Genomic DNA, 139,436 nt, shown 5'->3' with positions numbered 1-139,436 from the left:
TTTAGAGGTCTTAGAGTAGCCAAAAATAAGAAAGTGGGAGGTTTGGAGCTCAATACGGCCTCCTTGGAGTTCAGTACGGCCGTACTGCACATTTTGTACTACAATACGGCCGTACTGAAACCAATACGGCCGTATTGAAGTTTCTGTATTTCAATACGGCCGTACTGAATTCAATACGGCCGTATTGAAGTACAAAAACTCAATACGGGCCGTATTGAACCCAGGGGCCGTACTGCGCCTCATCCCTATAAATAGGACGTCATTTGGACGTCATTCCACACTTTTCCACACAGTTTTGACTCCCTCCTTGAGTATTCTGGGGTTTTTGAGCAGTGTTCTGCGCTAGAAATCTCTCTGGGAGTCGATCCGACGAAGTTCTGGAATTCCGAGCATTTAGCTTGGAGATTCGAACTTAGTCGAAGGGAAATCTTTTGGATTTCCATAGTCAAAAATTATTTTTAGGAAGGAGCGAGCGAGCTTGTAGAGGGAGGGAGTGCCAAAAAGCCTCCTAGACTTCATTGATATATAAAAAGCACGCTTCAAGAGGTTTCTTTTCTAAAAATCCCTTCTTTTACCGCTTTCTGATTGTTGCATATTTAAATTTATCATCATGTAGGTATTTAATTTACAATCGCTTATAATAAATAGGGGTAATTTAGTAATTTTGCGCTATTATTTAATAAATAATCCGTCATAGGGAACCCTAATGGGGCGCTGTGGGGGTGCTAACACCTTCCCCACACGTAACCGACTCCCTTACCCAACTCTGGTTGTAATGGCCAAAGTTGATTTATAAAATCAATTGCCTTAAATCTTTTTCCAATGTTTTGAGTAAAATATTGGTGGCGACTCCAAGAACCCTAATTTTTGCGAAAACCACTAATCCATAGAGGGTCCCGCTTGGGATTAATATGGATTGGTGAATCATTTAATAAAATTGGTAGCTCGACAAGGTCTCAGTTTGAGAATAAGTCGTTCTATCAATCCACCACTTTTCAAAACTTTAAAAAGAGTCCAACCATCGTCGCGATTGCCAAGGTCCGTTTCGGCGGGTGGCGACAATCACAACAACGCAATATGCATAATTCATCTCCCTAAGTGCCCATTCATGGCACTAGACTTATCCATCTCATCTCGTCATGGGGCATGTTGATGTAGATTATGCAAGAAATGCGGATATTATAAAATCTTTATTTGGGTATGCATTCACTTTGTTTGGAATTACTATTAGTTGGAAAGAAAATTAACAACCTATGTTAACTTTGTCTACAACACAAGCAAAATACATTGCTCTTGCTCAAGGAGTGAAGGAAGCTTTATGGTTAAAAGGGATGATTGGTGAATTTGGTATATTACAAAATTATGTGACAATTCACTATGATAGCCAAAGTGTTATACACCTTGCAAATCATCAAATTTATCATGAGAGGACAAAGCACATTGATATAAGGCTTCACTTCATCATATATGTGGTTGAATTTAGAGAAGTTCATATTGAAAAGATTGCATCTGAAGATAATTTTGCTGATGTGTTTACAAAGTCTCTTACGACATCCATGTTCAAGCATTGCTTGAACTTGATCAACTTCGTCTAATGTTCATTTTTAAAGTGGGAGAGCAATACTATTGTGAAAGGGTTCTTTTCTATAAATTTAGAGTCAAGGTGGAGAATTGTTGATTGTGACTCAAAATCTTTTGTATCATCTATATGCTTTGTTAAGTCTTTTGTCTGTATAGTCTTATAGGTTCAGTTTGACTCCATTCATCTGATTGGTTCTATACATACAGTCTAACTCCTTTTGTTTGTTGGATTTAGACTATACATATAATCTATTTATTTTGGTCTGATGGGTTTAGTTTGTCCTATTTTATAAGATTTAGTCTTAGTGTCTTGGATTCCTATATGTGTGTATGTGTTTTGGGAATCGTTAAGTATAGAGCACAACACAGAAAGAGAAAGTGTGAATAGCAAAGTGTTAAGTATGAGTATAGAGAGTTGGAAAGAAGATACATAGAGAGGAACACATAATCGGTTGGAGAGATCAAGGAGTTTCTCAGAAGGGCAAGGGTTGTTTTGTTGTAAACACTTAATATTATTTTCAGATAGTGATATCAGTTCTCTTCTTTTGATGTAGGTCAAATTGGTTAAATAATCACATAAATTTGTTGTGTTCCCTTCTCTCAATTTTTTTATTCACATTTTACGTTCTTATTAAATTTTCTTGTTTTTATGTTTTTTTCCTTGTTCGTACATAATATTTATTCTGTTTGTTTTTCTTTCTTGTTTCAGAACCAACATAACTATTTTTTAGTTGCTAAAACCACAATTCTTGTAAAAATACAAGAGTAGTTACAAATACTAATTATCCAAATTAAATTCAAAGATCCTATTCAAACGATTTTTTGTTCGTACTAATGAACAACATGCACTGCGTTGTATGAACTAACAACACAAACTATTACAATAAATAAATTAGTCGTGCTTAGATTCATTAATTTTGAAATCAAAGAAACAAATCTTGGAAAGGAATTGAAACTAATTATCTAATGTAATTGTTTCATCACCAGAGTCCATCTTTGACCACTTTTTAATACGATTTTGAGCTATAGTAACCTGCGCAGTGAAATAATAACTCAAGCATTTATATATAAATAATTATAATTTTTTTGGTGAGGCTGGGGCAATACATAAAGATAGGAAGCAATAAGAGGTATAATCAAATACCTGCTTGTCCCAATTAGTTTTGTACGTGATTATACTTAGCACTATTGTTTGAATAAATGTTCCAAACAACATTCCGATCCAAATACCCTACAAAAGAAAAAAAAAATTGTCAAATAATACACGAAACACACTAGTCGAATGTAACTTGAGAATGAGAAGAATACCAACCTTGACTTGCCAATGCAAAACATAACCAAGCACAACCCCTATTGGAACACCTATGATGTAATAACACCCTATGTTCACATAGGCTGCAATGCTTTGCCACCCTGCTCCAATAGCAACTCCTGTTGAAATCATAAAATCTTCATATTTATGTGCATTATTTTGTATTTTTTGTATTTTTTTTTCATATTCAATATTCAAATTTTGATTTTGTCATGCAAAAACTATTCGAACTCTAGTCTTAAACAAACTTGTTTAACCAACTTAACTGAGAGGCAAATGTTTAAAAATACCTGAAAGTACAGGTTGGACACTGTTTAGTAGAAGAGAGATTGTCAACATAGGCGACATGTCCCCAATAACATTGGCCACGTCCTTATTTGAGGTAAATATGGAAGAAAGTTTTTCCCTAAAAAATAAAAAGAATAAAAATAGAATAAATCCAATGGCGAAGGAGGTAAGCACCGTCACAATTGTAGAGAACTTTGCAGCTTTGGAGTTTCCTCTTCCAAGCTCGTTTGCCACTCGAACACTGTTAATAAAGAAAGATAAAGTTAATATTCCATAGTAAACAAACACCAAATGAAAGAGAAGAATTCCATTACCTTGCAGCAGACAAGAAACCAAGTGATATCATTATTGCCCATCCAACGATGTTAAGGCTGTTAAAAACATGAAATTTGATCTTAAGCAACCTAAGAAAAATTCACTATACCGAAGTTGGAGATAAACATAAACTATCATGAATAATATTAACACTATTTATTATTGACTCTAAAGTTTATAAAACTCATGAAATGATGTAAATTATTTTCCATATTTAATAAGTATTACCCATCATTTCATGAAGAATAAATTTAACCCTATAATGTTTGACAAAAAAATGTGTTCTTAATTAGTATTTTTTTCAAATTCTAATAAATAAAATGTGAGACAATACATAAGCATAATACCATATTGATAGAGCATCAATTTCGACCTCGGCATTTTTCATGTTGCCCGTCAAAAGAACTAATATCGTGTTGTACCAGAGTTCAAGACTGTAAAATATACAATAGCTTGAAGTTAGGAAAACATATATATATATATATATATATATATATATATATATATATATATATGTATGTATATATGATTCATTATCCTTGGGAACATTTTCATAATTGAAATCTGGATAATCAAAAATTTATATTCTATATTGATAAAATCCAAATTTATTTGGCAATCATTGCATTTCTAAAAAGCTTTATCCATTACTTGGTAGAGAAGAAAACTCACCATAACATGACACCAGATGAGAGGGAAAGTTTAGCAACAGACCAAAGATCTTTGAATGCTAAAATTGAGAAACCATGCCATGTTTTTGGGCACCAACCACATGTAATAAATATTATTTGGCCAATATTGGGAATCCAGTATGCCAAAATTGATGAAGTCATTACACCAGGAATCCCAAGCTTAAGTTTCATTGTCAATAGCCAAGAAAGGAATACATGAAAAATCATTGAGAAAGATGCCAAGAATGAAATAATGACATTCCTACTTTGAGATTGCAAGAAAGTTTGGCATGTGAATGAGATGAAAAAAGAGAACAAGACAGGAATTAACCAAAGAGAAAAGGTTCCAGCCATTTGTGCTATGCTATCTTCTTGGCCTAGGATCTTCAAAATTGGGCTTGTGAAGATGAACACAGGAACAAAACAGAGTGTAGTTAAGAATAAAACTACCCATGATCTTTGAAGATACACTCCCATCATGCCATATTCTTTTGCACCGTATGCTTGTCCACAAAGTGTTGACAACGCACTGCTCATTCCTAACTACAATTTTCATTTAATAGACAAATAATTTGTGTTATTCTCTTGTAGTTGCAATTCCTTGAAGATCTTATAACATGAGGATATTTATAAGGAAAAAATGGCATGATATATGAGAATGATTGCATAGCTAGAGCATGTGCTACTTTCTGATTATTAAGTCGTCACAATACAAATACATTAAATAAAAAAATCATTAAAAAAATTAACATGATTATTTACCCTTAGTTATTTTCATATAAGAAAATTAAAAAGAAAAAAAAAGTTGATGGATTGATTTGCATTGACCAACCGTCAACTTATTTTCTAGTAGGTCAAAGTAGAATGGATTAAAGAAAATTAGTGGATTGAAAATCTAACTTTTCCTATTAAAAAAGTGTTAAAATAGATTGGTCCAATGGATACAATCCGTTTTTTCATCCTAACTTTTTATCACAGTGATAAGATTGTTTTTATCCATATTTTTTTATTCTTCTTGTTTATTGGATATTTTAATTATTAATAAGATAATTATAAATTGGGTTAACTCCACTAATCTAATCGGTGTATATAAGCTAAAATACTAGGTTAAATTTGTTTAATGAATTGGATCGATTTGATAATAGATAAAATCAAAGTAATCAAATTGAGTATTCATAATTTTAAATTTTTTACACTCGGCTATATTACAATATAAAATACATAATATTTAACTATTTTAATCTTTATTTGTATTTATTTTTTCTTTTCCCTAATTTTTCATTTTCTCCATTTTTATTTTATATTTAAAAAGAGGCAAAAAAAATCTTAGTAACCTTATTCGAACGATCAATCTAACTTACACACAACCATTTTTATTTTATTAGATTCAATTTTTTTTATAAAAAAAAACTCAATCTAACTCGTAACAACTTCTCACTCTCAATTAATTTCTCCTTTTATTTTTTTTCTAATTCTCAAATTTTTAGAAGAATTTTGTTTCTATTTATTTTTCTTTTTCCAAATTTAATATAATATTAATTTCTTCTTTTATCAATTATATATATAATTTCTATCTAACTTTTAATGAATTACATATTTATAACTACTGTGGATTTATTGTGAAGTAAAAATTAAAAAAAAAAATAGTGAAATAAGAAACTTCAATGCTATTTTATTGAAAATTAAAAAAATATATTACATTTTTTTATTTGCATATAAAACCTCAAATAACACTTAAAAAAATTAGAAATACTAGTATAAAAGATTCTAATTAACTTTTTAATCCTCCACTATGTACAAGGTGTCTATCTTCCGAGTAAAATCACCACTCTAGAGGTGTTTGTATTCATGTTTCGGGTAAAATCACCATTATCTAAAGGTACGGTTGTGTTCATGTTTACTTGCACTGAACAAGAATGCTTTGTGAGAGTGGATTTTTGTTGAACGTACCTTGGAAAGAGCAAATCCATAAACTAAATACACACTAACTTTTCTTACTTTCCCTCACCAATTTACTCCTCGTTGACGACAAGCATTGGGTGTAAATTTGCAAGTATATCCATTAACGTGATTCCCAAGGAATAAGATCACTAAATAAAAGTCAAGATTTGTTCTGAAATATGTAAGTTTCAAATTCTACGTCAAAAAATATGAAGAAACTGATACATTAATTTTTTAACCATATTAATTGTGTATAAGTCATCACTTTTGATGCCTAAAGACTGCTATAAAGTATGAACAATATTTGAAATTCTTAACAATAGAAAAGCTTTAATTAAAAAGATACCCTAAAATAATTCGAGGGTGTGACGCAGGGAAATTAAAATTTGTAACAAATACATACCAGAATACCAAGGGCAAAGCGTAAAAGGACAGTGACTACAAGAGCAAAACCAGCAAGTTCCACTGAGCCAATGTGACCAACAAAGGCTTGGCTTATAACACTGATACCAAAGGTGGAGAACCTAGTGAATGTGGCTGGGACTGCCACTGTCCACACCATCTTGCTCTCTTTCCACACCCTCTTCACCAATGATAATTCATTTTCTTCTTCTTCTTCTTCTGATATTTTCTCTTTGCTAAGCAATTTCTGCTTTAGAACTCCCTCCATTTGAAGCTTCTTAAGATCAAAGAAGATACTAAGGGATCGATATTGAGTGCAATGTAGTAAAAGTCTTGGTGGATATATATTGAAGCAAGAGAAGTGGTGATCTTTTAGGTTAAGGTAGTTAGATGGTCTTGTGGGACACTGAAACTGTCTTGTAGGGGTTGGTAGATGTGTGTGGGATGATGTTTTCTTGTGATCTTTTAGCTTTTCTTGGTCAGTGGTATGTGATATTGTCTATTAATGGAAGAAGGAAGAACTAGAATGATATAAGGTTACCTCATGTGTTAAAATTAACTTATATTAAAATCACTTTTTAAATAAGTAAAATAGAATAGCTTTTATAAATTAACTGTATTTTATATTTTAGTCTTATAGCTGGTTATTGAGAATGTTGTTGGATGAAGTCAAACCATAAGTCATAGGAGAATGATCTGATGTTAGACTGAACAGGAGTTTTTGGTCGTTGTGGGCTTCTTAAGCAGATGAGGGAGTTTAGGCCCAATTTTTTATAAAGAAAAAGAAAAGTAAGTGTTAAGTGTTGTTTAGGTCACAGTGATTTTATCATCAAGCACTCAAAAATTGTTTTGCTCTATATATCACCAACTATTAATAATGAATTCACGACCTGTTCCTGCTGCCACTTCCAGAGCTACGTGCTGACCAAGAAAATCTTTAACAAAACTTTATCACACACATCTACCAAGCCTACTAGACAGTCTCACTATGACAAACCTTGAACACTACCCAACTACCTAAAACACAATATAACAAAATTATCATAAGAATATAGGAATATATATTTTATAATGATATAATATATGTTATTAAAAATTATTTTCATCTACATACACTATAAAAATGTTTTATTTTAGAGTCGGCTAAAAGTCTATAAATAATAAAAACCGATATAATATTATATAATTTTTTTCTATTTTAATTTTTTATTATCCATTAAGACGACATTACGTCGACACGAAATTTATTTTATGTTTTTCTTCATCTTTTTTTTTCCAGCTTATCATTTATTCGTTTGTATTTTTAGCATTGTCGACTCAATTCTGGAACCTTGACATGTTAAGTGAACTTAATAATCAACTGTACCATGACACAATATGCATATATAAGATTGAAAAAATTATCTTTATCTCTCTTAAAGAACGTATAATGTCAAAAAAAACCAACATTATTCTTAAGATGTAGCGTCGACTTTTTCGACACTAAATTTAAATTTAGTTTAGTGTCGAAAAATCGATGTTATTCTTTAAATATAGCGTCAGCTTTTCTGTCACTAATTTAATTTAAATTAGCGTCGGAAAAGCTGACACGTACTATATCTAAAGAAATAGCTTCGGCTTTTTTGACACTAAACTTAATTCAAATTTAGTGTCGAAAAAGCCGACGTTACATCTTAAAATAGCGTCGATTTTTCTGATAGTATTTGTGTCGGCTATTAGTCGACGGTTATTTTTCGCAGCTATTTCAATGTTTTCTTGTAGTGATAATAAATATAAATTATATTGATATATTATTAAAAAGTGTAAATATAGATTATGATAACACATAAAATATATTATTAAATCTCATTTAAAATCAACACTAAAATTATGTGTAACTATATATTAAATAATATATATATATATATATATATATATATGAGGAAGGTTATAATAACACCGGTATAACTTTTACTAAGTATTATACTGTTTAATAACTTTATATGTTTAATAACTTTATATTAATTGTGAATTTTATAAATCCAACCGTTAGATTGAAAGTTCATATCACTTTATATGTGTATATCAAATTTTGTTAAAATTGAACAACAACTTGAAGGTAATCAAAGTGTTCATATTTTAGTATATTTTAAAATGAATATATTACGTCAATTTTGTTTTATAAGAATGAAGTATCAAATCATCTTAGATTAATATAAAATTTTGTATATATGATCTAAGAGATATGAACTTTCAATTTAACGATTGGATTTTCAAAATTCACATTATATATATATATATAGGAGAGTTATAATAACACCGGTGTAACTTTTATATTAAGTATTACACCGCTCAATAACTTTCTATTTAATGTGAATTTTAAAAATCCAACTGTTAAATTGAAAGTTCATATCTCTTAGATCATATATACAAAAAAAATTATTAATCCAAGGTGATTTGATACTTAATTTTTATAAAAAAAAATTGAGTAATATATTCATTTCAAAATACACTAAAATATGAAAACTTTGATTACCTTCAAGTTGTTGTTCAATTTTAACAAAATTTGATATACATGTATAAAATGTTATGAACTTTCAATATAACTGTTGAATTTACAAAATTCACAATTGTCGCAACCCAAAAATTTTCGATTTCGCGACTTATGGTTTAGACATCCTTTTAAAGATCTAATCAATTAAGGAATGCTCGGACGCCAGACTAATCCTTAATTAATAGTTTTTTTGAAAATAGGTTCATGAAGTTACCACCAATGTTTTACTCAAAACATTGGAAAAAGAAAAAGTTTTTAAAAGTCCAATAATGGCCTTGATAACCAGAATTGGGTTCGGGGTCGGTTACGTGTAGGGAAGGTATTAAGCACCCCTACAACGCCCTAAATCGGTACCCTATGATGAAGATAACGTAATAAGAATTAATAGTTTAAATATTTAATCCCCTTTATTAATGATTATTTACATGAAAATTAAATTACACGGTGAACCCTAAGATATCTACATAATTGTGTGTATTATAGCAATATATGGAATAAAAGAAGAGAAAGATAGAACAAGAGATTGATGAGTAATACCTCGTAGCAAGCTTTATTAGATCTTCACCTATAGAGATTTTAGGTGCTTTGCGGCAACCTTTCACACTATAATATGCCTCACAAAACTCAAGAAATACAATAGGAGAGAGAGAGAGAGAGAAATTTCGAGCTCTAAGGAGTCTTGGATGAAATTTTTGAGGTCCTGAGAACTATGTCCGAGCTGTCTATTTATAGACATCAAAAAGTTTCCAGAACGGCCCGTTCCAAAATCAGAACAGGCTATTCTGGATCCGACCGTTCTGTGTTAATTTTGTAACTGGAACGACCCGTTTTGAAACTGGAACGGCCCGTTCCAGAGATAACATTAACACATAATTGGGTAGACTGGAACGACCATTCCAAACAAGGATTTTTAGGCCTTTTTAATAACTTGGAACGGCCCTCTCCCGTTTAAGAACGACCCGTTCCAGTGTAGGTTTTAACCCTTTTTTAGGAGTTTGGAACGGCGCGTTCCAATCTTGGAACGACTCGTTCCAAACTAGGGTTTTAGGCCCTTTTAAGAACTTGGAACGGCCCGTTCCGATTTTGCAACAGCCTGTTACAGGCTTCTAAAACCAGCTTGTTTGGGCTTTTAGGCTTCCTGATGTCTTGTCCTGTTATTTCCATGCTTTGGAAGCTCCTTTCATTGATAATAGATGTCTATTTCATTGCTTTTGTTGGTCTGGACGAAATTGGGTGTCTACAACAATTAATATAAAGTTATTGAGTGGTGTAATATTTAGTAAAAGTTATACACACACACACACACACACATATATATATATATATATATATATATATATATATATATATATATATATATATATATACGTATATTATATCTATAGTAATATTTTTATGTGTCACTATATGTAAGATTTCTTGTAATGACATTAACACTTCTCACTTTTACAGCTTTGAATGTAACATAACTACATAAAAAAGGGAAGAGAATGAAATAAATACACAATAATAAAATAAATAAATAAGTCTTATTTGATAGAAAAATATTAATTGAATGACGTGACTTGTTCAAATATTCTTTCTTTTCATTTTAGAGGGAAAGATGTAACAGCCCAATTTTCACTGGGCCAAGAGCCCAATTAAGGTGGTTTAGTAGCTCGGAACGGGCCGTTCCAAAATTAGAACGGGTCGTTCCAAACTATTAAATTTGCCTACGATTTTTAGTTGGGAACGGGTCGTTCCGATTTTCAGAAATGACCTTTTCACCTAATTGAGAATGGGCCGTTCAAAAATATGACCGTTGTGAGTATTAAATGCACCCTAGAACGGGCCGTTCTGGTTTGAGAACGGGTCATTCTGGATGTGATTTTTAGTCGTGATTTAAGGGTCCAGAACGGGTCGTTCCGGATTTGGAACGAGCCGTTTCGGCGAAGCCTGATACCTATAAATTGAGCTCTCTACCACTCCCAAAAGGCACACCTCTCATTTTCTAATTTCTTTTTTTTTGCTCTCTCTTCTTTCCCTCTACTTTCTATTTCAGACCGAGGGGAACCCTGCAAGGGAGACCAACCAGATCTTGTGTAGGTTCAGCTTCTACATATCAAGGTACGGGGAAAAGGGGATTATTTATATGTAGAGTTACATGAGGGAATTGGGTAGAGGAAGAGTCCCTTAAGATTATGAGTAATTTTATAATTATTTCTATTTGAGGAATTGTTGATCCTATTAGATTTTACATGTATTGAGGATTAGAAGTATATATTTAATTTGTAAGAATGATGACTTGGAAGAAAGAACGAAATTATAGAAAAGTTCCTGTAAGCTAGGTTTTGGAAAAATTGGATTATTTCTGTTTGAGGAATTAATGATCCCATTAGATTCTGTATGTGTTGAGGATTAGAAATATATATTTAATTTGTAAGAATGATGATCTGGGAGAGAGAACGAAATTGTAAAAAAGTGCCTGTGAGTTAGGTTTTGGAACAATTGGGAGTTTTACTATTTATGTTAAGATTATATTAAATGTGTAATTCCATTGATTATTATATTAATTCATGAATGTTATTGTTATATTACTTGATAAGAATTGATGATCTAGATGTGAATTGCTTGAAGAGTGTGTAAACCCTTATTTTGTTGGACTTATCCGTTGTGTATGTGATATGTTATTGAGCTATAAGATGAGATGTTGTATGGATGTGATTATGATTGTGATTGTGGTTCCTCACATTAATGACCAGGGACGGCACGGCCCCTGGATAAGTAATGCTACAGGGAGGGCGTGACCCTGACATGGTGTGGGATGAGTGAGACAATTAACAAGTATCACTTATGTCAAATATGACAGCCCTAGCATAGGGTTAATTGCAACATTTGTGTGGATTGTGTTGTGATTGTGGTTCCTCACATCAATGACCAGGGATGGCACGACCCCTAGGTAAGTGATGCTACAGGGAGGGCGTGACCCTGACATGGTGTGGGATGAATGAGGCAATTAACCTATATCACTTATGTCAGTTGTGGCGTGACCTTGACATAATGTTAATTGTAAACTTTGTGTGTATTATGAATGTGAAAATGATAATGTTAATTGCAAGATTTGTGATGAATTGGTTGTGAGTTATGACGTGAAGATGATGCATGATTGATAAATTATGATATATATAAATGCTTGTGAATATTTCATTAAGTAATGAGTAAAGATGGGATTATGTTGTGTTTTTCTTATGTGCTTTACATATAGATGTTTTCTTTTCTCACTGTATAATTTGTGGATGTTTTAGGTGAGGAAGATCTAGCTATGAGTGGCATCTAGAATGCCAACAGTTGAATTATGGGTATACTCTGATATTGTGACATCGGGACAGAGGATTTTCTAGGACATGGGTTTTTTTATATAAATTTGGAGTTGTATCTATTGTTTTGAAAATAATTTGTAAACTCTTAAGTTTTACTTTCCAAGTTTTATTTTCAATCATTTTGGATATTGAAGAACATTTGTGAAAGTTTTTATGTGAACCCTTTTACCGACAATTGAAAATTTATTTGTTAGTTTTATTATTATCAATATATGTGTTGGGGTAGTAAGGGTGTCACAAAAGATACCAAGACAACTTCAATAGGTAAAAAGCAAAAATATCATTACTTATTATACATCTTTTTCAATTGAGATAATTGTGTTATTCTACATACATATTTTTTTTAACCACTAAAATTGTCCTAATAATATTGAAATAATATCCACAATCATTAATTCATCATTGTAATTTCTAATAATGGATAAAATATTTCTTTCACCTTCTACACAACTTAAAACATCATCTCAGTTTCTACTATTTTTAATTTTTTTTCTTTTATCTTTCTTTTCTTTCACTTTTTTCCAATGAGCCTATCAGCAAATACAACAATTATTGAAGACAACAAAAAAAACTAAAATAAAGGAGGCCCACTAAATATAATATCCATCATCCAAGCTGGGTAGTGCGTGTTTGGTTTTCATTTTTAAACGTAATTTTTTCTTCTCTCTTCACGTCCACATGTAAATTTACGTGGAAGTTCCTATTCATTGTGTGGAAGAACATACGTACAAGATTTTGATGATGCCAAAGAAATTGTAGAAAATGAAAGGTCAAGATTAAGCAAGTTGATCAAGGAGCAAAATTTCAAGTAATATCTAGATAAGTCTTGACTACTTAGCTTAATATGTAAAAAGAACTTTTAAAAGTATTGCAAATTTTACTTGGCCATTAAAATTAGAATCTCAAGAAAACCTAAACTTAATCTTTTTGAATTTAAGAATAAGTTGTTTGAAAAGAAAGCAAAAAGAGTGTTCAAAAATATTTTTCAAAAATGTTTTTGACTGAAAATTAGAAATTTCCTATAATCAAAAGTTTGTGTAACAAATATAAGAATATTTGTCTAGTTGTGACACCCTCTACCCCACATACCATAACACAAATAACAAAAATTGAATAACATAATTTTTTTATAATTAAAATACCAAACATGTTTAAATAGAGGGTACCACATCCATAACTTAAACAATAGCTTAATTAGCAGAAATTACAAAGAAATAATATAAGGTCTTACTAAATAATTTAATAAAAATATCTTAATCTAATCCTATCTACGCCCCAATGTCACATGTCCTATCAGAGCAAATTCCAACACGAGAAAAGGGAGTGAGAAATATCTCACTCTAGCTCACAGTGTAAGAATATACACTAGATAGCCAAACACAAATAAAACATATATAACATAGATAAATTAATAATAATATCACATTTCAATCATCCAAGACATATCAATTTTTCATATAACATTAAAATGCACATGTATGGACACGGACTACATTTTACCATGCATGTGGCGCCAGTAACATGTCACATGGCGCATTGCCGCTAGCAATAGACGAAGAGTAGTCTAGGAGTACATGTTGGGTCACACCCTCTGCGCACTCTCACTAAAAGGACATACTACCAGAGTCTCGTCAGGATAATTAAGCCGCGCAAGATATACATCCCATGCACACAATGGACGAGACTGGGACTTACAAATCGAGCTATCCCAAGGACTAATCCCCAAAGCTTTTACACTAGGGGGTCTTCTCTAGCAGTGTATTTCATATCGTACCCTTAAAAACATTTATGCATATGATGCATGTCAATCAAGACTCTATGTTTTTCTTATATCACATTTTCATGTTTCATTCCCATATCACATTATCATGTCTCATTATCATCATGCCATCAACACATCACATCTCATCATCATATTTCATCATCATGTTCTCATCATCATATTCACATCATCCCATTCACATTATCACACTATCACATCATATTCACTATTTTCACAGAGCACTTTAATTCATATTAAAACTCATCTATTTGCGAAATTAAATACATATTCATACATCTCATACAACAAGGAATACAACAGAACAATCAGAAGGTAAAACAGAAAATATTAAAAATATGTCTGTTTCTCATAGGTTTCCCACAGGAACCCATAGAACACTCTAATTTATATCAAAACTTGTTTATTTTTAAAATTAGACACATATTTACACTTAGCAAACATCAAGGAACACAACAGAAAAATCAGAAGGTAAAACAGAAAACATTTAAAATTTGTCTCTTATAATTACCAATGCATTCCCTTAGGGTTTCCCACGGGAACTCATAGAGATCTCAAATTACACATTTATATTTACATATAAACAGAGCAAATAGAAGAAACATATATAATTGGGAAAAACCCCTCATAAATAAGCATATAACAAACATAGGATTGGGGTCAATCCAACTACCCAACATACATTCCCACACCCAAAGCGAGATTTCTCACTCCCCCTTACCTTGATAAGAAGGAGCTGAAACCAAAACAAGACCTTGCTAATTTCCTCCTCTGAGTTCCCTTGGTCTTCAGAGAGTATAGAAGAAAAAAGGTTAAAAGTGAAAAAAATGCATTTTTGGAGTGCTAGAACGTTCTATTTATAGGCATCAGGTGTGGCCAGAACGGCCCGTTTCGAATCTGGAATGGCTCGTTCTGGAATCATTTATCATGCGTAAATTTCATATCCAGAATGACCTGTTTCAAAACTAGAACGACTTGTTCTGAATTTACATTTTACCCACAATGGCCATGATTGGAACGGCATGTTCCCAAATCGAAACGGCCCGTTCTGGATTTGAGTTTTACTCATAAAATTTTGTGTTGGAATGGCCCGTTCCAACATAGTCTTTATAGGCCATTTTCGTAGTCTGGAACGGTCCGTTCCAGTTGAGAATGGCCCGTTCTGGGCTACTAAAAATCAAAATATTACAAAAATAATTTTCATAAATATTCATTATCAAAATACTAATAATTATTAAAAACCTTTAAAACATTCTATAAAACCCATTAAAATAACTATAAGAATATAATCTCCACAAATATAAAATAAATAATAATTAACTATTTACCAATAGAAAATTCGGGATGTTACAATTCTTCCCTCCTTTTTAAAATTTCGTCCCCAAAATAATAAGTAACTATTTACCGTTGTAATTGATTACCAAGTCTTGTAATCGATTACCAGAGAATCTTTTCTGAAAAATTATAGAGAGTTACAACTCTTCATGAAAAGACATAACCTAAGAAACAATTGTCTATAAATTCCTATAATTTTTCAGAGAAAAGTTACGAACTCTATTGTGAAAAAGTCATTTACAAAAACTTCTTGGCCAATTTCATTTGCATTATTCTAAGAGTTCATTAAGATCTTTAAAGGTGTAATATCTACTCTTAAAAGAAGAGTTCTTCTGTAATTCCAAATTGATCATTAGATCTGTGAAGGAGAAAGGGTTGTTCTCCTTGTTGTTTTTGAATCTCAACACTAGGAAAGGGTATTCCAAGATGTTGGAGGATTCAAGTCTCGTAAGTAATACAAGAATAATGAAAATCTCAAGTTGGAGACTTGAGGACTGGATGTAGGCAAGTTTGGCCGAACCAGTATAAAATCAAGTTTGCAATTCTTCTTCCCTACACTTTTACTTACTTATTATTTAATTGTAGTTGAGTAATTTTTATATCATTACATACATTTTGCTTAAATAAATAAATTTTTAGAAGGTATCTTTAAAAATTGAAAAAGAAAAGAAAAATTAAGATAACTTAATTCACCCTCCTCTTAAGTTATACGAAGCTTATTGACTAACACATTGCTTCCAGTTAAACGTGATTTTTCACATCTCAACTCTAATGCAAACACACGCATAACTGATGTTGCGTTTGGGCATTAGTGTGGAGAGTGGCCTGCTGGACCAGTATCAAATAATGTTCATATTTATGTTTAGGCAGAAAATTAAGGAGAATTAATATTAATACAGATAAGTCTATAATTTTTAAAAAAAAATTAAAGATATAAATTAACATATAAAATACTCTTATAATTATTTATCAATTTAAATTAAAAAAAAATTAAATAATTTCTAATTTTTAAAAAAATTTATTGATCTAACATATATATATATATATAAGAATTTTTAATTTAATGGTTGGATTATTAAAATTTGATGTAAAACATGAATAACTGAATAAAGTAAATTTAGATGGTGTGCGATATTTCTAAATTTTTTTATAAATTCCTAAAATAAATATTATTTATTTATCTAAGATTCATCATTAAAGATAAAAAAATAACGATTTTAGATTTTAAAGGAATCAAAATCAAAGACAAATATTTTACAAGAACTAAAATTAAAATTTATTTATTTTACACAAATAAAAAATAATAATTATAAATTTTTAAAAAATAAAAATAAGAAGACATACATAAAAATTAAAATTAAAATCCATTCATCTTAGATGAACTTAAAAAAAATTAAAGACCGAAAAATTATATAGCTTTCCTCTTAGCTATGAATCCAAAAATTGTAAGATATCACTTTATTGAATAATTTAAGTTGAACAATCAGCTGCTGCATTCATGGGAATGATTGAGGCGGATATTTTCGGTCCCTATATTGACATGACCAAGACTTACCAACAGGCATGGCAGCGGGGTGGGGTTTTTGCTCCTGATATTTGTGGGAATAAAATCTGGGTCCTCATTTTTGCTCCTGGTGAGGTTTGGGTTTTTCCGCCCCGCCCCCGCCCCCATTCTCGCCCCGCTCCTATTTTTTTTTCTTCTTTTTTTTCTTTTAAATAAATATGAACAATTTTAAAAAAAATAAAAAAAAAAGTAAAATATTATAAATTTTTATATATAAATTTATAATTTTGGTTTATATATATAAAAAAAATAATTTTTGAATTATATTATTAAGCGAGGCGGGGGTGGGGGCGGGTATGGGAGCGGGGCGCGGGGTGGGTATTAACATTCCCGGCCCCGGCCCCGCCTCCGATTTTATCAATTGGGGAAAACCCAAACCCGAACCCGAACCCGATAAACACGGATTTTCCCCATCCAAATCAAGGCGGGTTCGGGTGGGTACCCACGAGGGCGGGTTAGATTTCCATGCCTACTTACCAATATTTTTGGATAACATTAAATGACTTATTCTCGTAATATATTGACTTTAGTATTTATATATAATTATACATTATATTTATCTATGTTTAAAAAATATTTTTTAATAATATATACTTTTTAATTGTCAGTTGTATTAATGATATTTTTCTAAAACATTTTTATTTAATAAATAATTTTTTAGATAAAAAATAATAAAATTTCGAAACTAATTAGACAAAAAATTCTATCTCTTATTAGAATTGTAGAAGATAAAAGATGCATATATATTTTTTTCCAAACATATATATATAATTAAAGTATATTTTATAAAATATCTAAAAGAAAAAATATTAAAATAAATATTGCATTAGTCAAAATAATTATTATATTAATTAAAAAATTATTATTATTACATAATTATTTTCAAAATATACTTTAAAAAAATATAATAATAATTTAAGTCGAAACGATCCAAAATATAATTCTGACCCGTTCTCATAATAGATTAAAATCATTTTTAAATACATAGCATGGAGATTTTCGCTACAACGTCAGTCAATCTGAGTTGGTGAACTACTAAGTTGACAGGATTATAGTAGTTGGAATAGTATAAAAATATATATTTACAAAAATATGTTTAATTTTAATTTTAAAAAAAAATAATTTTTTTTTCTACAAAATGAATTTTATAAAATTTTATTAAAAATAGAAAAATCAAACATTTTTTTTCTGAATTTTAAATTAAAAAATAAAAATTATTTTCAGAAAATAAAAAAAAAATTCTTAAACGAACCCTAAGTTTGGTAAGACCTTATAGGTAACAAGAACCACGTGATGCACGTTTGGGACCACAATTAAAATCCATCAACAAAAAATATCAACTGCAAAATATATAAAAACCTACAAATATTTTTTGTTAAATTACATTTTCATCATTCTATTTTTTGCCCATCAAGAATTTTCATCTTTCTATTTTAAAATATCAATATTTATTGTTTTTATTTTTAAAAATATAATATTTTAATTTTATGATTAATTTAATGTTTGTTAATTATTAAACTTTGATAATATATAATACAATAAAGAGACCAAATTGTGGATTGATAAAAAATTAAAATTAAAATACAATTTAACCAATATTTTTATAGACCTTCTTATGGTTTTATATAAAAATATTAAGGATTAAATATTTTAAATATATCTATTTAATATTTAGTGTAGGAAAAAGTAAAAGAATTTGTGAAAAAAATATTGTAAAAGATTTAAATCATTGAAAAAGAGAATAGAAAGATAAAAGGAGAGGAAAAAAAGTAGATGATATAAAAAAGTGATACGGTGAATAAGAGGGAAAAAAATATAGAAGCAAAGAAAATGTTAGTAATGCTTCACTTGAATGTCCTACATTTTTATTTAAATTTATTAAAAAGTTATAAAATTATGTGACTTTCACTTTTTATTTTGTAAGTTATACTCATGGTTCATTTCGATGATTTAAATATATTTTTAGTTTTTATAAAATGAGTATATTTTGATTTTATTTTGATTATTTTTTTATTTTTTATTTTTTTAAAATTTGAAATTATTGTTTAAGTTTTTACTATTATGTAATCCCTTTTTAATAATTTATGTGTTCGTTAGAAAGTTATATAGTTATTATATGTGATACTTACAATTATATGTTATATTTCTATTTTTTTTAATAAACTTTTAAATTAAGTATTATATATATATATATATATATATATATATATCTTAAAATAATTATTAGTGACTAAAAGTAAAAACTTTAAATTTTAAAAAGATGAAATTAATTTAAAGAAAAATATTTTACAATCATCAAAATCAAAATTCACTCATTTTACATAGATAAAAAGTATTTAAATCATATGTATAAATATTAAATTATATAAAATATTTATTATTGTATATTTCAAAATGTTATATATAATAATGATTTATCAGATTAATAAAAAAAAGTGCTTATAAAAAAGACAAACCAAATATCTTTGTTTTGAATACATAATATTAAAAATGTTAATTATTAGTTGCATATGTCAAATAAATTTTATGAATTTATAATAAATATTAATTGATATATACATTAATAATATATTTTTGAAAAAAAATATCCTAATTATATCCTTAAAATTTCATAAATCAAAATAAATCGTGTTACTCACAAGATACATTTTACAACACTAGTAGCATAATTTGTTTAACAAGATAAAATAATTAATATAATTATCTTCTAATAAACACATAAGTAGTTAAAAAGAGTCACATATAGTAATAAAGACTAAAACACTATTTTTAAATTTTAAAGAAATAAAAAAAAACAAATAAAAATTTTATAAGAATCAAAAGACTAAAACATATTTAAGTGTAAAAATATTATATTATATATATTCAACTTAATAATAATAATAATAATAATAATAATAATATAATAGTACGTAGGACCCTAGTGAGGTCTGTCCCTGCCTACGTAACTAGAAAGAGATAATTATTTTATTAAAAGAACAATTAATTAAAAACTAACACTACTCTCTCTATATATATATATATAATAACCAATAAAATAAGTGTGTTGAAAGTTTGTCTAAATGGCTGGATCTACTGTGGCTGGTATTGATCGATGTAATAGCTAGAACTTTTGACCTAAGAAAAAACCAAATAATTGTTTGAGTTTAGTCTGTGTGCATGATCGGTCTGTATCTGGCACTGGGAGTACGTGCATGAGCAAAAGGTTGAGGAGACTAAATGGAAGGGAATCCAAAGCAGAAGTTGCTTCTTGGAAGAGAGAAAGCATCAGAAGAAGAGGAAGAATCTTTGGCTAAGAGGGTATGGAAAGAGAGCAAGGTTATGTGGATAGTGGCAGCACCAGGCATATTCACAAGGTTCACCACCTTTGGTATCAGTGTCATAAGCCAAGCATTTGTTGGCCATATTGGCTCAACGCAACTCGCTGCTTTTGCTCTTGTATTCACTGTCCTCATACGCTTTGCCAATGGTATTCTGGTATGTTCTTACACTCACAAAATATATAAATTACAAGTTATTTTTGAATAATTAACTTTCATCCATATCTACTTTTTAATATACTCTAGTATTAGTACGATCATAAATTTCGTGCAACAAGTCCAATGAATTAGTAAAAACTGTTATTTTATTGAAATTGAACATGCTTAATCTCGTAAAATTAACTTCTGAACTGAAGTGGCGTTTGTTCAAATTTTATACGTATTATTAATCACTTATGAAGTAAAATTAACCACGTTTACACACATAATTAATCATTCATCTAGGTGGACAATGGGTAGATAAAACCAAGCGAAACATTTACCTTTTTCCAACCGAGAACCACTACGATTGATGATCCTCAAGGGACTAGAAATAATTAGAATGTGTCATATGTATACAAACTCTCTTATTTCATACCATACTTCACAAGCCCTCAACTAATATTCTAATAAAACCCTCAAAGAAGATGATGATATATACATGTACAATAATCGAAACACTATAAATAGTTCTATATTGGCAACATAGAAGGAACGATACCATTAATAACAAAAGAAATCAATTAATTAGGGAACGAGACCACGAGAAACAACCTAGAATGGAAACCTTAGCAAGTACAATAGGATTCGAATCAGAACCGTAATATACATACTTGCACACATAAATATATACATAACATAACAACAACAAAGACTTGCAGTTGCAGATAATGGTAAGCTTCCATCAAAAGATTCTAACAACCCTTTTAGATTTTAAGCAATATCTTGTATACATCAACTCAAAGAAATAATGATCTCTTCTTTCTGTCACGAAAAAATAAATTACATTTCTTGACTTTTGTTTTTGGTTGGTTTAATCTATTGGAGTTATATAAAGTAGCAAATAGTGATTTTAGTCAATAGTGAATCTCAGGTAATAAGAAAACAAATACAGCAAAGATTGATGGGACAAAACTAAATTAAAAAGTTGAGGCTTGTGAACATCATCTATCACGATATTCAAAATTATGTAAATTTGTTGATGAGTGAGCTTTCAACATAATATGTGTTTGTGTTTATACTTCACCTACATATGGTTATTGCATTCTTTTATTAATATTTGTGTAACTGACAATTGTAGTTAGGAATGGCAAGTGCATTGACAACACTTTGTGGACAAGCATACGGTGCAAAAGAATATGACATGATGGGAGTGTATCTTCAAAGATCATGGATAGTTTTATTCTTAACTGCACTATGTCTTCTCCCCTTGTTGATCTTTACAACCCCAATCATGGTAATCTTAGGCCAAGAAAAAAGTATAGCAGAAGCGGCAGGAACAATTTCCCTTTGGTCAATCCCAATCTTATTTGCTTACATTGTCTCATTCAATTGTCAGACATTCTTGCAATCTCAAAACAAGAATGTTATTATTTCATTCTTGGCAGCTTTCTCAATAATTATTCATTTATTCCTCTCTTGGCTATTGACAATAAAATTCAAGCTTGGGATTCCTGGGGCAATGACTTCAACAATTTTAGCATACTGGATTCCCAACATTGGTCAACTAATATTTATTACATGTGGTTGGTGCCCAAAAACATGGCATGGCTTCTCATTTTTAGCATTCAAGGATCTTTGGCCTTTGGTGAAGCTTTCCCTTTCATCTGGTGTCATGTTATGGTGAGTTTTCTTCACTATCAACTTAGAAATGTCATGGTTACTGAATAAATTTGGATTTCCTTTACGATATGGAATTATGAATAGATTAACATCTAAGCTTACTAACTTCATATTGTTGTATATTTTACAGTCTTGAGCTTTGGTACAACACGATATTAGTTCTTTTGACTGGCAACATGAAAAATGCAGAGGTTGAAATTGATGCTCTATCTATATGGTAATCCTTTACATTGTAACATATTTGTGTTGAAAAATTATTTTATGTTGTTGGTTGTGTGAGTATTGGCTAGACCATATAGTAGACTCTTATTTCTTGGCTTGCTTAAGATAAAATTTAATTATTTACAGTCTTAACATCAACGGATGGGAAATGATGATATCATTTGGTTTTATGGCCGCATCTAGGTAATGACATCCTTTCCTTTTATAATGTTTTTAGTCATTGTTTGTAGAGGAGGGATTCACTTATTCTAAAAATAAGTATACTTAGACTTACTTTCCTCGATAATTTATATTTTATAACTAAAAATCCTTAACGCATAAATTAAGTTTACGAATTTTTAAAAAGATTGAAAATTAATATATAAAATATTTTAATGATTAATTATCTGTTAATTTGAATCAAAAGAATGAAGTCTCAAATAGTTTTCAAAAAATTTTAAAATTTATAGATTTGATTTATATAATAAGAACTTTTAATTTAACATTAGATCGTTAAAATTTGATGTAGAATATGAGTTATTAAGTAAAGTAAATCTAAGTAGACTTATTTTTGAAGTAAGTGAATCACTTCTCTTGTTTGTATCATTATCTACAACATAATGAAATATTGTTTCCTTAGCATGGAATATAAACTTTTTCTTTCTTAATTTACAGTGTTCGAGTGGCAAATGAACTTGGAAGAGGAAGCTCAAAAGCCGCAAAGTTCTCTATAGTTGTGACAGTAGTTACATCCTTTACAATTGGATTCGTCTTATTTCTATTTTTCTTATTTTTTAGAGAAAGAGTTGCCTATGTGTTTACTTCAAATGAAGACGTGGTCATTGCTGTTGGGGATTTGTCACCTTTATTAGCAATTTCTTTGTTATTAAATAGTGTTCAACCTGTACTCTCAGGTATGTTTTGCAACTTTTGGTTTCTTGGTTTAAAGAATTTGTTTAAGATTTTGAATCCTATTGTTTTACATGATAAAACCAAATTAATTTGTTATTTGGCCGGTTTGTGTTTTCTCAAAGAATTTGAAAGCCACGAAATTATATGATTTGAACAGGGGTTGCTGTTGGAGCAGGGTGGCAAAGCATTGTAGCATATGTGAATATAGGGTGTTATTACATCATAGGTATTCCAATTGGAATGGTACTTGGTAACATTTTTAACTGGAAAGTCAAGGTAGGATTTTGTAGTATTCTTCCCTCCTTTCCAAGTTGCACTTATTTCGTATTTCATGATCATTGGACACTTCTTCTTTTGTAGGGTATTTGGATTGGAATGTTGCTTGGGACACTAATTCAGACGATAATCCTCATTATAATAACCTGCAAAACTAATTGGGATGAGCAGGTATTTGATTCATTTTCCTCTCGTTGCTTCTTATTTACTAGATTCCCTTTGAAGCAAATCACAATGAGATATAAAAACTAATGAAATCATTATATTACTGCAGGTAATTATAGCTCGTAATCGTATTAATAAGTGGTCCAAGGTGGATCTTGATCATGAAACAATTACATCAAATAATTAGTTTCAGACTCCTATCTATATCTTGTCATTATTTGTATTCCGCCACAAGAGATTGCTTGATAGTTATTTTATGGTCATTTATTTGTTAATCTTTATTGGAGAACATATTTTTACCGTTTTATTTTATTTTCCCCACCAAAAATACAAGTTTGTTTATTTGGTTTATACCCAAGGACAAGAAACTAAAATGCTTGGTTCACTACAATAATGTATAGAATGGGCCACTAGGCACAAAGTAAGAGTTGTTCTTTTGAATAATTTGGCTTGGCTTCATTTAAAGTTTTTTCAATCAGGGACATTATCATAATTTTATATTAAATAAATTATGACATAAAATGACAATGTCTTGTTAATGATTTAGTCTATTGGATTTAATAAACAAAATTTATGACATTTCCCCATTAATTGACCATTTCCTTGCACCATCCCTAAGTGGAAAAGTAAGATTTGAGGATAGGGATGACGAGAAAGCAAGTTACGAACAAATTTGGCTCTCCCTACTCGTGTCCCTAAGTTTAGGATCAAATTTAAAATTTTAAACCCAACTCTATCGGGTTTTATCATGTGATTATTATGTATGTGTGCGATTATCATCTTCGATTCTCAAATATAGACTCACTACTCACAAATTATCATACTTGCTTTATAAGACTTCAATTATAGACTATGGCTTCTACACCAGCATATTATACTTCAGTAAAATTCATAAAAGTTTATAAATTATTACAAACAGAAATTTTATGAATTTCCAAAATGCGAAAACACATGCTTAAATGAAAGGGTGTTGGAAATCAACAAAAAGATTGAAATGATATTTGCAAACCCACTATCAATTGATTTTTCACATTTCTATATAGAAATTAAGTGTCAGATGATTTAGATACATTTCATGTAAGGAGGGATAACAAAAGAGAGAAACGTTGAATTAAATGGCAATCCTCAATCATCTCAACATGTTGTAAGCAGGTAAATCTCTCACGCTAGAGATGTCTTCAAGCGCAAGCTCACGCTCTAACTGTGTTCTTGTGGACTTCAAAACATCCTAATGAAAACAAATCATAAATGTATCAAGAAAACTATCACAGAAAAATAAAAATAATTGAGCAATGAACAAATACAATTTAATGATATGTTACATTAAATTCCATATATGTTGCACGCTTTGCTAGCCATTGAGCATCCATCATTTGAAAGGCAACACAAAAAAGGATATCGAATGCCATTTCATCCTCCTCAAGCAACTTAAGAAAACAAACACCTGACGTAGAAGATGGAAGCCCTACAAGGAAAATAGTTGCTTCAGACGAGTAAACAAATATGATGTATATGTGAGCAATAAACAAACAACCCTGAGAACAAATAAGGAAACCCCACAAAATAAATACTAATCTGTGAAGGTGGCAAGGTGAAACAACCCTGAGAACAAATAAGGAAACCCCACAAAATTAATACTAATTTGTGAAGGTGGCAAGGTGAAACGATATTCTATAATAAATTTAACTACTTAGAGCATAAAATAAGCATCATTACAACTACTGAATTTCTTCTTAAGAGAATATGTTACCTGCTTGAAGATCCAGCATTTGTGCCAACATGAAAGAAATATTGATTCCAGCTACTGCAAATGGATATTCCCAATCAGCTCTGGTTCCATCTTGTTTATGCAATAATCGTTGGAATGAATCCTATAAAAGTGACAAGTAGAAATGTGCATGACTAAACAAAATCTTGCTACTTAATAAAGTATGTAACACAATGTGTAAACTTGCTGTTTTTACACAAGTGTTTAATGCAGATAGTTTGCAAATGCGTAAAATATAATAGCTTAATATCTTAAATCACAATGGAATATTATATTGCGATCTGGTAATTTCTAAGTCGAAGTGAATCATGTGACAATTTCAAACATGCACAAGTAGGTAGAAGTGTACAACAAAGGTTATAAAGTTAAAAACACTATTTTTTAACAAGAATGAGGTTAGAATTTGATCTTGAGAGATAAATGCGTGAGCAAATTACAACTTTATATATAATGAAAAGAATAATTAATATAATATATTAACAAGAAATATTAAATCTATTCATTAAGCAAGGGCAATGTGTGCTTAAATGCAAATACAATGGAAGAAACTTACCGGATACTTCATCGCAAAGAAGATGAGATTCTCTAATGATATAAATCCTCCACCCCTGCAGACCATGGTTAGAATGAGATTCTCTAATGACACAAATCTAGAAGTAAAACCTACAAGGATGGTGTTAGTCCATGATTATTACGGTAATCAACAAGAGGGTCAGGATGTTCTCATTCATTTCCTATTATTAGTAAACCCATGAAGCCTTAATGGTATCAAATAATGTTTTCATTCTTTGGCCTGATGCTAAATAAAACTCTATCCATACTCAAGCTCTCACCCTCTCTCCTTAAAGTACAATGCAATTTTTTATTACAAACCTAAAATCAGTTGAAGGATCTGATCCTTGCCATCCCATTTCCTTCCAAAGATCTGATTTAAGAGAAGGAAGCTCCCTGTCAGGATAGGCCAATTTCCACAACTGTTTAAGTGCATCCTGCAGCCAAACAAATTAAAAAATGTCATCCTACTATCAATAGAAAAAAATTTCTATTACATATTCTATTGACTATTTATATATAGATATTCATAAACATCCAATGGGCAGATTAGATACATATGCTATACCAAATGCAACAAATAGTCATTTGTGCTTGTTCACCTCTCAATCCATCTATGGAAGGCAATTTAATTTTAAAAAAATTGTCTATCCTCGTATGTAAGCATTTGCAAGTCAAGTAGTTTACCATGCTGACATTCCAGTTCAAACACATTAAGATTGTATATCAAGCATGTATGTAGGTTGCAGAACAAAATATAAAATCAGCTTAATGATACCAAAAGGTACACATGATGATAGCAGTAGGATCAAACTAGGTGAAAAATAAATCAGATTGAATGCAGGATATAGAGGCAAATGTCAGTAAAGTGAGATTGAAAACAAAAAATGTATTAATTACATACTTGGTGCTCTGCTTTAGAACCATCAAAGGGTACTTCAAGCCTTTGTCGTAGGCTTCTTAGTCTTTCTTCCTAAAAAAGAAATGCATGTGAAATACATCTACTAATAGCTATAAACAAGAAAAACAGGCAGTTAAAAGCTATAAAAAATAAGCGGCAATATAATAATAATATTCTTAATAACAACAACAAACATACAAACCCCACAACAATCAAAACAGTCAAAAAAACTACAGAAAACAAAAGAACCAAAAATCTCAACAAATCAAATGTTTGAGTAAACATATTTATAAAAGGAGGAAAATAGGTCTCTGAAATCTCAAAATTTTCCCTTTCCATTTATAATTCAACCAAATACAAATCAAATTTCAAAGAAATATTGACTGCTTAACTACGCCTTACTGCAAACATTCAAGACACTGCAGCAATATTAAACTAAACCCAGTGATAATATCCTATCACAGACTTGATTTTATTATCAGAATTTCCTTGGCACCATTTCATTCTCAAAAGAAGGGTGGTGAAGTTAGGGGCTTTGATGGAGATTGATCTAAATTCATAATTTAGATCAACTGTATTTTAGATAAGGTTTGTAAATTTATGGCATTTATATTATAGAAAATACAAAATATAAAATTTAAAATCATATGAATTAATTTTCCAAAGGATTAAAGTAGAATTTGGTTACATACTAGCATGAGTTTGACTAAAACAAGCACATCAGAATTCCAAATAAGATTTCACTAGATATACCTGTAGAGGGCTTAGAGATGGAGGAAGGATCTTATTGTTTTGCATATTTAAAGCAGAAGAAGGAAATGATAAAAGTCGCCCAATAAGAGATCCAGATCCAAGTACAACATTTGCTGCAAAAACAATATAAAATAAGGTTAAAGGTCATAAAATCACCATTAAAATCATGACATGCTGCATGTTTGTCTCCTGAATTGTATGTACACCAGTCAACAATGAGGAAAAGATATGTAGCAAACATACATAAAACCAATAATATTAAGTTATTAACTACTTATAGTATAGGTTCATACTTTTTTCCAAGTATCATAAAACAAGGCTCTTGGAAATGAATAATGTAAACAATCCCTCTGATAGTAAGTTCATGTATTTTCAAAAACTACATATTTCGAGACAATGCTACCCTTCTATTTCTATGCTTTAGATTTCAAACCTCATAGGTCATAACCATGTGAATGTGCTCCAAAACTCAATTACTAGCTTGTTATCAATAATCGTCCTTCATCAGTTCAGTCAACTAATACTTACAAGTTACATCAGAAATGCTCAATTATGCAATGTTCACAGCCCAAAGGCTGATCATATTAGTTGCCACTCTAAATGTAAGACCACAAGTAAAAGAGATATCATTAATTTTCTTTCGATTTCAAACCTCATAAGTCATTTGTACAACACCAATCACCATGTGAATGTGCCCCCAAACTCAAAAACTAGTCTGTCATCAATCATCGTCCTTTGTCAGTTCATTTGACTAATACTTACAAGTTACATCTAAAATGCTCAACTATGCAATGTTCACAGCTGAAAGACTGGTTGTTTTAGTTACCACTCTAAATGTAAGATCGCAAAGGAAAGAAAGACTTTTATTATGTGAAGAGTGCCAAGAGCATTGGATTTTATCCGCCCCATAACTACCACTAATGAAAAAAATGTCCACAAACGCTTGAGCAGAGAATGTGTGAATGGTAACTATTATGTTTAATAGTAAATGTGTCAAGTCAGCATATGCCAGAGATAGGACAACTTTCTAATAGGAGAAAATAAATAAAACATCATTAGCTTAGTTATAGTTAATGAAAACACTCATGACGAAAAAACAAAAGTGAAACAACCTACTATGCAATTGCCATACTATCAAGTTTCATTATATTTGTAGCTGAGAGGCAAGCCAAAACAGTCATCCACATACCTAACCACTGTGCCCATTGCACAATGAGGTTTGAGAATATGAATGTCCAATGAAATTGTGCCTTCTTCCTCTCATCGTCCCATGGATCTTCAAGTGTACATATCTGTATGACATAGAAAGTTAGAAATATAAATCACAACATAAAAGCACAACTAAAAAATGAATTCAGTTTGCCCCCATCCCCATTTAAAATAAACAGTTTCTCACCTTCTTATTCTCAACATAATCATCATCTGCCAGCAATGGCTCACTCAAAGAATCTAATCCCGAAGTCTCGAAATGCTCCTGCCTTTTTCCATCAACATCCCCATGATGGAGTCTTCTCCTCAACGTTCTTGAAGACATTAATATGATTTTTACTATAGGTTGGCCTACAAGTCAATAAAGCACCATTTCTAAGAGCACAGAATCATAAAGTTCAAGAACATCATCATCATCAATGTTCTTTATCAAAAATACATTAATTCCAATTTCTATGCATCACACCAACTAGGACTACATAATTTTTCAACAACCCACATACAAACATCATTTGAATTTGTTTCAGAAGTCAATAAACACCAAAGCATGGGCTAAAATCCCCTAAATCCCCAAACCCTAGATACAAGAGGCATTAGATTACTCAAATAAAACAACATACGAACCAATAGAACTGAATTTCAATAATGGAAAACGCATATAAATCAATTAACAATAGAAATTGCATAAACCCTAAAACCGACCAGTTTACCAATAAAAAATCATTAAAAAAGGCACTTCTTTTCTTCTTAATTGATACCAAGCTGAATAATTTGAAATGCAAATCAACGAGATAGGGGTGTTCTTAAAAACCCTGAATTTCTAGGAGGTAAAGGAATATGTGTTGTAAATAGGAGTATCTTAGGAGATTTGATATTATTTTATAATCTTTCCTTATTTCCTTTATTTTTGTTTATTTTCATAGTTATCTGTTTTAGGGAAAAATGTATCTCTATAATAGGGTAAGAGAAGAATGTAATTAGTGAGAAACAAATTAATAGAATCCTCACTTTCAACTTGGTAGCAGAGATCCTATCAGAAAAATCAGAGTTGTTGTCACCCTCTCCACCGCTAGCACGGCCACTATTGGAGTTAGCAATGAGCCAAAAAGGAACGTCTACATCCTTCTTGTTTAACACAGATTTGAGTTCTTTGACTCTCTCCTATTTATTTTTGAGTTCATCCATGGGCGATGCAAATTCCCCTCCCTTTCAACTGGAACGAGATATTACAGCATGTAAGTAGAGATTGATCATCTAAGAATGATGATTGAATCTGAGTAAACCCTCTAACTCATGTACACTGTCCATGAAGGGTAAGAGTACTTTCAATACTTCATGCTTCATTTCTCAAAGAGTTTGGATTCTTGATTCTAGAGCAACAAATCACAAGATCCCCTTCCCTTCACTTACTGCATCATATTCCAAAAACAAATGTCAAACAATTCATTACAATTGCTAATGGAGATAGCGTGTCCATTATTGGCTCTGGAAGCATTCAACTTGAGCCCTTTATTTTCTTACATAATGTCTTACATGTCCCGAAATTGACTAACAGTCTTATCTCTATACAAAAGCTCACAAAAAACTTGAATTGTTGAGTAACTTTTTTTCATTCTCATTGTTCCTTTCAGGACCTGGCCATGAGGAAGACAATTTTAATTGATAAAGAGTAGGGTGAGTTATACTTCCTAAAGCAGAAAAGGAATGGTGACAAGAACATGGAGTCAACCTCAAGCCACCATGCGAAGATTGATACTTGGGCCACCTCTCAAATATGGCTTCAATATAAGAGACTTGGACATCCTCCTTTTAGTCTTATTAATTCTTTGTTACGGCATTTGTTTACAAAAGTTTTTGTTGATTCATTTAATTGTGATGTTTGTCAGTTTTTAAACACCCTCTTTTCCAATTAGTGGTAATAAGAGTTCTTTCCCTTTTGACTTAATACACTCTGATGTGTGGGGACCCGTTGTGAAATTTATCTCTAGTGCTAAATGGTTTGTGACGTTTATTGATGACAATACATAGACATATTTTATGAAAAATAAATATGATACCCAAGCTGAGAACAAGAGGAGCAATCGATGATGAGACATAATTAATAGAAACAATACTATCTATTCCGTACCAAATTGAGAACAAGATGAGCAAAGAGACATAATTTAAGATGATAGCCCAAGTTGCATGTATAAGGGTACCTGGTAGATACCCATTAGATAGTTAGTTAGTTAGTAATAGAGTAAAGTGTTAGTATGTAATAACTGTATATCAATAGGGAAATTGATGTAACAATAAGCCATCTTAGAAGTAACTAACTTTAGTTAGTTACAACTGTTCTAACAATTCTATTAACATATGATAGGCCGATAGGGGCTTAAGGGTGGCAAAACAATTCATTTATTCATCATCCATCCCATTCATCCATTACACAAATATAATAATGATAAATTGGATCTAATCCATCCATTTAATTTTATGGATGGATCGTGATCCATCCGCTATTTATTCAAAATTCATTGGATTACAATAAGGGGAGCGTATTTTAAAAGATTACATAAAATTAATGACTTATAAGATAATTTTTAAAGACTTTTATAATTTAAATTTAGAAATTTAGATTTGAATTTATTATAAAAATTTATTAGATTTGAAAAGACTATGGATTTATAAGATTTGTAAGGACTCCATAGATTTTTAGCAAACATTCAACATTACTATTGAAAGAAAAAGATTACAAAAAAAAAATGATAAGGTTTGGATTTTGTTAAAGAAAATAAAACTAATACAATTTTTTATTGCCAGATGAATATGAAATCTCACTTTCATTGGAGGATAAACAACCACCACAGATGGAGCATGTTAAATTTGCAATAGACATAAGTTTTGTAGGTAATATAATGACAAAAAAATTATTAAATTTAAGACATTAATTGTGTGAATAGCCAAAAATAGAGACAAGAGAGTGCGAGAACAAATAGAGAGAAGATAAAGAAAGAGAATATTTCAAAAATAAAAATTATTTAACTTTTAAAACATTTTCATGGATGGGTCGGATATTCATCCATAAGAAATTTGTTAATGGATGGATTAGGCATTTTTTTCCTTCCTTAAATGCATCGGATGGATTAGATCTTTAAATAATTTTTTAATGAATCCAAATGGATTAATGGATTGTTTTAATCCGGTCCATTATAATCCAACGAAAAAATTATTTGATTCATCCATTTGCCACCTCTATAGGAGCCTAATGGAACCATAAATAGCTAACCCTTCATCATTGAAAGACTTAACTTTCATTTTTTCAGACTTGACTTGACCCCCCAGGTTGCCTCACCAGAAGTTACAGAACCTCTCTTCCTTGACAGAGGTTGCAGAACACCTCTGCCTCACCAAATACTAAAGAAATTTGAAGGCTCCTAGGAAAATCAAGCACTACGCTCACTATTGGTCATGAAAATGGCATCAAAACGTGCCGCAACGGCTCTCTAAGGAGCAGCAAGATGCCACTCCGCTCCTCTATCCCACAATTGTGATGCTATCACCCATGATTGACAAGCATGCTTCAACTACAACAACAATTATGTCTTTTCCTACTGGGTGAAATTGGCTACAGAAACCAAATAACACCATAATGTTATATAATCTATAGTCAATCATGTCTATAGACAAACCATTTAGCTCTAAAATTTGCTCCTAATCTCCTATAGCCTCTAAGCAACCTCGACAAGGATGTGCAAAAGATTTCCATAACAAAGAAATCCTGGACAAGCACACTTCACCAAGATCACTACATCAACCTACTGAGAAAAAAAAATAATTAAATAAAAGAACAATTCAAATTACCCGTGCTTGAAAATCATTTGTTGTTTGGAGTTTGGACCACAGGATCATGGCATTTTACAGTTAACACGGGGCTCAAGGCCAAGGATTACCAGTTACCACCAGGAACTCCAAAATACATAAGAGGCCATAATCATTACAAAATCTGGCACACACCTAAAGACGTGAAACTAATGAACAAGGGAAATGATATTCACAAATTTAGTATAACACTGTTGACTCTTCCAGAAATAACATTTTGTCACCAACACACTGCAAAAGTAAAATGCCACAACCTCCCCCAATCTCACTCCCACGCCCCTAGTAAAGCCCAATCAACTACAAACCATCCAACTAAGCACATCCACAAGTAAAGGAGAAAGAGTCAATAAATTGTCACAATTTCAAAATTTAATAAAGCAACTGAGACTCGTAAAAGATAGAAACACCGGTTCTTTTTCTTATTGCACTTGGAATCAAAAGACAACGCAAAAAAAAAATTGATTCGGAATCAAAAGATAACGTAATATTGACCAAACAGAAGCCCATATTTTCCCAAAGCAATTACACTCGTTTGGGTCTGAACTTTGTGATAATGTCAATATCCAAAGGGAAAGAGAACAGTTTAATCAAAATCAAAATTTGCGAGCTCGTAACCTAATAGGAAATAAATAAAGCGGAACGACGCACGATGAAGAGTGAAAAGGGGAGTTTCTCGATGCGTCGGTAGATCCGATAGACTTACTAGATTAGAGGAATGTACAAGGTGACGCCGCCTCCACCGCCGCCGCCGCCGGGAGAGAAGAGCTGTTGCAGTGTTTGATAGTCCAATGCCAGCAAATTGGATGGATATGTGTAGTAAAACATTTGGTAAAATATCAACTTTATCTATCACTCTACATATTTATTTTTAGAAAATTATAATAAAAGTTATTAAAACAGATAATGATGGTTTTATTTAGTGAATCAAGACACGTATCTAACTGTGGTTGTTACTTAAAAAAAATGCTAAGTTACTACAAAAATGTCTATGGTTTAAATGATAAATTAGGATAAAAATAAAATATTTTAAATAAATATAGATAAGTTAGTTAAAGAATAAATGAATTTTAAAAAAATAAAAAATAAAAATGATATTTTTTTTATTTATTATTGATGAGGTTAAAATATTTCGTACATTTATATTTTATTTAAAAGTAAAATTAAAATAAAAATTGAGGTTAAATAATAAAGATAATTAAATAATAAAAATAGTAGAGTAAATAATTACTAAAAAAGAATAATAATTACTAAAAAAATTATTAATTTTAATTTTTTAATAATAAAAAATATAATGATATATTATGTAAAAATTACTAAAAAAATATTTTCTTTATATATTAGTATAGATTATAATATATTATATATTATACTAATGGTAATGGTAAAGGCACTTTGTGCTTTCCTTTGAATACATATTTATTGACCGAGATAGTAGATAGTTATCAAGGAATTTAAATAAAAATATATGTGTTAAAAGACCTTTTTTTGCTTTTGCTAATTATTATTATGTTGTTTTTTTGGAAGGATTAAATTTGACAAAAATAATGTATACACAGAAGGAAGAAATTGCCTTTATATACAAATATAGATTTGATTTGGAACATTTAGTATGCAAAAATATTTTTTACATTGGAAATCTTAAATATGAATCTTAGTTTCATACATTTGGTAGTTATTTTTAAAAAAAAAATTCAAAAATATGATTTTTCCAAAATCATTTTTATCTCACTTTTTCACAAAAACATTCTCATATTAATAATTACAATTATTTGTTGTTTAAAAATTATACTTATACATAGGAATGACAAATATACCCGTACCCGCGGATAATACCCGAACTCGTCCCGACTTTGACGGGGAATACCCGGTTTGACCGGGTACGAGTACAGGTACGGGTAAAACCCGATATATTAAATCGGGTACGGGTACGGGTATGTACTTACCCGCCCCGTACCCGTACCCGTTTCCATTTTTAATTTAATACTCACTTTTAATTTAATTATATTAAAAAAATTAATATTTTTTATGTGTGATTATTTATTATAATATGAGATAGAAAAATAACTTAATTATAATTATAATATAATAAAAAAAATAATTTAAAAAAATAATTTTTTACAAAAAATAAAAAATAAAAAAATTGACGGTACGGGTACGGGTATACCCGATACCCGACGGGGACGGGGATGGGGATGAAAACCACATACCCGACGGGTATGAGGACGGGGACAGGGATGGATTTGACTCGCGGGGACGGGGACGGGTATCATAAAACCCGTACCCGCTCCGCCCCATTGCCATCCCTACTTATACATATTTAAACATTTTCCATCATTATTCACCTAAGATTTTGAATTTAAAGATTTGATAAATAATGAAACATTATTCACTTCAATTAGGAAATTCCTAGCGACTCTTTAGATAGGCAAATTACTCAAAATTCATTAATAGGTAAAATTAATCACATTTAATTATTTTTTTAAAAAAATTGTTATATTTAAAATTAATGTTTTACTTTTTTTTTATTCGTTCCTGGAGTATCCATCGCCGACAGCAGTGACTAATCTCCTCGCTAGGTTGGAGGCACCTCAAAGGGTGGAATAACTGGCTCCAAGATTTAACGCGGCTGCATACACAAGACAAATTAATGTTTTATTTGTTACAACTAATGTATTATATATATATATATATATATATATATATATATATTCCTATAATTTTGACTTATATTTTCATATAATATGTAATATAATTAACATTTTTAAATGAATAAAGGTTTTGAGACATATAATTAAAAATAAAAGTCATTTTTTTTACATTGAAAACAAGTATATTACAAAATATATTATTATGATGTTATATTTTGATATATAAAAAAGGTTTTGAAGGAGTTTTAGAGAGAAGATGGTTAGAATTTTTGGTAGAAAAAAAATTGTTGCAGAACTTCTCCCCTTTATATTATTAATAGATAATTTACTTTAAAAATATTAAAATTTAATTTATAAATAATTATGATAAATAAAATCTAAATTATAATAATAATTAAAAGAATTCATATAAAAAAATTGTCAAAGAAAAACTCCCTAAAAAAAATGCTCTCGTGCATGAAAAATGTTTGTGTTTAATATAAGAAGGATTGCATTTTGAGTCCTATTTTTGTGAACTATAAATTTAATCAATTATTTTAATATGTACTTTTAATCTCTAATTTTTAAAAAGGTTAAATTGTACTTTTATCCTCATGTCATTTTTAATTTGTAATTTTGGCTTTCTTTTTAATTATACAATTTTGATTTTTTAATTTTTAAAATTAGGCAATTTTAGTTCCTTCTCGACTATTAGTAATTGTCATTACATGACATTATTACTAACATAAACTTATGATGTATAGCTTTGGTGATGGTGTGATGGCTCACATACATCCATGAGATGACACTTTAATGATGATGTTAAAGAGTAACACGGTATTAACAAAACAAAGAAATAAAATTTGATTAAAAAAAAATGACTTTAAGAAGACTAAAGTTAAAGGTGACAAAGTGGGAATTTTTTACATAAATAAATTTTTTTTAAAAAAAAATTACAAAAGTAACATCTGTGCAACTTTATTTACTCAATTAGAACCAATCACTGTTCATGCTCAGAATTCGGTTCCCCGGAAACCGAATTCTGAGCTTCAAAATTTTCTTTTTTTTTTTGGTGCTCAGAATTCGGTTCCCGGGAAACCGAATTCTGTGTTGTTTTTAATTTTTTTTTCGTTTGTGGCACAGTGTAGGCGAATCTGGGAAGCGGAACGGGTCGTTCCGGAAGCAGAACGGCCCGTTCCGCTTAAACAAATAGAGTGTTATTTTTGAAATTGGAACGGCCCGTTCTGAGCCCGTTCCAATTTCAAAAATAAAACTCTATGTGTTTAAGCAGAACGGGTCGTTCTGCTTCCGGAACGGCCCGTGCCGCTTCCCAGAAACGCAAAAAAAAATTTAAACCAACTCAGAATTCGGTTCCCGTGAAACCGAATTCTGAGCACAAAAAAAAAAAATTTTGAAGCTCAGAATTCGGTTCCCTGGGAACCGAACTCTGAGCTTGAACAGTAATTAGTTCTAGTTGAGTAAATAAAGTTGCACAGGTGTTATATTTGTAATTTAAAAAAAAAGTATTATTTATGTAAAAAATTCGACAAAGTGGGTCGCGGCCAATAAACTAACCTACTAGCTTGCCAAAAATTGGTGAGATAGGATAGACAATCCAATCTATCTATCACATCTTGCTAAGCATGTTAGCCCAACAAGATAAGATGGATTGACTTGTCAGCCCATTTTATTATTAAATGTATTTTAATTTATTTTGTAACTTATAGTAATTTTTTTAAAAATGCATTTAATATTCTTGAAATGGAATATGATGATTAATAGTGTGACAGAGGATCAATCCACTTAAAACATAACAAGACAAGTTGACCCATCAAAGAATCGAGATAAGACAAATTGACCACTAAAGAAAACGAATTGAAAAATGTAACTTATTTCACTTACTGGTGGGTTGGTGGATTAGCTCACATTAGTGAGTTGGTATGTTAAAAATGATTGGTTGGCAAGTTATCTCACCTTCAACTATCCAAATTAAAAAAAAATCTCAATTAAAATATTTTAATATATATTATCACTTTAACTAATAATTTTATTATTATTTGTAAAATTTATTAGAGGGATCATATTTTTCATGTAAAGGGTCAAGGAATGTATACATGAAAATATACTACTAAAATGGAATTTGGATCCTCTCTTGCAATTTTCTCTCTCCAGCCTCTCTCCTGCAATATTAATAGCCATGAGATATATCTAATGGCTCAAATTTAATCTTATAATTAATGTAACTTCTTAAATGATTAAATTTGAGTCATTAGATATATCTCATGGCTATTAATATTGCAGGAGAGAGGCTGAAGAGAGAAAATTGCAAGAGATAATCCAAATTCAATAAAATACATATGACTAAAACAATATATTTTTATTTTATATAAAATGAGAATAATTATCTAAAAAAAAGAAGCTAGCTTATAAAATTAAAACATTCATCTAACATAAATTTATTCCAAATTTATCTTTTAAAAGCATGAAAAAAAATATTAAAAGAAAGTTGAACTAATAGGTTGACCCATGAAGTTGACAACTTGAGTTGAGTAAATTGGTGAATTTATTTATCTAATCCAACTTATAAAAAATAAATAAGTTGACGAATTGATTCATCGGGTTCAACTCACATCATCCATACAAATTGATTTATACTTTTATTATATTATATGACATTTTAGTTTTGTTTATATTTATTTCTAAGGGCTCTATAAATTATAATTTTAAAATATAGTTATTTTTTCTAAATAATGAGATAAGAAAAAGAAAAAAAAAAGGTTAAGTGTAATATATTATTAATATCCTTTTAATCCTTTATTAATTTTCTAAATATTGATTCACATGCTTTAAATAAAAGGATGATGGAAATCAACAAATTGATATGATATTTGTGAACCCACTATCCCTTGATTTTTCACATTTCTATATGGAAATAAAGTGACAAATTATTTAGATACATTTCATGTAACATTCTCTATCAAAATAGAGGAAGGGGGGAAAAATGAGAGAAATGTTGAATTAAATGACAATCGTCCATCATCTCAAGATGTTGTAAGTTGGTAAATCTCTCACGCTAGAGATATCGTCAAGCGCAAGCTCATTCTCTAACTGCGCTCTTGTGGACTTCAAAACATCCTAATGAAAAAATCATAGATCTGTCAAGAAAAAATCACAAATAATAAAAATAATTAAGCAATGAACAAATACAATTTAATGATATATGTTACATTGAATTCCATATATGTTGCACGCTTTGATAGCCATTGAGCATCCATCATTTGAAAGGCAATACAAAAAAGGATATCAAATGCCATTTCATCCTCCTCAAGCAACTTAAGAAAACAAACTCCTGACGAAGAAGATGGAAGCCCTATAAGGAAAATAGTTGCTTCAGATGAGTATACAAATATGATGTATATGTGAGTAATAAACAAACATCAACACAGAACAAATAAGGAAACCCTGCAAGATAAATACTTATTAGTGAAGGTGGCAAGGTGAAACGAGATTCTATAATAAATTTAACTACTTAGAGCAGAGAATAACCATCATTACAACCACTGAATTTCTTTTTAAGAGAATATATGTTACCTGTTTGTAGATCCAACATTTGTGCCAACATAAAAGAAATATTGATTCCGGCTACAGCAAATGGATATTCCCACTCAGCTCTAGTTCCATCTTGTTTATGTAATAATCTTTGGAATGAATCCTATAAAAATGACAAGTAGAAATGTGCATGACTTAAAAAATCATGCTACTTGATAAAGTATTTAACACATTGTATGAACTTGTTGCTTTCACACGTGTGTAGTGCAGATAGTTTGTCGATACATATAATATAATAGCTTATTTTCTTAAATCACAATGAAAAATTATATTGTAATCTCATAATTTCTGAATCAAATTAAATCAATTATGTGTCAATGTCAATAATGCACAAGTAGATAGAAGTGTACCCAGCACAAAGGTTATAAAATTAAAAGCGCTGTTTTTTTTTACAAGAATGAGGGTAGAATTTGACCTCGAGAGATAATTTAGTGAGCAAATTACAAGTTTAAATATAATGAAAAGAATAATTTATATAATGTATTAATAAAAAATATTAAATATACTCACTAAGCAAGGGCAATGTGTGCATGAATGCAAATGCAATGAAAGAAACTTACTGGATACTTCCCCGCAAAGAAAATTAGATTCTCTAATGAAACAAATCCTCCACCCCTGCAAACCATGTTTAGAAGTTCATATAAACTAATTCAGAATTTCCCAAACAATCAAAGAATGTATTACTGACTATGTAAAGTCTAAAGGTTAGAGAGTTATTGGAAACTTTTCTTTGAAGATCAAGAGTATGATAGAATAATATATAGATAAAAATAGACTATTTCTGGAGATAATTTCTAAATTAAATATTTTCATTTATAATGATTGATTTGTATACACTATTCCATGATTTTATTCTATAAGAACATGCCAAAACAAAACTCATTATTCCAAAAATATACAAAGAACTACATTCAAAATCCAAAATCATACTATCAAAACATCTACGAGTAAAACATACAAGGATGGGGTCTTAGTCCACGATTATTACGGTAATCAAATTTGCATAAGAGGGTCAAAATGTTCTCATTCATTTTATATTATTAGTAAACCAATGAAGCCTTAATGGTATTAGATAATATATTGAGTCATTGACTTGTTGCAGAATAAAACCATATCCATACTCAAGCTCTGACCCTTTCTCCTTAAAAGTATAATGCTTTTTTTTATTACACACCTAAAATCAGTCGAAGGGTCTGATCCTTGCCATCCCATTTCCTTCCAAAGATCTGATTTAAGAGAAGGAAGCTCCCTGTCAGGGTAAGCCAATTTCCACAATTGTTTAAGTGCATCCTGCAACCAAACAAATTTAAAAATGTCATCCTACTGGAAAAAGTAAAAAATGTCTATCACATCTTCTATTGGCTATTTATATTATAGATTTTTAGAAACATCCAATGGGCAGATTAGATGCATAGGTTATATGACATGCAACAAATCGTCATTGTACTTGGTCACAATGGAAGGCAATTTAATTTAAAAAGAATTGCCGATCCTCATATGTAAGCACTTGCATGTCAAGCAGTTACCATGCTGACATTCAAGTTTAAGCACATTAAGATTGTATATTAAGCATATTTGCAGATTGCAGATCAAAATCAAAAACCAGCTTAATGAAACTGAAAGGGACACACGAAGATAGTTATAGGATCAAAACAAGTAAAAAATAAATAAGATAAAATGCAGGATACAAAGTTAAATGTTAGTAAAGTGATACGAAAATTTAAACCCAAATGCATTAATTACATACTTGGTGCTCTACTTTAGAACCATCAAAGGGTACTTCAATCCGTCGCCGAAGGCTTCTTAGCCTTTCTTCCTAAAAAAGAAATACATGTGAAACAAGTACAAATAGCTATAAATAAGAAAAGCACATAATAACAAGCTATAAAAATATGCGACAGTATAGTTATAAAATTCTTAATCTCAACAACAAAACAAACACACAAACACCACATCCACAACAATCAAAACAAATAAAAAGATTACAAAAAATAAAAGAACCAAAATCTCAGCAAATCAAATGTTTGAGTAAACATGTTTACATAAAGAGAATAGGCATCTCAAATATTCCTCTTTCCATGCAAAATTTATAACGACCATATACATATCATCAAAAATTTCAAACAAATATTGATTGCCCACCTATGCCTTAGTGCAAATATTCAAGACACTATGACACTATCAAACTAACTCAATTGATAATATCTTATCATAGACTTGATTTTATTAATAAAAAAAAAATTCTTGCCACCATTTCATTCTCAAAAGAAGGGTGGTGAAGTTAGACGCTTTGGTGGATATTGATCCAAAATCAAAATTTATTTTAGATAAGGTTCATAATTTATGGCTTTTATATTGTAGAAAATATAAATTTTAAAATCATATGAGCTCATTTGCTAACAGATTAAAGCAGATTTTGGTTACTGACTAACATGAATTTGGAAAGAAAAAAAAAAGCTCATTAGAATTCCAAATAAGATTTCACTACATACCTGCAGAGGGCTTAGAGGTGAAGGAAGGATCCTGTTGTTTTGCATATTCAGAGCAACAGAAGGAAAAGATAAAAGACGTCCAAGAAGAGATCCAGATCCAAGTACAATAGTTGCTGCATAAACAATAAAAATAAGGCTAAAGGTCACAAAATCACCATTAAAATCATAACATGCTTGATGCTTGTCTCCTGATTTATACACCAATTCAGCAATGACAAAAAAAATATATGGAAAACTTACACAAAACCTATAATATTTACTACTTATAATATAGGTTCATGCCTTTTTCAAATTATCGTAAAACAAAGCTCTTAGAAATGAATAATATAAACAACCCCTCTGATAGTAAGTTCATGTATTTTCAAAAACTACAAATTTTGAGCAATGCTTCCCTTCTAATTCTATGCTTTAGATTTCAAACCTTATAAGTCATAACCTTGTGAATATGCCCCAAAACTCAATTACTAGCTTATTATCATTCATCATCTTCCAGCAGTTCAATCAACTAAAAATTACAAGTTACATGATAATTGTTCAATTATGCAATGTTCACAACCCAAAGACTGATTGTTTTAGTTGCCACTCGAAATGTATGATAGCAAGGAAAAGAAATATCATTGATTTTCTTTATATTTGTAAGTCATATATATTGCACCAATCACCATGTGAATGTACCCCAAAATTCAATTATTAGCCTATTATTAATCATCATTCACCATCAGTTCATTCAATTAATACTTACAACTTACATAAAAAGAATTATCAATTATGCAATGTTCATTGTCGAAAGACTGGTTGTTTTAGATACGACTCAAAATGCGAGACAACAAGGGAAGAGAAAATCACTTGACTTTCTTTGCATAAAGAGTGCCAAGAGCATTGGATTGTATTCACCCTTTAACTACCACTGATAAAAAAAATGTCCACAAAAACTTGAGCAAAGAATGTGTGAACTGTGAACTAATATCACAAGAATCATGTTTAATAGTAAATGCAGGGCTTCTTATGAGAAAGTTATGAAAAAAAATGTGTCAAGTCAGCATTTGTTAAAGATTAGACAGCTTTCTAATAGGAAAAATAAATAAAACATCATTAGTTAAGTTGTAGTTAATGAGAACACATGAAGAAAATATAGTTAGGAGTTGTTGTATGCTAACAAAAGTGAACAACCTACTACTCAATTACTCATACTATCAAGCTTCATTGTATTTGTATCTGTGAGGCAAGCCAAAACAATCATCTGCATACCTAACCATTGTGCCCATTGCGCTATGAGGCTTGAGAATATGAATGTCCAATGAAATTGCGCCTTTTTCCTCTCATCATCCCATAGATCTTCAAGCGTGCATATCTGTATAACGTAGAAAGTTAGAAATATAACATCACATATGTAAAAACATATTTAAAAAATGAATTCATCATGCTCACATCCCCTATTTAAAATAAACAATTTCTCACCTTTTTGTTCTCAACATAATCATCATCTGTCAACAAAGGCTCGTTCAGTGAATCTAATCCCGAAGTCTCGAAATGCTCTTGCCTTTTGCCATCAACATCCCCATGATGGAGTCTTCTCCTCAACGTTCTTGAAGACATTAATAAGATTCTTTACTACAGGTCAGCCTACAAGTCATTAAAGGACCATTTCTAAGAGCACAATACCGTCAAGTTAAAAAAACATCATCATCAATGTTCTCTATCAAAAATCCATTAATTCCAATTTCCATGCATCACACTAGCTAGGACTCCATAATTTTTCCAAAACAATCCACGTACAAGCATCATTCTCATCCGCTTTAGATGTTGATAAACATCGTAACATGGACTAATTTCCCAAACTCTAGATACAAGAGGCATCAGATTACTCAAATGCAACAATAAATGAATTAAAAAAACTGAATTTCAATAATGGAGAACACACATAAATCAATTACCATCAGAAAAAAAAAATGCACCTTTTTTTCTTCAAGATTGACAGCGAGCAGAATAGTTAGAAATGCAAATCAATAGGATTGGTGTGTTGTTAAAAAAAATGAAATTGAAGGAAAGAAAAATGCAAATAAGTAAAAATTAGGAAATGGGGTTATTAAAAATATATGAATAGAAAGATTGGATGTGTTGTGGTGTGTTAGCATACCAAACCAACAGTAGCGAGGCAAAGTGAAGCACGCTCTGGTTTGAGATGTGTTAACTCTTGACTGGTGATCGATTCGATTAAAAGAAAGGCCTTTTGGGGGAGAAAAAATGAATGAATCTCCCAATTCTTGCTTTCCTTGAAATCAATATATAGTTGTGCCAAATTGGGCATTCTACACTATTTTTGTGGCTCATTTATTTATTATGTGTCACTTCCTGAAAAAAACACACTATTTACCAACTGTTATTCATTATTAATTATTAATTATTAATAATAAAAAGTATTACCTTCCAACTTTAATTTATTTATCTAAATCTCTTCCACCTTCAATTTTTTTTCATAATTATATATATATATATATTTTAAATTATCCTTAATATAATTGAAATTAATCATTTCAGTTTTTCTGCTTATTAATCAATGTGTGATGGTCATAATTTTTTAACCTCGCCAAAGAAAAAAAAGATAATGAACTTACCTTGCCAATTTATAGTATTTATTATTTATTTACTAAAAATTTATAAAATGATTAAGATATTTTAGTCAAAAATGAATTTGTCTTATTAACTTATAGCATTTATTTTTTAGGTCCAAATACGATTTTAGTCTTCAAAGATTTTTTATATAATTTTAGTCTCCAAAATTTAATTGGGTGAACTAGGTTATTAAATATCGTAATTATATTATTTTAATTTATTTATTATTTTTTTTTTAAATTAATGAATTTTTTTGACATTACATTTATGAATGACATGATATATGAAGTCAAATCGATAAATAATATTACCATGATAAAATGATAAATGATACAAATATAAGATGCAATAATAATTGATGTAGTAATGTAGCATGTGGAAAATAAGAGAAAAAATTGATGAAATTTGAACATCTTATCCTTAACTCCAAAAACAACATTTTATTGTCAAATTATTCAATTTATTTGATACACAAATGATAATACACACATTCACCTTAAATACCAATAAGATCTAACATATTTGATATACATTTAGGCTCTTTAAGCATGTTTATAAATATATAATTATTTGGTTTTGTTTATGGAGAAAAATTTATTAAAAAAAACTCATTTCAGCGCAAACCTCTATATATATATATATATATATATATATATATATATATATATATATATATATATATATATATATATATATATATATATATATATTATTAGTAGTAGTATAAATTATAAATATATTACTAATTGAACCAATATTTTCAATCTAATAGTGAAATATTATAATATGCACATCGTCTTATATTTATATTTTGGTCTCGTTATTATAAATCTCACAATTAAAAAATATATATTTCTAGTTAAACTAATAATTATATAAATATAAATTATTATATATGAATATACTTTTACATAAATATAAAATATTATATATATATATATAAGAAGAAGGTTAAATAATAATATAAACATAAAATTTTGGTTTCTAAAAATTTTGTATTGCAATTTGGTCTTTCTAGTTTTTAAATTTAACTAATGTTAATCCATTGTTAATACATTATTCAAAGTTTAATGACTAAAAATGTATTTAATATATATAATTTTTTATATTTTAATGTTTTCAAACACATTAAATAGTTTGAGTTTATTTTATTGATGAACATGATTTTACTAATTGTACATGATAGGACGCACACACCCACACAAGGACCAATTATCTTACAATTACAAGGTACTTCCATGAAGTAAACTTGTAGATTGTACTTGAACACTCGATTAATATATTCAAAAGGTTCATTTTCACAATTATTCGACAAAAATAAATGTGTAACTGCTGTCGTTGCTCATCATTGTCATTAAAAGACAATAAAACAACACCATTAACACATTAATTAATGAATGTAGCATGATTTTTGATTTTTTTTTATTTATAAAAATTATAATGACGACCCTGTGCACATATTCTGATTTTTTTTTAAACGGCCAAATAAAATTATATTGTGGTACTAGGGGTGCCATAATCTCATATTTACAAAGTATTGGTTAGGGGTAATTTAGATTAACTATCCAAATTACGAATTAACCAAACAAAATTTTAGTATCCCACCTAAAAATAATTTGACCCAACATTGCAAAGCAAAACAGTGAATCCCGAATTCGCCCTTAAGATAAGAGTAGTTGAAATTCACTTTCATTTGTTTTCTACCAATCATTTAATGCCCTGTATAGAATCCTTTTTTTCCACTCAACCACTCAGATTATTATTACCTCTTGTGTCATCCCTGGTGTCCCCTTGTAAGTCTTCCTATCTTTATCCTTCATCTTCTGTAATGCATACCCCTGGTACTGACTCCCACTACACATAGTTGAATGGAAAATCCTTATCCATTTTCAACCATGACCAAGTTGTAAATCTGATTTTCTGCTCCAATTGTTGTGTATCAACTCCCTGCCCTCTGAAGATATTATTGTTTCTTGTCATCCAAATATTGTAAACAGCTGTCGCCCACATTATTTTCCATCTTGATGCTTGCTTGTTTTTGTAGCTGTGTCCCGGAAGTTGTTGGAAGTGTTGAATTGCATTTGCTGGTAAAACTGTATTAAAATTGGCCCACTTGTAACATAATTTCCAAACTTGATCAACCTTACTACAGTGAAAAAATAAGTGTGTTGTTGTTTCTGTTTCCTCAAGACAGAACTTGCATCTTTCCTCATTCTGAGCTATCTGTATGTTTCTCTTTTTCAAGTTATCTATAGTTGGTAGGCCCTCAAAGTACATTCTCCATGTTAGTATTTTTGCCTTAGGGGGGATTTTAAGTGACCACAACTCTTTTAGGAAAGGTACCTCTTCTGACCCAACTTTCCAAGATAGTAATTCACCATAGGTGGACTTCACTGTATATGCTTGAGTATTCCCCGGCAACCATTTCCAGTAGTCCTTTTTATGACTGTCAAATTGTAACCCTTGTAGTCTCCTTTGTAGATCCTCCCACTGCTCAGAGTCCCTCCCTAACCAGTTTCTTCTCCACCCGAAATCCCAGTTCCACTCCCCTTCATTCCATTGTCCCATTGAATGTATTCTGGTTTGTTTTTTAGTAGAATTCAAATAGATTCTAGGATAGATTGCTGCTAGTGGTTCCTGAACCAACCATGGGTCTTCCCAAAATAGAGTCTTTTGACCATCCATAACATTCCATTAGTATAGTCTTTCAAACCATTGTTCCTCATCCTTATTTCTACACATTTTTCTTAAGTCCTTCCGCCAGTATGATTGGAAGTTATTATCCTCTCCACTCGTTAGATCCCTCCACCCTCCGTATTTAGATTCTAGTATGTCTCCCTATAAGGTTTTTTCGTTGTGGAACATACTCCAACGCCATTTCCCCAATAGTAGCTTGTTGAACAAATTGATATCCTTTTCTGATTATATATTAGATCTATGCATAATCATTAAATACTTTTACTATATTGATTATTTATCTACTTGATAATCCGAATACCTTTAAGTGTAAAAGAGTATCATTGCAAATATCATCAAGAACTTATTGGACTGTGAAAAAGCAAAAGGAGTTCTATTTAATTTGAAGGACTACATCAGTGCTTAATTCCAACATGTACACCCATGATACAAGATCACATATCTATCATAAGAAATAATTCTATTTAAGCCATATAACATTGTTAAAGTGCGTTTGGTTAGGTTGAAAATAAACAAAATCGATTACTAACAAACTATAATTGATTATTATGATCGCTTTTTTAAAATATAGAAAATGCTTTTGCAATTAATCAATAATCTTGGCAAATTTATTATTCTTGAACTATCATATATTTTAAATTAATCTTTTTTCTAATATATTTATATTTGTATTTATATTCAATGTATTTATATTTATTAAATTATTAATTTATCTATTAATATACAAATAACATTAATAATATTATTAATTTATCAATGATATAATTAGTCTAATAATATATAATTTAGACATATATAATATACATAATATGTATATACATATATATATATATATATATATATAATTTACTACTATTAAATAAACAAATGTATGTATTATATTAATGTTATTAGTATTAATTTATATAAATATTGGCTTATCTATAAATAAATTATATTTATATATTAATTATATATATATATACGCATTAATTGTAAATTATTTTTCCTTTCCACAGGAATTAAGTGATTGGACCTATCTATAAATGTACTTATTAATGACAATTTATCAAAAATATCATTAATACTAATAATATATAATATAATATAATACATACAATTTTTTATTTAATAGTAGTAAATATTTATACAATATTAGTTTCCAATTAACGCGTATATATATATATATATATATATATATATATATATATATATAATCACTTTGATTTACTTATTAAAGAAATTTAGTGATTTAATGGTTAAACATTGTTTTTAAAGTTAAAGGGAAGTGTTTCGAATACCACAACACCTTGTCATTTTTTCTGCTATTAAAATATCATGTTACATCATTGAGTATCAACATCTATATCTGTCATGTCAATGTCATTTGTTAGTATAACATTATATTTTAGAATATTACTATACATTCTGAAATCATCCTCCAAAAAAATTTCTGCATACTTAAAACACATATTGTTCAACTTACATATTTGACATTTTAAAAAACTTAACATTTGGAGGAGTTTCGGAATTTGAATTTGAAGAATTTAGCATTTTTGTATATTTTATGTCTTTCGTTACCATGACATCAAGACAATTTCTTAAATTTGTAAGAAAATAAAAAAATACTAAAATTGTACTATTACAATATTTAAAGAGTTAAAAATATATAATTTTAGTAAAAATATATAATAATAATAATAATTACCATTATTATTGCAAAAGACAATTTAAAAAGAGTCTTTTAAAAAGACAAAAAAATAATAATCTTAGCACATAAGTAATAATATTTTAAAGAGTTAATCACTTATACGCTGTCAGTGTAAAGTTTTTTTATATTGACAACCAATCATATCTTTTAATAGTGTCATGTCAGTTGCTCATTTAATGAAATAAAAATAAAATAAAATAATTTAAAAGATATGATTGGTTGCAAATATAAAAAATTTTACACTTGCAGTGTATGGATGATTAACTCTATTTTAAATACTATCTACTCTTACATTATATATCAAAATTGAATTGTTTGAAAAGTGAGAATTTTTTCTTCTTACAGTTATTTGAAAGTTCTCAAAATATCCTCTCCCCACTTCTACAACTTGGCAAAAAGTTTTCTATCAACCATAGGAGTTTATATACTGAACTATGGTGAGTCGGATCAGTTTAGATTTACAGTGAAACAACTAATTAAGTGAATCAATTTAATTTGTTTTATTTGGATATTCACAAGTTTACCGTAATCTTACCATCAAACTTAACATGCACTCTGTCCCTAATTTTTCTCTCAAACCAAAGCATCTCCACTTGATGCATGATTTTAGTCCTCAATCGTATTTTTTGTCCACTATAATCCAATTCAAACATGCATATATAGTTTACTATTTTATTTGTTCAACTTTAATCTTCATCCGAACTTTCATGTGACATTTCAAGCTAGAGATGATTGGTATAATAATACTTTGTAAATCTCTCGGTCAACAATCACTTCACGGCAACTCGTTTCCAGATTCAAATGCATAATTTTATCAATATTTCAGGCGAGTTCATGATCCTAACCATTATCGCATTTTAAAAATAACTAGAAAATGTTGTTAGAGGCAAACTGGTAAGGTCTTTGTTAATTCAAAGAAAAGCTCAAGGACCTCTAAAAGCCTTGAAATAAAAGAGTGCTGTCAACATACTAAATATCAATTTTTTTAAATATATTTTCTTCTATTATTTAAAATTCACGTAAATCTCACCGGTTTGGGAATGAGATCCACCAAATGGGAAATAAGACCCACATATTGAGTGAAACCCACGGAAATTTCACCTAAAAGGACAGTGTCTGAAAGATAATATTAGTGTGCATTACCAGCATTTTCCTTGCAAAAACAAAGATCCTATAGCACATACCAAAATATCAGCATCCTGTCAATTGGTATTAATCTACATTAACATTCAACCTCCCAGGATAGCATACTATGAGGAAGATGAAGCTCTGAAAATTCATCTAGAGGTGAATAACACCATCTGTTAATGTTTATCCCCATTATAGGCAGTTTCATAATAGAAACAAGATGTCCACGTGCACCATGACAAGGGCTCCGTGATGTTTCAAAATAGTTAGTTAAGGCCCCACGAGGTGCTTTCTAACAGTAGTAGACACTAGTGAAGATCTCAAGTATCGCGCTATGATGTCAAAGCCTACCACTCAGACTTAAGGCAGTAGGCAAAATTAAAAAAGGCAGAGGGGTGTATAAGGCTACAGATGAATTCTGGCCACATCTAATTCTCTAATAATTTACACTAAAATACACAGCCTGTAAGAAAATTCTCTGCATACACAGCAACTTCCTAGAGGAACTTGTTACAAGGTTTTGCAACAAAGTTGGCCGATGATCTTCAAATAATGCTCACTGCCTAGGTACTGGCGGTGGTGTTGATGGATTGCTTTGCCCATAAAACCCTATGCCAGGTGGCCTGTAAAATCCTCCTGGTGATGACTGCTGTTGCTGCTGAGCTGGTTGAGTGCCGGGTATTGATAACCCCATTGCCACATGTGGAGGCAATGGAGGTGGTGGTGGAGGTGGCAGATTACTTGACCCATATCCATAAGGAATTCCCCCAGCCATCAAACCAGTTGATTGGAATTGGACATATTGGTTTGGTGGTTGATTTGCTGGAGAATGAGGTGGTGGAGTGGGTGCAGAAGCAAATGCTGCTTGTAGTTGATTGGCTTGTGACACAGTTTGCATGCCAACTGACGGTGCAAGTGGTACATTTGCTAATGATGGCTGCTGTTGTATAGTTGCATAAAAAGAAGAATTTGCCATATCGGGACTGTTAACATCTACGACAGGTGTTGGTTTTTCAAGCTTGGGTCTTTTCTCTGGGTTGAAAATAGGCAATCCTGATGAGAATGCTGTAGATTTCAAGTTACCATTCAAGGAGGCAGCTTCTTCAGCCACAAGAGAAGAAAGAACAGATGTAAGCATCTGGGCAGAGGATGCAGAGGCAGCAAGCTTAGCGGCAACGGCAGCCGCTGCTGCCTTCTTGTTATCATCGTCAGTGGTCTGGAAAGGAGAAAATGATATAGAAGATTGAACAAATGTAGGCTGAGATGGATCTGTGGTTTCTGCTACTTGGTTAAGTCGCTTCCTGAGACCAACTGCTTTCTCAATCTGGCCTCGGGCAACCTTCACAACATTAAAACCATAAATTTATATAAAATAAAACAAACATGCAATCAGTTGATACAGATGCAAAAGTTTACACTTTTAACCATCCAATATATGCAGGATCTAACCTTAAAGAATAGCATGTCATGTTAACTTATTTTAAATTTTAGATACAAATTCTTATGAATTATTTATACATATCTTTTTTATAATTTTAAACATTTTTCTCTTTTAATATATTCTATTTAGATTACTTGAATATGAATAATTTCTTATTATTGAATCTGAATAGGTACAATAAAATAAATAGGCAGAAAACATAATCAATCCCTAAAGTTTAGGGATTTAGATAAAACTAACTAAAGAGAAGATAAACTAGTATATCTAAACTATATCTTATAGAATTATCTTAACACTCCCCCTCAAGCTGGAGCATATATATCATATGCATCTAGCTTGTTACATATATATGTTATCCTAGGACCACGTAAAGATTTAGTAAAGATATCTGCAAGTTGATCCTTGGAGCAAACTGAGGAGGTCTTGATGATACCGGAGAGGATCTTTTCTCTGATGAAATGGCAGTCAACCTCTATATGCTTTGTTCTCTCATGAAAAACTGGATTAGAGGAGAGGTATAAAGCTGACTGGTTATCACAAACTAGTTCCATATGACCAACCTTGCAAAACTGCAACTCTTGAATTAAGAATTTTAGCCACAAGAGCTCACATGTGGTGTGAGCCATAGCACGATATTCTGCTTCTGTACTTGATCGTGCAACAACACTTTGCTTTTTACTCTTCCATGAGACAAGATTACCACCCATGAAGACACAATAGCCTGATGTTGACCGCCTATCACTTGCATCACCTGCCCAATCTGCATCTGAATATCCAACAATGTTTGTATGTCCTGTATCATTGTAAACAAGTCCTTTTCCTGGTGATCTTTTGATGTATCTAAGGATTCGAACAACTGCAAGCCAATGACTCTCACAGGGAGAGTTAAGAAACTGACTTACAACGCTGACAGGAAAGGATATATCAGGTCTGGTCATGGTGAGATAATTCAATTTGCCCACTAATCTCCGATATCTCCCTGGGTCAGGATAAGGCTCCCCCTGATTAGGCATAAGCTTCACATTAGGATCCATGGGAGTGTCAACTGGCTTACAATCTGTAAGTCCGGTCTCTTCTAGAATATCAAGGGCATATTTTCTCTGAGAAATAGCAATACCGGACTTTGACTGAGCGACCTCAATCCCGAGGAAATAACGCAGGGGACCTAAATCCTTAGTTTGAAAGTGTTTAAATAAGTGTTGCTTCAGTGCCTTGATGCCCTCCTGATCATCACCTGTAATCACAATATCATCTACATAAACAACAAGATAGATAAATCTATGTGTCGATGAGCGTCTAAAGAAAACAGAGTGGTCTGTCTCGCAGCGGATCATTCCAAATTCCTGTATAACTTTGCTAAACCGACCAAACCAAGCACGAGGTGATTGTTTGAGGCCATACAAGGACTTTTGTAATTTACATACAAGACCAGACCCCCCTTGAGCAACAAACCCAGGAGGTTGATCCATATAAATCTCCTCCTCCAAATCACCATGTAAGAAGGCATTTTTGATGTCTAATTGAAACAAAGGCCAATGCCTCATAGCAGCCATAACTAAGAAGAGACGAACTGAGGCCATCTTCGCAACTGGAGAGAAGGTGTCGCTGTAATCCAAACCATATACTTGCGTGTATCCCTTAGCCACAAGACGAGCTTTCAATCTATCCACCTGTCCATCAGGGCCCACTTTAACATTAAATACCCACCGACAACCAACAACAGATTTTCCAGGCGGAGGTGGGACAAGTACCCAAGTGTGATTGGAGTCTAAAGCTGTCATCTCATCAATCATTGCTTGACGCCATCCTGGATGGGTTAAGGCCTCCTGTACAGTCTTGGGAATGGTAATAGATGAAATAGCAGAGACAAAAGCATAATAGGTAGGAGACAAACGATGATATGAAAAAAAGTTATAAATAGGATGAGGATTACAAGTAGAACGACTACCTTTACGAAGAGCAATGGGCAAGTCAACTGAGGTAGGTGGGGCCGGAGTAGGTGAGGAGACTGAAGCAGGAGTAGAATCACATGGCTCAATTGAAGAATCATTGGGAGGAACAACAGTATGTGATCGACGCTCATAAGTTATCCCAAATCGGTGTAGAGGATGGTCAGACCTTGGTAGTGCGGGAGGATCTGGTGCCTCTAAAGTAGCAGGTGTGGTAAGAGGCACACTATGATCAAAATGAGGAATAGGCAATACCTGAGAGAGGAGATCTGAGTCAACCGGAGAAACATCTGTGGCAATAAAATATGGTGTATCTTCAAAGAAAGTGACATCTGCACTGGTGTAAAATCGATGCGTAGCAGGAGAGTAACAACGATACCCCTTTTGAACACGGGAGTATCCTAAGAAAACACATTTGATGGCCCGAGCAGACAACTTAGCACGTCCTGAGAAAAGATCATGGACAAAACAGGTACAACCAAAGACACGAGGATGAACAGAATAAAAGGGATCCAATGGGTATAATAGGGAATGAGGTACTTGATCATTCAAGACAGACGATGGCATTCGATTTATTAAATACCCTGCAGTGAGGACTGCATCGGCCCACAACTTTGGGGGTGCATTGGCATTCAATAAAAGAGTACGAGCAGTGTCCACAATATGTCTATGTTTTCGCTCAGCTACACCATTTTGTTGAGGTGTATGAGGGCAACTAGATTGATGTAGAATGCCATGGGAAGCCATAAATGATTTGAAGCAATCTGAAAAATATTCTTTAGCATTATCACTTCGTAAAATCCGAATTACTTTGCCAAATTGAGTTTTGATCTCCGAATAGAAACTTAGGAAAATATTGAATAACTCAGAACGATTTTTCATTAAAAATATCCAAGTACATCTAGAAAAATCATCAATAAAGATGACGTAATACCTATGTCCTAAAAGAGAAGGAACACGACTAGGACCCCAAACATCAGAATGAATAACATCAAAAGGAGACATAGCTCGACTATTAATACTATTAGGAAAAGAAGCTCTAACATGCTTCCCTAATTGACACGACTCACACTCTAAGGACTCCAACCGTGAGAGATGAGGTACCATTTTCTTTAATTTATTCAAGCTTGGATGACCCAGGCGACGATGAATTAAACCAAGAGACTCAATAGATGCACATATGGTAGAGGTAGAAGGCTGAAGGTAGTAGAGACCATGTGATTCAGATCCGGCTCCAATCGTCTGTCCCGTACTCCGGTCCTGTATCAAGAAAGAATCAGAAGTGAAGGTTATGACACAGTTTAGTGACCGAGTCAACTTACTTATAGAAATCAAATTAAAGGGACATCCAGGAACTAGTAAAACAGATTTTAATGGTAGTGATGGGAGAGGTGATATTTGACCAATACCAGTGGCTTGGACTTTTGACCCATCTGCAAGAGTGATATGGTGTGGAGTTCTAGGTGATGATAGGTTAGGGAAAAGGGAGACATTACCAGTTAGGTGATCAGAAGCACCGGAGTCCAAAACCCAAGGTCCAATAGACGTAGAATGAGAGAGACAGACTGTAGAATTACCAGTATGAGCAACAATGATGGAAGAAGAGGCCTGTTTAGTTGCCTTGAATTGAAGATACTCTTGGTAATCATCGGTAGATAATGTGATTGGATGATTGCCCTCCGGTTCAATCTTGAGCTCTGGAGCTGAAGTTGGAGATTGAGCCACATTAGCTGTCTTGCTTGGAAAGCCATGCAAGGAATAACACCTATCTCGTGTATGTCCATCTCTCTGACAGTAGGTACAATGGAGGTTTCCTCTACCCCCTTTACCGCGACCACGACCTCGACCACGCCCTCGACTTCCACGGTCAGCTGTGCTAGAGATAAAAGCAGAGGACTCAGATTCTGTGTGAGGATCTGCCTCTGGTGAAGGGACCCGAATCAATCGATCTATGAGTTCTTCTACTGTAGGAATGACAGGATTTGTCAAGATTTGATCTCGAACAGATCCATAATCTTTGTGGAGTCCTTGAAGGATAAACACCATGAACATATTATCAAGTTTGTTTATTATTTGTTGAGGATCATCACTAACCAACATTAGCTTAAGCTCATCAATAGTGGATTGAGCACGATTCAAATACGTTGGCAAATCATTATCAACCATACGAAGAGTTGCCAGACCATGAACAGACTCGTATATTCTTTGGATATCATTGGCATAGACATTTCGAGCCTTCTTCCAAATATCATAGCATGTCTTGTACGGACAAAAATGCACCATTAATTTAGGCTCAATGGACTGCCACAATAGAGATACAAGTTGATAATCTGTCCGTTGCCATTCATCTCTCACCTCTTTATCAACTTCAGACGCCCTTTTAGTAAGATGATCATAAAGACCCTGACCTAAAAACCACATTTCAACCGCAGTGGACCAATCCAAATAATTTTTACCATTAAGCTTTTCAGATGTAATAGTAGGTGATCCAGAAAAGGCAAAGGAGACCAGGCCCCTTTTGGAAGATTCAATTTTTGGGTTCTCCTTGGGAATCTCTGCCATGAGGAGAAAAAGAAGAAAAACACCAAACAATCAACCACGAACAGAAACCAAACAGCCACAGAACTTCAAGACAGCAACCAAACAACACCAAACGACCACGAAACTCCGAGGCCGCAACCAAACGACCTCCAACAGACCACCTAGAGTGTGACCCACTACCTGAAAAGGGTCAAAACGAGAAGAGGGAGGGCCGACGAGTCCAACGAAGGAAACCGCGTCGCAAACGGAGGCTGGTAGGGCGGCGCGTGAAGCCCACGCGCCGGCGAGCTTCCTCAACGAGAACCGCGCGTGGGAGCGCGTGAGGCGGCGGATGACGGTGGATCGCGATGGAGAGGCCGATCGGCGACCTCTGAGTGTGCAGGCGGTGTCAACTCTGGCAGCCGCAGACAAAATTTGAAAACCCTAGAAACCCTAAATGTTGGCGACTGGATTAGGGTTCCTGGACCAGAGTGCTCTGGTACCAACTTGAATATGAATAATTTCTTATTATTGAATCTGAATAGGTACAATAAAATAAATAGGCAGAAAACATAATCAATCCCTAAAGTTTAGGGATTTAGATAAAACTAACTAAAGAGAAGATAAACTAGTATATCTAAACTATATCTTATAGAATTATCTTAACACTCCCCCTCAAGCTGGAGCATATATATCATATGCATCTAGCTTGTTACATATATATGTTATCCTAGGACCACGTAAAGATTTAGTAAAGATATCTGCAAGTTGATCCTTGGAGCAAACTGAGGAGGTCTTGATGATACCGGAGAGGATCTTTTCTCTGATGAAATGGCAGTCAACCTCTATATGCTTTGTTCTCTCATGAAAAACTGGATTAGAGGAGAGGTATAAAGCTGACTGGTTATCACAAACTAGTTCCATATGACCAACCTTGCAAAACTGCAACTCTTGAATTAAGAATTTTAGCCACAAGAGCTCACATGTGGTGTGAGCCATAGCACGATATTCTGCTTCTGTACTTGATCGTGCAACAACACTTTGCTTTTTACTCTTCCATGAGACAAGATTACCACCCATGAAGACACAATAGCCTGATGTTGACCGCCTATCACTTGCATCACCTGCCCAATCTGCATCTGAATATCCAACAATGTTTGTATGTCCTGTATCATTGTAAACAAGTCCTTTTCCTGGTGATCTTTTGATGTATCTAAGGATTCGAACAACTGCAAGCCAATGACTCTCACAGGGAGAGTTAAGAAACTGACTTACAACGCTGACAGGAAAGGATATATCAGGTCTGGTCATGGTGAGATAATTCAATTTGCCCACTAATCTCCGATATCTCCCTGGGTCAGGATAAGGCTCCCCCTGATTAGGCATAAGCTTCACATTAGGATCCATGGGAGTGTCAACTGGCTTACAATCTGTAAGTCCGGTCTCTTCTAGAATATCAAGGGCATATTTTCTCTGAGAAATAGCAATACCGGACTTTGACTGAGCGACCTCAATCCCGAGGAAATAACGCAGGGGACCTAAATCCTTAGTTTGAAAGTGTTTAAATAAGTGTTGCTTCAGTGCCTTGATGCCCTCCTGATCATCACCTGTAATCACAATATCATCTACATAAACAACAAGATAGATAAATCTATGTGTCGATGAGCGTCTAAAGAAAACAGAGTGGTCTGTCTCGCAGCGGATCATTCCAAATTCCTGTATAACTTTGCTAAACCGACCAAACCAAGCACGAGGTGATTGTTTGAGGCCATACAAGGACTTTTGTAATTTACATACAAGACCAGACCCCCCTTGAGCAACAAACCCAGGAGGTTGATCCATATAAATCTCCTCCTCCAAATCACCATGTAAGAAGGCATTTTTGATGTCTAATTGAAACAAAGGCCAATGCCTCATAGCAGCCATAACTAAGAAGAGACGAACTGAGGCCATCTTCGCAACTGGAGAGAAGGTGTCGCTGTAATCCAAACCATATACTTGCGTGTATCCCTTAGCCACAAGACGAGCTTTCAATCTATCCACCTGTCCATCAGGGCCCACTTTAACATTAAATACCCACCGACAACCAACAACAGATTTTCCAGGCGGAGGTGGGACAAGTACCCAAGTGTGATTGGAGTCTAAAGCTGTCATCTCATCAATCATTGCTTGACGCCATCCTGGATGGGTTAAGGCCTCCTGTACAGTCTTGGGAATGGTAATAGATGAAATAGCAGAGACAAAAGCATAATAGGTAGGAGACAAACGATGATATGAAAAAAAGTTATAAATAGGATGAGGATTACAAGTAGAACGACTACCTTTACGAAGAGCAATGGGCAAGTCAACTGAGGTAGGTGGGGCCGGAGTAGGTGAGGAGACTGAAGCAGGAGTAGAATCACATGGCTCAATTGAAGAATCATTGGGAGGAACAACAGTATGTGATCGACGCTCATAAGTTATCCCAAATCGGTGTAGAGGATGGTCAGACCTTGGTAGTGCGGGAGGATCTGGTGCCTCTAAAGTAGCAGGTGTGGTAAGAGGCACACTATGATCAAAATGAGGAATAGGCAATACCTGAGAGAGGAGATCTGAGTCAACCGGAGAAACATCTGTGGCAATAAAATATGGTGTATCTTCAAAGAAAGTGACATCTGCACTGGTGTAAAATCGATGCGTAGCAGGAGAGTAACAACGATACCCCTTTTGAACACGGGAGTATCCTAAGAAAACACATTTGATGGCCCGAGCAGACAACTTAGCACGTCCTGAGAAAAGATCATGGACAAAACAGGTACAACCAAAGACACGAGGATGAACAGAATAAAAGGGATCCAATGGGTATAATAGGGAATGAGGTACTTGATCATTCAAGACAGACGATGGCATTCGATTTATTAAATACCCTGCAGTGAGGACTGCATCGGCCCACAACTTTGGGGGTGCATTGGCATTCAATAAAAGAGTACGAGCAGTGTCCACAATATGTCTATGTTTTCGCTCAGCTACACCATTTTGTTGAGGTGTATGAGGGCAACTAGATTGATGTAGAATGCCATGGGAAGCCATAAATGATTTGAAGCAATCTGAAAAATATTCTTTAGCATTATCACTTCGTAAAATCCGAATTACTTTGCCAAATTGAGTTTTGATCTCCGAATAGAAACTTAGGAAAATATTGAATAACTCAGAACGATTTTTCATTAAAAATATCCAAGTACATCTAGAAAAATCATCAATAAAGATGACGTAATACCTATGTCCTAAAAGAGAAGGAACACGACTAGGACCCCAAACATCAGAATGAATAACATCAAAAGGAGACATAGCTCGACTATTAATACTATTAGGAAAAGAAGCTCTAACATGCTTCCCTAATTGACACGACTCACACTCTAAGGACTCCAACCGTGAGAGATGAGGTACCATTTTCTTTAATTTATTCAAGCTTGGATGACCCAGGCGACGATGAATTAAACCAAGAGACTCAATAGATGCACATATGGTAGAGGTAGAAGGCTGAAGGTAGTAGAGACCATGTGATTCAGATCCGGCTCCAATCGTCTGTCCCGTACTCCGGTCCTGTATCAAGAAAGAATCAGAAGTGAAGGTTATGACACAGTTTAGTGACCGAGTCAACTTACTTATAGAAATCAAATTAAAGGGACATCCAGGAACTAGTAAAACAGATTTTAATGGTAGTGATGGGAGAGGTGATATTTGACCAATACCAGTGGCTTGGACTTTTGACCCATCTGCAAGAGTGATATGGTGTGGAGTTCTAGGTGATGATAGGTTAGGGAAAAGGGAGACATTACCAGTTAGGTGATCAGAAGCACCGGAGTCCAAAACCCAAGGTCCAATAGACGTAGAATGAGAGAGACAGACTGTAGAATTACCAGTATGAGCAACAATGATGGAAGAAGAGGCCTGTTTAGTTGCCTTGAATTGAAGATACTCTTGGTAATCATCGGTAGATAATGTGATTGGATGATTGCCCTCCGGTTCAATCTTGAGCTCTGGAGCTGAAGTTGGAGATTGAGCCACATTAGCTGTCTTGCTTGGAAAGCCATGCAAGGAATAACACCTATCTCGTGTATGTCCATCTCTCTGACAGTAGGTACAATGGAGGTTTCCTCTACCCCCTTTACCGCGACCACGACCTCGACCACGCCCTCGACTTCCACGGTCAGCTGTGCTAGAGATAAAAGCAGAGGACTCAGATTCTGTGTGAGGATCTGCCTCTGGTGAAGGGACCCGAATCAATCGATCTATGAGTTCTTCTACTGTAGGAATGACAGGATTTGTCAAGATTTGATCTCGAACAGATCCATAATCTTTGTGGAGTCCTTGAAGGATAAACACCATGAACATATTATCAAGTTTGTTTATTATTTGTTGAGGATCATCACTAACCAACATTAGCTTAAGCTCATCAATAGTGGATTGAGCACGATTCAAATACGTTGGCAAATCATTATCAACCATACGAAGAGTTGCCAGACCATGAACAGACTCGTATATTCTTTGGATATCATTGGCATAGACATTTCGAGCCTTCTTCCAAATATCATAGCATGTCTTGTACGGACAAAAATGCACCATTAATTTAGGCTCAATGGACTGCCACAATAGAGATACAAGTTGATAATCTGTCCGTTGCCATTCATCTCTCACCTCTTTATCAACTTCAGACGCCCTTTTAGTAAGATGATCATAAAGACCCTGACCTAAAAACCACATTTCAACCGCAGTGGACCAATCCAAATAATTTTTACCATTAAGCTTTTCAGATGTAATAGTAGGTGATCCAGAAAAGGCAAAGGAGACCAGGCCCCTTTTGGAAGATTCAATTTTTGGGTTCTCCTTGGGAATCTCTGCCATGAGGAGAAAAAGAAGAAAAACACCAAACAATCAACCACGAACAGAAACCAAACAGCCACAGAACTTCAAGACAGCAACCAAACAACACCAAACGACCACGAAACTCCGAGGCCGCAACCAAACGACCTCCAACAGACCACCTAGAGTGTGACCCACTACCTGAAAAGGGTCAAAACGAGAAGAGGGAGGGCCGACGAGTCCAACGAAGGAAACCGCGTCGCAAACGGAGGCTGGTAGGGCGGCGCGTGAAGCCCACGCGCCGGCGAGCTTCCTCAACGAGAACCGCGCGTGGGAGCGCGTGAGGCGGCGGATGACGGTGGATCGCGATGGAGAGGCCGATCGGCGACCTCTGAGTGTGCAGGCGGTGTCAACTCTGGCAGCCGCAGACAAAATTTGAAAACCCTAGAAACCCTAAATGTTGGCGACTGGATTAGGGTTCCTGGACCAGAGTGCTCTGGTACCAACTTGAATATGAATAATTTCTTATTATTGAATCTGAATAGGTACAATAAAATAAATAGGCAGAAAACATAATCAATCCCTAAAGTTTAGGGATTTAGATAAAACTAACTAAAGAGAAGATAAACTAGTATATCTAAACTATATCTTATAGAATTATCTTAACAAGATTCTAGTAGAATTAATTATGCATATCTCTAATATTATACGCAGGATCTGGGGAGATCCCCATCAATGAACAATAAATTAAAATACACTCTTTTGTGTACTCTATGTTAGAGAATGACTTAACTTTATAAACTTCTTTTAAATTTCAGATACAAATTCTTATGAATTAATTACACATATCTTTTCCTATAATTTTAACCAATTTTCTACTTGAATTAATTGTGCATACCTACAAATTGTGGAAAAAAAAAAGGTTAATAAACAATTGTTTCAAACTAAAATTGCTTTCTTGGAAAGAAGTAAATATGTCGAATGACATTTTGGGTGTATGTTGCTTCTTTACCTAAAAACACATTAATGGAAAAACATACTTTTTTTAATCCAACATGCCAGACACATATTGACCATTCATTAAATGGCCATCTCAATGAATGTAGGCAATATAATTATAAATCTCATAAATAAAGAGTAAACAATAATTGAACAGGAAAATTTTCGAAACTAGCATAGCATAGACCTCAAACAATTGCGGAAGGTATAATATAGAGTCAAGATATAACTTCGTCCCTGAAAGTGACAACTTGTTTATCTTTAGTCCTTGAAAGTGTTGGTATACACAATTTGATCCCCGAATGTGCTAACTTGATCACATTTTAGTCTTTTTGGAGACTAGTTAGTCCTTAAAAAGTGTAAATATGTACAATTCAAACCCCAAATGCATTAATTTTGTTCACATGTTGATTATATACATGTAAGGACTAAATTAAACACAGCAACACTTTAGAGAACAAAAATTAAATAGGAATTACTTTCAGAGATCAAGCTGTATATTAACTGTTACCGAAATTGTTTGCCTGGAGCAATCTTGAATATTTTCAAGTGAGCTTCTTATTATTTGCGTAAGTGGCTCTGAAATTAGTTTTGGCTGCCTAGTTCCTATGTAAAGAATAAATAAAAATCACCAAGGACCACATGTGGTTAGGCTGTAAGCTTTTGTTTTGAACCTTTGACCAATCAATCTTCCTTTTTTGCATAAATTTGTAACCGAAAATGTTTCTTTGAAGCAATCTTGAATATTTTCCTGTGACATTATTATTTAAGTGGCTCATGAAATGAGTTTTGGCTTCTTGGTTATTATTATGTAAACAATAATTAAAATCACTAGGGTCCACGTGTTTGATTTATAAACTTTTGTTTTTGAACCTTTGATCAATTAATCTTCCATTTAGCATATATTTTAGAGTTCTCAAAGAAAAATATTCATGAGCCACTTACTCAGATAATAATAAGCTCACAGGAAAATATTCAAGATTGCTTCAGACAAATATTTTCTGTTATAGTTAATATACAATTTGGTCTCTGAAAGTCGCAACTTGTGTTGCTTTACTTCATACCTTACAGATTGGACATAAAAAGTGTCAAGTTGATAATAAGTTTGTAAACGTATTTATATTGTAGAATTTAGATAGATTGACTTAACAGGCCCACATAAGTATATATATTTTTCACCATCTCTTGATCTCGGGAATAAGACAAAAATACACTTTTTCAAGATATCTCTCTCTCTTAACGAAGTTTACCCTACCAAGTTGTCAAGGTTGTATATCAAAGATGAAAACTTTCAAGTGCCAAATCAGCACAAGTTTCCACTTCTACAGATACAATTATATATTAATTCTTTCATGTCATTTTAGTGAAAAACTGACCATATTCACGAAATCTACATCATTGACAAGATACCTTCTGTTGAAAATTAAACAAAAGTTCACCTGTTTCTTAATCAATGTAATATAGTAGTCAAGCAAGATGGAAATCTTAAGAATACTCAAAGTGAACGTTAAGAAGCAACAAACACTTAAAATAATATTATAATTAGGAAAAAAGCAAGGGTTACAGACACGGAAAAGGGAGATAGACACAGAGTAAAGAAAGGTTAGTCTTACTAGCAACTGGGCGCAAACAAGCTCTTGCCTTGACTCCTGAAAAAGATTTAGAGTTAAGATTAGTAAGCAGCCATTAATTTCAGTTCTTTTTAATATAAGCATACTTGTAGAAACAACTGTACTTGTTCCTGAAGTGCATGTTTAAGCTGGGAAAGCAGTGAAGCCCTTGCAGCCTCAGCATTTTCAAGTTGTTCCATATATTGTTTAAGCTTCTTTTCCATCTCATGCAAGTCATTCACCAAAGTGGATCCCAACTGATTTCCTGATGTGATATCCAACCAATGTCAGCATAACCAAATTTAATGAAATATCACTTCACAACTGCAATAGAAATATGTAAAAGCTATAGAGAGTCAGCAAGTAGAATTGGCCATGCAAGTCTTCAAATGCCCTAAAAAACCAAGTAAGTGCAATATACCAACACAAATTGTATCTTGTGTATGGCAATAATGACAATACACTCATGTGCAAATCCATATTCGTAATCCAAGACTTGCAAGTTATCCATAATTGTAATCCTTCATAACTCTTGGGCATCACTAATGGATATCCAAAAGGCCAGGCTATGGGAGGGAGACTGTGATGAGAACTATAGGATTACAGGAATTTGTGTGTCTGTATCACACTGATTTTATTTATATTCATAAGAAGAGATAGTTAAGGATACAATGATAGAAATCCCTAAACTCTAGCTATATAGTATTTTCCAAGTTTACCTATTCACATCAAGGTTATCAATAAGGTTATACGGTGGATGGCGGCAAGGATCTTTAAGTGCCATACTGCCATGGCGGTCTCTGGCGGACATCATGGCAGACAAAAAAAAAAAAATATATATATATATATATATATATATATAATATGATGTAAAAACAGAAAAATAACAAACACATACATTAAAACAACAATATAACAATCTAAAATTCATGGCATTCATAATCTAGTGATAGTCATCATAAAAAAAACATAAATTCCTAACCAACAAAAGGATTAAATAGCCATCAAAACAAAGATACAATGTTAAAAAATAGCAAAACACAATGACAATTCCTAAAACTATTTTGGAGGAGGAAAAGGAGTGGTCGTGTGCAGAGGAGAGCAGCAATCACGCATGGAGGAGCAGCAGCTGTCACGCGCAAAGGAGCAACGGTCGTGCACGGAGGAAGAAGACGGAGGGAAAAAGTAAGAATCGCGCGTGCAAGGGAGAACCAGAGAAGAAAATCGAGTCAGACACGACGATGGCAGCCACGTCGAAGGCGACGGTGGTGGCCGTGTCAGAGGTGAAGTTGGCGGCCGCATTGGAGGCGACAGTGGCGGAGGGTCTCGTCGGACTCATTGGAGCAGGTGTGTGTACAAAGGGGAGGGCTACACGAATTAGGGTTTCTACAGCAACCCTATTTTGCACAATTAAGCTAATGGGTCGCCCAACCTGATAAAGAAACCCAGGCCCAAACTTGAAAAAAAATAAAATAAAATAAAATAAAGGGCCCATAACGGTGCCATGACCGCCTTGCCGTTACTAGCGTAACGGCCACCATTTGCAAAATGGCGGATCCCCACCATACACAGGCCAAACGGCCATAACGGATCGCAGCAATGGCTACCATATCGTTATGGCACCACCATAACGGCCATTTGAAAACACTGATTTACATAGAATAAAAATGAATCTTTCATACTCCCCCTCAAGCTGGAGCATATGTCACTGGGTGACTGGAGCTTTGAGAGATTTAAAGAATATATTTGCTAGTTGGTGACTTGGGCTGACAAAGGCAGTGGTGATTTCACCCAAGAGCACTTTCTCCCTCACAAAATGAAGATCCATATCTCTATGTTAGGTCTATTCATGGAAGACCAGAATAGATGCAAAGTGAAGAGCAGCTTGGTTGTTGTAAATAAGCTTAGTATCCAAGTGTCTCCAAAATGTAAACATAGGAAAAGTTACCTAAGCAATATAATTTCGCATGCAGCTGCTGCCATGGCATAGTAAACTTTGGCAACTATATTTTTGTTTTTGTTTCTTGCTTCTCCATGAGATCAAATTCCCTCAAATAATTACACAATAGCTAGAGGTGAACCTCCTATATCTAATGGTGATCTTGCCCAATAAACATTTGAGTAAAAGAAAATTTTAGCATTGTATTTGTCTCTATTTGAGACTCCGCAACATGATGCTTTCTTGATATATCTAAGGATGCACATGACAACATCCCAATGGCTATCGCAAGGAGCAATTAGGAATTTAGTAACCACACTTACTACAAACGTGATATTGAGAAAAATAGCTACAACAAAGGCAGATTGAGCAACCTCAATGCCTAAAAAATATTTGAGCGGCCCCCAAGACTTTTGTCTAAAATTAAGGTGAGATTTGAGCTAGCAAATGCCATTAAAATCACTACTAGTGATGATAATGTCAATATGTCAGTGAAGAGAATATTAGAGAATAGAATAATAAACACCTTTATTAAGTGTATTGAAGTTAGTTAACTATCATAGTTAGTTAGAAGTTGGTTATGACTATATATACGCTTGTTGTAATCCTTGTACATATCTTTTTCATTCATCAATAATACAATTTACTGAATTCTCAAAATCTCTCTCTCATATCTCTCTCTTATATGGTATCATCGTGAGCTAGGGTTCGGGAATTGTTTTCTCTCCATTTCTTCGTCTTCGAATTCTCTGTTAGCGCACGACGATTTGTTGTTCTTCGTGCTTGTTTCTATATTGCGCTACGACTGCGATTGCGCTACGACTGCGATTGCTTGCATCGCGTTTGTTCATTGCTTCCGATCGCAAACCTTGGGTGTTTGCATTATTTCCTCTTTTGTGTTTGAAATCGCTTCTCTGACGCTCGTCCGTCGCGTTTGGCTGCTCCACTGTCACTGATTGCGCCATTCTTGTTTGGTCGTGTTGCGCTTGGCTGGTTTTGTTGTTCGCTGTTTTGTTACGATTCGCAAATCTCTGTTGCGATATTTTCTGGTTCGAGGCATCTCTTCTGCATTCTTCGTTGTCTCTGTTCTTTGTTCTTGAAGATTCTTGCGCGTTTGTCTCTGTTTTCTGTTTCGTCTGCTCAATGGCTTCTGCTTCTACTTCGGCTTCGTCAACTGTCTCCCACACTTTTTCTCAAAGTGTAACCTGTAAACTTGATGAGAAAAACTTCATGACCTGGCAGCAACAGGTCACAGCTGTAATTCGTGCTCATGACCTTGAGAGGTTTGTTGTTAATCCGAAAAATCCGATGAAATTCATCACCAGTGAAGATCGTGATGCAAATAATGTCAACCCTGAATACACCACGTGGGATCGCAAGGACTCTCTTTTGTTCTCTTGGCTCTTAACTACACTGTTTGACTCCATTCAAGCACGAGTGGTTTCCTGTCGTCATTTATATCAAGTCTAGGATATGGTGTTTCAGCATTTTCACTCTCTCACCAAAATCAAAGCCACACAGCTCTGACTTGAACTTCGCACCATCAAGAAAGGTACCAGAACTTGTTCTGAGTATCTTCTTCGAATTAGCACTATAGTTGAAATTCTTGCTTCAATTGGAAGCCCTGTCTCCCCCAGAGAGCATGCTGAATGCATTCTTGGAGGTCTTCCAAATGACTATGATTCGTTAATCTCCACGATCACAGCGTTTGTCAGTCGTGATGATGCCCTCTCCCCTGGTGAAATTGAAACTATGATTCTTGCTCAAGAAGCGCGGTTGGAACAAGCCAAAGCATCTGTCATTCAAGAACCTTTGACTATAAATCTGGCTCTGATACCATATAAGAGAGAGAGATATGAGAGAGAGATTTTGAGAATTCAGTAAATTGTATTATTGATGAATGAAAAAGATATGTACAAGGATTTCAACAAGCGTATATATAGTCATAACCAACTTCTAACTAACTATGACAGCTAACTAACTTCAATACACTTAATAAAGGTGTTTATTATTCTATTCTCTAATAGAGAAAAGGTAAAGTGGTCAATCTTGCAACAAGTTATACCAAACTAAAGTAGATGAGGCTAAAACAGCCAAGCCAAGCCTGGGGAGATTGCTTCAAGCCATATAGAGAATAACAAAGGTGACAAACAAGTTGAGAGTCACCTAAAACAGTAAAATTAGGGAGTTGGTCCATGTAAACCTCTTCCTGCAACTCACCATGCATTAACACATTTTTAATATTCAGTCGGTGAAGCCACCAATGGTGAATGGTAGTCATAGCAAGAAACATACGAACGGATGACATCTTGGTCACAAGGGAAAAGGCGGTCCCTATAATTGAGGCCAAAAAGCTAAGTATAGCCCTTAGTCACCAAGCAAGCTTTGAACCTATCAATATTGTCATTCGGTCTAATCTTCATCGTATAAACTCAACAACAATAGTCTTGTCAACAGGCAAGGGAACTAGCTCCCAAGTACTTGCCTATAAAGTAGCCATTTCACCCAACATCACTTGTTGCCATCAGGGATCAACCATGGCTTCACCTATAGACTTAGGAAAAGATAGAGAATTCAAATAGGAGATAAAATGGAAATATGAAGGCGATAATCGGTCACAATGAAGAGTACAAGTATATTAAGGGTTTGATTGTGAGTTGATTGAATACCTTTGTGTAGGGAAATAGGAAGCTCAAGTGCAAGAGTGGTTGGTGGAGGGGCATTTGAATTAGGAGATGATGTTGAGGGACCAATGGGTGGAACCCTTGAGGAGGATGGGATCATCATTAATAACATCCAAATCAGCGTTGTCAATAATGGACATAAAGAAGAAAAGAGTTGACTCAAAGAAAGTGACATCAACATAGACAAGATATTGTTGTAGTTAAGGGCAAAAACAACGATATACTTTTTGGAGGTGGGTGTAACCTAGAAAAACACATTTAAGAGACTTGCCAAAGTCTATCTTTAGCTGGAGTAAAATCATGGACTAAATAGGTGCAACCAAAGGCACCAAGTGGAACAATGTATAGGTCCTATTGAGGGTACAAAATGGTGTACGAAACTTGATTGTGGAGGATAGACAAGGGCATGAGGTTGATCAAATAACATGTGAAAAGTGCATCACCCCAGAAGTGAAGAGGAACATTATAATGAAGGAGAAGGGTACAAGTTGTTCCAACTATGTGATTGTTTTTCCATTTAGCAACACATTATCAATTCATAAAATCTTGATAAAAGTCCCAACGTAGTTGAATTTTTATGTGAGAAACTGTGAAAAATGGAGAAAACATTAGAATGATTTTTCATTAAGAAAACCCAAGTACATCAGGAAAAATTATCAATAAATGTGACAAAATAGTGATATATGCTAAAGTTGAATAGACTCGTCTAAGACCTCAAATATCAGAGTATACTAAGTTAAATGGTGATAGAACACTTGTATTAACGTAAAACTATAAGCATGACAAACATGTTTTCCTAATTGACATGACTCACACTATAAGGACTTAAGTGTAGAGAGACTAAGAATCAAAGATGCAATTTTTCCAAACTAGGATGATTGGGGCATTGATGGGCAATACATGAGGAGGCAATGAAGACACAAGCAACCAACAATGACAATTGATTCAATCTCCCATATTCATATCTTGTTTCAATTGGCCGTCCCATACGTCGATCCTGAACAAGAACAAAATGATTAAATAATAAGATAGCAAAGTTAAGTGAGCGAGTGATCTTGCTAATGGAAATTAAATTGAAAGGGCAACCAAAAAAAATTAAAACAATTTATAGGAAGGTTAAGAAGTAGGTAGGTTTGGCCAATGCTACAAACTTTAATCTGAGAGTCATTTGCAAGAGTAGGTAACAAACGTCAATGAGTCTAAAGAGACAACTAAGAGAAAAGATATTGGTTACAAGCCATGTGATCAGAGGCACCAGAGTCAAGTATCCGAGGTCTAAGAGAAGGACTAAGAGACAGGCTACAAAACTACCAAACTGAGTCATGCCAATAATAGGCAAGGCAAGTTGTTAGGCTACTCAAAATTGTAGGAAATCATAATACTAAGTGATAGAAATAGTAAATTTGCAGGTGGGGAAGGTGTGGTGAATTGGGTCAAATTAACCAACTTCAATTGTTCCTTGTCTTTGGTGTGACATTCCGCTTCAACGTGGCTATAGCAATTATAATAATTGCAACAAGAATGACCTTTGCTGCCACAACCCCCACCGCATCCACTACAATGAGAAGAGTCTAAGACAAGGGTAAAGGAATCAATAGAAGAATTGGAGGGATTCCCAAAAGCATGTATAGCGGAGAGACAAAATAGTTGTTCATTTATCATGTCAAACATAGCAACAGTAGGGCTTCATAGTATGCAATAACGTACCAAGTCAAGGTCAAGTGGGAGACTAGCAAGAGCAAAAACCATGAAGAATTGGCTACGTAGCTAGTAAAAAATCTAACTTCGTAGAAAAGCCAAGGTCGAAAGAAGATCTAGTGGAGGCCATGGAAAAAGAGCCAAACGGGGCCCATTAGTGGTCCCTGGAGGTAGAGGAGTGTCAAGGAAGGGTGGGCAAGTGAGTGGGGCCAAAAAAGGCTCACACTATTTTGGCGCACACACATATGATTGACATGCCAAAAAAAGGTGGCACTAGTCAGCAACAGGTCAGACAGCATGGTGGTCACCAAAGGAAGGTGCTCCTAATCACATGGTCGTGTTAGAGAAAGATGGCTCGACAACAACCAAAGGAGATTTGTAGTGCACGAATACTGTTCACCCTTGAGAAATCACGCACCCTAAGGCAAAAAAAGAATAAGCATAGTAACCCAAATCATTGACACCCAATAGGACTATAGGAATTCTATCATGCACTAATTTTATTTTTATTCATTCATAGGAAGAGATAATTAAGGATACAATGATAGAAACCCCTAAACTTTAGCTATACAATATTTTCCAAGTTACCCTATTTACATAAAATCAAAACAAATCTTTCATGATAACTATAGGCTAAAATATAAAGGATTTAAGGTCAATATTTGGTCTTTAGAAACTATTTACATTAAAACACTTATCCATGTTATTGAATGCACAACAACCCCTCCATTTTTACAGCTCTCTTCAATCAATGTCCATGGATTATATCACTTTATTCATACTAAGCATGCCTCGAGGCTGAATTTGGTCCCCTAAAGGTTTGTTTGAGAATTAGATTTTGGAGAAGAAACAGGAAGGTAAATTTTTTACATTTAATAAATATAACTAAATAGTATTTTAGCATGTACAATTTACAAGATATATATTCATTTTATATTATATATTATATATAAAAATAAATATTATATTTAATAATATAAGTTATATTATATTTAAAATTTATACAAATAAATATTTTTTGAATATATAAATTATATTTTAGATTTATGAAAAATAATTTATATTATGATACAAGAATAACTTTAATTTTAATTATTGATAATTTAATTTAAAAAAAATATCGAAGTTTAATTTTGAAAAATATGAAAAATTCGTATGGAAATAGATAAGACATTAAAATCCCTAAAAAACCTATCATTGAATAAAAGTCCCTAAATGCACTCTCGTCTCGTGTCATTTATATATATAGTATTTTTTTAAAAAATATTGAAATTCAATTTAAATCTAGAAATAAAAATATAAATTTTTTGGAAGAGATGAATGGTTGAGAAAAACCCATAAAAATACCCTCGTTGAATAAAATTAGTTAAAAAAGCTCTAATTGAAGAATAGTCCCTTCAAGCACTCTCGTTCAAGATAACTATTCTAATTTATATAAAAAGAGATTTAATATTTTTTTTTAAATGAAAATAAGAATGATTGATAAGCTTAAACTTAATGTTTTGATCTTTCTTTATTTTTATAAACATTATATAACTCCTCTAATTTTATAAAAAAAATAAAAAGAAATCATCTCCCTTTCCCTCCAAAACCCAACTAACATACATATCCCAAGTATTGCTGGAATATAAAAAGAAAACAAGTTAAAAGTAATTTGTTAACTACTATAGAATGGGAATGGTAAACTCCATTGACTATGGCTATTCCATCAAGGATTGTTTCAGTTGCCAATATACCTCACCCTCAAAGGTAACCTATACGACCTACTATTCCTTATTTTGTTCCATTCAATGTTAATCCCACTTCTCTCGGTCACAACCAGGTATGACTTAAGAATTCAAATTTTCTCACCATTACATGTGTGTTTGGATAAAAGTTGAGTTCAACTCAACCCACTTTTATTTCAAAGCAATAGCCTTATTGCTTTTGGATTTCATGCATTGGAAAGTGAAAACACACATTCCCATGCTTTCAAACGGTAATCCAAACACACCCTACATAATATTTTTATATAGTAAAATTTGGTTTTTCTTTATGATAACTATCCCTTGAAAATCATCTACAATTAATCCTGCAGAAGTTAAACCTAGAAAAGGAAAAAAAGAAAAGAAAAAAAAATCATCATCATATAATCGATGCTAACTAATTTAAATAGTTTCCATACATGAAACAAAATGTTTGCTTCAGTCAAGCGATTGTAACAGGCAAAAAAGATTGAGTCCCTCTAGCAATCCTCTTACCTTGAGCCAATGTATTTTCAACATCTTCCACAACTTTAACCACATCACGCAAAGCAGCATTGCAATTGTTTAAGGCAACTTCCTCATTAAGATGGTCATCAAGAACAGGCTGAAATGCTGTTAGTATTTTCTCTGGCAAACACCCAACTGCCAGTTTCTGCAATGGAGATGACCAAGAAATAGACAACCTTAAAATCTCTATACATATATATATATATAAACATCTAATAGGCAACAGATCAAACTTCAGACAGTGTTACTGCAACTTGCTTACTATTCTCACTGAGTGGGCATCCCTTTTCACTATCTTGATAGAATTCAAACTCTTTCCATTGCTTGCAGATGGAAGGGGATTCTTGCCCATTATTTCATCCTTAAGACCCTGACCTCGTGAACCAAAAACCTTCCTATCCTCCCATATTTCAACCTATTAACAATCCATCCCAACACACCAACCCCAAAATAGATTCCACCCAGAAGGAAAGAAAAAGAATGAAAGGTCAGGTTAGAAAAATACTAATTGATAAGACAACTGCCAAGATAAAAAAGCTCAGAATAAAGTATAGTAACTTATGGTTGCAAAAATGGACCTCTCCAAAAACAACCAAGCAATCAACCCTTATCCCACTAACCAGGGTTCACTACAAATTACATAAGTGGATTCTCTAATACATCATTTTTCTCTGGAGTAGAATATAAAGATGGCATTTTTCTCTGCAGTCAAATTGTTTCTAAGTAAGATTAAGAATATACACACACAAGACTAGACCCCTGACATGACTGAACAAGACACTTCTTTTGCTAGTATTGAACTCTGGGTTACTATGTATTAAAACCTAGGAAGAACAGATCCAATATGCAATATAGATACAATATGGCAGGACACAGACTCGGTAATACAGAAAATTTTAAACATGGCTATAATATATCATATAATTTTAAATGACAAAAGAATTCATGTTTTAGAAATGAAAATAATCCATTATAAATATAATAAAAAACAAAAATGAGTCTAATTATTGTGGTATAATTATTGTGGTATTCTAATCAGTGTTGGCATGAAAGTTTAAAAAAAATAAAAGTATAAAATTAGAAAAATGCAATCAAAAGTATTTGAAATGTACATGGATTCATGTCTGACATGGTTACAACACGATACAGCCACCATCTAGAAGTGTCTAAGCTTCTTACAAGGCAAAAATGTGGTATTTTTCAAATTTGTTAGAGGATTTCTTCTGCAATCTGCATTAATTGAGATAAATGGTTTATGTCATAAAGTGTTAAGTATAGTCATAATCTGATTGGTTAGTGTTGAAATTTCTTAGATATTTGCTATGTTTTATCTTTCATTTATTTCCCTTGTTATTTGATTTGATTATCTGTGTATATTTAGATTAGGAAACCTTGCTGGAATTTTGTAATCCTGTCAAAAAATCATGGGGATTCAGTTGTAAAGATTTGTATTACAAATCAAGGAGCTGAGAGACACTCTCACAAGCTGCTTTTTCACCATATTCTCATCCTGAAGAGTTGGGATGCCAACATAGCAAAGAATGTCACTCATGCCAGTCCTACGAAATTTAACAAGGATATTCTTCTTTCATGCCATTGTTTCTTTGAAACTAAATGATAACTCAAAAATTAGATTTTAGGAAGACACTAAGGTGGGAAATGTTCCTTTCTCTTAAGCCTTTCTCCACCTATTCCAGCTTTCTACTGTGCATAATTCTCTCATCCAAAATTTCTTCGTAGTTTCACAATTCTAGATGTTCTTGGATTTTCCATTTTTTTTTCAAAAATTTTAACCAAAGAAAGAAACTAGTGAACTTCTACCCCTCTTGGATCTATTTGATAGTGCTCTCTTTTCTCCTAATGATGACACAAGAATCTGGAGCCCAGACTATTCTGATATTTTTTCATGCAAATCTTATTTTTAATTCCTCACTCATTGTCCTACAGGGAAATGTTTTCTATTTAAGGGCCAGTTTGGAAATCAAAACTGCTCCTAAGGTCAGTCAAGTCAGTCAATTCTGTTGTTTGGACAGTTGTACCAAATAGGATTAACACTTATGACATGTTGCAAATCCAATGGCCCCATACAGCTCTCTCTCCTGACGTGCAAGTTATGTGCAATTTTGAGTTACAATTTGCCTCATTATTTCTCCATTGTTAAGCAGTGACCTAGCTTAGTAAAAAGCTTTTTGGTATTTTTGGTGGTGAGAATTACGTTTGTCCTAGTTCATTGGATCAATTTCTTCATTTACACTAAGGGTTTGGTAATAATAAGGAAAAAAAAATAGACCTTGTGACAATGCATGGCATACAGGACTTGGGGTTTGTGTTGTTTAAAGTTTGGGATATATTTACTTGGTTTATTGTTTGGCAATAAGAAGGTAAACAAAACCTTGTGGCAGTGTGTAGTTTATGGGATTTTGTAGTTTATGTTTATGTTTGAAAAGGAATGCTCGCATCTTCCATGGCTTCTCTCTCTGTCTTTAAATTTGAATAGATTTGTTTACTATATGGCTTCATTTTGGTGTTAAGCACATGATTTATTCAGGAGATCAGTATTCCAAATATTCAGAGACTGAACAACTCTTTCACACAGATTTAAGATCTTTGTTTCTGCATATTAGTTTTGACTTTCTTTTTCTGGTTTGAGGATGCTTTTTCCTCCATCTTTTCTACTATTTTTTTCTAAAACAACAATTGAACTCTTTCTCACTAGGTAGCTACAAGGGTCAAGTGATGTCAAAATGTTCTGATGAATATTGTCTATAGAGAAACCATACTTCTAAATCATGTCTATTTTTAAAACACATCTAACTCAATCTGAAAAACTAGCTCATGGAGTAAGGTTGCCCCCTACTTATATACATTACTTTGCTTATATCACTAGTAAATGTGAGATCTCCAACACACCTTCTCACAACAAGACTAGACATCTCAAGCTTGAAGTTTGTAGGACTTGGCAATTGTAGATGATCTGATAACGGATGACCCAATAAGCCCAAGAACAACTACTATGGTAGGTTCTGATACCATCCAAGAATTTTTGGATTTAGGTCCAAGTGTCTAACTCAATCCCAAAAGCTAACTCATAGGGTGGAGGTTGTTATCCCCTACTTATATACATTATTTTGGCCACTACATTAGTTAATATGGGATCTCCAACACTTTCTTAATTGTTTTGCTTACAGTTTTTCTTGGTCTGCCTATATCCTAGCTATTAAGCTACCCTCTATATGATCTATTTTCCTTATTGGGTATATCTTCAGGTCTTCTCTACATATACCAAAACCACCCAAGGCAAGATTCTACCATCTTTTCTATAACTACCATAACTTTTGTCTAATTTATTCATTCTTAATTCTATCTTGTCTAATATGTCTACACATCCAACACAATAACCTTATATCTGCTGCATCAATTCATTCTCCTGTTAGTTTTTACTGCCCATCATTCAATTCCTTACAATATTGCAGATCCTGAAACTTTGTAATATAGTTTTCCTTTAAATTTGAGCGGTAACTTTTAATCACAAAGATTGCCTAATGCATGCTTTTGGCAGCCAATATAGTTCTAGTTAGAAACAACACAGGAAATAAATAGGAAGTTAGAGATATGGACATGATCTTTAGAAGATCATGGCTTTTGCTTAAGTACAAGTAGGATGGAACATACGGAATGTTAGTTTAGCAATAGGCAACCCTAGCGATAAAACAAGGAGAAGAAAATTTTAAATTAAAAAAAAATACTCTACTATTCTAATTACATGTTTAGGATAAATATGAATAATAAAACATAACCAGTCAATAGGGACATTGAAATATGAGGATAATGAAAAGCTATAGGGATCAAAGGGGCTACTTCAACAAGATAGTCATAGGGATTATAAGGATCCAGTGCTTAGGTCTTGAGAGTTGAGAGTACCAAGACAGAATTAGCAATATGTAAGTTATACTTTTAAATTACACCGACATTTATTTACAAAATAAACATGTAAAATAGTTTGACCCCAGTTGTAATCAAAACCTTGAACCATAACCTTTCCAGATAAAGGACTGGTCTGGTTTTCAAAACATCCAATGGAATACATGTTCCAAAATTACATAGAATAAGATAGTGGACATGCCAACCTACACATAAATCAAGGGGTAACTCACGAGTCACGACACATTCACAGTTCATACCAGTGGTGTTCGATAACATTGATAACATCAACAACAATAACAGATAATTTCCAACATAAATGAAATTCTAGGAAAAGATTTCCACACCTAGAAGAATAAGACTGCTGCTTGACATATGATGCAGGAGAAATCTACACCAATAACAACATTGCATAAAAAAACTACCGCACAATATAAAGAAGTAGATACTTTAACCTGGAAATGTTTAACTTTCTGAGCCATATCCATTCAGTTCTGTGTACTCATTCTAATAAAGGGGAAATGTCCAGAAAAAGAGAAAGGGACAAGAAAGATATGACCCAAGCCACGCACCCACAACTCTGTGCTATTACAATATAAGCATAGTATGAAGATTGAAGACAACAATTATACACTGATTGCAATACAATTAATTCACAGAATTTGTAAACAATGAAAATGAAACTTACTAGTCTGTTCACTACTTTCCTTCCATGTTCATCACCACTTTCATAAACATGCCTGAGAGCAACTGGAAGAACTTTCCAGAATTCATTGACAAACTCACTACCCTTTCGCCTACTATTTTGCAAGATGTCATTAGCCAAGTATAGAAAAGAGATACCCTGCTCTTTCTGGGAAGCATTGAACAATTTATCCCAAGTTTCAACTATTTCTTTTGCTCTCTTCCGGTGAGAAATACACCAATGGGACAGTGCTGAATGATTGTTTAAGAAATACATATAGCAACACCAATCTCACTAATAGAAAAACAAAAGGAAGAAGGGGGAATAATGTGAAGGAAATAAGATTGAAATCACAATCAAATCTAACCAACTGAATTTATTATATACTTTAAATCCAAAATCAGTATTTAAACAATATTACCTTTATAAAATTATTTAGCAAATGAAGAAAATTGAGCAAAATGCTATTAATATTTGCCAACAGTATAAAATACAGCTAGCTTATTGATAATTCTGGTACAGACAAGTAGCAACATACATCTAAAACAATTCTTAAACAAGTTGTGTTGCTAATCATTCTCTATATGTTCACTGTCTCTAAAGGTGGGGGTTCTCTTAGGGATTTGCAAAGGAACAAGACAGATCATTTTTTACAAATGATCTTCTGTTAGTTTCCTTTGTTTTATTGCTTTAGTTGGTTTATGGCATTCACTGTCCTGCTTCATACTCCTCTTCCTCTGAATAAAAACTTTTCATAACCATCAAGAACATATTGAAACTTGAATTTTATTGTTATTGAAAATTAGAAAGATTGAGTGATAAAAATGAAGTAGTGAGCCAACAGGTCAAAAGTCCCCCACCCCCAAAAAAAAGAAGAAAAAAAAAAAGAGAACTTTTGAATTTCTTTGCATAACAGTGTTAGCAAGTCCCTCAAAACACCCACAAGCAAAGCTTGTGTCTTGAGTAATAAATAGAAGCCAAAAAGATATTTATATACCACATTAATGAATAAAAAGGAATGGCAAAGACACTTCTTCAAAAATAATTTACTCCCAGCCAAATTCACCATATAACTGCATAAACAGCAAACTACTATAAAATTTTCATAAACATGATACCAGGAATAATTCCAATGCAAAAAGGACACACCGCATTTTCACCCCCTAACAGTTTATTCCATAAGAATTTAATGAAAGATAAGTGTCTTATAGTGTTATGAAGAACATCCTTTACATGTTTAGCCTGAGGACGATTTCAGCAACCTGAAAAAGTATGAATATAACCTTGAGAATTTTTTCATCCAGTCTCCCCCTACCCTTTACTTCAGGTTCAGTTGACAAATACTGCCATTGTCTCTAGTGGCTAATTTTTTTCTTCATTACATTGCTTCTTTAGTCTTTACTTCTTTGCTTCTTGTTATTTCAGTATAGATTTTCCTGCTTCATACTTAATAAGGGTTAAATATGTCAGAGGTGCAAAAGACTAATATTCACCTGTTTTATTTCAAGTGAAATGAACAGTACCATCATATATAGAAAATCTTCACCAAAAATTATCACAGAAAGGCTTCTTGTCAAAAGCCTTAATAAAGAAATTTCAATAGCTGCTACAATGTTCCTTCACCTATGAACACAGGCAGGGATGCTTAAACAACTGAATAATATAAGATGTTACAGTCCCTCCTATGATCTGATCAGAGTCAGAGAGAGTAAAGACCCACAACAACAGCTTCCCAACAATAAATTCAAAATCAATCATTTAGGTAATATTTCTCATGTTACTTCTGTAAACAAGTAAAGACAAGGGTAATTGGGCATTTTTTACATAATAAATTCATGACATAGTAAGAGCTAAAAATATATTAGGTACTGCAAGTCAAAACTGTAGCATAGTAACATCACATCCATGGTCTGCCAAAAACTTCAACATATGTTATTCATTGAAATGAAATGTTAACTCTACAAAGGCAACAATTCAACTCAAGCAGTAAATCAAGAAAACTGATATTACATCGACATGATATAAGTCCCATTTCTTTACATCTATTTTTCTAAATCCATAGAAGCCACAGTGCAGTGCCGTTTTAATTGAATATCATAAAATGAAAATATCATGCCACAGATTTTTTTTTTACATAAATGGTCTATTGGTACTATTCGCAACCCGACAGTGCAGAAAAACAAAAGAGGGATTAGTGATGGATACATTCAATGCTTTGTTGTGAATTGTTGAGTTTCAACAACTTCTCTGCTAATATTTGTCCATCAAATATGTTGTTGCTCATACTGCCTTTTGACAAGTTTCACATATCCTAGAGATTTTCCTACAATTTACATGAAGGGATATCAATTAAAGATGGGACTTGATGTATAGATTGAAACAAAAATGCATAATCAAAATCATATAAATCAATCATGAAGGAAAGCCAATCATCTTCATACATTTATCCATCCATTTCATAGGGGTTTTCATTCATTTTAAAATAAATATAAATATAAATATTACACAAAAAGGAGAGAAAGTAGAGCTACTAGAGGATGGGATATTTTGGACAGAAATAATAATATGAAGAAGAAGAAGAAGAAGAAATACAACAAAGTTTCTCAATCCAATGTATAAATTAAATGGCAACTCCCTTGAAACTCTCATTAGCATAGTACACCAAAGAATGACAATTAAAACAATACTACCCTGTACAAATTGAGAACAAGATGGGAAAAGAGACACAATTTAAGATGCTAACCCAAGTTGCATGTATACGGGTACCTGATAGATACCCATTAGATATTTAGTTAGTAAGAGAGTAATGTGTCAGTGTGTAATAACTGTATATCAAAAGGACAACTGCTGTAACAATAAGCCAGCTTAATGGAACTATAAATACAACTGTTCTGATTGCTCTGTTAACTGTTGATAGGGACTAGGGCCTAATGGAACTATAAATACTAGCCCTTCATCATTGTAAGACTTGACTTTCATTTTTTCAGACTTGAATTGACCCCCCAGGCTGCCTCACAGGAAGTTGCAGAACATCTCTTCCTTGTCAAAAGATGCAGAACACCTCTGCCTCGCCAAATACTAAAGAAATTTGACACATCCAAGGAAAAGCGAGCATTAAACTCGCTATTTTACATGAAAATGGCAGCACAACAGCCAGGTGCACCACAACGGTTCTCTAAGGAGCGGCAAGATACCACTCCACTACCCCCACAATTGTGGTCCTATCACCCACGATTGGTAACTATGCTTCATGGCCTTTAACAGTTAACACAGGATCATGGCATTTAACAGTTAACACAGCTCAAAGCCAAGGATTAGCAGTTACCACCAGGAACTCTAAAATACATAAGAGGGTGAGGCCATTACAAAATCTGGCACAGAGCTAAAGATGTGAACTAATGAACAAGGGAAAGGATATTCACAAATTTAGTACAAAATTGTTGACTCTTCCAGAAATAACATTTTGTCACCAACATACTGCAAAAGTAAAATGCGGCAACCTCCTCGAATCTCACTCTCACGCCCCTAGTAAAGCCCAATCAACTACAAACCATCCAACTAAGCACATCCACAACTAAAGGGGAAAGAAGCAATAAATTATCACCATTTCTAAATTTAATAAAGCAACTGAGACTCGCAAATGATAGAAACACCAGTTCTTTACTTATAGCGCTTGGAATCAAAAGACAATGCAAAAACTTGATTTGGCATGCGAATACATCACATACAACATAATATTGACCAAATAGAAACCCACATTTTCCCAAAGCGGAGGCAATAACACTCGTTTGGGTCTGAACCTTATTATAGTGTCAATATCCGAATTTCGGAGTTAAAAACAAAGGGAAAGTTTGGCCAAAATCAAAAAACGTGAAACTTAATGGAAGAAAAACGCAAATACGCAGGAAATTTGGTTTGCGAACTCGTAACCTAATAGGCAATAAATAATAAATAAATAAAGCGGAGCGAAGCACGATGAAGAGTGAAAAGGGAAGTTTCTCGATGCATCGATAGATCTAAAAGACTTACGAGATGAGGGGAAGGCAGAAGGTGAAGCACCGCCGTTCACGGCCGCCGCCGCCGCCGATAGAGGAGCGTCGGTCTGACGTTGGGATTTTATTTATCTTTTGGATTTTTATTTTATCCCGAGTTTATTGCTGTTGCAGTGTTTGACAGTAGCATTTACCAATGACAGCAAATTGGATATCAGGTTTTGGTTTCACGTGTTTTTTTCTCGATCTTATCATTATTTTTTCTTATCAACGACTTTTTTTTTTGTTTGTTTAAATGATTTTTAAATATGAATGAAAAGAAAAATAAAATACAAGTATAAAATATTGAATTAATCACGTATACAATATCAATATAAAAAATTTTACATTAATAATCAATCATATTTTTTAGTAGTGTCATGTCATTTGTTTATTTAATTAAATAAAAATAAAATAATAGTGTGTTTGCATTCGCGTTGTCACGTAAATTTTCACGTTTACCTTGAAACAAAAAATATTAACTTGCACGTAAAATTCACATTTGACGTGGAGAGAGAATATAGGATCCACGTTTTTAAATCTAATCCAAACATGCACTAAAATAATTTAAAAGATATGATTGGTTGTTAGTGTAAAAAAACTTTACACTGACAATATATAAGTGATTAACACTAAAATGTTATACATAGCAAGTGCAAAAGATTGTAGATTTAGTTGTATTTTAGCATAAGCAGGTTTGGTTAAGTTAAATAAATATCTAATTCTATCAAAATATAATGGAATAGGTTTGATTTAAATTTTATATATTTTTAACTTAATTTAATCTGATTTCAAATAGATTAGATTTATTAAATTAATTGTATTAACATAATTAAATTTATTTTTTTTATAATAATTTAAATATTTTATAATAAATATAAATCATTTGATACTTGTTATAAATATAATATTATCAACTTATAAAGCAAACAATAATATAAATTAAATTTTAAAATAAATTTGTTGATTTGTTATATTATTATCGATTTAAACAATCAACGTTACTACAAAATAAAATTTAAAAATAAATGTGTTTTCTTACAATGTTATTGAAAAAAATATATATAATTTGTTATTAAATAAGAGTAACAATGAATATTATCCTAAATAAGTAAGTTTTTAAACATTAACTTATTATTATTATGACTGAATTAAATCATGATCAAAAATACAAAAATCATTACCTAACCGGTACAATACTAAGTTTTGGTTGGATTTTATTTGAACACTAAAAAAACTTGATTCAAACTTACATTGAAAACATTTACATAAGTAAAAAATGTTACATGTATTTCTTTTTTTATTGTTCAGACCATTTACATTGAAAGAGATACATGGATTATAACATGTCAAACTCTAAAAAGAAAGAAAAACAAATGTTACATGAACACATTGGTTTAGGTGAATCTTGTGCTCCCTTAGTAAATCAAAGATGATTATTAGTATCTCTTTGTAATTTACATAAGTTTGTCCGATAACTATTTGAATAGATGGTTTTCTTTTTCAAGCAATGTTTATAGTGTCACCCTTTCTACCCCACTATGTAAAACAACATTGAAGAGTGAATGGGAGCCAATGAATGAATGAGACAATTTTTTTTTCTCTTTTACAAGACATAATACATTGTTATTGCTTAAACTATCTTGACCATTTTTATTTTATTTTTAAAATAGTGTCACATCACTTTCTTAAAAATTATTGTAAAAAGTCATGTAATTAAATTTATCCATGTTAGATAAGCCACAACAACAATCCATGAGTAATTTGACAAATAACTAATTAAAGGTCACAAATCTCAAAATTTGGGAGTTTAATTCGCAGGAAAAATTATTTGGAGAGGAAATTTGCAATAAAGGAAAAATTTGGAGACACAAAAGACAAGTAAGCCTATATTATTTTTTTAATGTTAAAATATACATTTGATCTTTATATGAGCAATTTCAATGTCATGTATCATGAAATTTCAATTTGATTCTTAAATTATAAATTAAATTATATAGGAGTAAATGTTTTCTAAATACTCTTTCAAACAAATAATATACAACATGTATGTTTATAACACAAAATAATAACATGGGGTACAAAATGTGTGTATTTGAAGAAAAAACTTTCTGAGTTATATTCTTTTATCTTGATTAAATTTGCAAAAAATAAATCACATACGACTCTTTTGTATTTATTTGTTAGGTTTTTATAATGTTATGTTGACAAATTTTTTAATAAAGTTGTGTGGATCTAAAATGTTCATAGATTAATTTGAGCATACTCCAAATATAACTTTAATTAGGTTGTACTAACAATAGTTATTCCTCTTGCATTATTGAGCTATAATGAAAATGCGTTTAGCATTTATAGAGATATTTGAATGCTCAAGTCATTAAAGTGATGCCACCTAAAAATTGCATTTTTTTTACAAAGATAATAATAAAAATTAAATCTAAGTCTTCATATATTTATCCTACTCTTTCACCATTTGATCAACATTAATGAAACACATTTAATGATTGTATACCTAATATTGTTGATGTTATTTATATTTTGGATGAACATATATTTTCATATATGCATCATAAATTCTCAAATATTATTATTCTCATTGATATTATTATTTTTGTTGGTTTCTCACTTGAATATTGAAGTTTCTCTTATTGATAAATGATACTTATTATTGCACACTATTGTAAAAGTTTACATAATTGGTATTCACAGTACCATTTACTTACTTTAGAGACCTCTCACTTTATTTAATTTAAACTTTTGAAGGAAAAATATAAAAAAGAAATATCAAATAATAGATTAAGTAGGTTTCAAACCTAAAAGTTAGTAAGTCAACTTTGTACAATTGACTTACCAAGTCTGACCAAATTGACAATTTTTTTCAAGTAACTTGATTTTAAAATTGGGGTTGTCAGACTTTCAAACTAACCTATTAAAAAAGACCACTCTTATACCTTTAAATTCTAGTCTTTTATAAAAATAATTCAATTTTCAAATACTTCAATTTAGTTTGGTTAAAAACAATTTGGTTTGATCTTTTTTACAAATAACTAGCTCAATGTTTTTTTTTACAAATAACTAGCTTGATATTAAGAGGATAGTTATTATTTTTAAAAAGTAATTATTATTTTGTATATATATTATTTTCTTATTTTATTAAAGGTAAAAAAATCTAGAATATAAATATAGTAATATAATTGTCTTTGAAAAATAGAACCAAAAAGAGATATTCCCTTTACATATTATTGGCAAGGTCGAGACATGTTATGTCTCTATTTATAATTTATTTAAGTTAAATTGAGAAATAGTTATAATTTTAGTTATAAAAAATATTTTTTTTTAGTTTCATTAAGATAAAAACATATTATCTGTTAGTAAATGAAAGAGTTGTTAAGTAATTTAATATTAATTAGTTATCAAATTAATATAATAAATAAAAAATACTCATTGTACTTTACTAATAAAAAAGAAAATATAAAATAATGTGATAAAAAATATTAAAAGAACATAATAAAATATTTACAATAATTATGATATTAGTTTTTCTAATTGGGACACACTTTAACAATTATTCAAATCTACTATCCAATACATCTTTTAGTATATTTATTATGAGAGAGTACACAATAATAAATAACATTAACTCTTATTTTTAAAATTAATTTGATGTCACTTTTAACCTTATCCTTTCATTTCCTTTTTTACTCCCAATCAAAACAATAATAAAACATATTTAACAAAAAAAACAAAAAAAAAAACCTTCTGATACGTATAGTTTTCGTTAATTTGATAATTTTATATTATTTTTAATATGTATATATCTTAGCCAGAAAAACAACCTTCACATATATAATTTTTGTTAATTTCATATTATTTTTAATACTTATATAGTTCTGTTTTTAATATGCATAAAATTCGAATATAAGAAATGTGGACAAATTTGCATTTTACTAGAATCTGTTGTATAAGTTTTTTTTTTTTTTTGTTGAAACTAAAGAATCATAGACAATTGCAAATTTGTTATTTCAAATTATCTGAAATAGTTTATTACCTTATTTCTATTCTTACTTGTCTTAACATTGTTCATATTGGAAATGAATACTTAGCCAAAAATGCAACCTTCACATATATAGTTTTCGTTATGCCACTAGCAGTTACACAAACATAAACAAAAATTGATGTGTGTGTACAGTGCGATGACTAATATTATGTTTAATTGGCTATTTTTGTATTGAACATCATCAAATAGAAACAAAAATTAAACAATAGTATAATTTGAAACCAATAATAGACACAAGTATAATACTAGAAAATGAAGAACATACCACATTATATTATAACACCAGTATGATTTGAAACATATCTCACAGTGACAGTAACAGAAAAAACCAGCAGCAACAAAAACATAATAGAGTTAAAAAAACATAAAATTATGTTTAATACTTTAAGTGAAATATTGGATTTAATGCTTCATTTCCCGTTCCTCCTTCAAAGTTAGAAACTCCTTCCACATTCTCCTTATCACGACAAGTAGTGAAGTTATAACTAGGTTGTTTGCATGATCAACATTTCTTCACCTATTTGTTGATGCCTATTTCTTTTCCACCCCTTAAATGTTTTTGCTTTGGACACCTTTTAGTCTTTGACTTTGGAGGACATTGTAAAAGATTAATCATGTCTATTTTATTGTTATATTCACCTTATTCCTCATCTATAAGCAATGACCCTTCATCGAGCAACACTTTGCGACACTAACATAATGGGAAATATCTAAGAGAAATTTCAAAGACATGTCCATGGATGAACACACTCAAAATGTGACAACAAAGAATACCTCAAAATTCAAAATGCTTACATGACAACTTGCTACTTGCTTATCCCAATGAACTTTATGCTTTTGAGTCTCACCTTCCTTATAATATTGCACTATAAAATCATTGGTTCCATCAAGAAACAACAAATATTGAGTAGCTCTACTAAATTCTTTTTGAAATTTTTTGAATGCAAAAGGAGTCAACACTATTGAGCTTGATGTTCCAATGGAGATAAAGTTCGCAGTGAAGATCCTCTAAAATTATCCAACATGGTCGCATGAAGTTGCTTATGTTCAATATCTTCAATGGGGAGATCAACTTACATACAACAATATAAAAATAAATAAAGCACCTATAATATAAAAAATTAAAAAATCAACTCAAGTATAAATATAAAAGTAAAGAAATCATATTTACTTGTCTAATAATCAACTCAAGCAAACATGAGAATTTCTAAATTGTTTCACAAAAGTATTGATACTTTCAGATCTCCCTATTGTTGTCATTTCGGCAAAAAAGTAATCATGGAGATACGCGGGAACCCAATAGCGCCTTATTCCATAAAGGCCTAAGACATGTTTATTATTTTGCATGTTAAATTTTTCAATCACTTGAGGCCATTGATTTTCAAACTCTTCTTGAGTGTCAACCTTATATAATTGATAAAAGCTAGCACACAATTGCGAATATTGCTTACAAAGGAGTGCAGTGAACCAACCACTAAATTTGGAGGTGATGTGCCACATACAAAATGCATGCTTAGTCAAAGGCATTTCTTGTGCAATATAGCTCTTGTCATCCATGGATCTTGGTCAGTCAAAATTGTCTTAGGTGATTTCTTCATTCAGGAGACAAAAGTATAGAAAAAGAAAAGAAAATTATGTTTACTAGTACATTAAAATTATAATTATATTTCAGTTGGATAATTAAAAAATAACATACCAAAGGCATGAATACCTTCATTAGCCATGAAAAGGCATTGGTAGTCTCATTACGAAGAAGAGCACATCCAAATAATATAGTCCTTCCTTGATTGTCAATTCCAACAAAATTTCCAAAGGGCTTATCATATGCATTGATCTTGTATGTGGTATCAAAGGCCACATCTCCAAATTTTTGGTACCAATCAAAACAATGAGTTGGTGACCAAAAAATATGCTCTAATTTTCTGTCTCTATCAAATTTATAAGAGTATTGAAAGTTACAATTCTCTTCCTTTTCCACTTGATAATAGTGCAACAAATCATTAGCATCATTCTTTCTTTCAGATGAGATATAAATAAGTCTCACATCAATAAAATAAAACAAGAAATAATAATTTACATAACACAAAACATACTTTAATGATAGGCCTTTTGGGTAATAATCAAAAGCAAAATCGTGAGGGTTTATGCCTAAAGCGGACAATATCTTATCATTGTGGAGTATGTTTGTGTAATAACCTTATAAAATAACGCTCATAAAATATTCTCTCAGACAAATACTATAAAATAACCCCAACAGTGGTACCAGAGCCGCTTGGTTGGATGCAGTAACAACCCTCGTAACCTTTCATAACTCATAACATAAAGACAGATTTCGTTGCATGAAAGGTTAGGTTCCTTGTTTGAGGGGAGGATTCTTGGAATACAAGTAAGTCTCACATCGATAAAATAAGACAAGAAATAATAACTTATATAACACAAAACATACTTCAATGATAGAGAGGTCTTTTAGGTAATGATTAAAAATAAAATCGTGAGGACTTAGGTCTAAAGCGGATAATATCTCATCATTATGGAGTATGTTTGTGTAATAAACTTATAAAAATAATCCTAATAAAATATCTCCTCAGACAAATATCATAAAATAACCTCAACACCTTTAATATTATGGATCTTAGTGAACAAATTATAAACATCCTTTGGGATAAAAGAAAGATATCCATGTTTCACATTTTTTTCCGACTCCATTACACGCATAATTTGTGGCACACGAAGACCTGCATCTTTCAACAAAAGAATACGATTTTCATATTCTTTAGTAATGGTGCAGTGAGATAGTAGAAAGTACGCCTCTTCTTCAGAAAGCAACTCATGATTATGTTCAGCAATAAACTCAACAAGATGCGACTCATTTGGAAATATATCAACATATTTTTTAAGTTTAGTTCGCATGTGAGCCTTGTAGTCACAACGTGCCGATGATTAATGTGGTTGATCCTTTGATGGCTAAACAATTTTGAGTGGTTGCCTTCTTGTGCGATATCAAAAAGAAATCACGCCTTCTAACTTCTCCATCTTTGTTTTTATCAAAGTGAGCCTTTTCGAACTGAAAACCTATGTTGCTTAGTATATCTCTCATAAAATTCCAAAATTATTTCCTCTGTCAGCGAGAGAGGCATGGCTAGTTGGGCAGAGCTTCTGTTCGTTAACAATGGATTCGGATCCTCTAACTTTAAGATATAAAAGTTATGGTAATTTAATACATTTAAATCGTTAGATTATAAAAATAAATTAGATTGTGACACATGTATAATATATATTTTGACTTAAATATACACGTGTCACAATTTAATTTATTATTACAAATTCAACGGTTTAAATGTATTAAATTATCATAACTTTCCTTCTATAAAATTAAGAGATCTATTTCCGTTAACAACGACATCGTGTAGAGGAGAGGGGGAAGAGGTGTGAGAAAGTGGGAGGAGGGTGGTGGAGGAGTCAGAATGTTATTTTATTTTATTTTTTGTTAAAATTTGTTTCAATCGGGAAAAGTAAATAAAAGAATACAATTAAAAGTAACATCAAATTAATTTTAAAAATTAGTTAATGTTATTTATTATTATTTACTCTCTCATATAATAAATATACTAAAGGAAAGATAATAAACTTTAATAATTGTTAAAATATGTTCCAAGACATATATTAAAAAATTGTTATAATATTAATATATAGTATTTATATATAAAAAAAGTAATGAATTTTTTCTTTAAAGATTTTAAGGTCATATAAAGTAATATTCTTCACACAATACAATCTATTATATATCTTAAGTCAAGATTTAAATATTAAACATCTTAAATGATATAAATTACTGAACTAATATTAATTTTTCATTAAAGTATTATATCAACTTCATTTATTATTATTGATTATAAATCATAGATTTTTAGTGTGTTTGGATGGAAAATTTAAATGGAGTAATTCATTTATTTAAAAATTTTCAAATTCTTTGAGGTAAAATACTTTGTTTAGATGGATAATTTATAAAGAATTTGAAATTCAAGTATTTGTGAAATTTTTTGAAATAGTAAAATTTCAAATTCTCCAAAATGAGTAAGAATTTGAAATTCCTCATATTTTTTCTTCTTCTTATTTCACTTATATATTTTATCTTATCTCTTCATATTTTTAATTATTGAATATTCAAAAATATATTTAAAATTATTAAATATTATCTAATATTAATCTTTAGAATTATTAAATATTTAAAAATTAGTTAATATTTATTTTTATAAAATTTAATTTAAAAATCTCAACATATAAATATATTTTTAAAATTAATTTTATCATGATAGAATCAAATTATCATATTTAACCTAACAATTTAAAATTTAAAAAATTTGAATTGACTTATCCAAATAAAATATTTTAAAAATAATAAAAATTAAAATTAAAATAATTGAAATATTAAAAATTTAAAATTTTTTAAATTTGTAAATTTTCTCGTCCACACGCAATTAAGTTTTTTTAATAATATAATTGAGCAACCAATTTTTAATTAGTGTGGCGCAAAGGCGAAAACGGAGAAGAGAGTGGTGCAAGGGAACACTGGAGCTTATGGTGCGGACCCTCTGCTCAATTCCCAATTCCCAATTCTCAGGCGTGCCTACGCTCGCTCCTCAGAAGCTGTGCGCACCACAGCAACCGTGATCGCCGCCACAGCGAACGTTGCTTCTTCGATGCCTTCCCCATCCCAAACACCACCGTCGCCGTCGCTTCCCTGCTTCCACTGTCACGCCCTTCCTCCTTCTCACAATCTCGTATCTACTCCCAAATCCCAATCTCAAATAACACATCTTTCTTTTAATAAGAACAAATTAAATATTTTAATTTATCTGTTTAATCTAATTTTGTTTCATTTTTATTGTAAAATAATACCGTAGGAAGACCTCCCTTGCCTCCAATCAATGACATGGACCATGGAGAATCGTCGCTCATCCCCTGCAGATAAAGTCGCTATAATCACCCTTAAGGTAATCACAAAACTTCAATTATGTATGATTATGATTATGATTATGATTATGATTATGATTATGATTATGATTATGATTATGATTATGATTATGATTATGATTATGATTATGAGGATATTGTGAATCAAAAGCTGCTTTTAGAAGCATTTACAAAATTTTAGGATTTCAATGTGATGTCTATTTTTGACTGTAGCTGCATGATTATAGCAAATCTCCATCAGGTGAAACTGAGGTTAAGTTTCAGCTCACAAGAGACACACTTGAAGCTATGCTGAGATCCATGACATACATCAGGGAACAACTAAATGCTGTAAGAAATTCTTTTATTTTTCTCATGCATGATCACGATGGATGCTGAATTGGAGAATTAACAAACTTCATACTAACACAACTTTGAAAAAGGCAAAGATTTAGGAATGGTTTTTTCCATGCTCATTCTCATTCTCGAATGTGTTTGCAGGTTGGGACTTCTTCCGGGCCCGCAAGCAAGAAACAAAAGCAGTAGCTTGTTTTCCAGTAGCTCCCAAGTCATGATACTTCATATATTAAGATAAATATCTTGTACTTCTAAACAACGATAATAAAAAATAGAGCTAGTAAAAGAAATGATAACTCGGATGTATGTTGTAATGGCATTTGCCTTTTGAATATATATTCGATGTTATAACTGATTTTAGTCCCTATATTTCTTTGATGAATGCCATTAAGTAACCTTCGTTATTATAAACAGTCTCTCACACATAAAGATTTATATGTGCGGGTTTTGCAATGCTTTCTCTTTTAACTTTTTGTTTATTTTGTGACAATGCAATAAATTTTGAAAATGTTTTCATCTTGTCTTATTTTCCCCCCTTTCTACTTATTCTCGCTTTGAACTTGAAGAGTAAAGCGAACTGCAAAGAAATCAAGAGAAGGTATAAGAATTTTCACCTTTGCCAGGTATAGGAATATTTATTAATTTGGGTACCCAAACCATTATCCGCATACCATAAAAAAAGCAACTACAAAATCTGGGCGAAAAAATATTATAAATTTTAGACAACTGCAAGCTGCTCCAAATGATGGAAGGCAATCTGGAGAATTTTGAAATTGAATGAGTTCAATCTCTTAAAAAATGGTTACCCAAGAGTCCTGGCTTCCTTTTGGTAAACCTTTACTCTTATTTAAACGCCATTATGCAGAAAAACTAGGCAAGATTAAGAATATATAATGTCCCAAAAGAACTAGGAAACCAAAGCTTATAAATCTAAACTAGAAATGCCAAAACATCTGGGGTTATATACACTACCTTTTAGAGGCTGATACATTTGGGGTCCAAAATTATGACAACCAAGGCACCGTAAAGATACCTTATAAAGAGGCATCAATCCAACGTGCCAGCTATCCTTTTGAGGCTGACTAATATGATGCAGTGAATATCTGTAAATGAGCCAAATTAAATAGACAAGAGTGTTCTCAGGATTAATTTCCGTTAGTGTTAAAATAATATTTAATTAGTAAAAATTATGTTCTGTAAGTGCAAATTAGCCTTGATTGTCAATTTTAAGATATTACATAAATCATGTTCACAAACCAAAAAAAGGAAAAAGGCAGAATCCTTATCATTCACTAATGAGTTTCCAAATTAAAATGGCTAGAGTCATTGATCTGGTCAGCAGAGGCACAAAGCCAAAAGTGAACACTGTAACATTCCCCGGTGCTCAATGAACAAAAAAGATTATAATTATTGATGTAAAGGCGAAGAAAAAGAAAAGAAAAATAGCACAACTGCTTGCTGTATACGCATAAACAAAGTCCAATCACCATTTCTACAATCAATGTATAATGTACAATAATCCAATTTCTTTTCTTTTTTTTGGACTACACAATGTGCACTTGTTGGAAACAAAACTCTCACTCTATATATGCCAAATAGCTCACACTCGGGTAAAATTGAACAAAAAACTGCACGCTTCAAGAAATAAAACCAAAAACTCATTCTTGAAGAAACCAATCCAGCAAAATTTAAGAAACCTGGCCTGACTACCATTAGCCAAGACATGATTGGTGGCAAGGCTAGATTAGATACCCAAATTCCCATCACTGACGAAAAAAGTAAAAAACATAAATGAGAACCTTACAACTCTTTCTGCTTGCTCAAAGTGTCTCAGCATCAATCAGAATCGCTTGAGCTGGAGCTGGAGCTGGAACTGGAACTAGATTTCCTACTGTGAGATTTGGCCTCATTACTGGAGCCACTTTTGGGTACATTTTCCAATTTATCCACTGGAGTTCTGCTCATTTCCTCAGAACTGGTTGCTACATCAAATGATTCATTCACCTTTGCTGAGCCAACTTCGTTTTCTTCTACTTTGACTGAAGTGTCTTTTAAATCCATAGAATTTGGCAGCTCCCCTCTATTACCTTCAGAGACTTGCTTTAAAGCAATGTTGATATCTTCTAGAGATCTGGCTTCAACAACTTGAAGATCTGATTTAAGTTTCGGATGATCTTTTGATTCTTCACTAACATGCTGATCCTTAATTGTACTTGGAAGGATGACCTCTTTAACATCCACTCCTTCTTGAAGTTGCTTAAAAGCCAAGTCAATATCTTCAAGAGATCTTGCTTCAAGAACTGGAATGTCCTGCTCGACCTCTTCTGTTTTTACATCTTTAGGGAGTGAACTAAGTTGAGCATCTCTAGTTTTCTCGTGTTCATCATCAGTATGAAGTGATACACCAGCATCAATCACACTGAAGTCTCCGACAGTGTCCAATTCGGACAAGAATCCTTCATCAATTTCCTTCATATCATCAAATTCATCAACATTTTCTTCAGTAACCTGAGACATGGAGCCATCTTCTGAAGCAACTGCAGTTTTTAGTACTTCATTTTGGTCTTCGTCTTCAACTTCCCTGTGCCTATTAACTTCCAAATGCACTTCACCAGTGGGTGACCCGAGATCTGGAGACTCATAATTTTCAGAGGTAACAGAAGGAATGCTTGGGGGAACTTTGTCAGCTGCATCATGCAATTCTCCAACTTGATCATTGGAGGTGCCAGATCCATGTGCAGATTCAACCTGGATAGTATTGGAACTCTGCAGAATGTTAAAGAAATTATGATCAGTTTTCTCAGCGAAAGAGTCTTGGATCAATAACCACATATTTTACAAGGCAAAAACAGCAGCAGCAGAGCTGGTATGAGCATTAGATGAAAACAGGTCACAAGGACAGAACATATTATTCATGTATATCAATCATGTGCTTGTAGAAATAGTAAAAGAATAAATAATTCAAGCAATTACTACTAAGAAAGAAAAAGAAAAAAAAAATTCTACCCACTTGTGTAATGAAATTCTTACAAGGCATCCTATGTGTTTTACATCTATTTGCACAAGTAATTGTTCTGGAGATTACCAATAGAAGACCTTTTCTTTTGTTTGATGGAGCAGAGGCTAAAAACTTGTGTGTCATCATTAATAAATTAGGCAAGCACAACCTATCTAATATGTCAACCTATCTGAATTGGAGAAAATTTTCTCAGTTTCAAGGATTAGCAATCTCAGTAGAAGATGGGAATTGAGATTTCCATGATAATATATGAGAAAAAAAAAATCAGGAAAACTGGAAAAGCCACAAGTTAATATGCATTATTTGGTAGTGAAAATCTGAGGCATCCACAGAACTAACAAAATTTAAAGGAGAATATTTTGTTCTCCTTCTGCCTTCAGGGTATCAAAGAAAATGAAAAAATTGAATGGCAACTGCATTTTATATGTTTTCGAACTATTTACTTGTTTCTGAAGGCTATTAATAGTTCATTTTCTAAGTTTCAGCGTAAAAAAAATAATCTAATTCAATATCTTTATGGGGTAAAAAGGAAGGAAAACAAATTAAAAAACAAAAAAATTCTTGGCTTTACCAAGAAAGAATCACAACGAAATGACTTTTGTTTTTTCTGCAGAAGACATCCACATCGAATTAATCGAAATGTCGAAAACATAATGTCTTCTTTTTTTAGTATATTACCCATTTTGGTACTAAAAGAACCGCTTGTTTATATCCTACCATAGTTATGACAGGAAATGCAAAATATAGATTCTGAATATAGGTCAAGTATGTAAGATCTTTTTCTTTCTTCCCTCCTTTAATGGAGAATCTGCCGGGACATGGTCTAGAAAAATGTTTCTTTGGGATGGTACTAAAATGGATAAACTGATATAGAGTAGACCAATATGAATCTGTGCAACTGTTATTGGAAGCGCATCAGATACTGGCAGTGAGACGATCCCACGATTTTAATGGCAAGTACTGATAAATAGCATCCCAGATTCCATATGGATTTACATCAGGAATATTATCAATAGGATGTGTCAAATCAAACAATACCACTATTTCCTTTTAGGACATCATCATGTGATTTTCCCTAATAAACAAATGGACCCTAAAAGCAAAAGAATTTCAACCATAGATTATATAGATAAATGGAGGCATAAATTGTCATGTGACTTACCTGACTTTCATCATGATCACTAGAAGATTGTGCAACCACTGATTTATCGGAGCTTGAAAGATGATTCTCCAAGTTAGAGGGAGACTTCACATCAATTTCATGTTGACTGTCGGAAGTGAAGGCAACTGTATTCTTATCCAAATCTTGGTGGATATCACGTTTACTTTGCTCCACAGAACTTGACAAGACTTCATCCTGTTGAATCTGAAGCATGCCATCGTTATTATCTGATGAAATTTTCTCTATCTGTTCAGTTTCTTCAGAATGCAGATTTGGATGAACCACTGGTGCTTGCCCTGCTGCTAGTGAAAACTGTAAATCCTGTGCTGCAGGCATGGATGAACCATTAGAAGAAATGTGGTGGGCATCAGAAGCCACCGAATCCAGCATTTCAGCTGCATCTTGGACTGATGCAGACAAATTTGCGTTATCAAATCTTGATACTTCATTGCACAGAGCACCTTCCTCCACAGATTCATTGCACAGAGCACCTTCCTCCACAGATTCAGAATCCATTTGATAATTTGAATCTGAAGAATCTACATTTTCTTGATGAAGAATTTCAGAATCAGCACGAATGTTGTTGGCTAGATCCTGTCCATGAACTAAGCCTGAATCAGTCACATCCTTTACTGATCCAATATCTGAAGACAAATTTGATTCCACAGAAACAGGGACAACCTGAGGCTCAGCCATTGTAGATTCATTCTGATCAACAAAATTTGGGGCAACTGCAGATAACACATTTTCAGTAACATAATTTATATCAACAGATTTCTCAGAACTCAATTCATTTTTAGCTTCCACACATAGTTCGGAAGAGTCTGCTTGAGTTTGTTCATGACCAGAAGTATTACCTTCCAGTCTGTGATTAGACTGCTTATCTACAATATTAGTGGTTGTTTCTACCGAAGCAGGAGGCAATGCTCTCTCAGAAAACTCCATAGCAGAATCAAGAGAAGATATTGAAGGATTCGATTGGAGTGTTTCAGAAGCCTGTGGACTAGTATCATAAACAGGTTCTCTGTGGTTATTGTCTTCCACCTCACCACTTAAATGCTGGAAATTTGATTCCTCCACTGAAGCTTGTGTTGAAATTCTAGATTCAGAGTGATGATCATCTCCTTGCTGCAAATTTTCTGTTTTTTCCATTTTCTCATCCGGTATGCCGTCAATTACTTCAGATAGCGAAGAATGGCTTGATCTTCTGCTGCTGCCACTTTCCCCATCACTTGGTTCTCTTCTCAAATGTGTTTCCCCTGCATTAAATTGTCCATGGATTTCAACCTCTCCTGTTTCGGTATAGAATTCCATCTCAGAAGGATCTTCCACCCCACCCAGCACTATTTCAACTTCATCATGACGAACATTGCTCTCCTCAACTTGTATCATCTCCACAGAATCATTTTCTTCAGAGGATTGGCTTCCATGTTCAACAGCAATAGAAGCATGATCAACGTTAGACATTAATTCAGTTTCTTGAGACAAGTCTTGCTCACTGAATTTCCTGTCATCCTGATCAATTGAACTTACAGATTCAGTATCTGGAACAGAACTCAACTTTGAATCACTTGCTTCACTTGATTGCCTCTGGAATGAATAGCTTGTTCCCTCTGAAGCCATCCTTTCAGATATAAAGACAGGTTTCCAATCATACCTTTCTTGCTTGGATAACCCCAACACTGATGGTCCCAAGCTGAAACTTTCGTGCCGCCGAAAGATGGCATCTTTTTGATGAAATCCTGTGAACTCTTGTTGAAAACTGTCCCCCTTAAGATCAGGTTTTTCTTCATTCGAGTCATATGGAATATCAAAAGGGTTTCGTCTAGGCTGTAGAATAGAAGGAGCAGATCCAGGAATGGGTGGTAATCCCATAGCAACATAGGAGTCATCTAGGAAATCAAATGGGTTCCGTCTGGTAGTAGCAATAGGTGCAACATTACAGGGAATATCAGCACAATCTAAGTCTATTAGATTCTTCTCATGCATCAACCTCCTTGCTCTTCTCCTAGCAATAAGATTCTCCAACCGCTTATTCCTTTCCAGCTCTAAATTTCCCAGATCCATGAGATTCTTTTGGTCATCCTCTGTCCACTTAATAGCAGATTTACTTTCATCATCTTTGCCACCTGCCACTTCTTCTTCCTCTTCATCATCATGTTCGTCAATACCATCGTCATCTTCAGCATCACAGTTGTTTTCTGTATCATCGTCTGATTCGACACTGTCATCGTCACTTTTCTGAGACCTCTCAGATGCAGCATCAGAATCATCACGGGACACCTGAGCCGGCTGTGGGGCATCTAGGTCTAGTAGTGGGTGGAGTTCATCAAGCATTGGAATGATGTCAGCCATGGAAGCATCTGGTGAAGAGCTCTCAGCCCCATCAGAACCTGACTCCACTGAATCATCCTCATCATCGTTTTCCACCTGTTTCCAAGATGAGCTGGCAGAAAAGTCTGCATGATCTCCATGAGTTTTCTCATTTTCAATTTCAACAATATCATCTTCCACTTTTTGAACCATGACATATTGTTTCTCAATAGCTTCATCATCACTTGAAACAGCTCCAGACGTCTGGTTCTCCTCATGAACTTCCCTGTTCTTTCCCAACTCAAAACTATGCAATTCCCTTTCCCTTTCCACTTCCCTTATTTCTTGCTTCTCAGGCTGAATATCCGGTGTGTTTTCATCATCCGGAGGCAAGTCACGAAGCAAGCCACGATCATCTTCGGCCTTATTATCCTTCTCACTAGCCAAACTTGCTTCCTCAATGCCCCTCTCTTCTACATCACTCCTATTTTCTGAATAACCCTTCACAAAATAGCTCTCATCTCTGTCAGCAAAAATAGTGTCACCCTCCGAAAACCCGGCTTGGAAGGATGAAATGTCATGAGTAACTTTCTCTTCTCTCTCAACTTCAGGCACATTTGGCTGCCCAAAACTGAGAAGGGTTCCAAGCAGAATAGCAGTGCAGACCAAGACAGGGGAAGCGGAGACCAAAACAGAAAACAGAAAAGGAAACGATCTGTACAACAGAAGCAAGAAACCAAAAAACCCCACAAGGAATGGATGGTTGCAAACTGATCTGTAACCACCTCTAATTGAAATGACAACAACTTTCCTTATTTTGATTCCAATTTCTGATCCCATCTTCCTCTTCCTCTCTCTCTCTCTCTTTCTCTCTCTCTCTCTCCTTGGATAACCCTCCCTCTAATTAAATCCTGGTTTGATTGATCAAGCATAAACAAACAAAAGGGTACCCAAATAAGATCCAATGATCCACCAACACCAGTTCCCACAAAAAGAAGAAGAAAAAAAATTGGAAATTTATCACAATTCCAGCTTAAACGTACCTCAACATGAATCAAAATAAACCCCACAGATCAATCCAGTCCCTGAAAAACCAATAAATTCAGGAGAGAAAAAATGATGGGGTGATCATAGTATAACCAAATAGAGGAAAAAAGGGTATGGAAAAAAAAACATTTTTTTTTGGAGATAATGACTCACCAGATATGATTGTGGAAACAAAAGAAAAAGAAAAACAAAGGGTAATTGGGAATCCTGTGCTTTACAATGTTTCTTCTTTTGTTTACTTTATGGGGCAACACATTGGCAACAGGAGCTACGAGGAGCTAAACGTGTCCGTTATGGTATTGGCTATGTGTATTTGATGGTTTGACAAAGAGAGTGTTGGGCGGCACGAAAAGAAGAGAAAGAGAAAGATTGAAGGAGAAGAAGAAGAAGAGAGAAGAAAAGAAGAAAAAAAAAAGAAAAAAAAAAAGGATAGAAAGCTATCATTACACTATTACAACCATTATAATTTTATTTTTCTTCTTATGTTGCTTTGTGCAAAGAAACCTTTTACTCTGTCATCCTTTCTTGCTATTTGAGATGTGTACAAAAAAATATGTGGGACAGCCCTTGGTAATTTGGGTGTAGGGTAATTTCCTTCCCATATTCGATTTAATGCATGACTAGGATGTTCTTCATCTATGTCTCTATATTCTTTTGAGGTAAGGAGAAATATGGAGTTCACATTTTTTGTTTTACTCATTTGAGAGTGAAAATACAATTTGATGGCTAATAATGCAGGGATATTACAAGAAATCAATAAAAAATAATAATAATAAACTCCAATAATTGATCATAAAATTGCATCTACCAATTTTGTTTACGAATTCTTTTAGAATCACGTAGATGCCATAAATATTACATATATCTTTCTACTTTATGTATACCCTAAAAAATCATGCGAGTGTAATTAGGTACAAATTTTGTTTTACTTTTACATAATTAGATCGCGAAAAAAATATAATATACACATATTAGAAAATAATTTTTTCGCAATTATCTAATCACAAATAACTATTTATGTTAAAATTGTTGACTTTTATAATAATTATTTAAAAAAAATTATACTAATAATAATTTTTAATTTGAAGTAAAACTTTTACATTAAAAGCATATAACCGTTAAACACTAGATTGAGCTATAGTTAAAAACTCAAGTCTAATCTAAATTAAGTTAGTTTTTACTTTTTAGGACCTGGATGTCAAGAGAAGATGAAAATTTTGAACCAAGTAAAAAAAAAAAAACATTGATGGTATATTTAAGTAACATGTTGTATGGTATTTCCCCGACCCATATTTTGTAACACTGACATGCTTAAATACTATAATCACCTTCTCTTTGTGTATTTTACAGATAAAATTATAAAAATATAAAGAATTAAAGATGAATGTTGGTCATGATCATTGCATCCTCGATGATATCAGTTTATTATTGTTTATTCCAGAAAACATGCTATTCTGTCAGTGTGTTGCTTATTCATATCAGTGGTTATTGTCAAACGCACATTTAATAAATCTTTTAAATTCGATTCCTGATTTTGGCCGGCAAGTGAAGTCTTTATGTTAATTTATTGTAGTTTACAAATAAAAATGATGTTGGAAAAAGATTAAGGAGAATGAGAATGATTCAACACAGAAAATATTGGAGTTGCAATCGGATATAAATGTATTGAATTAATGAGTAATTAGGTATTTACTAAGGTTTTTTTTAATATATAGTGATAATATAAATGAAATTCTTGATATTTAAAAACTTTTTCCCTCAAGTTTATTTTTCCACTTTAAGTTTTAAATTAAAGTTAGGGATTTATTCAAATATAAATTTAGAAAAGTTTTTCAAAATTTTTCTATTGAAAAAATTTCTTTAATTAATAAATAAATAAGAACTTAAAAAAAAAAAAAACAAGTGAGAGTTGTTTGTTAATTTTTATTTATTTTTAACTTAAAAAACTCCTTTTAAATTAAAAGTTTTTTTTTGTATTAAATTAAAATTTGTTTGATACAATTTATATATTAAATTTACATCTATAAAAAAAATTGATGATTCATATCACTCCATGCCATTTAAAAAAAATCTCATTTCAACTATTTTCTTTTAAAAATGACCTTCTGATATTTAACTAATACTATTTATTATTCTTTTAATATTTTAATCAGTAAACTTTAGCTCAAAATTTTAATTAATAAAAAGTTACAAGAAGTTACCATCAACTCTTTTGTCTTAATTTCACAAGAAAATAAACTACGCATCGATAATATAAAATAGTTCATTACCTAATCACAAGTAATTAAGTTTTAATTTTATTTACTTATCATCTAAAAGGTACTAAAATAGAAAGTGGTAAATGACAAAACCAGATAGTTATTAAAATGAATCACATTAATAAAATGTTTAGAGTAAATTGCAAGTTTCACATGAAATAGAATTGAGAAAGGCATTTTAGAATTTACCAAAAATAAATAAATAAAATTGATCCACACTCGGTGTATTATATATTAACACGTATTATAGAACATCAATGTCCTTATTTTCTTTAGAGAATATAAGTATAAGATCAAGATGTTACAAAAGCTAACCTACCAGTCTTAATAACACATGACCTTACAGAACTAAAGAAATCACTTTTTGTCTGTAAATTATGCTTAGCCAGTTAGTAAAGGATCAATCGATTAGCAACCTTTTTCCTTTCTTTCTATCTCTAGAAAATTTTTAGGCAATTTGTATTATAATCTCATCGTACTAATTGGTATGATTAATTCTTAAGTTGGATGTTTCCCTGAAAGAATCATGTGCTTTCCTTTCTGTAAAGGCACAACCACTTGCATACTCTAAAATGCTTATTTGATGATGTAATTTCTCCAGCACCTTGACACCTCATCATGACTAACAAATATATCAAAGAGGAAAATGATTTGCATCCACTAATTTTTTATGTTTAAAGGAAGAAAAAAAAAAGGCATTTTTGTGATAGTATTTCAGGCAGTGAATACAGTTAGGACTTAGGTCTTAGGTGGTGTTTCTCATCATAGATTATGACATTGAACAAACTAGTAAGAATCACTCTTTACCACATTCTTTTTAATACATTTTTAGTATTTGTTAATATTTATAGTAAATTATAAAATTATGAATATCGTTAAATAAAAAATGAAACCCATAAAAAGTGTGCTAGATGGTAAATTATTATCTAGTCAAAATCATCAAATGTCCATAATTTTGATCAATTTCTAAATGATACATATTTAAATTCATCGATTTAAAAAAATTAATAACACTTTATTACATGTTATATAAAGTTAATTAAAAATTATGTAGTACAATATCACCTAATAATTTATTGTGTGTCGGTAACTTTTCTCTACAAATAACAACCACAAACATTGAAATACACCCTATTATAACCTCACTCAAGCACAGATAAAGATAGAGGAACTGAGGGAGGGAGGGAAAAAGTAACATGAAAGAAATCTGAACTTTCTATTTCCTGAATGCTGGTTGAAATTCTCAAGCCATATGAGCCAACTCAAAGCCCTCAATTTTCAGTGAAAAGGTGCATGGACCCACGTGTTGATGTCTGCTGCTATGGACAGTGGACCCATATGGTTAATGGTTCAGATGCTACTCTCAAACCATTAGTACATAATACTGGTGTTAAAATTTCAGTGCTTGTGTAAAGTTTGAATGAGTAATATAATTAGAATTTAATAGTGATGCCCTGAGAGTGTAAAATAGTTTTATACTATCAATTAATCAGATATCACCATTAGTATGACTTTTTATTTATTTATTATAAATGTCATCAACTTACTGTAAATGATGATCTGTAATTAGATGGCAGTGTAAAACTCAGTGCATCACCTATTTTCCCGTATAATTAACCCTGCCAGTGCCTAGTTTTCTTGTGATTCACCTCTTCATGTCTTTTTTGGTTCATGAACATGAACCTCATTGGGTTCATATTGAGAACAAGGAATCTTTGGAGAAACTGCTTCATCACTAGATGCTTCATCCTCAGAATCATTGGTTCCTGACAGCACTGATTCATGAATTTCAGAGTTCATAAAACCGGGTGATGAACAACAAGAATCAAAAACATCAGACATGCTTCTGTCATCTGCTTTCATTTTCTGAGCATAAGCTTCATAGTTGAATCCAACCGTGTTTTTCCCACCAAAATAGGTTTCCAGCTTGTCCATGTCAAGGTGTTCTTGAATCACCATGCGGCTTCTTGGGTTGTCAGGGTAAACAAATATCACTTTCCTGTAAGTCTTGGGTTCCAAAAATGGCTTCACCATCTGCTACCATGAAAAGCATGCTTGTAAAACACAAAAAGAAAATACAGCAACACTGATATTAAGAATCTTCATGAACAAATTTCAACAGAAAAGGAGAGGAACAAACAAATTTCTGGCTTGTTTTTCTACTTATAGAGCACAGGACTCATTTGACCTATCACAGCTCACTTGAAACTAGTATTATTACCTCACTCTAGTTGGAGTAACATTCTCTCAGATTTAGAACCTGTTTGAATACAATTTAATAGTAGTTTTGCAAGCTGAAAAAGTTATTTATTATCAGTAGAGAAATTCTAGAAAATTCTTTTTAACTTGTATCCAAATAGACTTATAATGATTCAGCATGGTGAACAAAAAAGTATACCAAAAGTGTATCCAAACTGGGAGGTACATCATATGACTAAGCACTTAGCAGATGTATATGGACATATACAAATTCCCATCAAGTGCACATGTTTGTCTTCTCATCATGAAATAAGTTCATGTACAGCACCAGTCTCAAATATAAACAAAACAAAAAACTAATTCATGCTAATTAAGAAAGTTAATTAATATCATTTAATTTTATTAATCTCATTTAAAAATAAACTTTTTTTTGTTATACTACCTCTTTTGATTTTGATATCAAGAATAAAAAAAAAAGGTATCATTCAAAATACAATCTCAACCCAGGGATACATCAAGATAGTTTCATTAAATTGAGTGGTATTAATTAAGATTTACTTGTGTTTTAGATCACCACAGTGTTTTTTTTTATTTGCTTATATGCGAGACCAGAGTAGAGTTTTTAATTTTCACAGCAGAAACAACAAAAGATTCACAAGTTAGCCACGCAATTGTGACAAAAAAATTCCCTATCCATTTCATAATCAATATCAAACAACATCTAGAAGCAAATATCATAATATATAGAGCCTATGTATTTACAAGCTAGAGGTATTTTTAAAAGCTTTTCTACTAAAAATAAAGAGTATTTTCTAATAAAGAAGCTTTCAAAAACGCTTCTAAGTTTGTATCTAACTAGGCTCTATGTAAGTCTCATCTCACAAAATCCTCCTTCTCAGAAAACAAAAAAAAAAGGAACACAGTGATGAAGACAGGAGATATTATGATGTCTTACCGTCCAAAATGACTCAAACACTTTTGGTGGATTGTAAAAGATTGCAAGGCCCAACCTCTCAGGGTAGTGAGCCTGCAGGACTTGAGCAGCTTCCCGGGTGACCTTTAAAGATAAGCATGATGAACTCCACCCTTGAAAATCAATAAGCCAAACCATCTGTTCTTGATTGGAACTTAGATTCCATATGGCATTCTCCAAACAGTAAATGAGGTACTTGATCTGCATAGCTGATGAGTTTGTGCTCTAAATTGGATAAATTAAGTCTTAGTCAATGCATCGAAACTTTTCAATAATATTAGCAATGGCATCCAAACAACATGAAGGCTCAACTTCTATAGTACAACCATAACATAAATGAGGATTGAATATGTTTTTAGTCATTGAAAGTTTTTTATTTTTTACTTTTAGTCTTTGAACAAATTTGATTTGATTTGATTTTAGTCCTTAAAATTTTTCTCCATGAACAAAAAATGTTAACAAGAAAAAAAGTTCAGAAGTTAAAAGTGAAAAATCTGCAAAAATTCAAGAACCAAAACTAGTAAAATATTTGTTCAAGGACATGAAAATTGACAGAAGTTCATAGACTAAAAACATTTAATCCCAAAAATGAAATTTGTGCTTACTATCATCAATTTATTTAGACTACCTGAATACCAGGTCTAATAACAAAAACAATCCTTCCTTGCTTGTCCAAGTAATCAGCTTTATATAGCCTTCCTTTCACAGCTTCATGAGCTACATCATTCTAATTGCATAAAAAGTAGGGAAAAAAAGACAAATGTCTCAGTTGCACTTATCTATTTAAGAGCATACAACTCATCACTATTTAAAACCTTCCATTCATGCCCTGAAGCTATACAAAATAAAATCTAAGATAGAGAGTTACAGTGATAAAGCCACTGAAATTACTAGTTTGCATTGACAATTAGTACTACAAAATGATAGATATGTAAGTTTAACCAATTTTCATGTTTCATTCTATTCCAAACTGAATTCAATATATTCTATTTTACTTTTTTGAAAGAAAAAAAATTAATCTTGAATATAGTTTTAGTTCATCTAAAATGAACCAATTTTGATTCAAATTCAATCCTTATGAGTTTATTTTTTTCATTCTTCAAAAAAACTGAAATTCTTATTTTTGGTCCCTATTATCATGTGACACTTGTTAACTGATTACATATTTAACAAAAAGTCAAATAATCATCTTAGGTGACCATGTCAACATGCAATTCTGATAATTTTTAAAATAGATGTTATTGAGCTATCTTAAAATGAATGGTAGCAACCAAAAACAATGATTTCATATTTTGATAGGATGAGAATCAAAAAAAAAAATATTATAAGAATCAAACTTAAAACTCACTTATTTTATAAAGAATAAAAATATATTTAACCCTAAAAAAAATAGCATTAGATGCACACCCATTGAATCTTATCAGGCCTGAACTCCAGCCTCCATTTTATGGTGTTTTTCAACATCTTTGCAGCCTTCTTAGTGTTGTAGTTTCTGGCTCTAAGGTATCTTAGAACTGATGCATCCGAACACAAAGCAGAGAACTTGTCAACAATTGGACCAATTATCTTTTTGACTTCTCCAATCTAAGAAAAAGAAAAAAGAAAGAAAATCAAATACTTTTTCATTCAAAATTGACCCATAAAATGACCCTCAAACAATCCCTTAATTGTAGACTAGTTTCCCTGCTCAACCAAATTCAAATAGAAACTAGGAAGAGAATCATTTATCCTTACTTGGCAGTTGGCACCACTGACTTTAGGTAGGTTGTGGATTTTAAGAAAAATTAATTGATTTTCTAACAAATTATATAAATACATGCAAACTTTTGGATGGAAGATAGAATATAATAGAGACTTACTGATGTACAATAAAAATACGCCAAATTTGTCATTACACTTTCATAAACTAGGGCCAGATAGATTAATGTCACGTACCTTAACCTGCTCCTCTTGTGGAGATAAAGTTTTTTCAGCTGCAACTGATTTTGATTTCTTAAACGACATCTTTTTTTCAAATCAAATCAACCTAAAATATCCTGAAATATGGAAAAACCAACATGAATTGAAGTACTTCAACAAAAGTCCCATTGTACTCCAGTTAATTGCAGTTAAATAGACAGCTTCAACTGATGAAAAGGCACATTGGTGCTAAATTTGGAACTGAAAATTCCCAAAATAGCAATATTGCATTTTCATTTGTACATCATCATATTGATTAAGTATTTTAATTCACTTATGTTGATTATGTCCCACTTATTCAATGACTGTCTCCTTATCACTGTGTAGAGAAAAATTGGTAATAATTAATGGTAGCAATAAAGCCCTATAATCCCTCTGCCGCCACACATTTGTAAAAAGAAGGAAAGAATATACAAGAACAACAAATTTAACCTTCTGAACCTAATGATGAAAGAAAAATACCGCTGCTATGATTTTGTTACAACTATCTTTTGGCACAAGAACTCTAAGCTTCCAGGATGTTTTTTTTGTCTTGGGTGATGCCTAAAATTGATCTGAAAAATATTACATAAGGGTCATAACAGAGGACATATGTGATTATAGGATACCAAAATACATGTTTATCATTGATTGGTGATTAATATTGCAATCCAGGGACAATTATAGGTCTAATTTGGATCTTGGATAATGAAAAATAAAGTAAGAATTACAGAAAAGTAGAAAATGTATGCGGTATGCCTATGCATTTAGGCTACAAAGCTTCCTCAACATACAACATATAACCAGGAATAAGTGGTACCATTATTGTTTCAAACACTAGTTCACAATCTAGCGCATCCAATTAACCTTCAAGTCTTGCATGGATGTCATTGCTTATACATTCATATTCACCACAAAGCATCCTTTTCTCTAAAAAGACATAAATCACTTGATCACACATACCCTATCCAGAAAGCATAAACTCAGAAACCCCCCACCCCCGCCAAATCTCCTACCACAACTATCTCATACTCAATGAACTTGGGGAGATCATTTAATAAATACTTAAATATAAATTACTGAGATCTATTTCTGATCATTAAATAACACTAAACAAAATTTAAAGATGGAAGTAAAACTCCATTTCTAATCATTGAATAGCACTAAAAAACATATAAGGAAAAAACTGTAAAATACTTATAGATTCAAGCACACCAACACAAAGGAGAGAATATTATGGCGATAAATTCCTACAAGAATCACAACACAAAGGGACAAAATAAACACAGTTCAATTCCTCTTGTAATAGACCTTGCTTCAAGTGTAGTATGCCTCAGCAGCACTCTAGCGTGATATTGATATTGTTACATTAAAAAACGTAATTCATAAGTATTTTATTGCCTTGGTCGACCATGATTCAGCTCAACAAGTTTCATATCCAACTCACGAAATCATTAAATAAACAAGGATAACTAGTTCAAGTTGTTGTAGACAAATAATGACGTACACATTAATAATGCCCCATAAGAAATGTTACACCAACATGAAAACAATCAAAGCAATGGCATCATATTCATGGGCTCTTCACGTTGCACAATGAACAGTATATGCAATGATGAGTGATGAGGGCAAAAAGGGAGAGACAAATATTTTTTTTAATGAAAAGCAAGCTTCGAGAATATAAGAGAAGAAAGAGGATCATGAAGAAAGAAGAAGAGGATGTGAGGAAGGACACGTGGCGAACACAGAGAAGTGTAAGAACTAAGAACGTAACCAGCGGAAAATAGGTCCTTAAGATGCGGAAAAGACAAGAAATAAGAAAAGCTTACTCGATGTTAGGGAGCAACAACATCGGTGATGGATCAAACAAGATGAAAAGGAATGGAATTTAAGAAATTTGATTAAGGATGTTTGGCAACCAATTCAAACCGTCAGTCAAATTAATTAAAAAAAAATTGATGGAGTATCTCTAATCTCTATTCAATTTAATGAAATTTTATTTGTTTATTGATGAAAAAAATAAAATGATGTCATTTTAAAAATTAAAAACAAGCAAAAACCAAAATAAGCTACTCAAATCAAATGGCATTTTCACCACAAAAAATAAATTCACCAAAAAAATCAAATGGCATGGATAAAATTGGTGCGGTTTAAATTTGATATTATTCTCAAGTTGATTTAAATTGAATTGCACTTTTTTAATAATAAGTGAAATAGTTTTTTTTGGATAATAAATAGAAGTGTGGTGCTCCTGATTTCTTAGTAATAGTAAAGTGTTGTAAGAGTTCAACACACCTCCGAACAAGAATTGAATATCTCAAACATGAAATTTATAAGACTAGACATTTATAGATGATTCGATAATGGATGAGTTGATAAGCTCGATAATACTTGTTAGAATAAACTCTAATATAATCTAATATCATCTTAGGAAGTAGATAAGAGCCTAATTCAACTCTATAAAATCAATTTGTAAAGGTGAGGGTATTACAAATTTATATACTCTTTAATTGTTTTTATTTCTAATTGATGTGAAACTTGAGTTTTTTTTAATATACTTTCGTCAAATATTATTGGGTTTGGTGTGTGAATAAATGGTGGATGACCATTTTTAATGGTCTAGGATAGATGAAAACTAGGCTCTTCCCAATACATCCAACACTATGTACTTGGTGCATGTATTAATGATAGGTGACACTTTTAGAGTGAATTAAGATAACTCTTATATCATCTTAAAATATGAGTTATGGGCTTAATTCAATCTTACAAAATCAACTTATAAAGTTGAAATTATTTCCTACTTATATATACTATTATAATCTTATTCCTAAACAATGTGGGATATCCAACACACCTCCTCATGTCATGCTGAGGATTGAATATCTCAAGTATAAAGTTTGTAGGATTAGACATCAGCAAATGATTCAATAAGGTCTAATAGCAGATGGCTTGATAAACTTACTAACAATCAATAATTGATAAGATATAGGCTCTAATATGTTTTGATACCATCTTAAGAAAGTAAGTTAAAAATCTAATTTAACTTTACAAAATCAACTTGTAAGGTGAAGGACATTTTCTTCTCATAAACACTATTATAATTTTATTTTTAGATGATGTGAGATATCTAATGTAATTTAATTCTTGTTTGTGTTAAAATAATGTTTAGCAAGTAAAAGTCATGCTCCACAAACACAAATTAGTCCTTAATTCTTAACTTTGGGACACTACATATAAAATGAAAGAAAAAAAAAGATTGTGTATAAAATGATACATACCCTAAATAAAGAATGAAACATGGTATTTTGTCTTTTTATAAAATAAAAACCCCTTTCTTTTCATTTGTGTCAAGTTATTCCAAAACATGAAAAAATTGAATACAGTATTTTTTATCTCTAGTTAATTGTTTCTTTCTTTGTTTACAGAATCAAATGAATCCTAAGTATCTATTTGTTTACCGTTTGTTCCTTCTAACTCGAGTTAAGTAGCACGTGCTTCTCAAGATCAGTCCTCGATATTTTCTTTGGATGGCTCCTAGCCAAAAAAGCAAGGAAGATGGTACTCGCACAGAAAAAATGTTTATCCTCCAAGACGAATTTCTCAAGTCCACATTGACATCGCATGATGCACCAATGATTTTTAAATAACATTAGTGATTTTTATTCAAAACCATGCATGTACAATAAAAAATATGGAAAGCAAGTCTTAAAACTAAAAAAGGTTAAACTATTCATTTAATTTTATAGTTGACCTTAATTTTAAGTTATAAATCCCTGTCGAGAAAAAAACGTAAGTTTTAGTTCTTATACATACATTAAAGTTAAGTCTTAGTCCTCACTACTAACACTAGAGAAAACTTTTTGACGGTATAAAACTGCGAAAAAATAACTTTCACTGAGACTTGAGACAACTTTAACTAAAGGAGTTTAACACTAGCACTGAATAAGATGGATGTACAGGCAGCACATCTGCTACAAGTGGGAACTTGGCCATTGACCGACATGGTTGTACGATGATGTTCTCAGTCTATCCCACCACAATTACTCATGAAAAATGGGGATTAAAAAAAAAAAAAAAAGCTTCAAACCCCTCTCTCGCTTGAAGCTCAAGGCTTGAAGCACATATATGGGAAGTGAGACTGAGGCATGTCAGCTTCAAAAGTGAAAAAGAAACTCATTAAACACTAGTAAGATGATACGCCATAACCAAGCAACTGCGCAAACACCATGCATTCTAGAAAGACCTTTTTATCTTTACAACGAATGATGTTATCAATACAGCTTGATTACTTCGACAAGAAACTCATCACAGAAAAAAGAAAAGGAAAGAAAGCTGTTAAAGTCATGTTTTGGCTCCTCAAGGAAGGAATGACTATTCTTCATATACCCAAAGATGCCACCAATCAAGTCTCAATGTTATAGAAGATAGAGCAGTCCAACCTATACCAACAAAAGCAATCATGATATGCTCGTTTCATGAATTCATGGAATGCACTAACCATTCCCCAAACCAATCGTTCAAAGAATACAAATTCATGAGCATCAGAGACTAAACCATTTGACTTCCATGTTTTATTTACCACCCAAAAGTCCAAGCATTGCAATGAGAAACAATGTTAAGATGAAGAGTTTTCATTTCTGAAATTGGAACCAGTTTGAAAGCCTAGCCCGTTGCATCAATTTCCTTTCCATGATCATCTTCATGAATATTTCGCCTCAACCTTCTCAGCCATATGTCATAGTCCAATGGATATGGTGTCCCACAGAGACTATCAACATAATCAGCAAAAGCTTTCAGCACAGTAGAGATATCACCAAGCTTCTGCTGAATTAATCTCCTTGACCAAGATGTCTCTCTCCACTGTAGCGCTCCCTCTACTGAATCTAAATCAGGAAAAACTCCACCACATGAATAATAAAGCATATAAACTAGGCTTTCTGCATCTGAAGCGGAGCATAGCTTTCCTTCCTGAAGTGCATAAGTAGACGAGAAATGAAGATTCATAGCAGGGCGATCCCTATCTTCAAGAATGGCATGGCCCCACCCAATTAGAACAAAATAAGGGTGCGTCGTGCCAGACTTTACACAAATTACATTCTCTGGCCTAATGTCTCCATGCCGAATTCCAGCAGAAGCAACAGTTGAAAGCGCTGATAAGCAATCATGGCAACATCTGATAGCTTCATCTGAACCAAATTGGCCTGTGCGTACCATTTCAGCTACTGTTTCACCAACTGGACTAGTCACAAGGATAGGGGTCCCACACAAAGGGTGGTCACAATTTCCACCTGAGCTCGGCCGGTGACAATGACCAGGGTGTATGATCCTACCAGAGGCACTCAATTGAGGCAGATATTTGCTTGATAGACCTTTCTGCTTCATTATTGTCAATACTTTGGTCTGCCTCTGAACCTGATACCATAAATTCATATCTTCCCATGCTGGTTCCAGCTGGGAGGGATGAGAGCCTACATATAGGAACAGATTTTTTCCTGGGTCTTCAACATTGGATGCAATGTAGTATGTCAATTCACCGGTGTCGATTACCTCTTTTATCTGATAACCCTTTTTCCAATCTGAATCCTCCAGCCATAATATGGTTCCTTCTGATATCATTGACTCTTTGGAATCAACTTTGACAGAATCATCCTGAACTTCAACAATTTCAGGGGAAACACTATGTTGCTGGTATCGAAATAGGCCATTTCCATTTACACCGGTATCTCCTAACTGCCTCTCAACCCTTCTTGTTTGGAGGCGTGAACTATGATCAGCAGCTAAATCCTCAACAGAGTGCTTGGGCATTCCAGCATATTGCATAATACAGTGGAAGGTTGCAAATAGTACCTGTAGAGCACCAATATCTCCCCAGTTTGCATTTCCAAGTTTGTTCCAGATCCTATCAATTGGAGAAACAGAAATTCTAGAATGATTTTTTACCCATTCAGCAGCACATTCATAAACATTATTCACATCAAAATTGAGCTTATTTACATCTCCTTCAACCTTTACAACACCACCATATTGAGAATCAACTAGAAGAACAAACACTGTGCTTGAATCAGGAAAGAAACTCAGTCTACTTAAACTCCTTGCCAATAGCATTCGAAGAGCATAAAATAGAGCTTCTCCTAGAACTGATGGAGAAGGCCGGCGGTCAGTGCCAACAGTATGGCCTCCGATATCAGGCCTTAGAAGTGCCAATTCAAGGACATGATCCCATGTTCCATGAGGATGTCTAGAGTTATTAAGCAATATACCAGTGCCACAAAGCCCTCCAAGCCTTCCATTTGAAATAGCCTTTTCAGCCTGATAAAATTTCAAGTTGGCATTATACAGACAAGCCACAGAAAAAGGCATGGGCTCATCTTGACTCCAAAATGCCTCCCACAGGCCCTTTATACTTGCATGTAGAAAATCTTCAATAGCAAGATAAGCTGTTGCTTCTACAGCATCAGACATAGTCGCATGAACAGCATTAGGCATCCGCGTAAGCTGCTGAAATGAAATCCCTTCCAATGCATAATCGAATTTTTGAAGTTCAATCAACTCAAATGGAACATCAAATGCCTGCTGTTCATGTTTTTCTATTACAGATTCAAACCAGTCTACAAGATTTGCAGCCAATCTATCACTTTCAACAAATTTATAGAAGAACTCCTTCTGATTCCGAGGCCTACTTCCAGATGATACACTGGACCTCTTTGTCCCAGACCCTACTGATTCCTGGTCTGGGGATCTACCTGTAAATAAGTATCCAAGTTCATTAATATTACTATAATTATTGTCCATTTTTATATGAGGATAGCAAAATCAGGCATTCATTAGTTTATGTTGAAAAGATGGCAATAATTCTCACATGATCTGAGTATTCCGAGATAAAAATGTAATGCATAAACCGAAAGTAGATATTCAATATAGAAAAACAAAAAATATGGCGAATTCACTTATAACTAGATGTGGAAGCCCACAGCCACCATATCATTTATTGATGTGAGATCAAAATGATCAAACATAACAGGTCCTTTCTTGAGAGACTCATTCTGGAAGATTACATTTTAAGCTCAACAACCCAATATTTACCTAGCTGAAAACCCCTCTCAAAAGAAAAAAAAAAGTATTTTTTTTTTCTGAGAGGGGTGTGGTTTAAACAACACCACTTCCTTTTTTGACAGGTCAGTTTGACAAATAATACCCCTTTTATGACGTGGTAAGATTTAACTTGTTAGTTTATCTAATGTGAACTTCCTTTAAGTCAGAAGTTTTAACCATGGTGTAGCTCCAGCTGAAATAAAAATTACCTAAATCCCACACTAATAAGGAGTCTAATAGTCTTTATTTTCAGTCAAATTAAAGTTCAAGGTCCTACCTTCACTAATTTAGTTATCTGCAGTTTCTACCTAACCAAAAGTGGATCCCTCCTATTCCTCCGTAGTCTAAGATATACTGCAGTGCTGCACAGCATACACATTAGAGGACCATATTTCTGCTTTCTATATTTTCAAGAGCCCTCACTGCTTCACATGGACTACAAGCACAAGTGCCAGGACATAATAAGGTCAAGCCCAGTCTTGCAAAAAACAGTCTTTTTTCTAGCTTAAAGAAATCACATTTCACAAGTCCATGACAATTACTCTTCTATTTGCCTAATATGAGTACAAACACAAAGTTGAGAATTTCTTGCATAGATCAGACATAAAGCATATCCTTATATGGTGCAATAAAAGCCAGACACCTGTACTCTAGCACACACAAGCAGTGCAAACCAAAGTTATCAAATCTAGATTCAGATTCAAATCATGAATTGCCAAGCTAATTTTTGAATCATGAATCATAAATTGTATTGAAGCATAAGATTCATAGACAATAAAAACATAGTTCAAATAAATCATATAGATGTTATAGAGTGTTCAATGTACTAATTTTAAACTAGAAATAGATAAAAACAACTTAAACATAAGTCATAAAACAAAATTATTGGTTATATCTAAGTTTATAAAACCTTTATTTTAGAAGAACGGAAATGAAACAATGAAATAGCTCAATAGAGTGCATGCATTGAATGAGTGACAAATAAAGAAGTGGAATAATAATCAAATAGGATCAGTTTAGAAGCATTCCTTCAATTCCTTTTCACTTAACAATTTAAGCTCATATGGCTTTATATTATTGTGCCAAAACTCTCAATGACTTGGGTATTGACTGTTTCCTTACAAAAACACCTCCTTCACACACCAGAGAAACCACTGACTCGAGAGAGAACTTCCATCCATCTATTGTTTGTAACTCCTCAAGGATCAACGCACAAATCATCCCCCTTACTAGATCAATACTAACCAAAATCTTAGATACTAGAATACCAAAAGCGATAACGCCACTTACCATGAAAAATCATAATCAAATTTCATTAAACGATGGTATCAATTGATTAAATTAACCCAAAAACTTAAGTCAAGCAAAGAAAAAAACTTCTTTGGCAACTCGCATAATATAACCTAACATAAAAAGTGAAACAAAATTCATAGATAAAATTGGGAAATGATGCTTAATTCTGTCCTGATTCATAACAGTATAACAGAAAAATTCACTGCTTTAACCAGCTTAGTGCCATGTTTACCTAAATCTTCGGTGTCAGGAAAATCAAATTACTCCATTTATCCATGTTTGAAACCCAATACACAGAAAAAGCAAAACTGAAGTTTTATGTTAGACCATCAACGACCGCAGCTTGGACTCTCGCAAAAGCCTAATGCATCAACATAAGCTCGAAGTCCAGAAGGCTTTTTAGACGCAACCATTCATATCACGTTCCTGAAGAACTAATGAACATTATCCGCTAAGTTTAAGACTATGAGAAGAACAACACAGTGTGACTGTGACCAACGCTACAACTTAAGCAAAACAGCAAAAATACCCAAAAGTCCCTTTAAACTAAAAAGCCACACGAACCTTCACCAACAAAAACACCACAGTTTGAAAAACAGAACCACAATTCAAAGTTTTAAAAAAAATCCAAAATTCACAGATAGAAACCCACACGCAACCCACCCCCAAATTCCTAAACTTCCCCTTTGTTCACTTGAATTGCCTCACCAATTTCTCAAAGCAAAAACTCCTCACGCCCACGAAAGCTTCCAATCGAAGAACCAAACTCACAGAATACAACCACAGCCACAATTCAAACAAATCCCCACAAAAAAAAAATCAGAATTATTATTATTTCAAAAAAAAAAAAAAACAAATATAACAGGCAAAAGAAAATAATGCGGAGCGAACGGAGTCAATTTCCGCAAAGAGCAAGTGAATTATAGTCAAAGCAGAGTCAAAGGAGAGAGAATTTAGGGTTCAGAAAAACAAGAAGAAGAAGAATGAAGGGTGTTGATACCTTGCATTTTTCAGTGTGGTAAGTGGCCACAGCAAAAATTTCAGATCTTTTTCCCTCCACAATTTTTTTTTTTTATTTTTTGGGTGGGGTGGAGTTATGAGGTACGTGAATTCGCAGAGAACGACGCAGATCGAACCCTGATCCAGCAGGTTCACTACAACTAGAATTTTAGGAAACAAGGCAAAACCTCAAACGGTGCCTTTGTTTTGTCCATTTTATTATCTGAGCTTTTCACTTTTTGAGTTCATTCATGCGTGTATGTTCCTTTTGTGCTGTGTGAACTGTGAACTGTACACTACAACACGGGCATTAAGCCATTAACCATTGGTGCTTCCTATTTCTTAATTATTATTTATTAAACTATAAATGCGGGTAATAAATAACAATTCTCATTCCTTTTTTTTTATTATTACACAATAGGGTCTCACACTCTCATGGTCGTGACTCATGTTCTTTTTTTTTATGTGGCATATATATTTAATAAAATGAAAATCACGAAGGGATTAGTTTAGTGCAATCTCGAGGAATGAAAGGGACGTTTTGTTCTTTGTAGTGAATTTTTTGGAGTTGGTTTAATATTTTAGGTTCCAAAGGAAGAAAGGGTCAATGACAAGGGTTGCTGTCTTGAGGAAGAATTGGACCCCTGTGGTTAAAAAAAATAAAAAGAGATGGCCGGCCCTCGCCTTGGCAAAGAAACCATAGGATGAGAAACAGCTGTGGATTGTCATTTGCTTGTGTATATGGTGAAGCAAGTTCAGCTTTTGCCTTTTATACAGAAATTTCATTCTATTTTTTTAAAAAAAAATATGGGATGGTGACTTTAACAATAAACGAGTAAAAAGTCATTTCAATGATGATACATGATTTGTGAAAAATAAAAAAGAAAATATTTTACATTGTAAATACTTGATCATTAAGTTTTTTTTATAGAAAAAATAAATGATGCATTGATAATGTAAAATAGTTTTACTTTTATATTGTTATTCAATGATAAATTATTGATAAGTTATTGTCTTTAATAATAATAAATGAGTAAAAGATTGTACTAAGATTAAAATATTATTTTAGTTCTTATAATTTCACTTATTTTATCTTTTATTTTCTATAATTTTAAATAACTTGTTTACCTCCTATACTTACTTTACCTTTCTTTTAAGGGGTGTATTTCTTGTGGTGGGTCAAGGTCTTATGTGTGGAATAGTGTGTTGTTGTATTTTTATGTCGATTTCCTAACACCAGCGAGATACTTCCTCTTTTCGTTGATTTGTCTTAAGATTGAGTAGTTGTGTTGACCTGAACAGAAATACAATGTGTTTGGAAAACATTTTAAACAACAATGACTCACTCTTCTTATATTTATCTTAAAGTTGAGTGTTAGGAATATTAATAAAAAAGAATAAAAGAGAATATTATATCGTGGCATAAACCATTGTCCTGAAAGCAAATTTCTGGTAGATCTCTAGCGTGGCCCAATAATATGTTTGTTTCCCAAGGTTTACACAACGACGTGTTCAAACTTGTGCACTCGAGGTCAAACACGTTGAAGTCTCACAAATAATGCCTAGAACAACATAGATAATGAAGGAAAATTTAGAAAAATAGATAATTATCTCTCTCTTAAGACTAGGGATGGCAAATATACCCGTACTCGCGGGTAATACCCGAACTCGTCCTGACTTTGACGGAGAATACCCGATTTGACCGGGTTCGGGTATGGGTACAGGTAAAACTCGATATATTAAATCAGATACATATACGGGTAAAACCCGATATATTAAATCGGGTATGGGTACGGGTATGTACTTACTCGCCCCGTACCCGTCCCGAAGGGGACGGGGATGAGGATTAAAATCACATACCCGACGGGTACGGCTACAGGGACGGGGATGAGTTTGACTCGCGGGGACGGGGACGGGTATCATGAAACCCATACCTAACCCGCCCCGTTATCATCCCTACTTAAGACTCACTCTCTTTATATAGTATAAAGGGAATCAGTTAGTCAACATATAATAAAAAAAATATTGTTAATACCAATGGTAACAAAAACATTTAATATGTCAATGATAACATTGAAATAATTAGCACTTATATATTATTATTTCTATACCGAGTAGCTGCTATTTTTCAATTTTGGTTATTTTTTTCATTTGGGTTCATAATACAAGATGTTTGGAGTTGTGAGTACTTCCAATGACGGGAATGAGGAGATTTATGAACATGTGGAGCATCGTATTAAAAAACAAAAGAACTTATTTTGGACTTGGAGAAAAGAGTTGGGATTTTGAAGATGTTGCTATGTTGTTCATGGGGTCTTTTTTAGTTTCTAGCATTTGTTATTGTCTCATATATGTAGAACAACCAATTCGTTTGATGTATGAGATTTAATAGTTTATTTTGTAATCAATAAATCCAAGCATTAGAGTCATATGTAAGTTTGATGTATCCATGTAAGCACTAATTTGCAATTAATGTATTTATCTTTAATTTTGTCATGTATTTTTTTATGTTTTGAATATTAAATTGATATAGTGGAATAAATTTAAACATGAATAAACTAATATTATTCATTGGAGATAAATTAAAAGAGCACATAATGCCAAATCCATAAATATCATATGTCAATAACCTATTACAATGCTTCATAAACAGAAAGTTGGCAAATGGGTCAACGAGTCACATAAAGCCAAAAAAAGTTACATTAGCACAAAAAACTCTAGTTTCCTCTCCAAAAAATAGTATAGCCTGGCATCAATCATTTTTCTTCTTAGTTATATTTTTTCGAAGCACTTGTATACAACATCATTCAACTATTGTGGGGTGATAGCTTGCTTTCCTTTCCATTGGAGGTTGAGTCTATTGATATGCAATTTAGGCCTAGAGTTTTGGGCTTGAGATTGTTGTGTGGTATTTGTCTATATTGGGTGAGTGTTTTTTGCAATACTTGGTAACTGTGATGGTTAAGATGCTTGAATGCTTTGTGCAATGATGAATGTTGATGGTTGACCAATAACTATTGTGGTGGATTTGGTGGCTGCATTTTTATTCTTTGATGATTTAGTTGTTGCATTTTTACTCTTTGATGGTGCCTTAGATCTTTTTAGAGAAGGATCTGGTTCAGGCATTGTCATATTTTGACATACCTTTTTGTTATGCCCATGTATCACACATGTGCTACATGTCAAAGAGGTGTTTGTTCTCTTTAATTAGTAAGGCTTCAAGGCTTCATCTTTCTCTCTTGTTCTAACCTTCTTTGTTCTGCCAACAAGGATTCTAACCTGTGGGGGTAATATTGTAGGAAGTCCATTAACTGGTTTCATAGTAGGTGCATAGCATGTTAGATATGTATTTAAATGATAGTCATGAACAAAATTTGAGGGTTGCAATGTGTAGTAAAAAAATTGTTGCCACAACATGTTTGCAAAAATTAACAAAAACTTTTATCAGTAAATCAGGATCAATATGTGAATGTGTGTGCTGGTTTGGTTGGGGTTTTATTTGAAAAAACATTTATTAGTAAATCAAGGTCAACGTGTGCATGTATATGTTGTTTAGGTTGGGGTTTTATGTGCATATGTCTGTGCATGTTTGTCAGCAAAAATTAGCAAAAACTTTTATCAGTAAATTAGGTCAATATATGCATGTGTGTGTTGGTTTGGATTAGGGTTTTATGTGTTCATGCTCGTGTGCCCAACATACATACATACACGCATAAAATTATTGGTTTATGTCAAATTTTTTCCTAATCATTATTCCAAAGTTGAAAAAACTTAAAATAAAAAATCAATTACAATTATAACAATTAACCAACACACACAAAGACAAACTATTAACAAATTGACCTTGTCACTCAAACATAATTAAATTGACCTTGACACGCGCACACAAACTAAACAAGACCAACACACACTGATTAAAATAGAAACACACACCAAACTATAAAAAGTTTAGAACAAAAACACAAAAATATACTTGCAAGGTATACCAATTAGACCCCAAAAGTTACAAGAGCAACTTTTCTCATCTAAATCAACCTTGAAATCAAAATGGTAGTTTTGCACATCAAATTTATTACTTTCACCCCAAATAACAATCCATTTTGTCGACTGAATAACCTCTTCATCTAATCTCTTCATATGCCTAGGACAAACTTTAACCTCTTTTGTCTTCTATTTCTCGACCAATCTTTTATTCTTAGAAAACATGTTCATCAAATAAATTCTTTTCCATTCCATCATAGTTATTATGGGTTGCTCCCGAACTTCTAAAATTATTTCGTTGAATGCCTCAAATACGTTGTTCATAATCATGTCACACCTAGCATACTCTAATACGTGGGCCTTAGATCATAATTTTGGATCCACGTGCATCAACCAATCATGTGCCTCCTTAACACCTTATTCCTATTGCAAATTCAAAGAAAATAACAGGATGAAAAAAATTGGACTAAACCACCTAATTTCACCAATGTACCTTACAATAGCATGCTTCCACAAGATGTCGGCAACGCTTCCACAATACTATGATAACACCACATTATTCCACGTATAAGAACCCCAATCCACCATGTCTCATCACAAGAAAGACGATAGTAAGGTTTTTCTTTGCTTACTTCAAAAACATACCTTTGACAAACTGAGGGAGAGAAGAAACCTTTTTTATAAAAAAAACTCTTCATTTCTTCCATCTTAAACGATTAGTTGACATGTCATCCTCCACAAAATCAAATATATCATTGTTGTATGGATTTAATATGTCCATGTCACTCACACTTAACATTGTTAGAAACAAAATAACGACAAGGACTAAATAGAATTTAAAAATGTAAGCATATGGATTAAAAATACATATTTAAACTATAGGAACTACACGGTAAAATAAGTGAAACTATAGAGACTAAAAAAATATTTTAACTCTATATGAGTTCAATGATCATGTACGAACAATATAAAAAGTTTTACAAAATTAATTAATCAAAAATCACGATTTGTATGACTTTCAAAGTAATTATTTTAAAAGTTAACAAATTTATTATTTATGATAGATTGTGATTATTAGATCATATAATTATGTAAAACTATTTTATATTATTTGAATTAAACTCTAATTATATTATGCTATGTGTATCACCGTTAATTTTTTTTATAATTTAATTTTGATATGTTAGTGTTTCGGTATGCCTAAAAGTCCCACATTGCTTATGAGTCGAGGCTAAAGGTAGTTTATAAACATCCTCACTCCTTAACCCACCAAGACACCTTTTAAAGGACAAAATCGTGATGGCCCAACTAGTGTTAAAGCGGACAATTTGGCACTAGAAGGAGGGCCTAGGCCACTCTTGCCCCTTAGCATCGACTGGATGGCTTCTTTCGGTAATGCCTAAAAGTCCTACATCACTTAGGAGTCGAGACTAAGGATAGTTTATAAACACCCTCCCTCCTTAACCCACCGAGACACCTTTTAAAGGATAAAATTGTGACGGCTCAACGAGTGTCAAAGCGGATAATATCTCGGATGCGGTGACCCTAACGATGACAGCGGACTTATGGTAAAAACATTTAGTTTTCTCTTTCAATAAGCACACACCATATTTGATAAAATTTACGAGGCTAGTTTCATGTGATTTTGATTCTCTAACATATTGTATTGTTGGTGAAAAAAATTCATGTACGTAATTATATTGACTTCAACAAAATTTGTATAAAAGACCCTTTTCCTTTTTAAAATTTTGACAAATTACTGAACAATTCATGTGGGTATTATTTTGTTTTCATTTATTAAGGATATGACCATATAAAATGTTTTATGAGGTAGGGAAAGGAAAAGGACGTCTCTACGTCGTATTGAAGTCATGGTGAAAATAAATTAAAATAATAGAGAATTACCAAAAATATTTTATTTAAAGAGAAACATCGATTATTTTTAAAAAATAACATGATCTACAAAAATAAATTCGGAGTAAATTACGCATAAAAAAAATATTAAAACCTTACAATCATAAGAAACAATTATTTCTAATTAATTAAATAAATGATTTAAATATTTATTTTACGCTATAACAATTTAAAATGACTATAACAGAAGTTTATTTTTATTTATTTAATGTGTAATTATTTTATTTTCATGAAGAATGTTAATTTAAAAAAAAAACGAGGGTTAATATCTTATTTTTATTTTTTTAACTCAACATGAATGATCTGTTGTTACGTATCTCCGGATCTGATAGATAATTCAGAAAGAAGTTTAAAAATGACATATATTATAACTTAGACCTTAAAATTAAGGGAATTCACATATAATTAAACATTTTTCTATTGGTGATCACTTGATTTAGATTAATTTGCATTATTGTAGATTATAAAAATTTATTTTAGTTAGAACTTGTTATTTGTGTCATATTTTATTTTTATTTAAGAAGACAAGATCTTAATACAACTAATAAGTGATCACAATTTGTCTCCTTAAGAAATGAATAGTGTTTCAAGTAATGTAGCATTCAATCAAATCTTTTTATCTTAATAATAATTTTTTATTTAAACTTGTCATTAAAATACTTATTTTTAAATATTTTATTTCGCTACATTTTTATTGTGCTCTTATAGATATCATTATTTTGACATGTTTTAAGAATAAAACGTATAATGTATGCAAAATTTTAGGATATAGAGCAAACTAAAATAATTTAGAAAATAAATCTACAACGCTTCACAAAAATACAACATAAGTTTGCTAGCTAGCCCACCAAACAAATATACTACAACAAAGAAAATAAGATTATGGATGAGCCTAGCTTAGCCCCATTTTGTATCATAAAGAGGGGTATATAACTTGTAAATATATTTATAATTTTTATCTAATTTAGATAATTATTAAATATTTATTATGCTTTAAAATTGTTTTTTTTTTACCACAAATACGATGTTAGAGTTGATTTTATTTAAAAAAAATGAAATTATTTAATTTTAGGTATTTTTAATAGTTTTCTTTGTTAAATAATGAAATTATTTAATTTTAGGTATTTTTAATAGTTTTCTTTGTTAAAGTCTTCATATGCAAAGAGAAAAGAATATGAAGTTACCGAAGATTCATCTAAGCTCACTCCAAGTCAACCAACTAAGCACTTTGAGCAAAACAAATTCATTTAAAGTGTCCAACAACTTGTTCTAAGTAAGCTAAGTCAGAAAGCTTTCTTTGGGAATGAATTTATCTAGCTTAAAGCGAGAAGCTTCTCGCTTTAAGCGAGCAAAATTGACTCGAAAACATCACAAGAGTGCTTTGAGCAGGTCAAGATGGAGAACACGCTTGATTATGTGATGGCTATGGTTTAGTTTTTACCTATTTAAAGTTTGGTAAAGTTAAGGTTGTCTCACAAACACTTTTAACGCACACGCTCTTATGATTTGAAAAGGAGGGAGAACTATAAATGGTCAAAGAAGACCTTGAAGATCTAAACCAAGAGTTTAACATCCATCAAGAAAAGGGAGGAGTGAAAACATCGTTCTTGCACAAGCTTGCTTAGAACAAGTTATTTGGGTACTCTGAGTGAACATGCATGGACAAAAAACCCATTACAAAATATTATAAACAAGAGTTTTTAGAAGGTTTTTGGATCATATTTTCTACGAGCATAATTTTAGATAGATTAGTGAGAACTCTCGTGAGATTATTCTTATAATCATAGTTCATTCAAAAGTCTATCTCTTATTGTATAATCCTTGGTCATGAGTGACTAAATCTCTATTGTTGGAGATTGATGTAATTGTTGTACTTATGTAATCCTCCCTATTTTCATTCAACACATTCTTTTTATTTAGTTAATCACTTTTACTTTATATTTAATGCTAACTTTGACCAATGCATGATTTTATAATTTTAACTAAGTTTGAGAAACCCTTTTAGAATTATGATCCAGGTAAAATGCTGATAACACTTATTCATAAGAATAGGGGTAAATATTATCAGTCAATTTTTAGGTCTCTAACCTTAAAACATGTTGTTTAACAAAAATTACCAAGAAATTTTAATTTTCTTTAAATAATTTAGGGTTTCTCGCCTAAGGAATTAAGATTTGAATTTATTTGAGAACTATTGAATTAATCGTATAATTTTTAATAATAGATGAAAATTGAAGAGGATTTACATGGGAAAAGTTAGTGAAATCAATATCTGACAGTTCTTATTATTATCTAAATTCAAATTCTTCATTGCTTTGTTACATGCTTTTTACGTTTATCATTCTATAATTGTTTATACTTCATGTTAAACAATTTTAAATTTCTTCAATCCATTTGTATAATACTAGAATTAATTATAACTTAAATCATTGTGGATTTGATAATTTGGACTTTTGTCCGATTTATTACCTACGACAATTGATATAAGAGAGAAATCATGTGAAGAAAGAAAAAAAAGAGAAATAAGGGAGAAATCAAGTAAAGATTGAAATTGTTAGGTATGAAAGGAGTAGAAGAAAATTGAAGGAAAAAATAATTTTATTTTATTGATTTATATTGAATTAGATTAAAAATTAAAATGATATTATAAACAAATTTACAAATATACCCCCTTTAAAATTACATGCTAGCATCACTACAAGGACACAACACCACAAGGGCAAAATAGTAACTATTTGTTACTTCTCCTTAAATCCACTCATTTGAGATGGTGATAAAAAAAAAAAGGTGGATCCAACCATTTAATCTCCCTTTTTCTTCTCTTTTCTCTTACCCCAAAAATAATACCTCTTATTTATTTCCTACACTTTCCCCCATCCTCCCTTTTTCCCCTCCTATCCCTTCCATCCAATTCTCTTACACCAAATAAAGTGTAAGAGTTTTATAAATTGTGAAATGTGTGGGAAGGGGAGGAGTTTCACTCAAGTGGCATCAAACGTGCAAACTCTAACAATTCTAACGTGGTCATGACATGTGCATAGGTGTTGCAACCGTGAGAGTAATGTGGTTCGATCACTACCACTATGTAGATAAAAGAATCAACATATTAAGAAATTGAATGTAAATCATAGTGATAGTGATTGAACTAGCAAAAAAAAAAAAACAAAAACAAAATAATATGTACATGTTTAACATTGAAGAAACTTGACCAAGGAGAGGTGACAATGAAATCATAAAAGAAATTAAAAAATACTATTTATTTAGCATTGAAGAAACTTAAGCAAGGAGAGGTAGCAATGAAATCATAAAAGAAATTAATAAATACTATTTATATCACACTTATTTGAGAAATATTATTTGTAAATGAAATTGTCAAAAATTAAAATAATAACAATATAAAATTATTTATTATAAATACAAAATATAATTTATATTTTAAAGATTTTTTATAATAAAAATTTAATTATAATAAAATTTATATATTCAAAATTGTTCATCTATTATAAATTTTTCTTACATGAAATAAACACTTAGGTTGTGTATAACTACCATTAAAATAAGACATATTTCATTATATTTTAATTATATTAAAATGTAATTAATTTATTTTAAAAGCTTTAAATATGAATTTTGTCTTCTGTAAATTTGCATTTTTCAATCTTGGTCTTTATAAGTTTTTTTCGTTTTTTCAATCCGAGTATAAGTTTACTCTTTTCCAATTTTCATCTATGTAAGTTTACATTTTTCAAATTTTAGTCTTTGGAAGATTTTTTTTTTCATTTTTAGTTAATGCAAGTTTTTTTTATTAGTTAAAATTATAATGACGATAATATAATGTAAATTTAAGACTTTACGCAATTCCTTTATTATTAGGCCAATTATAGTGTTCAGTTAATTATTATAAGTTACACGGAACTAAAGTAAAAAATTAGAATCTTAAAGAGTCTAAGATTGAAAGACACAATTTTAGTATGTTAAAAGATTATAATTTTTTTCTTCGTTTTTTTCTTTCATGTAAGTTTGTACTATTAGGAACTAAAATTTGAAAAACACAATCTTGTAAGGACTTAAAAAAGAAAAGAAAAAAAACTTAGATGGACCAAAATTGAAAACGGAGAAACGTATATGAATAAAAATATTATTTTAGTCTAAATATATATTTTTTCTTTTAGTCCATGTAATTTTATAAATTTTATTTTTATTTTATAAAAATAGACCACAAGAACTAGAAAAATAATAATATATAAAGATGTTGAGATTCATGGAGTGGTGAATCAACTCAAACCTGGAGAATGAAGGTTTTGATGATAACAAAGTGTGAATTCTGTGAATCAAAACTGACCAAGGACATCAACAAGTAAAAAACAAAGTCAAGAAGAAAATATGGCTATTATGTTGTGTAATAGGAGTAGCTCATAAGTTGTATTGTTTTGTTGAGCTTATTTTTCATGTGTGTGTTTTGTACATGGGTTAATCTTTATCTAATCTAACTAAGAGTGAGTATGATGATGAGTTAGAAACTTGAAAAGTTATTTTGAGACATAAAACAAAGTTTTTGAAAACTTACTCAAAATAATCGATTATCATTAAATATAATCGATTATTCCAACAACAGGTAAAAAGGATGCCTTGCTACAATAATCGATTATTTGTGAAATAATCGATTATCCCAGGAATCACTCTCTGGAATAATCGATTATCCTGTAAAATAATCGATTAATCTGTTCTTGGTTGATTTCCAGAAATCATGAAGAACAAAATAATCGATTATCCTTTAAAATAATCGATTATCTGGTTCTGAAAATGTTATAAATAGTTCTTACATTTTGAAACTTCAGAACAAGATAGAACAGAGAATCAAAAAGAGAAAAACATTTTGTGAAGTCTTTGTGACCTTCTTGGAGTGTTTGTGAAACCAAGAAGTAAAACGTTTTCGAAATGCTTTGAGAAAAGATCATCATCATCACATTCTTGAAAAGAGAAAGATTAAGATTTTCTTCTAAGTTCACTATCTGATTTGTTCAGTTTCCAGGTGAATTTGTTCCTTTAATTCTTTGTGAATAATTGTAAATCTTGAGTAGGTGTCTCAAGTGGTAAGGAATTCTTGTAGTAGGTTTCTACAAGGGATGCTTTCTTGGGGTCAAGAAAGTGATTATCTTGAATGTAGGAGTGTATGCATGTGTGGTATGCTTGTAAAACTTCTTCATTAAGATAGTGAAACAAATCTTGATCAGGTTATAATTGAGGACTGAATGTAGGTCATATGTGGAGTGGCTGAACCAGGATAAAAGACTTGTACAATCTTCTCTTACCCTTATCTTTTACTTTGAGTAACATCTTGGTTGTGTGTTAAAAACATCATTCTTGATTAACATGTTTGTATGCACAACATTGCATTAAACTGAATCAAAGTATTGTATATTAATGTTCTTAACTTTGAAGTTTATTAAAGATTAATCAAGAAAGCATATATGACTCAATTTTCATTAACAAGTTTTTAAGGAACTTCTTTGAAAATTCATATTAAGAAAGTTTGAATTGAAATAAAGATTCTAAGAACTCTGAAAATTTTTTAAGTGTCATAGAATCCAATTCACATCTCTCTTGAATTGAGCCATTCTTTTCTAACAAAAGAGACTAAATAAAACATTTTTAATTATACATACTAAAAAAAATTCACGAAACTATATGAATAAAAAGATAATTAAATTTAAATTGAATTAAATTAAAAATTTAAAGTGACATATGGAAATAAAAAATTAAATTTTAAGAATTCTAAAATGAGAAATTCTTAGTCGAAATTCAACATCAAATTTGAATTTAAATTCATTCCATTTTCTTTGGTCACCTATTTATTTATTTGTTACCTGTTTCAATATTATTATGCAAACAGAGCGTAAATAATTTAGCATTTCGGAGTTCCGAAAGGAATGTTAAATAACAAGGCTTTGAAAGGGAAAATGAATAGAAGCTGAAAGGCTCAACTCCTTCGCTTCACTCACCGGATTCTCACTCTCAACTCACATACCAACTCCGAGTTTCCAACTCACCGCTTCCGACAATAAAAGCCCTAACTCGGATCCTCAAACTCATCGATTTCACTCGACATGGCTTCCGGTGCGCCTCCTTTTTCTCCATTCCCCTAACACTTCATGTTCCGTGCCCTCGCGCAGTAATCTGCATCGTCTAGCTTAATTTTCGTTTGCTTAATCGCTTCCTTCATTTATTCGTTTTTTCGATTTCGATACTCTTCAAATTTCAATTCTGATGCGATCATATCCGTGATTTATGCTGCGGGAAAATCTTGATCGGAACTTCGGGGGTTTCGTTGTAGCGCAATTGAGCACGAGCCCTGTAACCCTAGAATGTGTCTTGTGAGTCCGTAGTTGATAACGTTGTGCTGATAGAGTCCAGTTCTTGTGGCAATAAGAATCAATGTTGGGGCAATTTATGAGAATTCCAATTTTCTGAAAAAACTGTCAAGTTTTTAGTGAAACAGGATTTTCTGATGTTGTGTATGTTTCGGTGTTGTTGTGGATTGTATTAGGAGAGAATGCAACTGATTATTGTTTATGTACTTAATTCCTCAACGTGCCTGCTGTGAGAAGTGAGAACAACTAAAAGGCGTTACCTCACTTGGTTTAGCTTTTCCTATGTGTTCATTGTGTTGTGATCTGTCGCTAATCTTTGGGTGGATGGTTACAAGCTTGGATAAAAGAGAGGCTGGTGTTTAGAAAGTTGTCAGCTGACTTAAAACTTGTTGAATCTTTATGGCTTGGACTCAATCTACATGCCTGCTTTTAGTTTTTTCCCCTGCTTAATATTTGTGAGGGGATATCGGTAAATATTATACCACCAATATCATGATTTGAAACATTCCAATTAAAAAAGGAAGGATTGTCCATGAGGCAAGCTAGATAGGTGTTCCTTGGCTAAGACCTTTGCTAGTTACGATTCTTTGACGTGCACATAATTGTTGGTTTTGTTTTTACTAATTGACTTAGGAGACACTGAGTGTTTGCTTCTGTTATTCTGTAGATGCTGATATGGAGGACTATGGATTTGAGTACTCAGATGAGGAACAAGAGGAGCAAGATGTTGATATTGAGAATCAATATTACAATTCAAAAGGTACTTCCAACAACTATTATTACTTTTGCTTCTTGTTCGTTACAAGAAGTAACAGATAATTCCTAGCATTTATGAATTGGAACAAATTGGTTTTCTTTTGGGATTTTGGTGTTAGGTTCTAGAAATTAGATTGTGTTGAAACTACCTCGTTTGAATCAGTGTTCTATTGCTGGATTTTTCTGCCAAAAGTCAACTTTGATTCATTATCTTGTTGATATTGGTTTAATCATGCTACTATTCTTCCATTTGGAAATGAATTAAACAATATGTTGTTCAAATAATTTCTAATTTTTATAAATTTCTTTTGCATATTTGTAAGATTTGGGTTTTCATAATTTATAGTTCAAGGATGTTTGATCCATTTTTGGTACTGACTTCTGAGGATGTTGTTATTATGTTTATATATAGGTTTGGTAGAAACTGATCCAGAAGGTGCACTTTCTGGTTTTGCTGAGGTAGTGCGCATGGAACAAGAGAAGGCAGAATGGTAAGAATTTTATTCCTGTGTGCTGCATAATAAATAAGACATGGATGTTGGAGTTGGGGAACTTGAATGGTCATATAATTCTGTGTGCACTATATCCTAATTTATGTCATTATTAATTCCATGATCTGTTTTTTTTTTTTTTAATGAATCAATAATGTTTTTCTCTCCTTTTTCTTGGATCAAACAAGATTACCTTTAATAAATACAGCTAATGTGTTTGTCTCGTGTATTCCTTCCCTTGTTTCTTTTACTCATTCATTTAGTGCATAGTAATATTATGTCTTGAAATCATTCCAGTGATAATAAACCATTACTTATCATGTTTCATATTTATCTGACATTTTACCAGGGGCTTTAAAGCTCTAAAGCAAACTGTTAAGCTCTATTATAGACTTGGAAGGTATAAAGAGATGATGGAAGCCTACAGGGAGATGTTGACTTATATTAAGTCGGCAGTGACTCGTAACTATAGTGAAAAATGCATAAACAGCATTATGGACTATGTCTCCGGTTCAGCTAGCCAGAACTTTGGCCTTCTGCAGGAATTCTACCAGACTACTCTGAAAGCCCTTGAAGAAGCAAAGAATGAGGTTAATACATTTAGATTTATCTTTGGCTCATGGGATTTGTTATTATGCAATCTTATGTTTATTTTTATGTCACGTGTTTTACAGAGATTGTGGTTTAAGACAAATCTTAAGCTTTGTAAGATCTTCTTTGATATTGGGGAATATGGACGGATGAGTAAGGTAATTTTTTTTATTATTTTGTGCAATGATGTAGCTTGTTGTCCAAATTAGTTTGAATGTTTTCCTATTGGTATCCATTTGTAATGAGCAGTTTATTGATTTTGTTGAATCCTGTCAGATCTTGAAGGAACTTCACAAATCTTGTCAAAGGGAAGATGGTACGGATGACCATAAGAAAGGAACTCAACTTTTGGAGGTTTATGCAATAGAAATTCAAATGTACACAGAGACCAAGAACAACAAAAAACTCAAGGTCAGCATTTGTTTTAGAAAATAAATTTTGTTATCCAACTTGCATAAGAGTAATAATGTGCCTTTCCAATTTATTACGGCTTTTTCCTGCAATTTAGCTTTTAATTATTTACCAGACTTCTCTTGTTGCTTGTGGGATGAACTCAATTTATCAAATAACATCTTTTTGTTAGTTTATTCTATTCTATTAGAATTAAAAGTGTTTGTTTTTCCTTCAAGAATCTCCAAAGCATGGTTTGGGAAAAAGTTACATGAGGTGAACTTTTTGACCAAGACATGGTTTGGAGCTTTTCCAACTGAAAACTAAGCATGCACTAACTATATTTTACAAAGACATTTGTTATTGGGAGTTGAAATCAATGGAAGTGTTCTTGAGCAGAATCAAAGGTTGGATGAACATTTAGTGCTTTAGCTTTTATCTATAGTTCATCCAAACACAATAAAATATAACGACTAGTTTTTATTTTTTTTTATTTTTATTTTTTATACTTTTTCAAAACCCAGAAAATCACATACCATAAAACAATGTGGTGTGATATGCATCCCTCTAAATTAATCTTGTGCTAAAGGAAAGTTGTTTACCAGTATTTATCAAGTCTCCTTGGTATCAAATGCAGCAACTTTACCAGAAGGCACTCACTATTAAGTCAGCAATTCCCCATCCACGGATAATGGGAATAATCCATGAATGTGGGGGTAAAATGCATATGGCAGAGCGCCAGTGGGCTGAAGCAGCAACAGATTTTTTTGAAGCTTTTAAGAATTATGATGAAGCTGGGAATCAAAGACGTATCCAATGCTTGAAGTAAGCAACAAAAGCGTTGTTTTAGTTTTTTAATAAATTAGTTATTAATTTTAAACAATTTGCATCTATCTCTGCATTTCATGTTTGTTGATTACAAAAAAAATGCTGTTAACTATGAATCATCAATTTTGGCAGTAATTTTTATATGATATACTCGTCTTATGAAAACCATCGTTTCCTGAGAACAGCATTTAAGATTGACTATTGCAAAATAAAATAGTCAAGCAACTTTTTTTTTTTTTGTTTTTTTTTTTTTGTATTTAACTTGTAAATTGATTTCTATCATGTTTCAGGTACCTTGTTCTTGCCAACATGTTGATGGAGTCTGAAGTAAATCCTTTTGATGGGCAGGAGGCTAAGCCGTAAGTCCTCTGTCTTTAATTTATCTGAATAAACTACATTTTCCTCCCTTAAGAGATGCTAAAATTACATTCCCCTTCCCTCCTTTAAAGATCAATATGTGTATTGTTTAAATCCATTTTAATATAAATGAGTATTTTAGAGATTTCTTTTTCTTATCTGGTGATTCTCAACAAGATTAGTAGCTAGTTTCGAATATTTATTATCAGTTCTGTGACCTTCAAAGATGAAATGAAGATTTTGGATGAAATTTCAAAGCTAACAATAAACCGAATAAAAGTATTCAAAACTTCATTTTATCTTCTAAAATATTAAAATCAATAAGATATTTAAATTTAGTTATTTGTGACACTGAAAGTTGTAGAAAAAATTGAAATATCATTGGAATACACTTTCATTATTATTTTACTACTGTTAAAGAGATTTGCTTATGTCAAAAAGAATTAAAGTGTAATGTATATTTATCTCTTAGGGAGATGAGTGTAATTTACTTTTTAAGTGTACTTACTCGTTGTTCATGCTCTCATTATTTGGTCCTATTCCCTCCTTTCTGTTTTGACCCTCATTATGTATTACAGATACAAGAATGATCCTGAAATTTTGGCAATGACAAATTTGATAGCAGCCTATCAGCGGAATGAAATATTGGAATTTGAGAAAATCTTGAAGGTACTTTTATCAAGTGTAGCATGAGAATATGTCTGCACTAATTTTAAATTCAAGTATTTCTCTTTTCATCCAATATTTGTTGGAATTTGATATTGGGTAATTTTCTTTCCAGAGTAATAGAAAAACCATCATGGATGATCCATTTATCAGAAATTACATTGAGGATCTGCTAAAGAATATCAGAACTCAAGTCTTGCTGAAGCTCATCAAACCATATACAAGGATCAGGATCCCATTTATATCCAAGGTAATTGTACTCGCAATATGCTTCATTTCCGAGCTTTTCCTCTCTCCTAGCCCCCATCGTATAAATTAATGGAATATAAAAAGAAAATAAAGTCAAATGCACTTTGACAGCAACCATACCCTCTAGTCTCTGGAATAATGTTAGCTGGGCAAGCCTCTGTTTATTGTGAAGAGAATGAGCCATACATTATTCCGTGGACTCTTTCCTGCCTTTCTTTTTCCTCCCCTGCCCTGTTCAAATGGTCAAGCTAAAAGTTGCTATTTCTTTTTCCATTAAGTAGTAGTTGTTTATTTGTTGAGTTGATTTTACCCGGCACTTAAGTTACAGTTAGTCTAATAGTTTTTATGTAATAAAACCTATTGATTTTCAGGAACTGAATGTGCCTGAGCATGATGTTGAGCAGCTACTGGTATCACTTATTTTGGATAATAGAATTCAAGGACACATTGATCAAGTCAACCGGCTCTTGGAACGCTCTGATAGGTCAGTTTTTATGTTTAATCCTGTTTTACTGGATTTCGATTATTCATAATTGTTTGTATGAAACCTGGTAATTTTATTGATATTATTTTTATAAATACATTTTCAGGTCGAAAGGAATGAAAAAGTATACTGCCGTAGACAAATGGAACACACAACTCAAATCTCTCTATCAAACAATCAGCAACAGAGTTGGTTAAACGGTGGTGTCTGACGGGAGTTATCTGTTTTGTTGTCCCAGCTTGCAGTTTTGTCATGTGAATTAACGTAGCTTTTATGGAGAGTTAGTGATGTATTTTGCACCAATAGTGGAACCAAAGCGAGACCCAACTTGTGATTCATGTTCTATTTTATAATTGATGAAAGATTCGTGTTCTATTTTATAAAATATAATTGTTTGAAACATTCATGATTGATGATTCAAGGGGATTCCTCCTATTTTCTTTTAGTGCTGAATATAACTGCGCAGTACATTAAGGACTCCCCCCTCTTTAGTCATTAAAGATCAGGAGGCACACAAAACAGGTCCATATAAGAATCACCAGTCTTACACATAATTTATTAAAGATCAAGACAACGCAAAACAGGTCCATATGAATTACCACTCATACATAATACATAATTTACATTAAATTTAGGTGCTTTCCTATTTCTAATCTTCATGTTTGGACCACCTCTATTGGCTCGGAACCTTCGTTTAATTCCACCCCTTTTACACCTTTGTCTTCATTGGTACCATTGACTTCTAGCTTGCTCCCATTCTCTGACTTCTTTTCTTCTTGCTCACAAACTGAGACGCCAACATCGGTAATCCAATTTCTCAATTGACTGGTGGACGCTTCATCTGTTTGCGATACAAGGAAAGTTCAGCTTCTAGTTTAAAAGGCATAACCAACAAGCAGAGAGTAATAGCATACCTAATCGAGGGACAGTGTGACCTTGGGGATGCCTTATTATAAGGGGTTTGTCAAATGCAGATGCAAGATCCTCAGAGGGCAGTTTCAGCCAATCTTTCTCCCCAATGAAGTGAACAGATTTAGCTTTGATGGGGTCTTTGTAAGCAACATCACATATGCTAGGATCTCTGAATTTGCTTCCTGAGATTGATATGAAAAACTTAATGGGTGGATGCTCCTTAAGCACCTTTCCCTGTTAATTTCATGTCCATCGGTCAGAATTTTGTAGTTCAATTTAAATTACAAGTCAAGTTATATTAATTACTTGCCTGAGCCTGGTAACCTATCAAAAGTGCTGAAAGAGTTGCGCCCTGATTTACATAATGAAGGGAAAAAGCTGAGTCGAATAGTAGTTATACATATGATAGGAATATACACTAGAAAAATTCACAAGTGGTTGACTTCTAGAGCAATTATGAATGTTTACCTGTGAGAAGCCAAGGAAGCCATCAAAGGGACCATTGGTAGTAATGTATTCACATAAATATGAGATGCATTCTTCTAGGTTAAAGTACACTGTGAAGTCCTGAGCAAGATTTGTGTATATGTTCAGTAAATTTCAATCGCATTTCCTCTAAAAGCAAGGGTAGTGAAGTTTGATAATTTCATTAGTACTACTACTACTACATAATCAGCCAAATCTGAAACGAAAGAGGATATAGTATTTCTACCTTTTCGAATTGAAACCACTCATAGTAAGGTGGAGGAAAGATGCCTTCTATGTCAGACTTCCCTCCAGCAGGATATTTACCGTTTGGGAATTCCTGTCACAATTAAACAGTTCAGATATTTTGCTAAAGCAAGTTAAAATCTCTACTAACAAGGTTAAAAGTGCTTAATGCATACACTTGAACATTTAAAAAATAAGATAAATTGACATTTATTACCAAATCAAATTGAGCGAATAGAGAAGGATCCCATTTGCTGATTTGCTTTTTAAGAAAACTTCCACTGGTTCTGAATCCATGGAGGCACAGAATTTTGGGCTTCTTTAAAATTTGTCCTTCCATTTTTCTCTGTCTTCCTAGCTGTGACTCACAAGCTAAGAAATTTGATCTATTTGTAGGAATTAAATGAAAGTAGAGACTATTCCCACCTACCTCTATTTATTTAATGTATTCCAACAACCCTCTTATTTGACTTTGCTAGTTGGTATTGCTATTGCACGTGCATGCCTCCCACTAATGCGTACTGGGTTGCTACATATACCAGGCCTTTTCGGGACTGCATGACTTTTATCTGACTTTTACTTTTAGCACCTCTTTTCTTTTTATTTTTATTTTTTCCATGCATTAAACATATCTTCTAATCATAGTCAATGACTATTTTCTTTTCCAAACCAGATAAGAGTTTTCTCCCTCTTAACAAAGTGATTTAGAAATTACTTTCGGAATTCAAAAGTGATTCTCTTTTAAAAATTTAATCATAAATTTTGTTTCACAATGTGTTAAATTGTCTTTAAGAAGTGATAAATCTTTTAACTAATTAGAGTGCATGTTTTATATTATTTATTTCTCTTAATTAATACTTACATTTCTTTTAAGTAATTAGAATATATGTTTTATAAATAATTTATTAATGCATTATATCAAATTAAAAGAACACATTTTAATTAAGATATCTTAAGCTAAAATAACTAATATATGAAATAATATGAATTGACTCCAATATAAAAGAATAAATAATTATTCTAAGTTGAGTTTTATAAATAAGAATAAAAGTAGTAACACATTAATAAAATTAAATTAAAAGACTAATATTTTAATCATATTTTTAAAATATTGTAAAAAATATTTAATAATAAATTAATCAACAAAATTTTTATATAAAAAAAATCCCGTGTAAGACACGGATGAACTTGCTAGTTATTAAGAAAAGAACAAACTCATTTATCTATATAAGCGTTCCAATTGTATTACACAGGAATTATAGTTGTGTATTGCAAGGTATGAATATTAATTTTTATATAATTAAAATTTAGCTTATTTTACTTTTTTTCCACCTTAAAAGTACGGTTAAAAAGTTATTCAAACTAGCTAACACTTATAAATGGTAAAAACTAGCGTAAATTCTAATCGATTTATAACGTTTAAATTACGTTGTTATTAAAAAAAATATATTTTTGATTATTAAAATAATATTTAATTAACATAAATCATGAGTATATATTAATTTTTTTATTATTAGTTCTGATACACTATATAGATCATGATTATGAAATAAAATTAAATTGTTATTGAAAAATACATTTTTTTGAGTTTGAAATTTGATTCATATATATATATATATATATATATATATTATTTATTTATTTTGTGAAATTAATTATGAAGAGTTAAATTTAAATAATTAACATGATATTATTTTAACTTAATATCACATATTTTAAGTATTTAATTGCAATAAAGCTTATTATTAAGAGCTTTGGTTGCGTTTAATAATTATATTCAATCTCGAATGAGGTGAATTAAATTCAAAGAATTAAAACTTTGTAATTATGAAAATTAGAAGGGGTAGCTATTTTTTCCACCCAATGATTTTTTTAGTTGAATATTATTTTAATTGAAGTACAGAGTCATTTGATTCAATCAATGAGTTACCAGCCAAATTGGTTGAATTGCATACGTATTTAAGTTAGTAATAAATATAATAATAAAAATAATTAAATATAACTTTGTCTGAATGTTTTACAAAACTAATTAAACTCATTAGGACATCTTCAATGCAAGCAACTCATTTGAGTTGCTTCATACATTAAAAAATAAAAAAAGTAGTTCTTAGTGTGTCATGTCAGTATTAAGCAATTCAAACTCAAATTTACTCCAATAGTAAGAAACTTTTAAGAAATTCAACTTTTAAAATTTTTTTTAATCATTTATGAATTAAATTTAAATTTTTATTAAAAAAGATAATTATACTATAATGAAAGAAAATAAATTACGATAAAAAATACATAATAAGTAGATATTAAAAATAAAATAAAGCAATAGTAAATACATAAACATTATACGAAATTAATTTTTATCATTATTATTTTCGAAACGTTCTCAAATATATTCAATAAAATCTGCTTGAAATCTGGTAAGGAACTGTTGCTTGAGAAAATAACTCCTCTCTCTTCTTCAAGCAACTCATGTTGCCATGTGAGAATCTTCCAATGATAAGAAATCGGGACTTGAATTGCTTCATGCGACAAACAACTCCCATTAGAGTTGCTCTTAAGATGGTATTAATTTACACCACTTCAAACCAGTTTAAAGCCACTCAAATTGATTGCTGATCCAGTTCATCAATTTAAATTTAAAGATTTTATCAAATGATTTATTTATTTATTTTTCTATCCATTCAAGTCAATGTTGGGGTTATGGTTTAATTGTCTATGTTTAGTTATAAAGATTAAAAAAAAAACAAAAAACTATGAAGCTAACATCATAACACATTGATGGATAACAACGTAACGTGCTTCTGTTCTCCAGTTCTGTATTGGATTAATAAACTAAAATTTCCCTCACAAATCTTACCATTAGCTATAGAAATGTCAATAAAAATAATGGCGGAAATTTTTTGGTGTATGATGGGAATCGGAAATTATTAAAGTAGCATATTGATTTCATAATTAAAAATTGACCAAAAACGTTTAATTTTTTTTATTTTTAATTTTATTTTCATGGACATGTGATACATACATTGTTTTAAACAGTAATATGTATTTGTAGTGCGAAATATTATTTTTAAGAGTTAATCACCTATACACTATTAGTATAAAAGAAATTTACACTAACAATTAATTATATCTTTTAGTTGTGTCATATCACTATAAATATATTTATTTTTAATAATGACATGACACAATTAAAAAATATAATTAATTATAATGTAAATTTTTTTTTATACTAATAATATATAGATAATTAACTCTTATTTTAATATATATATATATATATATATATATATATATATATAAATCTAATAAATTCACGTATAAACAATTTAAAATTTAATATACTACACATTTAAAAGAGGTTTGGAGGAATTAAGGTTAGTCAGAGAAGGAAGGCGACAACACAACGGAAACGGACAACCAGCCCAGAGCCCAGAGCCCAGAGCCCAGAGGCCAGAGCCTGAGCATCTTTCCAGTACAAAATTCTCTGCTTTCTTCATTATATTCATTCTATATATAATAAATTAGAATAACAAATCAAATAGTATCTTTTCACATGTTTCTTTGCTGATCACATTTTTAGTTCTTTTTTATTGATATGTAATTTTAGTTTACTTATTTTAAAATAAAAATATTTATTATTATTTTTAAATATAAAATCTGATCTTTTTATTATATTAATATCTATTTATCATTAAATTTTAATATTTATTTATATATAAATAATGTGACATTTAATAATATGATATTTAAAAATAAAAATATTTAAAATGTGTAAATATATTTTTATTAATAAAATAGATAATAATCAGTCGTAACATAAATATAAATATAGATATTTTATTTGTTATTTTCATTTTTATATATTACGTCATTAAATATTATATTATTTAAATAGTGCCAAATTATTATATAACATTCAAATTTAATGATAAATTAATATTAAATTAATGGTATAATTAAAAAATTTTATTTTTAAAAATATAAAAATTAAATATTTTTATTTTAAAATAAAGGGATTAAAATTACATATTCATAAAAATAGATGGACAAAAAATATAATTTAGTCTTATTTTTTTAATTAAAACATTTTTTTATATTTTTTTCTTTAATATATTATTTTAAATAATATATTACTTTCATCTATTGATGAAAAAAAATATTTTTAATTAAATTAATATTATTTTAAAATAAATTATTAATAACAATTTCTTTATATCTTTATCAATAAAATAATAATATTTTTAGGAGTTTATGTTAATTTTTTTTATCTAGTTTAATTTATTATTCTCATTTTTTAGGAAAATAAATTTTAATACAATTTTTTATCTAGTTTAATTATTTATTATAAAATTAAAATATAATTTATATGGTCAAAAGTAATTATTTATTACAAATTTATATGAAAAAGTATTTATGTTAAAATTTTTATATTACACCGACTAAATTACTTGTTGATAATCAAATTAAAATGATACTATTTTAATTAAGAGCTATTTCATCCGTAGGTTCTTGAACTTTTTATTTTCTTTTTCTTTTAAACTGATCTCTAAACTCTAAAAATTTGTAATGGTTTATTAAAGACTTTTTTATAAGCCATTAACTTTCCCATAATTTTTTTTTATTTCTTCATGATATCACGAGCCTAATTACAAAAGATGAAAAGTATTAGTGACATAATTACAAATTTTATAATTTATAAATCTATTTAAAAAAATTCAGCAACATATAAATATATTATCCTTAAGCAAAACTTTAGGGTGATTTGAAGTAATATTTACACGAGTAAAACCTTTATAAATAAACATATAATCTACCTTTTTAAATTTTTTTTAATCTTATTATCACTTTCATGATATGAACATTGCAAAAAGTACTTAAGAAACATACACACAATAAACACTCACGTAACCATTAGTTGTAGTAGTAATAATTAAATATTGTAATCATTATTATCACTTTTGTAACAATCTGATTTGATCCCTACAATATATAACATAACTACTAGTAGTAGAAACATCTAATTTAAGACTATAGATATATAAGTACTTGAACCTGTAATGTTACAAGTATATAAGGAAAATCAACTAAATAAATAGATGTAATATAAATACAGTAATCCAGTAATGTAAACTATACATCTTAAGTTACTAGTCAAGTAACTTCACTGTCTACACAAAAGTATCACTAATAGGGATGTTACTACTTATATAAGGAAGTATAGTACTAATGTCAATATAGAACAATTGGGTACGAGCCTACCACCACATTAACTAGCAAGTCTCTTATAGGATTAGCCCACCAATTACCCTCCAAATACAAGTATCTACTATATATAAAGTACAAGAACTCAAACTTATACAAGGTATGTACAATAAAAACTATGAGATTAAAAAGAGGAATCATACTCAATGCTCATATTAAGCATAAGTCTAAGAAGCACCTCCTCTATAAAAGCCTCCTAACCATGGACCTAGTTAAAGGCCCAATGGTCTTCAAGTGTGAGTTCTCCTATGGATCAACCTTCACCCTTCTTGGACTTACCTCTTCTAAAGGGATCCTTAGAGATTAGATTTCTATCAAGCATAGTACTAATGTCAAGCCACCACATTAACTAGTTTAACCAAGTCTCAAATGAGATTAGCCCATCGACTACCCTCCAAATACTATAACCTTCCGATATTCAATTAGGAACTAAATTCTCGACTTCGTACTTTATTTAGTTGGTCACTTATAATCAGTATAGTTCAATCTAGCCCCTATACTATGGTTGCTTCATACATGTGTGCCTCAACCTTGCCCACACACAGTACCAACAAAGTCCTAGAGGAGAACAACACAACATGCACTTCAAGGGTCAACTTCTCAAGAATGATTTTCAACAAATTTGGCACTCGGAGCACCACAACACAATATCCACATAGTGGGATATGCAACTTTTGAAAACATCTCCTCCAATTCTAAGTGGTCAACATAACAACTCATTATAGTTTTCAACATAATCAACACACAACTTTGCATCTCATAACTCAATCATCACAACACTTTTTCAACTCTAAAATCAACTAACATCTCAACAACACATAGTATATTCAACACACTACTCAACCAACATACAACAGGGTCAACACACAACTCACAACTCATATCTATTACTCAATTAACAACTCACAACTAAATCATCATATTCTATGTCATCTCTATAACTTATTCATCATACTATCATATAACAACTTAAATTAACAAGAAAACAACAATTCATCAACCATACCATCATGTTTGACTTCAATAACACGTTTGACACTATTCATCTTGCGTCTAGCGTCATCCAAGCAAGGAGTTCTCTTTCTCGCCCATGCCTAATGTTACACAACCTATGCCAAGCGTGACTAAGGTAAATGCCCCTGAGACATTATACTTGCCGTAGTAAAACACCATGCTCGACTCCATCTTAAGCAGAGATTTTTTGCTTGAGTATCGCTTAACGTCACCACCTCGATGCCTGACAAAATCTAGATAAAGAGCTTTGGCTTGACCATGTTAGGCGCCACATAACATTAGGCTCGGCATCGCCGAGTCACAGTGCAGACTCCAATGCCTAATGTCGTTCAATCACGCCCGATGTAGTTTCAACTCAGGATGAATCTTTCTCCTCACATCCGACGTCACTAATCCTACGCCTGACGTGATCGAGATAGAGAGCCTCAAATTAGAATAATGCTCGACACATTGAAGGTGCGCCCGACATAGTATCAGAGTTTTGCATTTGTAGAATTCGATTTGAGCCCAAAACTTACAATGCAACCAAAATCCAGCACATGCAACACCAAAAGGCAA

General features: G+C 32.0%; 12 protein-coding genes across 24 annotated transcripts; 3 read left to right on the top strand and 9 right to left on the bottom strand.

Moving 5' to 3' along the window:
* Positions 1–1,991: 1,991 nt before the first annotated feature.
* Positions 1,992–7,312, bottom strand: LOC109802818 (protein DETOXIFICATION 21). 2 transcript variants are annotated; one of them, XM_020364213.3, is made up of 9 exons: positions 6,512–7,312; positions 4,169–4,710; positions 3,844–3,930; positions 3,496–3,552; positions 3,356–3,422; positions 3,184–3,203; positions 2,894–3,012; positions 2,726–2,812; positions 1,992–2,614 (listed from the first exon to the last, which is right to left on the bottom strand). In XM_020364213.3, exons 1-8 carry the CDS (start codon positions 6,776–6,778, stop codon positions 2,739–2,741), a joined length of 1,233 nt encoding a protein of 410 aa, XP_020219802.1. In that variant the 5' UTR covers positions 6,779–7,312; the 3' UTR covers positions 1,992–2,614; positions 2,726–2,738. The 2 variants fall into 2 exon arrangements, with proteins under 2 accessions (XP_020219802.1, XP_020219800.1); XM_020364211.3 differs by having other exon boundaries at positions 2,326–2,614; positions 3,184–3,422; positions 6,512–7,307.
* Positions 7,313–20,119: 12,807 nt separating this feature from the next.
* On the top strand, positions 20,120–24,051 carry LOC109802463 (protein DETOXIFICATION 21). The gene is made up of 8 exons (XM_020363846.3): positions 20,120–20,558; positions 21,681–22,222; positions 22,353–22,439; positions 22,571–22,627; positions 23,099–23,337; positions 23,493–23,611; positions 23,696–23,782; positions 23,886–24,051. The coding sequence occupies exons 1-8, from the start codon at positions 20,301–20,303 to the stop codon at positions 23,961–23,963; spliced, it is 1,467 nt and encodes a 488-aa protein (XP_020219435.1). The 5' UTR covers positions 20,120–20,300; the 3' UTR covers positions 23,964–24,051.
* A 714-nt stretch (positions 24,052–24,765) lies between these two features.
* Positions 24,766–33,680, bottom strand: LOC109802316 (uncharacterized). 5 transcript variants are annotated; one of them, XM_083072183.1, is made up of 11 exons: positions 33,524–33,641; positions 32,803–32,955; positions 29,147–29,310; positions 28,940–29,042; positions 27,751–27,863; positions 27,001–27,069; positions 26,418–26,533; positions 26,098–26,152; positions 25,527–25,647; positions 25,099–25,241; positions 24,766–25,004 (listed from the first exon to the last, which is right to left on the bottom strand). In XM_083072183.1, exons 3-11 carry the CDS (start codon positions 29,282–29,284, stop codon positions 24,906–24,908), a joined length of 957 nt encoding a protein of 318 aa, XP_082928309.1. In that variant the 5' UTR covers positions 29,285–29,310; positions 32,803–32,955; positions 33,524–33,641; the 3' UTR covers positions 24,766–24,905. The 5 variants fall into 5 exon arrangements, with proteins under 5 accessions (XP_082928309.1, XP_020219220.1, XP_020219221.1 ...); XM_020363631.3 differs by lacking the exon at positions 32,803–32,955 and adding an exon at positions 31,088–31,157 and having other exon boundaries at positions 33,524–33,640; XM_020363632.3 differs by lacking the exon at positions 32,803–32,955 and having other exon boundaries at positions 33,524–33,680.
* A 4,649-nt stretch (positions 33,681–38,329) lies between these two features.
* On the bottom strand, positions 38,330–43,842 carry LOC109802488 (uncharacterized). The gene is made up of 10 exons (XM_020363879.3): positions 43,686–43,842; positions 43,007–43,171; positions 42,797–42,899; positions 41,549–41,661; positions 40,804–40,872; positions 40,231–40,346; positions 39,617–39,671; positions 39,039–39,159; positions 38,675–38,817; positions 38,330–38,582 (listed from the first exon to the last, which is right to left on the bottom strand). The coding sequence occupies exons 2-10, from the start codon at positions 43,142–43,144 to the stop codon at positions 38,484–38,486; spliced, it is 957 nt and encodes a 318-aa protein (XP_020219468.1). The 5' UTR covers positions 43,145–43,171; positions 43,686–43,842; the 3' UTR covers positions 38,330–38,483.
* A 2,173-nt stretch (positions 43,843–46,015) lies between these two features.
* LOC145957140 (uncharacterized) lies at positions 46,016–46,729 on the bottom strand. Its single transcript, XM_083073355.1, has one exon. The coding sequence runs from the start codon at positions 46,727–46,729 to the stop codon at positions 46,016–46,018; it is 714 nt and encodes a 237-aa protein (XP_082929481.1).
* Positions 46,730–49,665: 2,936 nt separating this feature from the next.
* LOC109802487 (uncharacterized) lies at positions 49,666–80,422 on the bottom strand. Of its 2 annotated transcripts, XM_020363877.3 has the most exons (8): positions 80,246–80,420; positions 78,422–78,539; positions 76,220–76,467; positions 71,873–72,025; positions 71,599–71,755; positions 63,163–63,302; positions 63,041–63,076; positions 49,666–51,015 (listed from the first exon to the last, which is right to left on the bottom strand). In XM_020363877.3, exons 2-8 carry the CDS (start codon positions 78,498–78,500, stop codon positions 50,233–50,235), a joined length of 1,596 nt encoding a protein of 531 aa, XP_020219466.1. In that variant the 5' UTR covers positions 78,501–78,539; positions 80,246–80,420; the 3' UTR covers positions 49,666–50,232. The 2 variants fall into 2 exon arrangements, with proteins under 2 accessions (XP_020219466.1, XP_020219467.1); XM_020363878.3 differs by lacking the exon at positions 71,873–72,025 and having other exon boundaries at positions 80,246–80,422.
* An 8,393-nt stretch (positions 80,423–88,815) lies between these two features.
* LOC109802660 (protein FAR1-RELATED SEQUENCE 3) lies at positions 88,816–89,969 on the top strand. Its single transcript, XM_020364077.3, has 4 exons — positions 88,816–89,085; positions 89,209–89,298; positions 89,492–89,608; positions 89,759–89,969. Exons 1-4 carry the CDS (start codon positions 89,005–89,007, stop codon positions 89,801–89,803), a joined length of 333 nt encoding a protein of 110 aa, XP_020219666.2. The 5' UTR covers positions 88,816–89,004; the 3' UTR covers positions 89,804–89,969.
* A 1,108-nt stretch (positions 89,970–91,077) lies between these two features.
* Positions 91,078–97,614, bottom strand: LOC109801716 (cardiomyopathy-associated protein). 3 transcript variants are annotated; one of them, XM_020362827.3, is made up of 5 exons: positions 97,309–97,614; positions 97,152–97,193; positions 94,653–97,019; positions 93,796–94,526; positions 91,078–92,380 (listed from the first exon to the last, which is right to left on the bottom strand). In XM_020362827.3, exons 3-5 carry the CDS (start codon positions 96,946–96,948, stop codon positions 91,451–91,453), a joined length of 3,957 nt encoding a protein of 1,318 aa, XP_020218416.2. In that variant the 5' UTR covers positions 96,949–97,019; positions 97,152–97,193; positions 97,309–97,614; the 3' UTR covers positions 91,078–91,450. The 3 variants fall into 3 exon arrangements, with proteins under 3 accessions (XP_020218416.2, XP_020218415.2, XP_029127941.2); XM_020362826.3 differs by having other exon boundaries at positions 93,796–97,019; positions 97,309–97,612; XM_029272108.2 differs by having other exon boundaries at positions 93,796–97,193; positions 97,309–97,613.
* A 2,793-nt stretch (positions 97,615–100,407) lies between these two features.
* On the bottom strand, positions 100,408–106,252 carry LOC109802336 (uncharacterized). 3 transcript variants are annotated; one of them, XM_020363658.3, is made up of 7 exons: positions 106,031–106,242; positions 105,007–105,098; positions 104,521–104,621; positions 103,993–104,169; positions 103,214–103,312; positions 102,568–102,810; positions 100,408–101,447 (listed from the first exon to the last, which is right to left on the bottom strand). In XM_020363658.3, the coding sequence occupies exons 3-7, from the start codon at positions 104,587–104,589 to the stop codon at positions 101,067–101,069; spliced, it is 969 nt and encodes a 322-aa protein (XP_020219247.2). In that variant the 5' UTR covers positions 104,590–104,621; positions 105,007–105,098; positions 106,031–106,242; the 3' UTR covers positions 100,408–101,066. The 3 variants fall into 3 exon arrangements, with proteins under 3 accessions (XP_020219247.2, XP_082928307.1, XP_020219250.2); XM_083072181.1 differs by lacking the exon at positions 103,214–103,312 and having other exon boundaries at positions 106,031–106,252; XM_020363661.3 differs by lacking the exon at positions 105,007–105,098 and having other exon boundaries at positions 106,031–106,243.
* Positions 106,253–108,725: 2,473 nt separating this feature from the next.
* Positions 108,726–114,226, bottom strand: LOC109801967 (Protein kinase superfamily protein). Of its 3 annotated transcripts, none has more exons than XM_083072179.1 (3): positions 113,909–114,225; positions 113,141–113,334; positions 108,726–111,266 (listed from the first exon to the last, which is right to left on the bottom strand). In XM_083072179.1, exon 3 carries the CDS (start codon positions 111,007–111,009, stop codon positions 109,186–109,188), a length of 1,824 nt encoding a protein of 607 aa, XP_082928305.1. In that variant the 5' UTR covers positions 111,010–111,266; positions 113,141–113,334; positions 113,909–114,225; the 3' UTR covers positions 108,726–109,185. The 3 variants fall into 3 exon arrangements, with proteins under 3 accessions (XP_082928305.1, XP_082928306.1, XP_020218735.2); XM_083072180.1 differs by lacking the exon at positions 113,141–113,334 and adding an exon at positions 111,893–112,051; XM_020363146.3 differs by lacking the exon at positions 113,141–113,334 and having other exon boundaries at positions 113,909–114,226.
* An 11,469-nt stretch (positions 114,227–125,695) lies between these two features.
* Positions 125,696–131,391, top strand: LOC109802106 (COP9 signalosome complex subunit 2). Its single transcript, XM_020363320.3, has 12 exons — positions 125,696–125,919; positions 126,841–126,933; positions 127,342–127,420; positions 127,770–128,010; positions 128,095–128,169; positions 128,288–128,422; positions 129,039–129,226; positions 129,520–129,588; positions 130,165–130,255; positions 130,368–130,502; positions 130,873–130,985; positions 131,092–131,391. Exons 1-12 carry the CDS (start codon positions 125,910–125,912, stop codon positions 131,180–131,182), a joined length of 1,320 nt encoding a protein of 439 aa, XP_020218909.1. The 5' UTR covers positions 125,696–125,909; the 3' UTR covers positions 131,183–131,391.
* A 123-nt stretch (positions 131,392–131,514) lies between these two features.
* Positions 131,515–133,010, bottom strand: LOC109802109 (uncharacterized). The gene is made up of 6 exons (XM_020363322.3): positions 132,826–133,010; positions 132,610–132,702; positions 132,366–132,464; positions 132,208–132,249; positions 131,900–132,131; positions 131,515–131,826 (listed from the first exon to the last, which is right to left on the bottom strand). Exons 1-6 carry the CDS (start codon positions 132,946–132,948, stop codon positions 131,642–131,644), a joined length of 774 nt encoding a protein of 257 aa, XP_020218911.1. The 5' UTR covers positions 132,949–133,010; the 3' UTR covers positions 131,515–131,641.
* Positions 133,011–139,436: the final 6,426 nt, after the last annotated feature.

The sequence above is a fragment of the Cajanus cajan genome, chromosome 4 (assembly GCF_000230855.2).
Source record: "Cajanus cajan strain Asha chromosome 4, NIPB_CcT2T_4, whole genome shotgun sequence".
NCBI lineage: Eukaryota > Viridiplantae > Streptophyta > Magnoliopsida > Fabales > Fabaceae > Cajanus > Cajanus cajan.
Note: the sequence above shows the minus strand (reverse complement) of the source record. Positions and strands in the feature narration are given on the sequence as shown.

Excerpts from the sequence above, each read along its gene's own strand:
- LOC109802488 (XM_020363879.3), bottom strand. The coding sequence starts at position 43,144 with ATGTCTTCAAGAACGTTGAGGAGAAGACTCCATCATGGGGATGTTGAT. Across the intron at positions 40,873-41,548 it reads CACCTCTAAGCCCTCTGCAG|GAAGAAAGGCTAAGAAGCCT; the intron begins GTATGTAGTGAA and ends TTTCTTTTTTAG. Across the intron at positions 38,818-39,038 it reads AATGTTGGATCTACAAACAG|GGCTTCCATCTTCTTCGTCA; the intron begins GTAACATATATT and ends TTTTCCTTATAG.
- LOC109802463 (XM_020363846.3), top strand. The coding sequence starts at position 20,301 with ATGGAAGGGAATCCAAAGCAGAAGTTGCTTCTTGGAAGAGAGAAAGCA. Across the intron at positions 20,559-21,680 it reads GCTTTGCCAATGGTATTCTG|TTAGGAATGGCAAGTGCATT; the intron begins GTATGTTCTTAC and ends TGACAATTGTAG. Across the intron at positions 23,338-23,492 it reads TGTTCAACCTGTACTCTCAG|GGGTTGCTGTTGGAGCAGGG; the intron begins GTATGTTTTGCA and ends TGATTTGAACAG.
- LOC109802109 (XM_020363322.3), bottom strand. The coding sequence starts at position 132,948 with ATGGAAGGACAAATTTTAAAGAAGCCCAAAATTCTGTGCCTCCATGGA. Across the intron at positions 132,465-132,609 it reads AGTGGTTTCAATTCGAAAAG|GACTTCACAGTGTACTTTAA; the intron begins GTAGAAATACTA and ends AATCTTGCTCAG. Across the intron at positions 131,827-131,899 it reads TCACACTGTCCCTCGATTAG|ATGAAGCGTCCACCAGTCAA; the intron begins GTATGCTATTAC and ends TATCGCAAACAG.
- LOC109802336 (XM_020363661.3), bottom strand. The coding sequence starts at position 104,589 with ATGTCGTTTAAGAAATCAAAATCAGTTGCAGCTGAAAAAACTTTATCT. Across the intron at positions 102,811-103,213 it reads TTATTAGACCTGGTATTCAG|AGCACAAACTCATCAGCTAT; the intron begins GTAGTCTAAATA and ends TATCCAATTTAG. Across the intron at positions 101,448-102,567 it reads TGTTTGAGTCATTTTGGACG|ATGGTGAAGCCATTTTTGGA; the intron begins GTAAGACATCAT and ends TCATGGTAGCAG.
- LOC109802106 (XM_020363320.3), top strand. Across the intron at positions 126,934-127,341 it reads TCAATATTACAATTCAAAAG|GTTTGGTAGAAACTGATCCA; the intron begins GTACTTCCAACA and ends GTTTATATATAG. Across the intron at positions 130,256-130,367 it reads AATTTGAGAAAATCTTGAAG|AGTAATAGAAAAACCATCAT; the intron begins GTACTTTTATCA and ends TTTTCTTTCCAG.
- LOC109802316 (XM_020363631.3), bottom strand. The coding sequence starts at position 31,118 with ATGTCTCTTTGCTCATCTTGTTCTCAATTTG. Across the intron at positions 27,070-27,750 it reads CATCTCTAAGCCCTCTACAG|GAAGAAAGACTAAGAAGCCT; the intron begins GTATATCTAGTG and ends TTTCTTTTTTAG. Across the intron at positions 26,534-27,000 it reads GTTCTAAAGCAGAGCACCAA|GATGCACTTAAACAGTTGTG; the intron begins GTATGTAATTAA and ends GTTTGGCTGCAG.
- LOC109801716 (XM_029272108.2), bottom strand. The coding sequence starts at position 96,948 with ATGGGATCAGAAATTGGAATCAAAATAAGGAAAGTTGTTGTCATTTCA. Across the intron at positions 92,381-93,795 it reads GTGATCATGATGAAAGTCAG|AGTTCCAATACTATCCAGGT; the intron begins GTAAGTCACATG and ends AACATTCTGCAG.
- LOC109802818 (XM_020364211.3), bottom strand. The coding sequence starts at position 6,778 with ATGGAGGGAGTTCTAAAGCAGAAATTGCTTAGCAAAGAGAAAATATCA. Across the intron at positions 3,931-4,168 it reads TCATCTGGTGTCATGTTATG|TCTTGAACTCTGGTACAACA; the intron begins GTGAGTTTTCTT and ends TATATTTTACAG. Across the intron at positions 3,553-3,843 it reads ATTGATGCTCTATCAATATG|CCTTAACATCGTTGGATGGG; the intron begins GTATTATGCTTA and ends TGTTTTTAACAG.
- LOC109802660 (XM_020364077.3), top strand. The coding sequence starts at position 89,005 with ATGCCTTCCCCATCCCAAACACCACCGTCGCCGTCGCTTCCCTGCTTC. Across the intron at positions 89,086-89,208 it reads TTCCTCCTTCTCACAATCTC|GAAGACCTCCCTTGCCTCCA; the intron begins GTATCTACTCCC and ends ATAATACCGTAG. Across the intron at positions 89,299-89,491 it reads TCGCTATAATCACCCTTAAG|CTGCATGATTATAGCAAATC; the intron begins GTAATCACAAAA and ends TTTTGACTGTAG.
- LOC109802487 (XM_020363877.3), bottom strand. The coding sequence starts at position 78,500 with ATGAGCAACAACATATTTGATGGACAAATATTAGCAGAGAAGTTGTTG. Across the intron at positions 76,468-78,421 it reads TTCACAACAAAGCATTGAAT|CACTGTCCCATTGGTGTATT; the intron begins GTATCCATCACT and ends ACAATCATTCAG. Across the intron at positions 63,077-63,162 it reads AACATGCACTTCAGGAACAA|GAGTCAAGGCAAGAGCTTGT; the intron begins GTACAGTTGTTT and ends AATCTTTTTCAG.
- LOC145957140 (XM_083073355.1), bottom strand. The coding sequence starts at position 46,729 with ATGGGACAATGGAATGAAGGGGAGTGGAACTGGGATTTCGGGTGGAGA.